The sequence below is a fragment of the Aethalodelphis obliquidens genome, unplaced genomic scaffold (genome assembly GCF_003676395.1).
Source record: "Aethalodelphis obliquidens isolate GAN/ISIS:26980383/991018 unplaced genomic scaffold, ASM367639v1 scaffold71, whole genome shotgun sequence".
NCBI lineage: Eukaryota > Metazoa > Chordata > Mammalia > Artiodactyla > Delphinidae > Aethalodelphis > Aethalodelphis obliquidens.
Window position 1 is genome coordinate 2,769,677 of NW_020838015.1, and position 144,179 is coordinate 2,913,855.

The 144,179-nt window shown below is 40.5% G+C and overlaps 3 protein-coding genes across 10 annotated transcripts; 1 reads left to right on the forward strand and 2 right to left on the reverse strand.

The window, feature by feature from the left end:
- Positions 1 to 3,058: 3,058 nt before the first annotated feature.
- Positions 3,059 to 22,044, reverse strand: CUNHXorf38 (chromosome unknown CXorf38 homolog). 6 transcript variants are annotated; one of them, XM_027091265.1, is made up of 7 exons: positions 21,788 to 22,044; positions 21,492 to 21,626; positions 15,223 to 15,342; positions 13,883 to 14,032; positions 13,401 to 13,580; positions 5,545 to 5,707; positions 3,059 to 4,944 (listed from the first exon to the last, which is right to left on the reverse strand). In XM_027091265.1, exons 1-6 carry the CDS (start codon positions 22,001 to 22,003, stop codon positions 5,546 to 5,548), a joined length of 963 nt encoding a protein of 320 aa, XP_026947066.1. In that variant the 5' UTR covers positions 22,004 to 22,044; the 3' UTR covers positions 3,059 to 4,944; position 5,545. The 6 variants fall into 6 exon arrangements, with proteins under 6 accessions (XP_026947066.1, XP_026947063.1, XP_026947064.1 ...); XM_027091262.1 differs by having other exon boundaries at positions 15,223 to 15,411; positions 21,788 to 22,018; XM_027091263.1 differs by having other exon boundaries at positions 5,525 to 5,707; positions 15,223 to 15,411; positions 21,788 to 22,018.
- Positions 22,045 to 24,368: 2,324 nt separating this feature from the next.
- On the reverse strand, positions 24,369 to 99,497 carry MED14 (mediator complex subunit 14). 3 transcript variants are annotated; one of them, XM_027091475.1, is made up of 31 exons: positions 98,930 to 99,497; positions 94,157 to 94,183; positions 90,495 to 90,600; positions 85,463 to 85,636; positions 84,678 to 84,807; positions 84,083 to 84,211; positions 83,660 to 83,767; positions 82,997 to 83,129; positions 81,875 to 82,025; positions 81,326 to 81,437; positions 77,531 to 77,656; positions 75,635 to 75,713; positions 66,702 to 66,861; positions 62,876 to 63,070; positions 62,352 to 62,486; positions 59,898 to 59,974; positions 54,195 to 54,355; positions 53,964 to 54,110; positions 52,824 to 52,915; positions 51,372 to 51,524; positions 50,562 to 50,831; positions 46,596 to 46,736; positions 44,919 to 45,030; positions 41,790 to 41,921; positions 39,640 to 39,822; positions 38,487 to 38,722; positions 36,231 to 36,410; positions 36,025 to 36,132; positions 29,818 to 29,943; positions 29,253 to 29,445; positions 24,369 to 26,671 (listed from the first exon to the last, which is right to left on the reverse strand). In XM_027091475.1, exons 1-31 carry the CDS (start codon positions 99,139 to 99,141, stop codon positions 26,598 to 26,600), a joined length of 4,362 nt encoding a protein of 1,453 aa, XP_026947276.1. In that variant the 5' UTR covers positions 99,142 to 99,497; the 3' UTR covers positions 24,369 to 26,597. The 3 variants fall into 3 exon arrangements, with proteins under 3 accessions (XP_026947276.1, XP_026947277.1, XP_026947278.1); XM_027091477.1 differs by lacking the exon at positions 98,930 to 99,497 and adding an exon at positions 98,543 to 98,816 and having other exon boundaries at positions 26,067 to 26,671; XM_027091476.1 differs by lacking the exon at positions 41,790 to 41,921.
- On the forward strand, positions 99,242 to 101,052 carry LOC113611888 (putative uncharacterized protein MED14OS; the record flags this gene model as incomplete). Its single annotated transcript, XM_027091302.1, is given in 2 exon segments — positions 99,242 to 99,385; positions 99,387 to 101,052. Coding segments are annotated over 2 exon segments (291 nt in total), but the record flags the coding sequence as incomplete, so codon positions are not given.
- Between the last annotated feature and the right edge of the window lie 43,127 nt (positions 101,053 to 144,179).

A 144,179-nucleotide genomic window follows, 5' to 3' on the forward strand; every position in this document is an offset into this window, starting at 1 on the left:
CCCAATCCCCCCTCCCTCTGGAGAATGCGGGAAGTTCCAGGGTGGTCTACTGGGGAACCCCCATGTATGTGATCAAAACCCCTACTTTTGTTAAAGATTTCAAATGCAAAGATATTGAAAACAACTCTGAAATTTTCTGAAGACATCAGGTTTTGGACAAGACAGGCACTTTACCTTCTGTGGCATCTAAGCAGTAGTCCTCTTTGTAGGCAGTTTCTGCATTTCACATTCTGCATACAGGGGGAAAAACAAACTCTGGAAAGTGACAGTGTATGAGTTATCTATTGCTGTGTAACAAATCACCCCCAAACTTAGCTTAAAAAAACTTAAATATCTCGCACAATTTTGTAGGGCCAGGAATCTGGGAGGGGCCTAGTTGGGTGCTTCTGCCTTAGGGTCTCAGCTGTCTGCTGGGGCTGCAGTCTCTGAAGACTTGCTGGAGGAACCACTTCCAAGCTCACTCACACTGTTGTTTGCAGGAGGCTTCAGTTCCTTGTCATGTGGGCCATAGGGCTGCTCACAACATGGCTTCCCCCAGAGGTGCTCCAAAAGAGAGAAAGCCCAAGATGGAAGCCATAGTCTTTTATAGCTTAATCTGGGAAGTGACATACCATCACTTCAGCTGTGTTCTCTTGGTCACATGGAGCAACCTTGGTACGCTGTGGGAGGACAACACAAGGGTGGGAATAGCAGGAGGCAGGGATCATTGGGGGCCATCTTGGAGACTGGCTACCACAGCTCTGAAATAAAAACTCTCCTGCCTTCCTGAAACTCAGTAGAAAGTAATAAATCATGTAAGGTCATTGCCCACCTTCCCCAAGAGATGTCACAAAATGCTCAGTTTACAGTTTTGTGGTCATTACAAACATGCATATATGACAGAGGATGGGTTTGAGAAGCAGGAAAGAAGTTTCTGGAAGATAGGTGGTAGCTCATAATATTTTAGATAGTTCAGACTATCATAAAATAAAAAGCAGTTCTGGAAGTTCTGAAATGAATCATAACCTTGTATCGAGATTTTTATTAAAATTTTAAAGATTTTCCCCCTTTGCTCTTACATGAGTGGAAATTAATGCATTTTTAGATTTGTTTTACAAAATGTATTTTGTAATTTGACTATTGTATTTCAGTAAAAGGCCACTGTCTGTTGAAGACATATCAGAGCAGGTATGTTTCTAATTAACCTGGTAAGGGGAAAATAGGTAATCCCTGCTGATAATTTCCTGTCACTCTACATTTTTAGAGGGCAAAACGATTAGAGCAAATATCCAAAAGATTGCGACACCTCCATTCTAATGCAATGCTCCACTTACAGGACCTAATTTGCAGCATGCCCACTCAGCTAAGAGCTCTAACCCTTTGTTGCCTAGGATATTAGTGTTTAAAGCCATGTAAGTGATTAATACTTTAATAAAAACACACCCTTCAAATCATTAGGGTAATAATCATTTCATAATCTCCCCAAACTCTCAAACATAATTCTTTCTGGTCTTGGCAATTTAAAACTGTCTACAGGTCTCTACCACTACTTTATGAAGCCAAAAACATTTTCCAAATAGGCAGAGTTATTTTTTCAGAAGCTTTTGTTATTGACACACTTTTGTTACTTCCCAGAATTTGGGTTTTATACTGAGTTTAATAAGTAACATCTTCCTCTTTAGGTCCTCTGACCTTCCTGGCAAAGCCCAGACTAAAATCCAACGAACTGCCTTATCTTTGCAACTCTAATGCTACAACCATTTTTCTCCTCTAATTCTTTCAAAACTATGAACCTCATACTGTGTCTCAGGGAGAGGCTGGGAACAAATCACATTGCTGGACAAAGACAAGGCACTTAGAGATGATGAAGCCCTGTGCGGGAAGGAAACCACTTCCTGGGCCTCTCCTGACCCTGATGACTCACGAGTGCCCCTGGAGGTGGAGCTGACCCCCGCAAAAATGGAGGCTATAATATATTCCAGGAAACGTGACATATAAGTCTTGCAGTTTGAATTTATGTCTATTATTTTGAAATGCAAAATTTGAATGGAAAGTTTTCAAACTACAGGAGTGCAGCTTTGTTGTAAAAATTTCATACGCGAGTGTGCAAAAAATAGAAAAGCCAAATTCGACCCCAATTCCTTTGGCAGTGGTAACATGGCAAAAAAGCTTGGGAAAAGTACACAACTTTTCAGACCTCTGTTATTTGAAAATACCATAGTTTTTTGAAAATACCATAGTTTTATAGCATGCTATGCATTGTTACACATTCTGCTTTTCTATCTATAATGTCTTACACGTCATCCCCTATCATGGCATTGCAGCCTTCTTTTTAACAGTTGCATAATACTCGGTAGCATGGATGTGCTGTGATTAACCAGTCCCCTCTCCCTTTTGTCCATGCCCTGTGCCCACGTGCACAGATCTGTAGAAGAGAGTCCCACAGGGCTGATGTCCCTGGATCAACCTTTAAAGCTATGTTTGCTATTTTTTTAATTATAGTTTTTTTAAAAAAATAAATTTATTACATTTTTGGCTGCATTGGGTCTTCGTTGCTGCGCGCAGGCTTTTCTCTAGTTGCGGCGGCCAGGGGCTACTCTTTGTTGTGGTGTGCAGGCTTCTCATTGCAGTGGCTTCTTTTGTGGAGCACGGGCTCTAGGTGCTCCGGCTTCAGTAGTTGTGGCATGCGGGCTCACTAGTTGTGGCTTGCGGGCTCTAGAGCACAGGCTCAGCAGTTGTGGCACATGTGCTTAGTTGCTCTGCGGCATGTGGGATCTTCCTGGACCAGGGCTCGAACCCATCTCCCCTGCATTGGCAGGCAGATTCTTAACCACTGCGCCACCATGGAAGTCTTAAAACTGTGTTTGCTTTAAAGCTATGTTTGCTTTAAAGCCCCCTCCAGGCATGTCTTCCTATCTTCGTTTCAATTTTAATGTAATTAAATGTTGCCAGAATAATGTTTTCTGAACAATATCTTTTTTTTTTTTTTTGGCCGCACCTCCCACCTTCTGGGATCTTAGTTCCCCGACCAGGGATCGAACCCGGGCCCCGGCAGTTGAGTGACAGTGCTGAGTCCTAATCACTGGACCGCCAGGGAATTCCCTGAACAGTATCTTTAATTCATCAGAGCAGACAATAAATCCAGTAAGATGACAGCTCACATATCATTGTCCATACCTTACATATCCTCCATTTGCATCAACTTCAGTGCCTGGCATGTGGTTGATACTTGATAAAACGTTTCTTGGGTAGATAAGGAAAAGCTAAATAGATACAAGAGGTATGAAATGAAAGTGTTCATAATCCTAAGTTCCTAAGGTGAGAAATCAGATCTTAAATTGGTTAGTGAATCAAGATTTAATGTGATCCCAAGTTTTGTTATCTTACATGTAGAAACTAGGAAATATTTCATGGAGTATCTTAGTTTGTGGGAAGCTGCAAGATGAAAGAAAATTGTTACTTTACTATTGAAGTCTTCTAAAGGAACTCCATGAAATGAAGGGAGAAAGAAAATGTAAGATTAAAGACCAAATAGTAGCAGGAAAGATGAAAGCAGGAAGTCACAGGCATATGTGCATTCATCCAGGTTTTACAGAACTACATTAAATGCATTTCACGGTAAAAATGCATCCCCCCACCCCCATTCTCTAAAAATCACATCCTTGTTGGGCAGCTGAGTAAGCAAAGGAGCAGGGCTTCACCTGGGCTCGAAACGGAAGCACTTCCTCCAGGCAGTGGGGAATGTGGCAATTCTGTCCCTCAAGGTCCAGGGGCGACAAGGCCCAGTTCAGTACTGCTGGCTTTGGAAATGAGCAGAGTTGGGGGAAGGTGAGGGTAGAGCTGATCCCACAGATCACTGCATACAATGGGACAGGGGTTTTGCAGTTTGGGAAACAAACAGGACAAAGTCAAAAGTGTATGACTTTTTGGGTAAAAGGAATAAGGAAGTATGAATGAATTTGTGAATTTGCTGAAAGAAAATGATGTCTTTGAACTTCCATAAGAATATTAAAGTTTCATTCCTCAATCTCATAACAAAGGACAAGGCTTAGTTAACAGTGTAACTAACATCTGCGTCTATGAATACCTCTAAGCTATCAGTTGACCCTTCAGTTAATGAATATTCATTGAGCACGCAAGGGCCAGGCCTTGTGCTCGGCACTCAGGTTATAACTGAACCGGAAGAGCTGTGACTGCCACCAAGGCTGACTTTTCTTAAGAGTGCCATAAACAAGCCAGCAACCTCAAAACTTTCCCGGACATCCCTGCTTGTGATACTGGCCTGGGCCCTCCCCCTGCTTTGGTCAGTCAAGTTACTGTGTTCTCCAGCCCACCTCTTTGTCCTACTGCCTCAAGCTACCAGAAACAGGTAGTAACAGTTCTGTACTAACTGGAAATGGCTAGAAAATGGCCTTTCGGGCACATTTTTTTCCTTGCCTGCTGGCGAAAAGGATTTATATCTCAACATGTACATCACAGCCCACCCTTGGGCATCCTCATGAATGAGACTTTCAGGCAAGGGTGTGGGCATAGGACTTGCATGCCAGTGGGCAGAGAACTCTGCGTGGCCCTTCACACAGGCCTGGCCGAACACAGCCTTTAGTGTTTAAGCAGTTAGAGTTTTAGGACCAGAAAAGAATCTCACCTTTTAAACAGCAAAACCAAACCAAAAACAAAACCCAAAAAACAAACAAAAAAGCCCAGATGACAGCAAGTTTGGCACAAGAGTATCTAATATTTTTTGGCTGGTACAGATCACATAACACCAAGATTAGGAATGTAAAAAAAAAAAAAAAAAAAAAACTCCCAAAGAGTTAAAGGAAAGTCCAGGAAAAGATGACACAAATTCCTTTTTGTTTGAGTGGAGTACTTGGGTAAGTTTTCCCTTTTGCACAGAAAAGGACGGCTGAGATGGAAACCCGGCTGACTTTCACAGAACATGCCTGATTTTTGTTGAAGGTCAACCTAAAATAAAAGAAAATATTTAATTTTCTTCATTTGAGGAAAAAAAGTAAAATACTGAAGATAGTTACTTATTTTAACAAGTATTTTTTAAATTAATTAATTAATTAATTTGGCTGCACTGGGTCTTAGTTGTGGCATGAGGGACCTAGTTCCCTGACCAGGGATCGAACCCGGGACCCTGCATTGGGAGCGCGGAGTCTTAACCGCTGGACCACCAGGGAAGTCCCAACAAGTTTTTCTTATGAATATAAACAAATTGCTATTATTCATGCCACGGCTAAGAGTGAGGCATCACTGGCATCACTTTAGGGCTGAAATGCTTCTTGATTATGTCATAAAGTTGATTCATTTAAGACTAGGCCAGTGACTTCAGGTATACTTGACTGAACAAAGCTGACAGGGAGTTTATCCTGAACTAGTTCACAGATGTGAGAACCATCAATCAGAAAGAGCACAAAGCTCAGTGTCCTTTCTTTCAAATAATAAGGACATAGGGAAACTTCAGATGAGACTATGTGTGTTATGGCCTTACCTAAAAGAACAGACATTAAAGAGATGAGGCTATTCTGTCCTTATTTACCATCATATGCTTAAACTCACTTCAGGCCTTCCCTTCAGGTGTCTGTGCCCTAGGTTCCTTCGAATCCAGTTTTTGAGGCTGTTGGTGGAGGCTGTCTAGCTTCTGCATATCTTCTGTAAGACCATTTCTAAGATCCTCGTTGTTTCTCAGAAATTCTTTCACCACTTCCAGTTGATTTAAGATCTGTAAGAAGAAACCATACAATGTACAGCTTAGATAATTTTATAGCAGACTTAAAATTCAGGTGAAAAACTTACTAGCTCCAAGACTGGCTCCTGTTCATGTGTCTACCAATAGCTGGTACTGGGGCCACACAAGGGCGTGTTTGCTTGTCTCCTTAACATTTTTTGCTTTTAGGGGTTAATATCCAAAATATATAAAGAGGGACTTCCCTGGTGGCGCAGTGGTTAAGAATCCGCCTGCCAGTGCAAGGGACACAGGTTTGATCCCTGGTCCGGGAAGATCCCACATGCCGCGGGGCAACTGGGCCCGTGGTCCACAACTAATGAGCCTGCGCTCTAGAGCCCTCGAGCCACAACTGCTAAAGCCCGTGCGCTCTAGGGCCCGTGCTCCGCAACAAGAGAAGCCACTGCAGTGAGAAGCCCGCGCACCGCGAGGAAGAGTAGCCCCCACTCGCCACGACTAGAGAAAGCCTGTGCGCAGCAACAAAGACCCAACACAGCCAAAAAAAATAAAAAATTATACACACACACACACACACACACACACACACATATATATAAAAAGAACTCACACAATTCAATAGCAAAAAAACCAGACAACCCAATTAAAAAATGGGCAAAGGACCTGAATAGACATTTTCCCAAAGAACTGAATAGACATTTTCCCAAAGAAGACATACAAATGGCCAACAGGTACAGGAAAAGGTGCTCAACATCATTAATCACCAGAGAAATGAAAATTAAAACCACAATGAGGTATCACCTCACACCTGTTAGAATGGTCATCATCGAGAATCCCCTGGCGGTCCAGTGGTTAGGACTCTGTGTTCTCACTGCCAAGGGCCCGGGTTCAATCCCTGGTCGGGGAACTAAGACCCCACAAGCCATGCGGCACGGCCAAAAAAAAAGGACGGTCATCATCAAAAAGAGGTAACAAATGTTGGTGAGGATGTGGAGAAAAGGGAACCCTCGTACACTGCTGGTGGGAATGTAAATTGGTGTAGCCACTCTGGAAAACAGTATGGAGGATCCTCAAAAACTTAAAAAAGGAACCACCAGGTGATAGAAATTTTACTTCCGGGAATATATCTGAAGAAAACAAAAACACCACGCTGAAGAGATATCTGCATCTCCATGTTAATTAGCAGCATTATTCACAATAGCTAAGACAAGGAAACAACGTGAGGGTCCATCAACAGATGAATAGGTAAAGAAGATGTGGTATATATATATATATATATATATATATATATATATATACACACACAATGGAATATTAGTTGGCCATAAAAAAGACAAAAATTCTACCATTCGAGACAACATGGATGGACCCAGAGGGCGTTATGCTAAGTTAAGTCAAACAGAGAGAGATAGATACTGTATGATCTCACTTATATGTGGACTCTGAAACAAAAAGAAAAAAAATAAACTGACATAAAAAGAGATCAAATTTGCAGTTACCAGAGGTGGGAATAGGGAATTGGATGAAGGTGGTCAAAAGGTACAAACTTCTAGTTTACAAGATAAATAAGTACTAGGGATGTAATGTACAACACAATGACAATAGTTAACACTGCTGTATGGTATATTTGCAAGTTGTTAAGTGAGTAAATCTTAAGCATTCTTATCACAAGGTAAAAAACATTTTTTTCCTTTTTTTGGTATCTATACGAGATGACAGACGTTAACTAAACTTATTGTGGTAATCATTTCACGATATATGTACGTCAAATCATTATGCTGTATACCTTAAACTTATACAGTGCTGTATGTCAATTATATCTCAATAAAACTGGAAAAAAATTTTAAAAGATGATTTTTTTTTTGCTGTAAAACTTCCTGCATTTGTACAAAAGGGCTATATGTCTATACCTATATGTGTGTGTGTGTGTGTATACACATATATACACACATACGTATACATACACATACATATATATGTATATATAAAAATAAAATAAAGCCCTTTCATTTTGAATTTTGTACCCATTTACTATGATTAAATACATTTACACATACACATATATATATACACACACATATAATGCTCTTTGATTTTGAATTTTGTACACACTTATTACTAGTAAATATGTATACATATATACATTTATTACTATTCAATATTTATAAAATATACATACACATTTACTAGTAATAAATATCCTGGTACAAAGTTCAAGATGAACACAGGGTACAACGTAAAAAGTTGGTCCTCTTCCACATCCTGTCCCCAGTCACCCAGCTCCTCTTAAAGGTGACCACAATGAAGTTTCTTGTGTCTCTTCCAGAGATAGTCCATGCATTTACACGTGAGCATATATGTATATATGTGCACACCTTTTTAAAATTTCCACTTTATTGAGACATAATTGGCACATACACATTTTTAAAAACACAAATGGCAGCATATTAGACATTGTTCTTCAACTGGTTTTTTTCTATATCAGATTGTTAAGAGTGGCCTCATTATTTTTTTTAATGGCTGAACAGTTTTTCAGTTATGGATGTCTCATGTATTAACATTATTTCAAACCTTCTGCTAAGAGAAATACTGCTGCAGTAACTAACCTGGGACACGTGTCATTTTGCATAAAGTGACAGGCTATTTGTAGGATCTGTTTTTAGAAGTGGAATGAAGTTTTAATTGATAGAGTTTTCTGTTTTAATGTTAATAGATTTTGCCAAAACTGTCATCTCTAGAGGTTATACCAATTTAAACTCCCACCAGTAACATCCTTCCTGACATTTAAACTAATAAAAGCATGTATTCTTAGAATAGTACCACGGAAGTGTTTTCACTCGGCTTATCCGAGGATACCCTCACTGGTCGCTGTGCTTATTACAAAGAAGAGAGTTATTAATATTTTGGGGTGTGGTGAATTGTTTAAAATGAGGGACCCCCAATTCCAAGCTAAGTCAAGATGATCGACATCTAACGAAGGAAGGTGATGGAGTACCCTACTCTTAGCAGAGTGGTGGTTCTTAAACTTTAGAGATGTACACAATGGACTCTGGTGCAGTAGGGCTAGGGCAGAACCTAAGCAGCACCAGGTTACTGTGACGGCAGTGAGTGAGACGGTCGGTTGCAGAACGATGGCTGCCAGGGATGGGAGGGAGGGGAAGACTGGCTAGGGCTTGTGACCAGGATGAACAGGGAACAGGGAGGGCCAGGGTGGAGCTGAGGATGACCAGAGGTCTTCAGACAGGTTACTAAGTAGATGGGGATGTGCCCTTCAGCTGGAGCTGTTTATTACACGGCTAGAAACAAGCCTACAGCTCCTGAAAGATACCTGGGCTTTAAATAATAAATCTGGAAACCATAAAAACGTGAAATGAAGATTACATCAATGACATAATTCACAGTGTACATTAGTAATTAGTAATTGCGGGTACTGCACTGTTAGCACTCATTGCCTGTGTCGGGTGCTCTAGATGCAGCCCAGGGTTCTTCCCATTCCTTGGTTCCCATCAGATGCCCGAGACCATGCCGGCCTGGTCTGTGCATCACACATACCCTCCAAGATGGAGTGGGGTCCTCCCTTCCCATAGATCTTCTCATTTCATGACTTGGGAGCTATGATCCTTTGTGCTGTCACCTCCTGACCCTCTCTGCTCTTGAAATGTGCTCAACAGGGGTGATTATTTTAGCTTGGGGGGAGGAGAAAGAGTCAAAAGGAGTTTTTAAATAAATTTATTAAGAATGGGGAAGGCTTATGCACGTTTATATGTTAAATGGGGAAGGAAGTAAAGATGGAAAAACAAAGTGCTAGAAAAGTAGTCAGACAGACTTGGATATTGAAGCCCAGCTTTGCCACTTAACTAGCTGTGTGACTTTGGGCAAGACACTTGACCTCTCTGAGCTTACTTCCATATATGCAAATATAGGATGATGATACCAACACCACCAAGCATTCCCGTGAGGATTAGAAATAATCTAGTAAAAGCACCTAGCACTGTGTCTGGTACATTCCTCCCTTCCGACAATCATTTAACAAAAGTGTACCGAGAGTCTACTATGTGCCAGGCAGGCGCTGTTCTAGGCAAAAGATGCTTAGCGCTTCCATACTCCCAGGCACTTAAGCCAAAACCCTTGGACTTGTCTTTGACGCCTTTCCTTCTCTCCCACACCACACGTGCCCCCCTTCTCACCACCTCTACTCTTCACCCTTCCACCCTGGTCTGAACCACCACCTCTCTGACCTGGTACCTGTGGCAGCCTCCTAATGTCTCCCTGCTTCCATCTTTGGCCCCCGGCCCTGCATCCTCCACACGGCGGCCAGCGTGCTCCCTTCACCGTTCTGCTGCTCAGAACTCAGTGTGGCTGCCGCCTCAGGAGGAAGAGCCTGGACCCTCCCAACGGCCCACAAGGCTTCCCTTCGCTCAGCTCCTCACCGCACTCCAGCCAGCCTGCTTAGCTTGCCCTGCCCTCTGCCTGAACGCTCCTCCTCCAGAAGCGCACACGGCTGCTCCGCACCTCCTCCAAGGTATCGCTAAGTCTCAGCTTCCCAATGGGGCCTCCCTGGCCACCCCGCGCAACCCAACCCCCAGCCCCGTTCGGCCACTCCTGATCCCCACACTGTGCTCCACACAACCCTCCTCCTTCGACCTCGCCCCATCATTGCTTATTATGATGACCGTTTACCATCTGTTTTGTTCACTGATGCACGCCAAGCTTCTAGAACTGTGCCTGGCAAATAGTAGGCACTCACTCATGAAATAAATCTGACCTATAACCAATGGAGTGTCACTTCCATCCTTTCCCTGCCTGCCTCGACTGCATTCTGTCACTTCCTCCCTGAGTTTCCCCCTGAAAGCGGTCCCCCCACCAGGGTTTAAGAAGTCAGTAATGATTTTCAAGAATGTGCAAGTTCTTTGCATGTTTTTTAGCCACTTACTGCGCTCAACGCTCTCTGGCTGAATTTTGAACCCCCCAGATCCTAACAGAGCGCCGAGGGCCGGCAGGTGTGTGTGAAGGGCTCTTGGGCGGCAGCTGCTGCTCCCATTTGGCTCTGAGGCGGACCGCGTCTTACAATCACAGTTATGCACGCACAGTGTATTTTAATGGGAGCCCCCTTTTATAATGTTATCATTAAGGCTCGCCAATTGGACAGAAAAGAATGGAGATGATGAACTCTCTGCTTCGTGGTCCCTGGCACTCACTCCCGTGCTCCTTTCGGGGGACTGTCGCACTAAATCACCACCATTAACCCTTTCTTCTCAACTTGGCTTTCCAACCCGAGCTCTGCTGTTTTAATGAACACCAGAAACAGGTCTTGCTAAACATTCACACAAAAAGTGCCGCGGTCATAATACAACCACTGCATTTCTTGATTCCTAATTGCACATTTTTAAATACTTTAACATCTCGAATGAGAATGCGCCTTACCATTGATAGTGTCTTACAGGAAATCGGCAGCATTTTCTTTTTCTTACAAGTGACTGAATTAATGGTGAGTCTTGCAATTCAGTGTTTTAGAGTCACTGAAATTTGGTTTACCAAATCCTCTGACTTTGGAGACTAACCCAAAAGAACATGAATAATCGTATTTGCTGCTGAACTTTCTAAAGAGGTCTGTTCCACACATCGTGGAAAGCCATCCTTCAGCTTCTCAGAGATAACGTGCCAATCAGTCCGAACTTACAACTTGATCAACTGAACTATCAAGAGAAATGCCACGGTCCACTGAACAGAAAGCATGAAAAACGAGAATTTATCACCTTTATCTAGAGACTTGGGGACCCAGAGGACAAGCCAATTAACCCCAATTTCCTCTCTGTAAAACAGAGATAATGAAGGGTCGAAATTTACAATTGCTAGCTGCTCGGTGACATGAGAGCCGCTGCACGGCACGTGGGAAGGCAGGCCCAGGGCCAGAGCGGGAAGACCCCCGCGCCAGCCCTCATACCCCAGCCGTGAGGCCTTGAGCCCATCAGCACCTGCCCCTTAGGGTTGCTATAAAGCAGGGTATTACCCAGGTCCCTTCCCGCTCCCAACTTGCAGAGACTCCTGGTTTCAGTGTGTTGCTACTGATGCATTTTGCTCTTTGTTACAGAAACAGGAAAAGAACTGCAGCTCCCTCAAGAAAGAGGAGAGAATTTCTGACGACTCAGGGACCGTGAGCCTGATCCCCCGGTTTTCTTCTGTTGTCTGACTCTGCTTTTAAAAGGAGCAGTGGAAAGAAAACTGGGGATGGTTCTAATGGCATTTTAAAGTAAAGCCAGATGAGGGACTTCCCTGGCGGTCCAGTGGCTAAGACTCCGCACTCCCAATGCAGGGGGCCTGGGTTCGCTCCCTGGTCAGGGAACTAGATCCCACATGCCGCAACTAAGACCCAATGCAGCCAAACAAATAAATACTTTTTGAAAATAAAAAAAAAAAAAAAATAAAGCCAGATGAAACAGATGGATTTAGAAAACAGCTTTAACAGCCTTATTCGTCACTTTAAATACCTATGGTGTGCCAGGGTGGGTGCACCCCAAAACCACTGGTACCCAGTCCCTGTGCTAAAGGAGTTCATCAAGCTGAGTGGAGCACCTGGGTCAAGGTCAGAAGAGTTAGCGTAGGCATATGGACCAGTACGGAGCATGGTCTAAAAAACGAAATACACACTTTGTATTAAAACACGCTGTGTTTCACGAGGTAGCCAGTAAAACTACTTTCCTCGGACGAGGTGGAATTGGAGAGGTAAAATGATTTGTCCAAGACATCCTGGGAATCTGGAATTCTAATCCAGCAAGTGCTGGGCTATTTCTGAACCTTACCAAAATATAATTCTACTACTGTTAGTTTTTTTAATATCTTGCATGTAACAAAGGGGACTCATATCTCCTGTACTTGAGACGATCATTAGCTTGCAGCGTCCTGAGCTAGAAGCCTTGACGATCCTTTAACCCCTCCTTCGCCACCTCCCGCCGGCCCCAGGCCACGCCCCAAGTAATCTAACCAGCCACTGCGGCTCGGCCCCAGCAGTGCCTCCCGCACCCGGCTCCTCCCCCACACCTCTAGCTTCTGTCCTCTTTCTCTCACCCTCACACAACTGCCAAGAGCCTCCTGGCTCGTCTCCAACCTCCAAGTGCCATTAAGACGTCACTTTCTAAAAGCCCTATCTGATCTATTCATTTACTCTCTCCTGATTTAAAACCTCTGTTGGCTCCCAACTGCTTTTTGGGAATTAGGTCCAAACCCCTTAGTGAGGCATAGAAGACCTTTCAAAATACGGCTTCGACCTACCTGACCACCCTCACAACCGACCATACCTCCCTCCTACGTCGCCTCGTCACTGTCTGGCCCAGGCTAGTCTTTCATGTCTTGGCAAATGCTCTTGCCAATTTGCTGAACTCTGATTTGATTCTTAGTCCCAGCTCAACAGCGCCTTCTCAGCAAAGCCTTTTTCTGCAATCGCCCCTCTGAACTGCAGAGTCGCGGGAGCCTGCGGTTCAGGATTCTGTGGCCGCCCTTCTTGTGGTCTTCCACTCTGTGGCATATATTAGGCACCCAAACGTTTGCTGATGGGGTGAAAACATTTGTTTAAGGGTAACAGTAATCTGTGCCAAAAGAATATCCATTTCTGGAAATTATTTGACTTTTAAAGCAGAAACATAACCGTTAATAAGTTAAAATGTGCTACTCTTCCTCCCTGGTGCCTTTGTTTTGTTTACTCACACAGAGGATATAATGTTTTTTTTTTTTTTACCTCTTCAGGCAACACCTCTTGTCCCTTTGCTTGAAGATATAGCTCTTGAAGTTTTTCCTTTAGTAACTCCATTTCTATCTCGTTTACTTGGTGCTCACTCAGGTAAACTCCTGTTTCATAGTCACACCCATCTGGCTGATCCTCCTCAGGGATGTAAACAGCCCAGTCAGATGTCAACAGCTGTTGGGTTACCGAACAAATATATGAACTGATTGAATGGAAAAGATATTCCAAAAAAAAAAAGATATTCAAAGAATTTGTAATTAAACATCGTTGACTGGATCCAGTCTAATAACATCCCGTGACCACAGAAAAGCTGCTCAGCCCAATCACGATTCTGACTTCATATCAATGTTGTTCCCCTACTTACATTCTAGAATTTTGTTTAAATCTAATAAGCTTCAAATTCTAAATGAGTGACTGTGATTCCTTTTTTTCCCCCTTAGGTCTTTATGCAAGAACTGTTAAACGTGATTTTTTACCTGTTCTATTCGGGAGTATACCGCCACAATCTCTGGGATATTCTTAAATTCATTCAGAAAATTTTGGATCTTTATCTGAAAATCTCGAAGCCACACAGAAGATACTTTCATCTCTGAAGAGTGCATGATCTCGTTACGACACTTAATCACCTATAGAAAGACAAAAAAAGAGAAAAGCCTTCAAAGGCCAATAGTGGGGTAAACTGAGATTTTTGTAGTTCCAGAGAAAGACTGTTGAAAGGCCTTGTTAATTCTAAAATCCACAAGTGTGTGGTCTGCAGGTGCCGTCAAGGCTCGAGGGGGATGTTCAACCCCCAGCCACTTGAATAAATTAATTGGGGTAAGAAATACAAACAAGCCTATAACTGTCGCTAGTCCTTGAAATCTCGTGGCCGGGTGGGTGTCTCTCGCACAATCCCCCAAATGCCCTAACTTAAAACAACCTGCCAAAGAGCAAAACTATTGGCTACTGGCTCTGAGAATACCCAAAGGCCAAGGCAGACAATGCAAGACTCTTTTAATATACATTTCATGCCAAGTCTTCCACACTCTTGGTTAAAAGCTACCAAAGGGGTCGATTTTACACTGTGATAGTTTTTGAGTCTGCTGATGATAAAGGATTCTCAGTCCTTTCAGCTGCTGGCATGCTGGCAAAACATACATGCATTTTCTCTTCACATTATAAATAATCCAGGTAAGCTACATACCCTTTTCAAGGATCCTTAGAGTAACAAATGTGCCAGAGCTGTTCTCTGGCGAAACAGAGATAGTCTAAATCTCCCAGAGGAAGTCTGACAAGCGTAGCGATCTGTTCTGACACTGTTTATCCATTAGTGTTTGTATTTTCCTCAGTTCTAGGTAAATTGGCCTTGCAGCTGTTTAGCCAATGAGATTGAGAAGGGCAGGATTCCAATGCTGGCATCCAATGGACAGAATGACGCATTACTCTGGTTTTTTTTTTTTAATATGGAAGATTACTTTGCTTCTGTTTATGGCAGAACAGGGAAGAGAAATTTGAGGCCTGTCGATTTAGTGGCAAAGAGTGCAACAGCAGGTTGTTGGAAAAGTTCAACAGGGTAGGGTTGAAGGGTCAGCCTCCCGCCTGCATTCGCACAGGGGTTCTGGGACATCACAGAAGGTGCATGTGATGTGAGCCCTGCTTGCCTGCTCAGCGATGACAACTGTGGACCAAAGTCTAACTCCTTCGCACACCACTGTCTGGGGAGAGCCGTGAGCTCTGCCCACACGGCTGCTTTGGCAGCACGGGGTGTGGCTCCTGGCTGGTCTTCACAGTACCCACCCGACCAACTCTGTCTGCTTTTCAATCTGACAGTTCTTACCTCTGTGACTTTCTTTCGATCAACCTCGAAGTGATCACAGGAGTTGATGAGACTTAGAAGAGCAACCGCGTCACATTCCTCGGGTCCTGTTTTGTCTGCCAGTCCTCGGGGCATGAAGGCCTGCAGCAGGGGAGGCCCAAGGGGCACCCGAGTCTCCTCCAACCCTAGGAGACATCTATCTATATGGGGCTAGTGGGACAAATGCTATGTGCCTGTTCCCCAAATGATGACTGAAACTCTCTTACTGAGGTTTCAAGTTAGAGCCTCATGAGTCCAAAACACAAGTTGGGAAACAGTGCGACAGCCAAGCCTCAGCCCAGGGCAATAACTGAAGAGTTGCTCCATCTGTCCACTTGCTATTACAGACACTTACACACTTGACCTAACTGTCCTTTCTTAATGGCATATAAGCAGGAGGTAGGGGAAGAAACCACCCTTTTCTTTTCCTTGCTGAAGTTTCAGTGGCTGAGTTGTTAAAGAAGATTTAAAAGTAATAGTTATTCCCAAGTGGACACTTTAAAATTACTCGAGAAAGTTCAGTATGGTAGTAGAAAGTTAAGAGTCTGGGCTGTGGAATGCGACAGACCTGGGGTGCAAATCCCAGCTCTGCCACTTGTCAACTGTGTGACCTTGGGCAAGTTACCTATCCTCGGATTCCTCATCAGTAAATAGGGGCTAACTGTCCTCATCTACCTTGAAGGATGTTTCGAGAATTAAATGAGTTAATGCGAGTAAACCACTTGCACGGTGCCTGGCACATGCTAATACACAGGCCACAAATGTTGGCAATTATTATGCTGATGGTGCAAGGTGAGCAGGACCTACACAGGCGTTACAGACGGGGTCCCAGGGTTTGAGATACTAGATACAACAGAATGGCCTCATTCGAGCATGATCTTTCCTTTTGTAGCATTTTATGGTGTGTACCCCCAAAATGGTGTCATAGCAAGGCTTGGGCATATTTCTTTCCTGAAGTATTTCCAAATTTACATCTGAAGGCAACAACTTTACCAAGCTACGAAGCTCGAGAGTACATTCCTGCCAAGGGACTAGAAGAGATGACATATGAAAAATGACTCGCCAAAAAAGAACTCTAAATAAAGAGACCTGCTCCCTTGAAAACAAACACATTTCCGTAGGCAAGCAACCATGCTGCTTCCTACAGTGCTCATGGTGCTATGCGGAAAAAGGAACGTGGTATGGGCCGACAGCCCCCAAGGAGAGTCAGGGCTCTGTTCCTGATGGTGGCAGAATCACACACCTCGGCCTCACGTAACTGAGAAGAATTCTACACACACTGGATGGCCCCTATCAAAAGGTACAGTAGCCAAGACCATCACTGTCTCTGGCCAACCCGCTGAAAGTAGATTATGGATGTTACAAGTGTTAACAAAGAACTAATGTATCATAGGCAAACTAATTTGATGAAATAGAGGAAAAAAAGAGGAAGGAAAGAAACACTGCTTATTCCAACTGTGGCTGAGAGGAACACCCAAAGTGGGAGGGGCCTTAGTTGCCTCAAAACCAAGCAGAGTTTTTCTTTCCCATTACAAGGTATGTCCAGTCTGGCATTTTCTCACCAATATAAACCTGTCTCTCCCACGTCAAGGTTTTATTCTAGTACTTCTTTCCTTTCCTCAGAACCAGAAGCCGACAGAGGCTCTGCCGCCTCCTTGCCTCTGAAAGCTGTTTCTTAAAATGGTATCGCCTACCGCCAGGTTCCGTATGTGACAAGCACAGGGTGAGAAACACACGCTATTGCCTCTCACTACCCCCTCCTGTCTCTTCACTGAGTAGTAGGAGACAAGGTTGGAGAAATAAACAGGGGCCAGACGTGCTGGGCCTTACTGGACTTGACAAGGAGTTTGGAGTTTACTCTAAGGACATCGGGAAGCCATCCAAGGGTTTTGGGCAAAGGAAGAAAGCGATCTGATTCCCACATGAAGACCACACATCCTGCTGTGTGAAGGACCAACCAGGGGTGAGCAGAGCAGCAGAGGCGGCCAGGTGGGAGGCTGGCAGGAGAGGGGGCGAGAGCTGTGATGCAGAGATGGCGAGGATGATTCCAAAGATAATCTGCACGTTACAAATAAGAGGGGTGGTGGGGGGAAAGAGATGAAGCAAGAATAACTGTAGGTAGTTGGTGGTGGGGCATGGGCGCAGGCTGGCGGGGAGAGATGAAGAGTCCTGCTTGAGAAGAAAAGACGAAGTACCCAGGAGGTGGTGAAGTGGAGGCATCAAGTAGCAGCTGGGTATGGGCCCCCGGAGCGCAGAACAGCGCATTGCTAGGGGTACCAATCTGGGAGCCGTCAGCAGAAACGTAGTATTTAATATTTCACTCCACGGGCCTGGGCAGTATCACCAGGGGAGAAGGCGGGATGGGGAGGGACAGAAAAGGCCCGAGGAAGGCCAACCGACACTCAGAAGGAGCCGGGGAGACAGGAGGAAACCCAGGAGGGGAGGATGTCACAAAGCCAGGGCTGTTTCAAGAAGAGTGGCCTGCAGTGCGGCAGCGCCGAATAGCTGAGAGGTAGGAAGGGCGAGGCCAGAGAACGGAAGGTCACGTGTGCCCCTGACAAGACATGCAGTGGAGTGGCGGGGCAGAAGGCAGAGGGGAGTGGGTTGAAGAGTCAACGGGACCTGCATGAACCCTGAAAAGAGAATTAGGCATAAAGCACTTTTTGAGAAGTTCTACTGGGTATGTATGTGGGAGGCAGTTAGAGAAATGGGGAGACAGCTGGACGGAATGGATGAAGGAAGTTTTTCTTTCTTTTCAAATTTTATTTTCCAAGTATTCACTCAATTCTTTTTTTAAAAAAGCTTTATTAAGATGTAATTCACATACCATATAATTCACCCATTTAAAGTACACAGTTCTTCATGGAAAAGACTCTGACAAGCACAGGTTTCTGGTAACTGACTATACTGCTGAACTGAATGAATAAGCATTTCCAGAACTCTAATGGAAAACTGATGAATTCACAAAAGTGCTAACAAAAGATCAAGATGAAAAAAAAAATTAATTACATGGGACTGAGTGAACTGATGAGGATGATTATAATTTTTGTGACTTTCTGTGTGAATTAAAAAAAAAAAATCCCACAAGGACTCAGAGGCAAAAAATATACAAATCAATTTTCACTGCAAAGTAAAGGAGCTGTTACCGTGGAGGATTACTGGACTGAACGCCAATATCATGACATAGTATGAGTGTGTTTCGTGTTCGGTAATTGCAGTCGTTGTTGCTTTTGTTGTGGTCATCCATTTACAATGCTCGATGTCAGTTTATTTATCTCTTGTAAAAATAAAACACAGTGTGTGTGTGTGTGTGTGTGTGAAAAAAAAAGAATGTGAATACAGGGAACTTTGGGAAACTAGAAAATCTAGAAAGGATTCATTGGTAATTATTCATTTTCAATGAATAAAATGTAATAATACGGCTAAAATAAATAAATAAATAAAGTACACAGTTCTTTGTGATGACATGGATGGATCTTGAGGGCATTATGCTAAGTGAAGTAAGTCAGACAGAGAAAGACAAATACCATATGATCTCACTTATTCGTGGAACCTAAAACAAAAACCCCAGCTCGCAGATGCAGAGAACAGACTGGTGGTTGCCAGAGGTGGGGGGTGGGGAGTGAGCAAAATAGGTGAAGGGGGTCAAAAGGTACCAACTTCCAGTTATAAAATAAATAAGTCCTGGGGATGTAATCCACAGCATGGTGACTATAGGTAATAATACTGTACTGCAGTATTTGAAAGTTGCTAAGAGAGCAGATCTTGAAAGTTCTCATCACAAGAAAACAAAATTTGCAACCACACGTGGTAGTGGACATTAACTAGACTTACTGTGGTGATCATTTCACAAAGTATTAAATATCGAATCCTTATGTTGTATACCTGAAATTAATATAACGTTACAATCAATTACACCTCAATAAAAAAAATTAAGCATTTACAGTTTAGTGGTTTTCAGTATATTCACAGAGTTGCACAACTATCACCACAATTTTAGGACATTTTCATCACCCCAAAAAGAAACCCTCTACCCATTAGCTATTGCCCCCTCTCTCCTTCAGGCCCTGGCAACTACTAATCTACTTTCTGCCTCTATAGATTTGGCTATTCTAGACATTTCATATAAATGGAATCATACAATATATGACTGGCTTCTTTCACTTAGCATAATGTTTTCAAGGTTCATGCAATACTGTAGCATGTATCAGTACTTCATTCCTTTTTATGGCTAAATAATATCCCATTGTATGGATAAACCACATTTTGGTTATCCACTCGTCAGCTGATGGACATGTGTGTTGTTTCCACCTCTTGGCTATTGTGAAGAGTACGGCTATGAACATTCGTGCACAGGTTTTTGTGGGGACACATGTTTCCACTTCATCAGGTATGTACCTAGGAGTGGCACTGCTAAGTCATATATTAACTCTATACTGAAATCTCTTTCTTTAAAAAAATTGAATAAACCAAGGCAGTACTAAGGCTATTTGTATGGTGATGGGAATAAACTGGGAGGTTGCAAGAGTGGAGACTCCAAGTCCTTGGGCAGGTGGGAGGGCATAAGGTCCAACACTCAAGTGGAGGGACAGGGCGGTAAGAGGAGAAACGCCCTTCCTCCTTTGTAGCAGAAGGAAGAAGATGGTGCACATTGAGGTAGGTTGGTAGGTCTGGTAAAAAGATAAGAAAGCGAGAGCAAGGTTAGCAGCTGGGATTGCAGGTGGGGGAAGAGGAGTGGGAGCTCAGCGAAGGAGAGGCAGCAACAGTTGTCTCCGGGAACAGGAACCCACGGAGAGACAGGGCCAGGCTGCTGGGCTCGTGATCAAGAACTGAAAGCGAAAGATCCCTCGAAAGATTCTTCCCCAGAGCAGCAGGTGTGGTGTCATCAGGGCTGGAGCTGGGCCTGGCAAGTGCAGAGAAAGGAGGAAGAAGACCGAGACAACTGCAAGGGACTGAACAGAAGGATGGACTGTGGAATCTGGGCTGGCTGAGGAAGCAAAGGAAGCTGGGAGGGCAGAGGCTGCTGGGGATTGGGAGAGCTGTGGACTTTGGAGAGGGACGAGGGGTGGGGCAGAGGTGGGGGCGGGTTGAATAAGTACACCGAGGGCAAGCAGGATGTTGGACACCGCAGCTCCCTGTGCTGACACAGTCCGGGTGTGAGCGTGCAAGTGGGAGGCTGAGGTCGAGAGGATCACAGGATGTTTGACAGGGGAGTCCAGCTTGGGGAGAGAATATATACATGTGGTTGGACTAGGTCTGCAGGTGACAGCAATGAAGAAGGGAAAGAGCGGCAGAAACAGGTGGCATGGGCTTCAAGAGGATTCTGAGGGTATGAAAGCAGTGACAGAAAGCAAACAGGTGAGGGACGGTCATAGCAAAGGGTAGAGTTTTAAGTTTTCTTCTTTTCTAAGTAAAAGCAGAAGTTGGCAATTCTATGGCAGCAACAAACCAACGGGGGAGAGGGTATGATGGGTTTACTGGACCACGATAGCCAAAAGTCTGGGGGCCACCGATATAGTCCAACTTCCTCATTTTTGAGGTTAGGGAACAGAGGCTGGCCCAGTGGTGCACCACAGCAGCTGGGCGGAGATTCTGATCCCTGCTTCCCAGGCACCAAGCCTGTGCCTGCTGGTAACTAGCATGTAGACTGACGCCAGAGGTGAATTTGTGTTAGGAGGCTACTTCGACTCCCCCTCCCCCCCTCCTACTGGGCTTCTGGCAAATATCAAAAAATCAAAAAAAATTCTTCAATCAGCCCAGCTAGTAAGTCACATCACCAAGATCTGAAAACGGGCCGAACAGTCCCCTTTTATCTGGCTGCCTACCCCACCCCTACCTCCCCAAAGTTTTACTCCTTAGCTAGGCACTTAAGGTCCTTTCTATCTTAACCCCAACTTCCCTTGGCTTATTCTGCCATCCTCATGGCACCTTACAGACAAAGTGAGCTACGCAGGGAGCCTACCCTCAAAAGGCCTTGCCTGCTTCTCCCTCTGTGCCTGTACCCATGATGCCCACTCTACATCTTGCCCCAGCGTCTCTTGTTGAAATCTTCTACTTCACTAAGCTGCGTTGGGTCCGATATAACAGCCCTGAGCCGCCTAGACACTACACCCTTGATCAAAAGCCCAATCTCTCTCTGCATCTGTTTACGGGGGCCCAGCTCCCACACAGACCCAACAGACGCCCCGGGCTCCAGGTAACTCCTACCTGGTGGGCCAACTCCTCCTACCCTCCCGACCGCAGGTGCTTACCTTGGCCACCTCCCAGGCGTCGACCGGCCAGCGGACCGGCCGGCAGTTTCCCCAGTGAACGTCTCCATTTCTGCTGGTGTGATGTTTCAAAATCTCCCGTTTCCACTCTGCGCACACCTGACACTGAGGCTGAAACTACAGGGGGCGGCGGTGAGGAGGGGCCCGGGAGGGAGGGGCGGCGTCTGGGCATCTGAACCCCAGGCACGGCGGTCGGCCCGGCTCCGGGGAGGGCACGAGGCACTGCGCCCGCGGACGGGGTGAGGGGCGACGGTCAAGACCCCGGGCCGGGTGCTCACCTGGCGGGCGCGCGGGCTGCACCGCGAGCCGCTGCGGCAGGTGGCGAGGGGGCCCAGGCCGGGGGCGGCGGCTAGCAGGCTGCGGTGGAAGGCGAGCACCTCGCGGCCGACGAAGCCCTGCAAGCAGCCGCGGAGCAGTAGCAGGCAGTGGCCCGCCTTCACCCAGTTCTTGTACTCGGCGCAGTTGAGGCGCGCAGCCAGCTCAGAGAGCACCATGCCGGGAACGAGCCCGCGGGGCCACGGAGCGAGGGGCGGGGCGGACGGTCGTGCGCAGGCGCGGAAGTCTGGGCGCGCCCGAGGCGACGGCGGCGCTCTGGGCGCGGCCCCGCCCGAAGGCGCCCCGGATTCCCCCAACCGCCAGGCGGCAGGGAGTTCTAGTTTCCGGGGCACGTCGGCCCCACCCCCGTCTTAGATGGCGACCGACGCGTTACGTACTTTGGTGCTCGCCCAGAAAGCCTCTACTCTGTGCCCCCAAACTGAGACCTCGCCAGGCAACGATTGGGCTCCCTCTCCTGAAGCCTGTGCTCCTGTTCTTTTTTTTTTTTTATTGTAGAGGTGTAAGACGGTGCTCAAGACAGTTATTGAATTACTTACGTTCCTTGTGTTATACAATTCTAGAAAGTTTATTTAACTGGATCCTAAGCCCGCAGGTTGGCTGTAGCCTATCTGGACATTAGTGAAATTTGACCGTTGGCTGTCTGCACCGCGCACCTGTTAAGCGCCTGCGGTGTGCCAAGGTGACACAAAGCTCAGAGACATCCGCCGTTGGGCTACCTAGCAGAGGCAAAACGGGACGACACATCACCCGGATTCTGGAGGGCTGCATCGCCCCGAGTGGGATGAGGACTTCTTCCACTATGGTCTTGAAGCATCGAGCTTAGGTGACTTAGTATTCTTGGTTATATGATAGAGCTCCTTGCATAAGGTAATCTAAGTTCCAAATAAGTGCCATGAGGGTCAGAAGGCAATGGCTTGTCAACTCCGAATGACGAGAGGTCATCTCAATTTTAGTTGCTTTTAGTGAGCTGCTTGAGCTTGGAAAACATTTTAAAATTGTGTGTAGTCAAAAGGCCCTGAGGGAAGAGCCTAAACATTGAAGCCTTCCCCTGACTTTGTTTCACAGCAAAGTGGCAGTGTTCAGGAGTGTCAGCTTTGGACTCAAAATGCTGCTTCTTAGCTGTTTGATCTTAAGCAATCTTAATTTGATCTCAGCAAATTACTTCATTTGTCCAGGCCTCAGTTTACTCACGGTAAAAGGAGGCCTACCCTGCTGGGTTGTTGTGACAATTAAATACAGTCTGAAATACTTAGTGCCGGGCAATAGTAAGCTCTCAGTAAATATTAGCTATTATTTTATATTGACCTAAACGTGCCCTTTCATCAATCAGTCATTCCTGGGCAAAGTATTTTAACAAATCACTGGCCACCTGGAAATGGAGGCAATTTATAGAAAACCGTGAGCAGATCATAGCCTCCTGGAATTCTGCAGCACAATGCTGGCTGGCCTCTGCTAATTTTTTCTTAAAAACCTCGATAGTAAATCCATCCCAAGTAAATTTCAAATCATTCCCTTAGACAAACTGTCCATTCCCATTAAACCACATGAAAAAGGAAATTCCACAGGGAACAATGAAATATACATTAACATCTTTCCTTTCTGTCCCTTAAGTTCCCTGAGTATAAATTCTCTTATCATTTTCTGTGTATTGATTTTATATCAGGAACACTTGGATGATAGTAAACTGGATTAAAGTAAAATGTAATAGGTATTTCTTCTGAGGAAGAAACCATGAAAGAAAGGAATATCTTTTTTTTTTTCTTCTTTTTTTTTTTTGCTGTACGCGGGCCTCTCACTGTCGCGGCCTCTCCCGCTGTGGAGCACAGGCTCCGGACGCGCAGGCCCAGCGGCCATGGCTCACGGGCCCAGCCGCTCCGCGGCATGTGGCATCTCCCAGGACCGGGGCACGAACCCGCGTCCCCTGCACCGGCAGGCGGACTCTCAACCACTGCGCCACCAGGGAAGCCCCAGGAATATCTTTTTTTATGTTGAAATTGGACCCAGATTTAGAGTAGCAAAATTATATTTCTTGAAGTTATCAAATTAACCATGATCCCCAAAATGACTAACAGACTATTTAGTATCTCGTCGCTAAACAGGTTACTGTGTTAACTACAACATAGTAAAGTTATTAGTGGTGTTTAAATTTAAAATCATGTATATTTTAGTTTATGCTTGCACTTAGCTCACTCAGTGTTAGTTTTCAAACAAAGTTCAGCGCTCCTGTTATTAATAACTTGATATGTTCTGTTAAAGTTTTCGCTTTCTTCCTCTCTAATTCTGAAAATACTTCTAATACATTCTGTTTTTTTTATCTTTTGGCCGTGCCGCGGCACGTGGGATCTTAGTTCCCCGACCAGGGATTGAACCCGCGGCTCCCTGCATTGGAAGCGCGGAGTCCTCATTTCAGCAGATGGAAAAAAGAATGTGGCAAATCAGGACCAATTTCTTCAAGGTTAAGCTAATAATAAACCAGACTACTACCCAAAACATCTTCATGAAAATTAACTAGAGAGTTGGTAGTTCTCTGAAACTTGTATGAATTTTATTTATTACTGAAATTTCTAAAGTCACATTGAAATACACTACAGACCCAAACCACCTATTAGGCAAAATCCCTATGGGCATACAGTCCCTTCGATTGAACTCGGTTAACAGAAGAGGCAAAAGACATAGTTTGTGATGAAATCTAAGATTCAAATGCTCAGTGTTTTCAAGCTGTAATAAAGTATGCATCAATTCCAAGTATCAAGCGTGATATCAAAATTCACATCCATGGGTTTTCTCTTCATAAGCATCAAAAGCAAATTCTGTTCACTGAATTCTATCTTTTGATTTGCACAATGCATTCAGAGATGACTTATAATAAGGAACAAAGTATCCACTGACTGTATCATGTTTAAAAATGCAATTAATATTTCAAAACCACAATTAAAAGGGAAAATGCCTGAAAATTTAACTCTATTAATAAAATTATTTGAGACAATATTATCCTGCCGATAAAAATACATTTCTTGTATATACATGTAGATTTCTACATGAAAGAAAGGATTCAGCTCCAAATAGGAAAGGGCTGACCCTTGATAAAAGACATCTCAGACTGCCAAACTGATGTGATTACCATTGTAAGGTGAACCCAAAACAGAAGGATAAAAGGTAAGTTAAGGGAAGGATAAAAGTTTAGTCACCTGCTTCTGCATAGTGGCAGAGTTGGGTGAGAAGCAGGAGATGAAGGCAGAAATAAGACATAGAAGAAAGGCAAAGAAGGCCTCAGTTCCGACCAGAAATGAATGGAGAATCAAGCAAAGTTGAGAACAGATATTAACTGCAATGAGATGCTTGAAACTAGAATTTGGCAGTTGATAGTCACAGAAGCTCAATTAAATCATCTTAAAGTAGAATTAGATAAAGCATCTAAAATTTCATGGAGAACAAGTATAACAGTGATCAGATAGCTCAGCATGGTATTACCATTTAAAAAACTTTCCCAAATAACATCAAGTCTCCAGAAGACCTTTGCTTTGGATCACGTTCTTTGAAGCTTAAAAAAGTTCCCGACGGACTGGGAGAGACAGCACAGTGCTCCGAACAGAAACTCTGCTGAGATGTGTAACAGAAACTCCATTTGACCCTGGACAGACCCTGGGTCTTGGATTCTTCCAAGTGAGTGCACTGCACCAGGCTTCTTCCAGGTAAAACATTTCATCATTTTGTTGACAATAAACTAAATTGGGATTGTTTAGAACCACCCCAATTCTGGTGGGGAAGGCAAGGGGGAGAAGTTAATCAAGATAAAGAAACGTCACAGAAATTTCATGCAAGGGTAGAGCATTCAAGTTCTTGGTTTCCTAATTAATGCTATATGCAGAAGTATCCTGTAAACTAAATTTGCCTAACAGAAAAGTTCCCACATCCTCAACAGAGAATGACTGCAGTATTTGGGATCCTTGATCAATATGAACTACTCACTGTTTGTTCTCAAAGATTGGGTTCTTTCTTTTTTACCCAAATCCTACACTGAAAGACAACCAAGGTCCTAAATGTTAACCACCAGTCAAATTAGGAATGTTTAAGGAAAATAAATTAACCTTGAAACAAAGATATTTTGGTCAAATTTCAGACATGTATTATTAGAAATTAATTACTGGCCCCACCAGGTTAAAGATGAAGGGAGGCCCTGAGAAGTCTACAGAGCTGATATACACACAAGTGAGGGGTCACTTTTTTAACCTAGTTTTATTAAATATTGCTTCTTTGGGATGTGTTTATAACAACTCCCAGAACATTTTCATGTAAGGATTCAAAGTGGTCATATTAAAATACAGCTTCAATATAAAGTTTATCACAGTTTTACAGTATTCAAAAATGACAGACCTGCCTTAAAAAACAAAACCCAAAAAAGGACTATTACACCCAAAACATAAGGAAACAATTAAATAAACAAATTTGGCATTTCCATAATTTTATAGTATAAAACAGAATATTAAATCTATTACTGACAAGCGGACACTGACGTATTACCTAATTTGAAATGTGTCCCATTTAAACACACTATACAAGTTCACTATACAAAAGATTGATGGTCTTTTTGATGAAAGAAGTGCACCCTGAAAATTTTTGCCACTTTAGAATATTCAGCTCTTAAAGTCAAAAAAGTCCTTTTGCTTTTTTAAACTGAAGGCTGAATTCAGATTTTTTTTTTTTGTTGTTTTGTCTCTTTTGTCAGCCTTCCTGGTTTAAAAACAATAGTATCTATGGACGCCCACCAGGGGGCAGTGTAAGATTAGCCATTAAATCACGAACAGCTGCAAATATTGTGCATTCACCTGCAACAGAGAAAAATGGTCATTAGCTATTCGCAATACAGGAAAGATGATGTTAACACACCGGTGGGGGTAGGGGTAATTACGTCTAAGATTAGCAAGAACTTTAAAGACCAAGACAAAAGACTAGACTTTAACTGCACGGATTATAGGGGATTAAGCGTTAAGTATCAGACGATACTTGGTTTGGGTTTTGTTTTTTTCATCATGAAGACATTTTGGGCAACTCCCAGTTAGATCTGAATTTAAGACAATATGCCTAGAGTTTCTCTACAGAAACACTGGAGCATTGGATAAGACTTTGAAGTCGGACTTCAAGGCTCCTGACGACCTTTTCTTGAATCTAATGCAAGATCTAATTTTATATTTATATATTAGTTAACAACATCAATCGTGTCCTTCTGATGTTGCATTAAAGGCCAGATAAAAATGTCTACGACAGCACTAATAGAACCTTCTGTGATGACAGAAATATTCTATATGTGTGCTGTGGCTACTGAATACTTGTAATATAGCCAGTGTGACTGAGGAACTGAATTTTACATTTTATTTGATTTTAAATAAATTTAAATAGCCACATGTGAAGAGTGGCAGTTATACTGGACAGTGCAGGTCTATGACACCTATTGGAGTCTCCCTCAAATTTCCAGGAATTGATCAACTTCTGGAGTTCAACGTTAAAATCAATTAGTACAAAAATAAAATGATTCGTCCTTCACCGGGGAGGAAGTGATGAGTTTGGGAGGAGGGGAGGGGTGGCTAAAGTACAGCACACCAACAATCCCAAAACAAGATTCGTTTGTGTGCGTGTGTATGGGGGGGTGGTTGGGGGAGGTTAATGATTCATCCTCTCAATTTCCCCTTTGCTCAAAGAACGAAACACCCTGCCTCTTACTTATTGTGTGTGTGTGTGTGTGTATGTGTACATACACACACACACGTATCTCAAATATTTCAATACAATAAACCAAAACCAGTTGTAAATATGAGAAACCCCAAACCGGGTCCTTTCCCTAGAGCATGGCCTAACGCTACAGTGGCTGAGAGCGAAGGAAGTGAAGACCTCAATTGAATAATGGCCTTCCGGCAAAGGGCAGGATGTGCAGTGATCCTGCGGAAGTCACTGCAACCTTCTCTCCAACTACTGGAAAATTAAGGTACAGAAAGAAAAATCCAAAGGTTTAACCAGTCTAAGGTCAAATAAAAGAAAAAAAGAAATATACTTCCAAAATATCGCAACAATTTCTTAAATAAAAGAAGTTACAACTTTTTATTTTTAAAAAACACATTTTCGTTATTGATAGGGAGAAAAACTTGCTCGATCCCAACAGGATCAAACATTCTTTCCTTTAAATTTTAAATTCCATGAGACATAATAATGATAGTCATCTGCTTGCGAAGGAATGGTGTTTATTATCAAAGTTACACTGAACTGCTACTTGGAAAATGTTGATAGCTTTAAACTTTGATTCTGAAGGACCTATTCTGAGCTGAAAGAAGAGAAGTCAAAGGATGAAAGCAGAAAATTATAAGAAGTGGAAGAAGCATTACAACAAAAGAAGCACACCCTTCTCTACTGCCCAGTGTGTTCCTTATAAACTATATGTAGGTGAGAACTTGTCTATGTATACAATATGGGGCAACAAACAGCTGAAAATATAATTTCTCCCATGATTCCTGTGTCTTGTAAAATTTTGACACTGTGGTACCTAAAAAATGTTTCAGAGAACAACTTTCCCTCATTTAAAAAATTAATTCTGTTATCATACTATTCTAAACAGAAAGATACAGAGGACTTCCTTAATATTAGAAATAAGCAAATTTTAATTTAATTTCCTTAACGTTAGACATAAGCAGAATGGAAGAGAAGTTCTCTTTGCTGAGCTTTATGTTTTATAGTAAAAAATTTAGCACTGCCAGAAGTTCCGTGTTAAGAATAGGCTACTCCGGTATTGAAGGGACCTTGTTTATCTACCAGAATCATTCTGGTCTCTTCGAAAATGTTCAGTTTGAGAGCTTCATTGTGCACTTGGTGAAAAGGTTCACTTGCACCCGCCTAACACTTATATAAGAAGCCCAAGGAGCAGTGATGCCATTTGTATCAGCTTTTATTCTTCACAAAACATTTAGAAGATACAGACGTTTGAGTGATATTATTCTATTCATGACTGAACCATGAAATAGGAGAAACCAACATGCATTTCAACTTGGTGATGTACAGAGTGGCAGGTATCGATGGTGGGGCAGGAATTCACAGCCATGGAAAATTCTATCATCCTAACCTAGGGCTTTGTGGCAACGTGTGCTATAAATACAAGCTTCTGGCATTAGCTACTGGGTCAGTCCCAATAGTAAATCACTAACAAAAATAAAGTCCAGGCAGCAGAGACATGGACAAAACTGAAGAACCAGTGAGAAAGGAAGAAAGCGACAGGCAGACATTAAGAGGGCCACAGCAACCAGAGCTCTACTACTAGGACTGGGGGGCAAGGTGGGTAAGGAGGGAGCAGAGGGGAGAAGGGGGATCTCTCAAAAGAACGTTTATAACATATATGCAATAAAATATCATCTACTTGTCATGTACCTTGTCGTGGTGGGTTCATCTCTGCAAACCTCTTCAGAATGTTGCTGACCATCATGGGAGCAGCAACAGAAGAGTTCTGCTGTCTGGGAATGTCTGCCTGCTGGGTGGTACCTGAAGCCATGTCATAAATGATTGGAACTATAATACTAACAGGTTCTTGGGGAGGGACCGATGTTTTCTGAGTTAGCTGAAGCTGTAGACACAACACAAACAAAAGAGAATAAAAACAGTAAGAAAACAAAATATTTATGTAAATGTATCAGAAGTACTATCATTTACTGTCAGATTAAGATACAGTAAAAAAAATTAAATAGAACAAGAAAAGTGACAAACAACTAAATATTATGATTAAGATGCAACTGTGTCACACAATTACCTGTCTAAACTGACAATTAAGGGATCTGGGCCTATATTTGGCAGCAACAGGTAATTTCTGTAGGTACCCAAAAGATGCTCTGTTATCCTCAAATGGAGTCTCCCTCAGAAGCTCTGCACACCTGCACCCATATACACACACACACACACACACACACACAAACACATGTGCACGCCAGGTGGTACTTACAAAAAATAGCATTTTGGATTTCAGCACCACAGCAGGTGTCCCAGGAGGTGCAATTGGCGGTGCACTGGGAGGGATCGTCAGGCAAAACTGAACGTTCCATTTTAGCTGTGTTGCCTGGTCAGGAAACTGTTTTGAAAAGAAAAAAAAGTAGGATAAAGTCATATGAACATTTAAAATTATATTCTAGTGTAGGAGCCTGAAAGGTTAGAGGGAATTTTATACTCAATTATCAGTAGATCATAAAGTCGATAACCTGCCTTTTCTCAAAGGAAATATACACATGAAGGTCCTAACTGAAGAGTCAGCTCTGGATTCATGATATGTTCACCTTCCTTCCCTCCCACTTCATTAATTCCCAAGGCCTGCGGGTTCTCCTTCCTCGGTGTCTCTGACATCTGTTCCCTCCTCTCTATTTTCACTGATGCCACTGAGCTCAGGGCTCCGTTACTTCTCCCGTGGCCCCCCAATGGTCCCTTCCATTGGCTGCCTCTCCCAATCCATCCTTACACCACTGCCAGACAAATGTCCTAGAGCATGGTTCTAATCTAGCTGACAAATGCTCAGTGACATGCAGTGATCCATGCTGCCCCCCTCACCCCCCAAGGACCAACACTGGCATTCAAGGCACTTAACTGGTGCCAATCTAGACTTCTCAGTCTCATTTCCAACTCCTTCCCTAAAACAAACTGCATTAATAATTTTAAACTATATCTACTGGAGCTTTTTTAGTGACATAAATATTTACTCCTTTAAAAACTCAAATGGATTTTTTTTAACATAAATAATGTTTCCTATAGCCTATCAGAGCAGAAGCCAAATGCTGACACTACTAGCAAAAGAACACTGCCGTCCCAATATTAATAATAAAACACCAACTGAAAAAAGGAATGAGGTATTTGGAATTACCCAAAGCAATGCTAGAAACATTAAAATGAAAGGCCTATTGCAAGACTGGAAAAATAAAATTAGCTGCCATCTGGATTCCAGCTATATAACTGTATACTTTCATAGGAAAGAAGAGGCATTTAAAAACCTCCCCAGAGGGAGAGAGGGGGAAGATGGCAGAAGAGTAAGACGCGGAGATCACCTTCCTCCCCACAGATACATCAGAAATACATCTACACGTGGAACAACTCCTACAGAACACCTACTGAACGCTGGCAGAAGACCTCAGACCTCCCAAAAGGCAAGAAACTCCCCACGTACCTGGGTAGGGCAAAAGAGAAAAGAATAAACAGAGACAAAAGAACAGGGATGGGACCCGCACCAGTGGGAGGGAGCTGTGAAGGAGGAAGGGTTTCCACACACTAGGAAGCCCCTTCGCGGGCGGAGACTGCGGGTGGCGGAAGGGGGGGAGCTTCAGTGCGGCGGAAGAGAGCGCAGCCACAGGGGTGCGGAGGGCAAAGCGGGAAGATTCCCACACAGAGGATTGGTGCCGACCGGCAATCAATCATCAGCCCGAGAGGCTTGTCTGCTCACCCGCCGGGGTGGGCGGGGCTGGGAGCTGAGGCTCGGGTTTCGGTAGGAGCGCAGGTAGAGGGCTGGGATTGGCTGCGTGAACACAGCCTGAAGGGGGCTAGTGCGCCACGGCTGGCTGCCCGGGAGGGAGTCCGGGGGGAAAAGCCTAGAGCTGCCCAAGAGGCAAGAGACTTTTTCTTCCCTCTTTGTTTCCTGGTGCGCGAGGAGAGGGGATTAAGAGCGCTGCTTAAAGGAGCTTCAGAGACGGGCGTGAGCCGCAGTGATCAGCGCGGACCCCGGAAACGGGCATGAGACGCTAAGGCCGCTGCTGCCTCCACCAAGAAGCCTGTGTGCGAGCACACGTCACTCTCCACAACCGCCTTCTGGGGAGCCAGTGCAGCCCGCCACTGGCAGGGTCCCGTGATCCAGGGACAACTTCCCCCGGGAGAACGCACGCCGCGCCTCAGGCTGGTGCAACGTCACGCGGGCCTCTGCTGCCGAAGGCTCGCCCGGCATCGGTACCCCTCCCCGCACCCCCCCTCCCCCCCGCCTGAGTGAGCCACAGCCCCTGAATCAGCTGCTCCTTTAACCTCGTCCTGTCTGAGGGAAGAACAGACGCCCTCCAGCGACCTACACGCAGAGGCGGGGCCAGATCCAAAGCTGAGCCCCTGGGAGCTGTGCGAACAAAGAAGAGAAAGGGAAATCTCTCCCTGCAGCCTCAGGAGCAGCGGATTAAATCTCCACAATCAACTTGATGTGCCCTGCATCGGTGGAATACCTGAATAGACAATGAATCATCCCAAATTCAGGAGATGGACGTGGAGAGCAAGATTTATTATTTTTTCCCCTTTTCCTCTTTTGGTGAGTGTGTATGTGTATGCTTCTGTGTGAGATTTTGTCTGTATAGCTTTTTTTTTTTGCGGTACGCGGGCCTCTCACTGTTGTGGCCTTTCCCTTTGTGGAGCACAGGCTCCGGACGCGCAGGCTCAGCGGCCATGGCTCACAGGCCCAACCGCTCCACGGCATGTGGGATCTTCCCAGACCGGGGCACGAACCTGTGTCCCCTACATCAGCAGGCGGACTCTCAACCACTGCGCCACCAGGGAAGCCCTGTCTGTATAGCTTTGCTTTCACCATTTGTCCTAAGGTTCTGTGCGTCCGTATTTATTTTTATTGTTTTACTTAAAAAAAAATTTCTTAATAATTATTTTTTATTTTAATAACTTTATTTTATTTTATCCTCTTTCTTTCTTCATTTCTTCCTTTCTACTTTTTCTCCATTTTATTCTGAGCCATGTGGATGAAAGGCTCTTGGTGCTGCAGGCAGGAGTCAGCGCTGTGCCTCTGACGTGGAAGTGACAACTTCAGGACACTGGTCCGCAAGAGACCTCCCAGCTCCACGTAATATCAAATGACGAAAATCTCCCAGAGATCTCCATCTCAACACCAACAGACAGCCTCACTCAACGACCAGCAAGCACAGTGCTGGACACCCCATGCCAAACAACTAGCAAGACAGGAACACAACCCCACCCATTAGCAGAGAGGCTGCCTACAATCATAATAAGCCCACAGACACCCCAAAACACACCACCAGACGTGGACCTGCCCACCAGAAAGACAAGATCCAGCCTCATCCACCAGAACACAGGCACTAGTACCCTCCACCAGGAAGCCTACACAACCCACTGAACCAACTTTAGCCACTGGGGACAGACACCAAAAACGACGGGAGCTACGAACCTGCAGCCTGCAAAAAGGAGACCCCAAACACAGTAAGATAAGCAAAATGAGAAGACAGAAAAACACAAACCAGATGAAGGAGCAAGATAAAACCCACCAGACCTAACAAATGAAGAGGAAATAGGCAGTCTACCTGAAAAAGAATTCAGAATAATGATAGTAAAGATGATCCAAAATCTTGGAAATAGAATGGACAAAATGCAAGAAACATTTAACAAGGACTTAGAAGAACTGAAGATGAAACAAGCAATGATGAACAACACAATAAATGAAATTAAAAATACTCTAGAAGGGATCAATAGCAGAATAACTGAGGCAGAAGAACGGATAAGTGACCTGGAAGATAAAACAGTGGAAATAACTACTGCAGAGCAGAATAAAGAAAAAAGAATGAAAAGAACTGAGGACAGTCTCAGAGACCTCTGGGACAACTTTAAACGCGCCAACATTCGAATTATAGGGGTTCCAGAAGAAGAGAAAAAGAAAGGAACTAAGAAAATATCTGAAGAGATTATAGTTGAAAACTTCCCTAATATGGGAAAGGAAATAGTCAATCAAGTTCAGGAAGCACAGAGAGTCCCATACAGGATAAATATAAGGAGAAATACGCCAAGACACCTATTAATCAAACTGTCAAAAATTAAATACAAAGAAAACATATTAAAAGCAGCAAGGGAAAAACAACAAATAACACACAAGGGAATCCCCATCAGGTTAACAGCTGATCTTTCAGCAGAAACTCTGCAAGCCAGAAGGGACTGGCAGGACATATTTAAAGTGATGAAGGAGAAAAACCTACAAGCAAGATTACTCTACCCAGCAAGGATCTCATTCAGATTTGATGGAGAAATTGAAACCTTTACAGACAAGCAAAAGCTGAGAGAGTTCAGCACCACCAAACCAGCTTTACAACAAATGCTAAAGGATCTTCTCTAGGCAAGAAACACAAGAGAAGGAAAAGACCTATAATAACGAACCGAAAGCAATTAAGAAAATGGGAATAGGAGCATACATACCGATAATTACCTTAAATGTAAATGGACTAAATGCTCCCACCAAAAGACACAGACTGGCTGAATGGATACAAAAACAAGACCCATATATATGCTGTCTACAAGAGACCCACTTCAGACCTAGAGACACATACAGACTGAAAGTGAGGGGATGGAAAAAGATATTCCATGCAAATGGAAACCAAAAGAAAGCTGGAGTAGCAATTCTCATATCAGACAAAATAGACTTTAAAATAAGGACTATTAGAAGAAACAAAGAAGGACACTACATAATGATCAAGGGATCGATCCAAGAAGAAGATATAACAATTGTAAATATTTATGCACCCAACATAGGAGCACCTCAATACATAAGGCCAATACTAACAGCCATAAAAGGGGAAATCGACAGTAACACATTCATAGTAGGGGACTTTTAACACCCCACTTTCACCAATGGACAGATCATCCAAAATGAAAATAAATAAGGAAACACAAGCTTTAAATGATACATTAAACAAGATGGACTTAATTGATGTTTATAGGACATTCCATCCAAAAACAACAGAATACACATTTTTCTCAAGTGCTCATGGAACATTCTCCAGGATAGATCATATCTTGGGTCACAAATCAAGCCTTGGTACATTTAAGAAAATTGAAATTGTACCAAGTATCTTTTCTGACCACAACGCTATGAGACTAGATATCAGTTACAGGAAAAGATGTGTAAAAAATACAAACACATGGAAGCTAAACAATACACTACTTAATAACGAAGTGATCACTGAAGAAATCAAAGAGGAAATCAAAAAATACCTAGAAACAAATCACAATGGAGACACGATGACCCAAAACCTATGGGATGCAGCAAAAGCAGTTCTAAGAGGGAAGTTTATAGCAATACAATCCTACCTTAAGAAACAGGAAACATCTCGAATAAACAACCTAACCTTGAACCGAAAGCAATTAGAGAAAGAAGAACAAAAACCCCCAAAGTTAGCAGAAGGAAAGAAATCATAAAGAGGAGATCAGAAATAAATGAAAAAGAAATGAAGGAAACGATAGCAAAGATCAATAAAACTAAAAGCTGGTTCTTTGAGAAGATAAACAAAATTGATAAACCGTTAGCCAGACTCATCAAGAAAAAAAGACCTGTATGCAGAAAATTATAAGACACTGATGAAAGAAATTAAAGATGATACAAATAGATGGAGAGATATACCATGTTCTTGGATTGGAAGGATCAACATTGTGAAAATGACTCTACTACCCAAAGCAATCTACAGATTCAATGCAATCCCTATCAAACTACCACTGGCATTTTTCACAGAACTAGAACAAAAAATTTCACAATTTGTATGGAAACACAAAAGACCCCGAACAGCCAAAGCAATCTTGGGAAAGAAAAACGGAGCCAGAGGAATCAGGCTCCCTGACTTCAGACTATACTACAAAGCTACAGTAATCAAGTAAAGATGTAAAAAAAAAAAAAAAAATCTCCACAGAAAGGACAGATTTTTCAATAAATGGTATTAGGGCAGTTGGGGGCATCTGAAAAAAATTGGACCCATACCTCACCGTTTGACCCCAAGATATATTTTAAATGGATCAAATATATAAGTAGTTTACAGAATGATTCCGTAACAGTATTAGGAGAAGCCACGGGAGGATTATTTCATGATCTGGGAGTAGGAAGAGTATATTAAATGTATCTTTTTATAAGAGAGAAGCCACTGATAACTTGGATTGCCTGTGGGGAGGAGGACTAGATGGCTGGATAGGGATGGATGTGAAATTTCCCACTGTATTACCTTGTTCTAAATTCAAAAGATATAAGAGGATTGTGTTACCTACCCAAAGACAAATAAAATTTAAGTTAAAAATTAAGGATGCAAGAGAAAAATGAAGTACATAACATAAATGGGTGAAAACCAACATATTACTGTTCCCACCAACTCCAACCTCCTCAGACCGACCTGGCTAGAAAAGTCTGTGTGTCTCTGTAACTTACCAACTCTAGCTTCATAATATGCACACAGTCCCTGAGGATGTGTGTAGGAGCTCCTAACAGCTTGGTGAAAGCTATTAATGTATTGGCTTTAAATGGCGGTCCTGCAACCTACAAGGATAAATAAAGCAAGTTAAGTTACTCTTCATTCTACCTTGACTCCTCTGTTTCACCGACTGTATTAAAATTATGCATTAAGAAACACATACTCTTGTTTCAAAGAATTTCTCTAAAACTTGAAGTTCATCAGGTTTCCACTGTCCTGCATTTTCGGGTGTCACTTTCAGCTGAAGTGTTTGGTTGGTTTTGGGACTAAGGGCTACTCTGCATTTCAGCGCATCAGTCTTAAACATGATCACTCCAGGTTCATTGGAATTTATCAGCTGTAGCTGAAAAACAAGAAGCATGCATCAGATTAACATGTGAAATAATATGTAAGTCAAAGGGAAAATGGAAATGTTAACTAGAGAAATGTTTCAAAAGGAAAACAACTAAGTTGCTACCTGTTCCACAAAAAGGTATCTAGGCACTGGGCACCAGCAATTGCTAACCATATAGCAAAGAGAGGCAATCAGACATTATGTGTCTCCTGATGGAAGAACATAACACCACCTATCAAAACCACAACCAGCTTGAGCCTGAATTCAGTAGTCAGATCCACAGGGTTGATCAATATTACAGAAATATGGAGGTCAAAAGAACATGTTAGATGATTCCAAAGGGATGCAACCAGCAAGATCCAGACTGAGAAACTCCACAGGACAAATGATATGGCTTCTTCAACAAATACATTATCTAATGAGAAATGGAGGGGGAACCTATTGTTTAGAAAGGACTTAAGAACATGTATGGATTTTGATTCAGATGGTAAAACCTGTGACAACTTGGGAAATCTGGACACCAATTAGAAATCTGATGATAAAGAAACTATGGATGAAATGATGTCAGGAATTTGCTGTCAAACAATCTGGGAGGAGGAGTTATAGGTGAAACAATGTTAGTGTGAGTTCACTGTGTTGAAGGTGGGTGATGAGAACAGACAGGTTTATTATATAATTCTCTCTACTTTTGTATATGCTTAAAATTGTCCACAATAAGTTTTAAAAAAAAGATCCAGTAGGAAGAAAGAATAAAGAGTTCAATTACAAAATGTTAGATCTGGACTGGGACGATATGCTAGGCCAGGGGTTGGTAAATATTTTAGGTTCTATGGTCTGTGCTGCAACCACCCATAGACAATATGCAATTGAATGCGTGTGGCTGTGTTCCAATGAAACTTTACAAAAACAGGTGGAGGGCAGGACTTGGCCTCCAGGCCCATAGTTTACTGACCTCTGCACTAGCCTAATATGCTGATTATGCAGCAAAATGCATATGAGGTTCAAAGGGCTGAAAGCTTACATGGCTGTTAAGTGGCAGAGGTGAGGCTAGATCACAGGTCTGATGATAACTTTTGAATGCTAATTTATTTCAACTTACGTTAAAACTTTTCTTTCTTTCAAATTTGAATATAAAGGTTGCAAAATAGCTTGGCGCCATCTGTGGTGAGGCTATTTTAAACGTTCACCATTCTGACTACCTCATTAACATAAATATCAATAATAATTATTATAAATAATATGTAACTGAATACCAAAACATTATGTAAAGGTTTTATATGAAGTTATCTCAAATTTCCACAACTGTTGTGAGTTAGGTAGATACTACTATCTACTATTATCAAAAAAGGTGAAGAAATGTGCCGAAGCTCGTACCAGCCAGTGGCATGGCCTGGCTACAAACTGGGGTAGCCTGACTATAGAACTGGTGCTCTCAACTCTGAACTGTCTCCTAAGGGCATCACCACAGGATAGAAGTCTTTTTCTGTAAGAGTTTTAAATCAATTCAGTTGCTCATGTGTTTTTTTAAAATACTTATTTATTTATTTATTCTGGCTGTGCCAGGTCTTAGTTGCAGCATGTAGAATCCAGTTCCCTGACTAGGGATCGAACCCAGGCCCTGTGCACTGGAAGCACGTCTTAGCCACTGGACCGCCACGGAAATCCCCAATCGCTCGTGTATTTAAAAAGTAGCTCTCATCCTTGTGATCATAAATAATTTCACGATCACAGATTCCGATTCAGCCTGCCTGCAGAAGCATTCCAGAGGGCAAATAGTTCCTCGTATGCTATTCTCTACCAAGTCAGATCCTGGGTGCACTTGTTCTACGGTATCGTGGGGACCTATCCCCAGGTCCATGATAGCCACAGTATGGCAAATTATAAGTGAAGGAATTTGTTAATGTAAGAATGGAAAAGAAAATAGTGGATCCATTTTTAATGCTAGGGTGGAGGGCAAAACACAATGCTAACAGGCTGGTTGAAGGAGGTGAGGGAATAGCACTTCAGTTCAGATCCTACTCTAGGAAACAACTTAGCACCTGCTTTGACAATCACCACTTAGGAATTCAGCAGGTACCCACATACCGTTTCTTGTTGAATAATTCTTTGAAGGTGTCGTCTCATGATGACGGATCCAAGGAATCTCTCAAGCGGAGAACAAAGGTAACTACCTGCTAGGCCGGGCACGAGGCCTGGCGTTGGAGAGGGCAGCAGTAAAATATTCAAGGCACTGTGAGTGAGGATGGTAGGGATGGAGGCCGCCCAGGAGCGCTGAGGTAGTTTACGAGGTGGAGGCATGTTTGTGGGCATCGTTTGGGAACCTTTTGGGAAGGAAAACGTCATTTTTTTTTTTTACAAATACACACAATCTCGTTGTTCCCTGTTTTGCTTTTATTAAACACCTTTACTTTTCTATAGCAATCCATACTGTTTCCGTTACTCCCTGTGGTGTTAACAATCACATATTAGTTTCCTTACAGTTATTCTCCTCCCTGCAGCCAGGTCCCTTGCAGTGTGACTTTGCAGCAGTTCCTTCAAGGAGTGGGGTCTACTTCTTTACTTGGGATCTGGGCTGGCCTTGTGACTTGCTGTGGCCTACAGAATGCAGTGGAAATGACACAGTGCCAGCTGCAGGCCTAGGCTTTTACTGACTCTCCTGGAATTCTGTCTAGCCCCAGGTGAGCAAGCCCATGGTCAAGTATGAGACCACAAGAAGCAGAGAGAAGCCAGGCCCCAGCCAACCCAGGAGCTGACCACAGATGCATGAGTGAGCCCAGCAGAGCCTGGAAGAATCACCCAGCTGGGCTCAGCCCAAATTGCCAATCTGCAGAACAGCGAGCGAACATATGATTGTTGTTTTAAGCCACTAAAAGTCACGTGGCAAAAGCTAATGAACATATGTGTACAATTCTTCTTTTCTGTGTTAATTTGCATAACCTTGTCAGTTACCTTTAGGTATCTTTTAAGGTCTAGTAGTGCAGCTAAGTTAGTAGTCATAACAGAGGTACAGGGTTCACCTCAGAAGACTTCTGGAGGAGACATTCTCCTTTCTTACATTTTGCCCGACTTTTACAAATTTAACTACTGTTACAACTAATTTACTAAATGGATAAAAGTTTAAGTTACTGAGTATCCTTATTAAGTCATGACTTTCAAATGTGAGGTTGAGGATAGAATGATTAAAACAGGTCATTTATGTTATTCTAAAAGCTAACATAAAAGTGTCGATGACACTCACTTGTTCCAGCTCGAGGGGAATGAGAAGCATCTGGAACTGGAGAATGTAGTGATGGGTTGGCTGGTGACATCCCAGGCATGCGTGTTGCTGGTGAGGGGCCAGACACTTGAGGAGACCCTGGCCAGTTCCCTGCTCGTCCACTTGGTGACACCATAGTGTATGGAGAACTAGGGTCCAGGGTTCCTGTAAACAAGTAAACAAATGGTTTTCAAAACCTATATTTTAATAGCTGAAAAGCTATTAAATAGCTGACAACATTCAAATGCTTAAACCCCACGTGGTGATATTTTGTCTTTCAGTAAGATATTTCACTGAAGCCTGATGCACATGGCACATTTGAATCTCTATTTGGTGTAGTTTTTGTACTTTTGAACATGATAAAAAAATTAGGAAGGTAAAAAAATACTGAGAAAGGATAAAATTTACCTTTACACAAGCTCCAAGATGTGTAATATGTAACAATCTACTTTACACTATATAACAAACACTGTGTTTGAAAATATTAAGCAAAAAAATCTCAAAGCTCCTTTAAGGGTAGAAATCTTATATTTTTAAACTAACCCTGACAAATTATGTTTTCATTCTACTCAGAGAAGGCTGAAGAGAGGGAATTTTCCATTTTCTTTATTTAGTAAAGGGTACAGTGACTAAGAAATGCACCAAGAATCAAATTTTGAAAGCAGTGACCTCCTGAACAATCTGATATTTAAATTTCACCCTGCAGATACTTTTAACTTATTTACACCTCTTTGTAACCAAATGACAAAATGAGAAAATACTTCTACCATATATCAGAGAATAAATGTTCCTTACTTAGAAATCTTACAAATCGGTAAGAAAAAACACAAGAATATAGGCAAAGGATATAAACTGGCAGGTGTACAATAAGAAACACGAAAGACTAATGAACATTAAAAAAAGTTCAACTTCACTAATAATCAAAAAACCACACATCGAACAGTAATATGCCATTTTTTACCTATCAAAATGACCAAGATTTTAAAAAATCACAATACCCCTTGTTGGCAATGATGCAGGAAAACAGACATTCTTGTACAATACTAGAGGAAATTGGTACGGCCTTTTAGGTGAGCAATTTGCAGTATGTTTCAAAAGCTTTAGAATTTCTCAAACCCTTTGAGACAGCAATTCCACTTCTAGGAACTTACCTAAGAAGATAATCCTGCGAGCAGAGAAGACACCATTTTCAGTTGTGAAAAAATAGAAACATTCTAAACGTATCGTAATAAGAGAACGGTTAAATCATGGTATGCCTAGACAAGGGGATACTATGAAGCCATTTAGTATGACGGTGTAGTTTTTACTGACAGAAATGTTCCTGCAAATATTAATAGTAAAGAGGAAAATCACAGATGCTACACAGCTGTAAAACCTGAGGAAGCTCTTTATGTTCAGATTTGGCACGGGATTCATGATACAGTTAAGTGACGAACATAAGGCACCGAAGACGGTGTGCAGTATGCTGCCATGTGTGTAAAAGAGAGGGGGAAGAACAACCCGCATAAGACATCCCTCCAAGAATGCACGAGAAATCAGTAGCACGAAATGCCTTTGGGAGGAAGAACTAGGTGGTTGGTGGACTCGAAAGGAAACACCTCACTGGCTACCTCTTCTATTCTTTCTCTTTTTGAACAAATTCAAAATAGAATTTTTGAGTTAAAAAATTCAAGTCTCAATACATATGGTAGGGTCCCAATTTTGTGTGTGGGGGGTGGTGTTTAAGGGGAGAGAAAAAGATGGGTAGAGAGCAAGATAGAGCAACAGAGATTTGGGCGGGCAGGCAGGCAAGCGGGGGTGCGTGACAGGCCGAGTGAGGGGGAGAGAGAGTGCGAAGCAGACAGACTAACTGGTAGATCTCTTCGTTGTGTGATTAGGAAAAACGTATTCTTATTTTTGGCCACGGCACGTGGGATCTTAGTTCCGAACCCGGGCCCCCTGCAGTGGAAGCGCGGAGTCCTAACCACTGGACCACCAGGGAATTCCCAGGCAAAACGTACTTTCTTTCGCTATTTCCCCAATACACAAGTGCTAATTTTGCAAAAAGAAAATTTATTTAACAAAAACTTATTTAACAAAAACTACTTTCACATCAAACTCTTATGTTCTAGCAATTTCCGGTATGGACTCACCATGTGGACTAGCAAAACTGGCCCCTGGTCCTATTGAGATTCCATGCGAGGAAGGGGGAGGAGTTGGAACAAATGATGCTGGTGATGGGGCTCTCAAAGCCCCACTGGGGGAGCTGGCGGCATGCAGATTTCCTAATAAAGGAAAATAATTATAGATGATCTTGCAGGACACATATTATGTCCTGTCCAAGGACCCCGAGTTAAGACTCTCTACAGACTAAAGAAACAAGTAGTAAAGCTCCCGTAAGTAGCACAAAGAAAAACTGGAACAATTTCAGTATGGAAAAAGAGAGACATCAATCCCATGGGGTCCAAATTCTAGCTCTTATATTGACTGATGTTTAAAAAAAAAAGCCAGTGTACTTTTTTATCCACTCACTCACTCATTCAACAAGTAGGCATGAACATCAATTTCATGCCAAGCATTGTCGTAGGTACTGGGGATGCAGCAGTTAACAAGAGACAAAAAATCCTGCCCTCATGGAGTTTATATTCTAGTATAACGAGAAAGACAAACAAATATATGTCAGGTTATGCTAAGTGCTATGGAGAAAAACAGGGCAAGGTAAGGGGGCTATATCGTGTAGTGGTGGAGGTGGGTGCTGTTCTTTATATAGAGCAACCAGGGACCTCTCTGAGAGGGGGCTATGTGGGCTGAGACATGAAGTGAAGGATCAGAAGAGCTAGTGCAAAGGCCCCAATGGTAGCAGCAGTTATAAATAACAGGGGGAGGCCAGTGTGGCTGGAGCAGCGTGAGCAAGGCGGGGAGCGGGGAACGGAAGACGATCAGGTCAGAGAGGTGGGAGGAGGGTCCCAGATCACACAGGGACTTGTAGGCCACTCTAAGGACTTAGGGTTTACCCTGAATGAGATGGGAGGCCACTGCAGAGTCTGGAGCAGAGGAGTCATGACCTAACTTCTGTTCCAGAAGGATCACTCTAGCTGCTGTTGAAAAACAGACTATAGGGCAGGAGGCAGCAAAACCAGTTAGAGGCAACTGCAATTACCCAGGTGAGGGATGGCTAATGACCCGGGAAAGGGTGAAGGCTGAGATGGTGAAGGTGGTTAGATTCTGGATAAATTCTGAAGATGGAGCTGACAGTATTCGGTAACTGACTGACTGTGGGTGTGAGAGAAAGAGGAGTCCAACATGACTCCTACAGCTTTGGCCCAAGTAACAGGAAGGAAGGAAGAAGCTGCCACCTGCTGAGATGCAGTGCCTATGGGAGAAGCAGCACAGGGCAGGGTTGGGGGGGTGTTAGGAATTCAGTTTCAGCCATGCTGAGTTTCAGATGTTGACTAAACATCTACATAGAAATGCTGAATAGTTAGCTGGAAAAGACAGGACTCGAGTTTGGGGGAGAGGCCTAGATGGAGCTATAAAAAACTCGGAGACATGAGCTTAAAGATGGTATTTAGCCACAGGACTAGCTTTAATTTAGGATGATGAAGGGTGGGGACTATGGCTATCAAAACTATCAGTGTAACATTAAAATACTTGCTACGTTACCATGACTATCCTCAATACCAGCAGCTTTCAAATTCTCTACTGTGTAAGAGAATTTCATATTTTTAATGTTCTATTAATATCTAATGCAGTACTAATTCAATACAGTATGAATTCAATAGTAACATATTGATATTCAATAAATGTTAATCAACTTGATTAACCTTTAAGTATTATATTTACATATTTAGCTGTGTGATCTGGACTAGTGACTTAACTTCTTCATGCCTCGGTATTCGTTTAACCATTTATTCCCTAGGGAATAAACGAATTCGTTTAATTTGTTTAATCCCTAGGCATTACCCGTTTAATGCCTAGGGCTTAAACGGGTAAAGTGCTTAGAACAGGGCTTGGCACACAGGAAGCACTATATACCTGTCTGCTACTAAAATTATTTCAAAATAATCATCTCTCCTTCCTTCTATACGAAACCAGTCTCAACCCACATCCTAGAAACTCCCTCCCCTCGGGTGCTGGGACCCCGCTTCCCGTTCTCCCCCTTGCTCCCCAGCTGCTCCTCCTCAGGCTCCCACACTGTCTACTGTCGGAGCTTCACAGGGTCTGAGTCTCCCACCAGCTCAGGGGGTTCAGGGGCCTTCAATGACACGACAATGACTTCCAAGTCTTCACCTGGGGTCCCACCATCTCTGATGAGCAGGGAAGGGCTCATCTACGCTAAAAATCCGATACCAGTGCTCCTTGCTAGAAGGTAAGCTCGAGAAGCAGGACTGCTATCGGGCTCACTGCTGAATCCCCAGCACCGTGCAGCATTAGACACAGAGCAACCACTTAAGACAAACCAACGAATTAACTGTTCTGTTAAAAGTCAAAATTTGGCATTCTCCCGCAATTTGTTTTTAAAGATTTTTTTTTGATGTGGACCATTTTTAAAGTCTTTATTGAACTTGTTACAATATTGCTTCTGTTTTATATGTTGGTTTTTTGACCGCGAGGCATGTGGGATCTTAGCTCCCCGACCAGGGATCGAACCTGCACTTTCGTGCATCGGAAGGCGAAGTCTTAGCCACTGGACCGCCAGGGAAGTCCCTCTCCAGCAGTTTTTACAGCGTACTTCATGGGGTCGCCAACAGAGCCATCTTGTTCAGACAAGCAGGTTGTGGCCTGCCTGACTCTGAGGTGGGGCACTGTTCACATACACCTGGGCTCTGCCAACTCCTTCTGTAAGGGGGCTTTTCTGAAACGGGTCGTCGTAGCGGGAAAGCAGCCACAGACACTACATAAATGGATGTGGCTGTGTTCCGATGAAACTATTTACAAAACCAGGTGGTGGATAGGATGTGGCCCACAGGCCTTAGTGTGTCGACCTCTGACATAGATCATGTTGTGATTCTTGGAGTTGCGCCATGAGTCTGGCTCTGGGTGACAACAACTCCACTTAACTCAAACCTTTTAAAAGTGCTCCTGAATCATGAACATAGATCTCACAACCCTGCCATAATGAATGAATGGCAAATATCCAGCCACGGACTAGCAAAGCGGTTCCCTCTGACAGCTACGGCTACATCTGTAGTATTTCTCACGGTGTGTGTGCGTGTGTGTATGCGTGTTGTCTATCTTGGATCTGAAAGTTGAACACAACAAGAGAATAAGTAATATCTTACCTGGAGACTGTGTGTGCATCATAGAGGGAGACTGGTTAACTGTGCTGTGATAAGATGTAGGGGGCGAAGTTAGAGGATAAGCGCCTGATGATCCTGGCTGCTTTGGAAATGGCTGAAAAGAAGAACATTCCATGTTGGTAAAATGGCCAACCATGCAGATTATGTGAGTGTGGCTTTCCCCAATAAAGAGCTACAGTGTTGACATTTACACACATCACTGGTTACCAAATAGGAAAGGTGAGGTATGAAAATGCCCAAAATTCACATCAATAATGCAAGTTTTAAAAAACTTCCTTTCAAAATGTTTTAAAAATAGCAACATTCTCATTCCTGACCTTGCACTACCACTGCTTATAGCCCCCAAGATGTTTTTTGCTCATTTTATCTACCATATAACTGACTTATCTATATTATTTATCTACCATTTGACTGAACCTAAGATAAATTTTCCCCATATTTTAACATCTCTGAAATCAGTGTGTGTCTTCCAATTCATGGCATGTCGTAGTTGAACTGGCAGTGTTGTTTCGGGCGGTACATAAAAACAATGCATTTGGTGGAGTTTTAGAGTCAGTGAAATATGGTAGTTCCGCCTGATCTCTACTCACCTTCACCTTCATCTCCAGTAATGACCATGTAATTCTTCCTAGTCTATGTTTTTAACTTGAGGTATGAATCACATACAGTAAAGCACACGACTCTTAAATGTATAGTCTGATGAGTTTCTATAAATGTAACTGCCACATAGATCAAGATACTGAAGGACATTACCAGAAGCCCAGAGGCCTCCCTCACCCACCTTCCAAGTCTCTATCGCCTCCCCAAACTCTGACTTCCATCACTCAAGCTTGGTTTTGCCTGTTTTTTGCATCTCATATAAATACTGAATGTACTCATTAGTGTCTGGCTTCTTTTGTTCAACATTACGTCAGTGAAATTCATCATTTCGTTGCATGCAGCAATAGCTTTTTTCATTTCTGTAAAGTATTCCACTGTATGAATATACCCCCGTTTACTCACTCATTCTACTGTTGCCGGATATTTGGGTTGTTTACAGTGTTTTGCGTGAATAATGCTGCTGTGAACATTCCTGTGTTTTTTGGCAGCATTTCTGTTGCATACATACCCAAGGTAGAACTGTTAAATCACAGGCATGCATAATGTTCAGCCTTAGCACTCTGGAATAATGCTGAACACCATTGCAAGGCAGCTGTACCATTTTATACACCTTCCAGTAGTAAATGAGAGTTTCAGATGGTCCTAATACCAAATGTTGGCAAGGACTATCAATTTTCTTTTCCTTAAAGACATTTCTGTGGGTATGGGGTATTACCTCACTGTGGCTTTAATGTATAATTCTGTGACGCCAGATGACACTGTTCACCTTTTCTGTGCTTACTGGCCATTTGGACATCATCTTTTGTGACCACATGGGTGATCACCTGACATTATTTTAAGTGCGGGAGTCTGAAGTTAATGCTGTTTCTGGTACTATTTACTTCCCATCACTAGAAGCCTCCTCCTGTCTCCCTCTGTCACTATTTCTTCATATGAATTTCTTGGGCATCTCGGGTCCACCAAGGACCTCCTTGCCTTTCAGCAAAGAAGCAGAGCCACCTATGGAACCTGTTAAGTAACACAAATATGACACCGTTTGGAATGGCAGCTAGACATCACCTGTTGCTGGGGTGGTGGCTGGAGTTGTGAGATTAAAGAATCCATCATATCTCCTCCAATGGGAGAAGGGGGATTATCATCCTCATTTACAGACCTTCTTCGAGCATCCTGATTACTGTCAACAAACATATTCAGGAATGTCTATGGATATAAACAGGTAAAATTTAGATTATTTTACCTAACTTTAGTAAGATATTCTTAATCACTGAGAATGTGTTAACAGAAACAAACATATTATGTCCATTATCTGAAATATAAGTTTGACACGTGGCCACTATTGTTAGGCCAACCTAGAAGAGAGAGTGATCAATTTGAAGAAAGGGGGAAAATTGAGGAAAAGTTAAACACAACAATAAAAATAACATCTAAGTTAAAATGTTATTATGTGAGCAAAAAGTTGAAGAAAGAAGTTCACCCTGGCCAAAATATTTTCTTATTAATTTCTGAATCAAAAACGTGGAAAAGAATAAAAAGTTGTATGGTAGGCATATAAGTAACTTCAATGACTTGGAAAACTTCCTATTTAGTGAGAGTTCTCACTTTTTAAGCCAGAAAATATGAAAGAGGAAAGCTGAATGAAGAAACTAAGCCACCTTTTCCCTTTTTATTTTATGTGACTTCATCTTAAACATCAAGAGTGGGACAGTCTTGTTTTATAGGTTATGTCATCTAAAATTAAGCACGGCTACCAGAATTTGTGTCTCAAGAACAGATTCTCTCTTTTTTTTTTTTTTTTGCGATACGCGGGCCTCTCACCACTGCGGCCTCTCCCGTTGCAGAGCACGGGCTCCGGACGTGCAGGCCCAGCGGCCATGGCCCACGGGCCCAGCCGCTTCGCGGCATGTGGGATCCTCCTGGACCGGGGCACGAACCCGTGTCCCCTGCACGGGCAGGCGGACTCTCAACCACTGTGCCACCAGGGAAGCCCCTCTTTTCTTTTTAATATAAATTTCATTTATTTATTTATTTATTTTTGGCTGCGTTGGGTCTTTGTTGCTGCGTGCAGGCTTTCTCTAGTTGCGGTGAGTGGGGACTACTCTTCGTTGTGGTGCGCGGGCTTCTCATCGCGGTGGCTTCTCTTGTTGTGGAGCACGGGCTCTAGGTACACAGGCTTCAGTAGTTGTGGCACGTGGGCTCAGTAGTTGTGGGTCGCGGGCTTTAGAGTGCAGGCTCATTAGCTGTGGCGCATGGGCTTAGCTGCTCCACGGCATGTGGGATCTTCCTGGACCAGGGCTTGGACCCGTGTCCCCTGCATTGGCAGGTGGATTCTTAACCACTGCACCACCAGGGAAGTCCCAGATTCTCTTTAATATGCTCCACCTTCCCAATCTTCAAAAACATAGATTACAAGCTTATCAGAATTACTGAAAAGCTTTTAAAGGTACAAAGTCTGATTTCTAATTAAAGATAATAGATCATTCACAACACACATTTCATCTTCTCTCAACACCCCACTGAAGCTCCTAAAAAAATTTTTTTAAGCAGTAAGTCACCAAGACAAAAAGAATGGGATAAGAGAGAAATAGCAATAAATTCTAGGAGGTTGCAGAGCAGATGGTTGAGTGGTAACTGAACTATCTGATGTGAGGAAGTTTCTTCTTAAGCAAGCAGTGGGGAAAGCCAAGAAGCAAAGCTATTTCCATCCAGATCTCCAAGATACACAGGAACTGGCAGCATCAGATACCCCTGGAAATGGAAATGAAACAGACTAAGAGCAGAGGACTGGGTGAAACGTCTTAAAGACAGTAGTGAAACCCTCCAGAGCCTCTGGCACTCCCACTGAGTTAGGCTGACCTTTACCACCCAGGTGGAAGGTCTCTGACTGGGGGCAGGGGGGGACCTCTAGGATCAATTGACAGCAGGGGTACCATACTAAAAATAGAGATTAAAGTTTACATACTGAATGCTGAGAATACTAGTTTCCTTCTCTTATTTGACTTGCCAAATATTGGGAGCCAGATGCACAACGGCTATGCAGAGTCTTGATACTCTTCTCTTGGTACTCACACTGGCCCAACAAAAAGACCTGAAGCTACTGACATTGGGAGTTACCCAATGAAATGGCCCAAGCAGATCATCCTGCAGTGAAGATTACAGTCAGCAAGTGTCACCTTTAAATAAAAGCACAGAGTTAAGAATCACTTAATATTTGAAAACTACTAATATGAAAGAGATGAAAACAAAAAAAGGTGGATGAAATGGAGATTATGTAGGAAGAGGTAAGAGAAGATAATGCAGCCATATAGAACAGGACGTCATAAAATGAACTTTCAGAATCAAAAAGAGCTCTCGGAATTTTTTTAAAAGATGGCAAAAAAAAAAATTCTTGATGGAAATGAAAAATAGAAGGATTGGAAAAAAACAAAAAAAGGAAATCTCCCAGAAATAAAGAGATAAAAAACAGGAAAGATAAGAAAATTAGAGGATAAGTCCAGGATGCCCAACTTCAGAATAGCAGGGGTAGCAGAAAGAGCTGACAGTGAACACAAAGGAAAAGACTCGAGGAAGAGCACAAGGAAATTCCCCACAACAAAAGGATGTAAGTTTCCAGACCGAAAGAGTCCACTTAGTCACATAAGGTTCAAGAACTGGAACAGGACGAAATGTCTCAATGGTCACAACAGAAGCTAGGGCACAATGGAGCAATGCCTTCAAATTCTCCCAGAAAATGACTGCAATCTGGAATTCTACACCTAGCCGCTCTCTCAACTAGATGACGCTAAACTAAAGATGCTTTCCGACATACAAGGTCTCAGATTAACCTCCCGTGTATCTTCTCCCAGGGAGCTACATAGAAAGTATTCCACCAAAACAATGAAGTAAACCAAGAACAAGACGTGGGGTCCAAGCCACAGGGCATGCAACACAGGAGAGAAGTGAAGGAATCTCCTGCTTCACCACCCTTCTGCAGATTCCTAAATCAAAACTGGGCAAAAGGTCTGGAGCGCTACCATTCCAGACTGGAGTTCAGAGGACTGTGGAAGAGATGTCTTCAAGATGAAACTGGTAAGGTATCTGATTTGTGAACGTACTGAGGGGAGAGTTACATACATGGGAGACTTTCAGGTTGAGTTAGTGATAAGTACAGAGAGAGCTAAGAAACAAAAAAGTTAATTAATAGTTGCCAGGAAAATAAATGCTGAGCAAGAAAGGAAAAGTAATCATAGTAAGCTTGGTAGAATAGTGTTAAATACTCAGAATAATGTGAACACTGAAAAATTACCTAAATTGCTACCATATCACAAGGTTGGAGGAAAGAAAGAAGATGAATCGGTACTGGGAGCAGTACCTGAAAAGGGGAAGGGGCATATAAGAAAGAACTAAAAAAGAATTAAATCCTCATCTTCCATTACAAGAGTCAGATAACGCCCTCAACGAAGAAGTCAGCAAAGAGCAATGAAAGCATGCTATTTAGAGGTAAGGATGTAAATACCAAGAGAATGAGCTATACTGTATAAGAGTTGAAAACAGAGTAGGAAACTGGCAAGACTGGGACTAATTTTCAAAACAGGCCATTTGGAACTATTTGACTCTAAACTATAAGAACATACAACTGAGCTGTCATACCAAAATCTCCAGGGGTTGTGGCCCAAGACCCTGCATTTTAAAAAAAGTATCACAGCTGAACTGATGAACAAAGCTTTTCAATATTCACTGATAAAGACTACTTTTAAAGTTCCTTGAAGCTCCAAAGAGCAAATAGGACTCTCTTTAGTATCTTCACTCATTACATGGTAAGGAAATAAAAGGAAGGACATCTTATCATTTCATATACCTAGGCACAGCACTTTACCAGAAGTTCTAGCTCCTTCAGAAGGAAGTTGCAGAGATGATGAATTAACATGGCTACTCATTAAATTTAAACAGGAATTTGTTGCTTTTCCTCCCCGTTATTTCCCCCTCGAAGGAATTGTTTTAGAGATCACATTTATGTTTACTAATGCTGTAAACACTGAAGTCCATTACCTTGAGTCCTGGTGCAGGATAAAAACCTTCAACTAACTTGCTATTATCAAAAAGACTATAGGCCCCATCGCGTATTGCCACAACGCCTCGACTCCGGCAGTATATATCAATGCAATACATGTTCCTGAAGGCCAGTCTGATGTGGGTGGACGACTGCGGCAGGATGGAGAAGCACTGGTAGGCAGTGTTGGTTCTCTGGGTCAAGCCCAACATCGGCACAGTGGGCAGTTTGTTGATGGCATTCAATGGAGCCTGAGTATCAAACAGTACCTACAAGGAACAAATGCAGTGAGAGCAGCCAGTTTCTGCTAAAACCTCAGAATTTTCAACGTAAAATCGTCACAAATGAGACAATGTCCTTCTGGCACATTCCATAAAAACTTTCGTCGTTAAAGACAAGTTAAGTCCACATGATTTTTTTTTTTTAGTTAAGGGCACTTTAATTAATTAATTTATTTATTTTTGGCTGTGTTGGGTCTTCGTTTCTGTGCAAGGGCTTTCTCTAGTTGTGGCAAGCGGGGGCCACTCTTCATCGCAGTACGTGGGCCTCTCACTGTCGTGGCCTCTCTTGTTGCAGAGCACAGGCTCCAGATGCGCAGGCTCAGTAGTTGTGGCTCACGGGCCCAGTTGCTCCATGGCATGTGGGATCCTCCCAGACCAGGGCTCGAACCCGTGTCCCCTGCATTAGCAGGCAGATTCTCAACCACTGCGCCACCAGGGAAGCCCCCAAGTCCACATGATTTTTTGAGGAGTTTTACACGAGACACTAACACCGAGTCTTATTTTTAAATAGAAAATGAACTTAATTACCTGTAATAACTGAACCACATTTGGTGTTTTGTTGAACATTTCTTGAAGCTGATGGAGAATGGTATTGTGACAGTTACTGCATCCTGAGTTTGGACCAACAGTTCCCAAAGAAATGTGAAATTTCTGATGTATGGAATTCCACTGGATACTAATCTAAATCAAAGAGATTACATGTTTCAGAAACCGAGAAAGGAACGGAGTCAATCAGAAGAAAAAATAATGTTTAAACAGTAAGGCAAAATGCCAAAGATCTAAATGAGGTCTTTTTTGGAAGCAACTCATGAGACCCTGTAAACTGCAGATGTGCTGTCCTTATGGACATTCACTGAGTATGTGTGTGTTAGACAGACCACTTCTACTAAATAAAACAGAAAGAGAAGGTGCTAAAGAAAAAATTTTGATTAAACTTTATTTGAAAATTGTCATTGTTTCTTATTTTTCCATTTTCTCTTGAACGGAATAAGAGTCACCCCCTAGGTGAGTACCGTATGAAAGGGAAAAGGAAGCCAGCCCCAACAGATGCCACCTTCAGTTAACAGATTTTAAAACACTCAAGTAATTTCTGATATTACTTTATGTGGAAGAGTCCAGAAAGAAGCTAGCTGGCTGAATTTATATACTAAATTTCTAGGACTTTACATATGGGGTGGGGAAAAAAATAAGAAACTACAGATTATGGGGAATACCTTCAAGATTAATACAGGATCAGATAATGTTAACAACCATGTGACTAAAAGCACAGACATACCACACTGTTCAAGACCATTCATATATAATCTTCATTATAGTAATCACGCTGCTAAGCAGAATTGAAATCAGTGAAGGAAAAAAACCCCATAAATACCAAAAGTATATTACCTTGCCCAAAACTCTTCAAGAATACATACTCCAAAGAGGGTATAGTTTTTGTTTTCAATTTTAAAGAGTTAAGCATTATAGTATATTTTTTATCAGCAAAGTATTTAAAATTTACCATTTTATCCCTAATTTTTACTTGAACCCTCAATTATTTCAAGAAAGTTTTCATAATTTTTGAATTCTTGAGTTTTTAAAGATATATGAGAGGAACTTTAGTTTTTTTGGGTTTTTTTTGTGCACCCCACCCCCCCACCCCGCCAAGCGGACACCCTGAGACCCCTGGAAACCCTTCTGACCTCCACTCACCGTTGCCAAAACGCCCCAATCCCCACAAACGGAGTGTTTAACCCGTCCAGGGAACCCCCTCGCCTACGCTTCGCACTCAGGCAATCCCCACCCCATCTGAAGAGGTGGAGCCCCTCCTGGGGATTCCACCCCAAGTCCCCCACAGGAGTCATCTCCACCAGCCAGGCGGCTTCTCCGCCTCCTCCTCGCAGCCGCCGCCGTTGCCGGGAACCCCCACAGCTCCTCCCGCTCCCGCCCCTGCCACCCCATCCCCGAGGAACTTTAGTTTTAATTAATTCATAGACTTACTGAACTTCCCTTGGTGGTTCCATAACACAAGATAAGTTTTCGGTAATTATAAACACGAACTTCTGAGAAAATGTTTAGATGAGTGGGTATGTCTAAACAGAAAGAAAACAAAAAAGTTTAAGATTATACATACGAAATTTTAAAATATATATTTGAAAAAGAGGGCATCTTAGCAATAGTATACGCCTAGATAGAAAGGTCTCTGTATATATAACTTAGTTTAAAAAAAAAAAAAAGGAAGAAAAAAGATAGTAACAGCATAAATAGGTAGTAGGGCTTCCCTGGTGGCACAACAGTTAAGAATCTGCCCGCCAATGTAGGGAACACAGGTTCGAGCCCTGGTCCGGGAAGATCCCACATGCCGCGGAGCCACTAAGCCCATGCGCCACAACTACTGAGCCTGCGCTCTAGAGCCTGCGAGCCACAACTACTGAGCCTGCACGCCTAGAGCCCGTGCTCCACAACAAGAGAAGCCACCGCAATGAGGAGCCCGCGCACCGCAACAAAGAGTAGCCCCCACTCGCCGCACCTAGAGAAAGCCCACGCGCAGCAATGAAGACCCAATGCAGCCAAAAATAAATGTAAAAAAGAAAAAGAAAAATTTCAAAAGAAAAAAAAAGCTGAAAGTATTTCTAATAGTCTACTTAGTTGGTTGACAATAGTAATAAGAAGAAATAAATAAATAGGTAGTAGGCTTCAATTTCCATTTCGACAAAAGGGGGCCAGGGCAGGGGCAGAGATGTACTGAAGCAGTACAGCATAGTGGTTTATGGGTTCCAATTCCAGCTCTGCCCTTTGCTAGCTACGTGAACTTCAGCAAGTTTCTTAAGTCTCTGTGACTTGTTTTCTTCATTTGTGAAATGAGGGATGATAAATTACCTCATAGGGTGACTGTGAGGAGTGAATGAGTTAATACAAGCGTTTATTAAACTCTCAATAAGCACTATTATTATAATCTGTGTGTTAAAAGTTCTCAATATATACGAATCATCACAGTGGCTGTCTCTCGGGGATAGACTGACGATTTTTTTTTTTTTTTTTTTTTTTTACAACGTGCATGTTTCACTTCCTCAGTTAAAAAAGGCGGTGGCGGATGCTTCCCCCCCTCCCTCCGCACCAAAGGAAGATTATCACTTGTACCTGGTAGAGAACGTGCAAATTCCAACACACACTCATATAATCGTGCAATGCTATTCCAGTCATTAAGGAACATTTCAACCACTTTTCTACCACCAACAGGTTCAGACAACAGGTTTTCATATGTCAGATAAACATGCCGGGATGGTCCTACAGATTAAAAGAAAAGATTAATAGTAATCAATACAAAAAACAACCCAGAAATATGCAAAGACAATGTGTGAAGCATCTCACCTTGCTCCCTGGTAGAGGTGCCATTAAGTGGACAATTTGCAAACACTAACTCTGCCACCCAGGTGCGGTTATTTCTACCTTGTAATCGGAAAGTGCAATCAAGAAGAGAGCGGTCCAGAGCCTTTTGCGTTTCCTCATTTACACCCTTACAGGGAGGAATTCTGGTGATGAAAGACAGCATATGAAGTGTACTTCGTATCACAGAAAGACAAAAGCACAATCTACACAATGACAGGCAGGGTAGCATATTAGAGCTTTGGTTCAAAGTCCACTACTAGGCAGCTTCTGCAAGAGAAGGAAACAATTCACAGCAGTTAATAGCATTTAACCCACTTCCATTCATATCAATATGGATTAGGACTCTCATTTTAACAGTGATGCTCGCCTTCATCCTTAATCTTTTTATTAGAAAAGACCACAATTTCTCAGAAAATCAAAGATACTAGCTTTCGGGGCTTCCCTGGTGGCGCAGTGGTTGAGAGTCCGCCTGACGATTCAGGGGATACAGGTTCGTGCCCCCGCCCGGGAAGATCCCACATGCCGCGGAGCGGCTAGGCCCGTGAGCCATGGCCGCTGAGCCTGCGCATCCGGAGCTTGTGCTCTGCAACGGGAGAGGCCACAACAGTGAGAGGCCTGCGTACCGCAAAAAAAAATAAATTAAATTAAATTAAAAAAAAAAAAAGTTTAAAAAAAAAAAAAAAGATACTAGCTTTCTATGAAATCTACCTAGAACATCCTCAAGGAAAAGCTAAGGAGAACAAAATATTTTTAAGACCACTCTCTGAAGTCAGGATGACACACTGAAAAGAACAAGGGCTTTGGAGTAAGGGACCTGCATTCTAATTCTGACTCAGCCACATTCAACCTCTCTGAATTGCAGTTTCGCAACTATAAGATGGAGATAAATAACTACCTTATGGGTCTCTGATTTTAAAACATGACAAAACATATATATAAAGTACTTATGGTGGCTGATACAGCAGGTATTCATATATGTTAGTTTCTCCTTGCAGTAAAACTAAGTCTTGCTCACTGACTGCCATGACAAAATTTCAGGTTCGTTATCTCCCCCCACCTTCTCCGCTCCTCCTCTGTAGAGGTAACTCACTGTGATGGAGCTATACATGTATCAACTCATTTAACATACATACTGTCACTTATATATACCACATATACAAGAGGAATGTATTAGCTTCGGTGTCTTAAAATACCCATCTCTTGCAACTTTATGAACTATCTTATTTGTCATAAAACATGATGAGGTAATATATTTTGGCTGTTTTTTCAGTAATGGATGAAATAATGAGATAATATTTAATTACACATTATCCTTTAACTCACAGGGAAGGTGAGTTAATTATCAGACTTGGTATAATAATTATCAAAATCAGCAAAAAACAACAAATATAACTAGAAATATGGAATTTGGTTCAGGCCTCTCATTCAGATGTAACACCTAGACCAGGCTTTCTCAGGGTCGGCAATATTGACATCCAGGGCTGCAGAATTCTTTGCTGTGGAGGGCTATCCTGTGCAGGTTATCCTACCCTGGCCTCTACCTACCAGCTGCCAGTAGCACCTCCCACCCCTTCTTCTCAGTTAATGAGAACCAAAAATATCTCCAAACATTGCTCAATGTTCCCTGGCAGGGAACATTGCCCTGATGTTGAGAACCACTGACCTAGAATAAACAATTTAAGAGAGAAAAAAGAGACAGAGATTGTATATGGTAAAAAATAAAATCTGTAGGGGGAAAGAAAGCTATCCAGGTTGCATAAAAATAGAATTAATGTACTGAAATTTTCTCAGTAAATTAAAAATTCCACCACAGCTTGTTTTAAATGTACACGTTTGGGCTTCCCTGGTGGCGCAGTGGTTGAGAGTCCGCCTGCTGATGCAGGGGACACGGGTTCGTGCCCCGGTCCGGGAAGATCCCACATGCCGCGGAGCAGCTGGGCCCGTGAGCCATGGCCGCTGAGCCTGCGCGTCTGGAGCCTGTGCTCCGCAACGGGAGAGGCCACAACAGTGAGAGGCCCGCGTACCGCAAAAAAAAAAAAAAGTACAGGTTTTAAAGTTTTTTCAAAAGTTAATATTTCATACTACATACTTGTTATCACTCACTACCAAGAAGATTCTGTCCAACATTATTTGGGGTAGTTATTATAGAAATCGCATACACTGCACATATGCTTCGAACTTCGGGTATACTGAGGACTTCTGCCTGCCCTTACCCCTCAAAATGTACCTCTAAGCCACAGTAGTTATAAAGCAGCCAATTCAGATAGATTTTTTAAATCCTGATTTTGAAAATATAAATGCAGTACATTATCCTTCTTTCACATAAAATAGGTATTTCATGAAATCCATCTGGTTAGAAAATGAACACATAGAAGTCAGCATGTTTGGAAGTAAGAATTAAGTAAGACTCCTTCCAATTTATGTTCTCAGGGACAACACGACCCTGAAAATGCATTCTATGCCACTTTCTTAATCTGCGATACCGATATAATTGGCTTTATTTCAAGGAACCTGCAAAATATCTACTTGCTTTTAAGGTTATACATGTAACAGAGAGAAATAACAATAACTTTAATCCTCCCTGCATGATCATGTGAGGTGGGAAAAAAAAAACAAACAGGTTCCCCCCAAAGGAAACCTGACAAAATCATTACAAACACAAAATATTATTATTCAATATATTTGCCAAAAATTAAGAACCGAGGAAGATGTTCCCCGGACAATGGATTTAACATATCTGAAAATTTCTATCATTTCAAAAAAGTTTTTTGATCTAAACAGCTACTCCTGACTGATTTTTCTCCTGTAATTCTGAATACTGAACAAATTTAGAAAAGTAAGCTCTGGTCTTCTAGGGCAGATGTGTATCAGCACTGCTCCTTCTCTGCCATCACGTGCTGCGTGTCAGTTTCGTTCTGAGGGATTTTACAAACATCAGTAACCACGTTACGTCCCCACAGTGCAAAAGTGGGGAGGAAGATCACTGAAAGTGCTAGTAAAAGCAGCACAACTGCACCTACAAGGAAAGTGGGGTGGATTTTATATAGATTGCACGTGCATATGCAGGACTCAGTCGCATAACTGACAAGCCGAGTCACACAACTTGCAAAAAAGAGCTGGGCCTGTGCATTACTTGCATAAGCTACCAGAGGCAAACGAATCACGAGATGAAAAAACCTTGTGGGCGTGGCTGGAGGACCAGCACCACTGCCCATTACTGTAATGTTAGTTCAGGAGAGGGTGGAAAGTTTGCTTAAGAGCTCAAAACAAGGCACTGCGAGCATGCTGCTCTCGAGACTGTGTCACCTGAGCGGTGGGATCAAGGCTCTTGAGTTTGCACAAGGCAACAGGCCCATGAACCAGAGCAGTCTAAGGTGTTTACCATATTTTCAGAGATACAGCAAGAAGGTCTGCTCAACAGATTTTCAAGGAGATAAGCTGAACAAGAACAGAACATATTTTTTAGCAAAGAGGAGAAAACTATGCTCAATTTTAAAGCTTTGAAGTCATACTCCCATTTAATATGAATATACCTAGGACTAAATGCTTAAAAGAAGAGTTTCTGAAGATTAAATGAATTGGAGCAATTACTTACTAATTATAATTAGATCTATCCCAGATTTTAATTTAATAAAATCATATTTAGACATTTATTATTTTTTCCTTCCCCCGATAACGGACAGCTTGTACCAAACAGATCTCTTTATCCATTTCTATATATTTTCCTTTTAAGTTTTAAATAAAGGAAACAATAGCCAGGATATAGTAAAGACTTTCTCAAAAATTATTGTAAAATGAAGATTAAAAAATATGAAGTGCTTCCTCTCCACATAAGGACTATAATGAATTCTCTTGAGTTCAAGAATAAAGGGGACTGAAATGTCTTTTGTAAAAATGCCGAGAGCAAGACATTTTAAGATTCTTGCAAAACATGAAAAATATAACTAAGAGACTAGAACACAAATGTTATCATCTATTAATCTACAGTTGTCAAAAAGAGTAAAAAGAAAAAAACCCTATACTTTAGGCAGAAGTAATATAAAACCAAAGGCAAATTAATTAAAAGTTTTACATTTTCCTTTTGATGTCTATTCTAAGACCAGCTCTCTCCCCAGAAAGCTTTTTGTGGAGGTGGCATTAAAGGTAACCAGGCAGGGCAGCTATTCTAGTTCTTCAACTCTTTATCTAACGTGAGCACCATGACACATGGGTGGAGTGCACGCTATCTGCGAGTCCTTCCCACCTTCCACAGGGCAAATTGATTCCCAAGTAACAAAAATTAAAGCCCCACTGGCTCAAATTGCAGAGCCGCCATGTCTTGGCAGACAGGAATTCAATAAATAAAAATTGCTTCTATGATTTATATTATTAAGCAACGTCTAATAAACAATACAAATGTCCAAAAAAGAAAACTGCTTTGTGCACCAAAAAGGGTGATCTCTTAAATGGCATTCTAGCTTTGCAAGTCCATCCTGGTCACCTTATAAATCACACACGCTGCCTTAGTTTTCCCTCTAAGCATCCTTTGGCCCCCTTGTCCTCTACCCGTTTAGAACCAAGCCCTCTGCCCATCTCCCTCTGCGTGCTCTTTCCTGGTGATGTAAGTTACTATCCCAGCTCAATTACTTTCACCTTGGTACCGACTCATTTACTTCTCCTGCCCAGACCAGTCACCTGGGCTTGAGACACAACCCTGCCTGCCCAAAGGGATGTCTAGGCACCTCAAACTTAGCAAAGCCCCTTCAAACTCACATCTTCGGTCCCGTCTTGGAAAACATCACTGTCATCCATCATTTGCCCAAGATAAAACTAAGAGTTATCTTTGCCACCTTCTCCTCTTTCTCACCTTCGACATCAATCTAATCACCAACCCCTTAAGATTTCGTCCCCTAAGTCCTTATGGAACTTTCTCTGGTCCAAGCTACTAAGAACTCTGGTGTGAACCATTTCAGCAACTAGTTTTGCTACTTCAGTCTTGTTCCCCTATCAGGGTGAGCTTTCAAAAACACCTATCTAATGATGTCAGTTTCTGCTTAAAATCATCTGATGGCTTCTTACTGCCATTGTGGTAAAGTCTAAATTCCTTAAGGACACTTACCAAGACCCTACAGGATCTGACCCCTTCCTGCTCACGTCTCTAGGTTCATCTCTCCTAACTCCTGCCACGCCCAACTTCCTTCAGTTCCAGGATGCCGAGCTTTCTCTTCCCTCTAAGCCTTCATTTTCGCAGTTATTCCTTCTGGTTAGGGGTGCCCACTCCCATTCTAGCTCCCTTTCCTCTGGCTAATTCTCACCTCTCCTTCAGTCTACGTACAACTGGTACTTCCTCAGGGATACCCTTCCTGACTTCTGAACTGGCCCAGATCCCCCTGCTATGTGAACCCACAGCATCCTGAAGGGCCCTTTCAGAATTCAAGGCTGACACATACTCACACTCAGTAAACACCTGTTGAATGAATGAAAGATAAGCCAGAGGAAAGACATCCTAAAATACCAAGTGCTGCTGGATCTCCACGTGGCAGGTGAAAGAGAACGCTCCCCCAGACTGTAGTAATTCCATGCAGAAATCTGTGACATCCGCAGGTTCTGAACTCGGCTTTATGCTGACTCACGGAAGGAGAGGGGCAGCACTGGCAGTGTGGCTGCAGTGTGTGGCACCAAGTCAGACACGTGACAGGGACTTACTTCAATAAGCGAATCGCATGACTGAAGCCATCACCTTCCATTTGCACTCCTTGATGTGGAATCTCCAGATTGGACAGCTGAAAACAGAAAAGCACAGTTATGTCAGACCACCAGTTTTACAAAGGAAGCTACCTTTTCTAAGTACTACTGTCTCTATTCTCGTGGTGTCTGTACTAGAGTCACTCTGTCCCAAACTGACAACGTATTAGGCATGAGCATTGTGCCCCATCATCCGATTTCCTGGGAAACCAAATAAGACTGATTTTCTTGTGTGACTCAATTATGTTTGTTTGAAAACAAAGTTCGAGTCATAGCCACATCTCATTTTTAACCACAAACAATACTTTTCCGTTTATCACTTTTCTGGAATACATTTTTATTTTTAACAACTATTTCCTCCGTGAAACCCAAGAAGAAAAGATTTCCACTTTACGCATTTACCCAGTGAGGTATCATTCCCAATTGGAGGATTCAGCAAATGAGTTAAAAAGATAAATGCAGGGATAGTGCCTGAGACCTTATCAGTGGAACTGCAGGTTATTTGGGTATGCCAGGAAGTCATCTGATCTAGCAAAGAAATGCCTGCCTTCAGCACATATTCCCAGGCCTTCTCTGACAGAGTATTTATTTATTTATACCCACCTTGTTCCAGAAAGGATTTAAAGCAGCCCTAAGCATTTCACTGAGCCCTGCTCTTTGGGCCTGGGAAGAGCAGAGGTTTAGGAAAATAGCTGCTGACCAAATAGGCAGGAGGGGTCCAGATTCAAAAGGAAGCAAAGTGTGGGAGGGCTTCTCTTCTATGGATCAGAAATATAAACATTCCTGGTAAGACTAGATTTAGTTATTCACATCTCAATATAAATTACTTTAAGCAGAAAATGTGCTTGCTTTTACCTTTAACATATCTTTTTCATTGAGAGAAGAAAAAGTTACGTTTTTAAGAGCTTGACTGAGTTCAGTAGACTACTACAGAATGTTACATGGCCTATGTGTGCAACAGGTATAGGAGCACAGGGAAGGGGGACAGAGGCCATATGCCTACAGGTGTCTATAGGGACACTACGAAGACACAAGCTTTTGCAACTTCTAGCCTGTGGGTAATGGGGAAGACAGCAGACAATGAATGAGGCATTACACTGCCCCTGGGCATCATGTAGCCTCCCTTCCCACTGCAAGGGAGTAACTGAATGACATTCATGTAACCAATCCACATGGCACGATGAAAAAGCCCAACAACACAGTTAAGTAGATACAAGCACGGACACCGCACAGTTTTGGAGCTTTGGCCAGTTCCCAGACAAGAGGACATCCGTCAAGCTTACAGTTCTAGGAGCGGGGACATTGTGGACATAAGTATCTACTTTAGCCTATTTCTGGGCTTGGATTTTCTGGGCTACTGCTGCTCCTCACAATTTCACACCTTATTCTCGGCCTTCAGATCCCAAAACCCTATAAAGCAGCGGTTGGCATACAACAGCTCATGGGCCAAATCCAGCCACTGCCTGTTTTGGTAAATAAAGTTTTGCTGGAACACAGCCACACTCATTTGTTTAAATATCAACTATGGCTGGCTCACACTACAACAGCAGATTTGAAAAGCTGTAATAAAAGACTATGACCCACAAAGGCTTAAAATATTTACCATCTGGCCCTTTATAGAAAAAGTCTGTTGATTCCTGCTCTAAAGAATCAAAATGTTTTCAACAAGTCTTCCCAAGACTATCATCGTCAGCCCAACTGAAATAATCCACTCCCATGTTTCTAGGTCTCTTCTTCATTCCCAATAATTTACAGAGGGGAGGAGTCTTACAGAAAGTAAAACTTTAAACTAGAGGGAAATAATTAAGGTTTTGCTGTATTACTTTTAAGGGCTGCCAATCCTTGGCCAAAGCCCTTTTTGGAAATACAAAAACGCAGGTTCTGTTACCTCCCTTTACTTTCATGTTTGGGGATCATGCTGGATATCACGATTGTGTACTCTTGAAAGACACTAACTCTGCATAAGTCTATTGCTTCTTCCATAGGAAAAGAGTAAAAATTTAGTTTAATATTCTTTCTGACCCGCTTCTCAGAAAGGAACCCAATTTTATTAGTAAGCAATATGGACAGCTTCACCCACTGAAAAATGAGCCACCCCTTTATCAACTACCCATCTCTAAAAGGGTAAATAATGTTCCTAAGAGGTATACAAGTAAGATGTTAATTCTCAAAAGTTGTCTTTTTTTTTTTAAACTAGAAGAATTTACTTTCCATTTCCACAAAGAACAGAAGGCCCACAATTTGGAACCAGAGAGATGAAATAATTTAAGTCATGTTTTACATGTATACCACGAGATGCTGTGAGTTCAACCCCACCCCTCCCAAAATATACAAGTGATCACAACCATCTGGTTCTAATGGAATTCATGTAGCTTTAGCAAGGCATTTAAAAATTACTTAGATACCCCAAATTACCTCCAACCGAAGTCCTACAAATGGCATATTTGTATCACACATAGCGACAAAGTGAGCTAGAACTTTATTGAAGGCACACATTTCTCCTGATCGTTTGGTTTTCTTGGGTTCTACTGGACACAGATCATCAGACAACTAGAATTTAAGTAAAGAACACAAGTGGGTAAAAAAAGTACATGTGATGCAATTAGTTAAGGCAGTTGTACCACTGTAACAAAAGTCAAGGTTAACCAAAACAAATGTTAATTCATTCAACAAATATTTACTGAGCAAATATTGACCTAAACGCTAGAAATTTAGTAGTAAATATTATGTATTTAACAAGCTGTCTTTTGGAAAATGGTATATAATTATTAATTAAGAGAGAAACATTTGCAAGAATACATAGACATTTGTTACCTAAACCTTATTGCTGCTCAGTATCTTAAAAACCATACCAAATTCTTTCCCATTTAAAAATGGTTAAAGAGCACAGCAAAGTTCATACACGCAAACCCTGTGCTCATTTCTGTATGTGATCGTACCTTGCGCTTGGTACTGCATCTAGGCTGTTTCCCGTTTTTTGTACGATAAACTAATTCCTGGATGTTTTCCTTGAACTGCTGCAGGAGGAGGGCCATGACAGGGCTGTCTTCACGATCTGCAGCATTCACAGACATGAAGTAGTACTTGTATGACAGCTGTGTGGGTTTATTGGGAACTTCCAACATCTCCACAACCTAAAAAGGCCCCAAATCAGAAATGAGTCTCAGAGACATAACTGATAAGTGTTGGATATTTTCCTCCTTATATCAAGTAGGGCTCAGAATTATATACCTAATGTGGATGCCTTTTTTCTTTAAACAAGGACAAGTCAGTCATGATCTCAAAAAAAAAGGCACTGCAATTAAATATGTAATTTGTTTTCTAAAAAAATAGATCAGGCTAAAGAACAATGATAAAAGTAAATGCAACCATAAACTAGAGCAAATGGAACATTTAGACTATCAGCATTAGGTGTTCTTGAATTCATACCTTAGCTTATAAATTGAAAACATTTTCTGCTTAAGTCCAGCTGGTCTTCTAGATTTTCTAGAATGGTATCTATTTTAAATTGCCCTGCTGTCTCTCTTAACCAATGAAACAGCCTAAGAATTCCACTCTTATGGCAGAAGAAAAATGACAACTACCTCTCATACTTGGAAGCATATAAAAATAAACTCTGATTTTTCAACTGAAATATACAGTCACTGTGAGGATAATAACATCAACAGTAGTTAACACTGATATAGAGCTTACTGTGTGCCACGTACTGTCCTAAGTACTTGACAGATGTTAACACATTTAATCCTCCTAAAAACTCTATGAAGTAGGGATTCTTATCTTCATTTTTCTGATAACGAAACTGAGGCACAAAAAAGTTAGGTTAATTGCCCAAGGTCTCAGAGCTGAGAAGTGATACGTTTTGATCCTAGAAGTCTGGATCCAGAGACCTTGCTCTTACTCACTATAACAGCTTACTATTTTCAAGGTCTACCTAAAATTTAAAAGTCCCCTAAATACTTTAAGAAGTGAGAGAAATGAATGCCATTGGACAAGGCTCTTGACCAACACATACTTTTATGTCTCTGTTCCTGCCTCCCTTCTCTCCACCTCCTCCTCCCCACACACTCTCTTCAGGAAATTGTTTGGTCAACACGTAAGCATAAACGCTGAGGCACCTAAGGAAATGGAAGGATTAAAAGTAAAATGGAACTTCACTAAAGCTATACGGATGGCAAATTAGCACATGAAATGATATTCAACATCATCAGCCATCAGGGCAGCATAAATTAAGACTACAATAAGATACCACTACACATCTATCAGAACGGATAACATTTCTTTTTAAGAAATTACTGTTGTGGTTTATGGGTTTTTTTAACTTATTAAGTTATTTATTTATTTTTGGCTGCGTTGGGTCCTCGTTGCTGCACGCGGGCTTTCTCTAGTTGTGGCGAACGGGGGCTTCTCTTCGTTGTGGTGTGCGGGCTTCTCATTGCGGTGGCTTCTCTTTGTGGAGCACGGGCTCCAGTAGTTATGGCACGCGGGCTCAGTAGCCGTGGCTCACGGGCTCTAGAGCACAGGCTCAGCAGTTGTGGCGCACGGGCTTAGTTGCTCCGCAGCATGTGGGATCCTCCCAGACCAGGGCTCGAACCTGTGTCTTAACCACTGAGCCACCAGGGAAGTCCCGAATAGCTAACTTTTTTAAAAAAAATCACAATACCAAGTGCTGGCAAGAATTGCAGAGCACCTAGAACTCTCACGTATTGCTGGCAGGAATGCAAAATGGTCTGGCCACTTTGTTTTTTTTGTTTGTTTGTTTGTTTTGCGGTACACGGGCCTCTCACTGTTGTGGCCTCTCCCGTCGCGGCTAGCACAGGCTCTGGACGCGCAGGCTCAGCGGCCATGGCTCACGGGCCCAGCCGCTCCGCGGCATGTGGGATCTTCCCGGACCGGGGCACGAACCCGTGTCCCCTGCATCGGCAGGCAGACCCCCAACCACTGCACCACCAGGGAAGCCCTGGTCTGGCCACTTTGGAAAACAGTTTGGCAGTTTCTTATAAAGCTAAACATACATTTAGTGTATGACCCAACAATCCCACTTTTAGTTACTTATCCAAAAGAAAACTTATGCTCACAAAAAAATCTATATGCAAAGGCTCATAGCGGCTTTATTCACAATTGCCCCAAACTGGAAACAACCCAGATGGCCTTCAATGAGAGGCTGGTCAAACAAACTGATACATCCATACCATGGAACACTACTCAGCAATAAAAAGCATGAACTATCATATATACAACGATATGGATGAAAATCAAAGGCATTATGCTGAGTGAAAGAAACGAAACTGAAAGGCAAATCTACAGAGACAGAAAACAGGTCCATGGTCACTAGATGAGAGTCGGGGGAGGGTCTGATTATAGAGGAGAGCATGCGGGAGTTCTGGGGGATGATGGCAGTTACAAAACTGTATGCATTTTTTAAACTTCAGACACTAAAACATCTGAATTTGTACTGTATATAAATTATATCTCAATACAGCTGGCAAAAGTAAAATAGCAGAAAGACATTTAAAGGCAGGAAGACTTTCCTCTGTTCTTAATGTCCATGGTAGTTCTTCCCACTACTATGAACGTATCATCCTTAAGTGAGAAAGATGAAGGATGAAGAGTAGTATACATTCAGTTTTGGTCTAAACCATGAGAAACAAATTATTGCTTTATAGTAAATCACTAGTCACTGAAGCTTAAAGCCTGGCTTTTTGTTGATACTAAATAAGGTCAGAAAGTAATAAATTATAACCATTTACTTCTGTGTGTGGCTGGGTACAAAAGATCTTTGTGTGTTCATAGGTTTGATTATTATGTATATCATTTCATATGTAGACCGGGCAGCTCACAGAGAACTGAAACAACAATCCTCTGTCTCGTGCCAGATCTAGTTCCACAGCTGGTATTTTAGAATTCAGAAAAAAGTGAACTTCACATCAATGACAGACTTATTCATCGACATAAGTAACCCTAACTTAAGATATATCAGGCTACCTTTTCATGACAGTATCTTTTAAAAGTACAGCTTAAAACCTTAAAAAAAATGCACTCCCATTACCTTCAACCAACAATCCTGAATTAAGTTGTTTCAAACACCTTAGAATCTTATCTAGAAATATCTACTTGGTATACACAAAAATTTCTACAAGCAGGAAATATATTTATAAAATATATGAGTCCATATTTCAAACTCTTTCAAATTTTAACCAATTCAATGATCTCAAAGAAACTACTAGAAAACATCTGGAGTGTAAAAGGAATGAGGATTTTACAGTGTACTGAAAGGTACGTGCAATCAATAAAATGGATATATATGCCTTCAATCAATTAAGGATGAGAAAATAAAGCTACTTTAGTCAGCCATATTTAAAAGGCAGCGTTATGCAAGTTAACATTTGATTAAAGCCAAACAAGTTTATCTGACACCAAAACATCTCCAAGCCTTCACAGTAGTTGCTTTCAAATTTTTTCTTACACAGAGATGCCTCATTCCAAGCAGAAACTAGGCCTCACTACAGGAGAGATCCTAGGGTGAGGGATAGGGGCATACCTTATATTCACCAACCCTGCCTAATCATTATATAATTTCTTACAGACATGATTTTCCTCTCTCCCTCATCCCTACCATCTCTCTCCCCTCTCCTGGGTTGAGAATCACCATACAAAATTCAAATATCCAATAAAATACGTTTGCAAGTTAAAGCAAACAATAAATTATTCAAGATACTAATAGAATTACTGAACTCGATCACCCAAATCACCCCTTTGCATACTTACGATGTAGTATTGTGGAAGACGGGTAAGTTTAATGAACAGCTTATTCTTAGAAAGGTTTCCAATAGGATGGGTTGAATAATTGGACAGCTGCAATGTTTCACTGCTTATTGTAGGCAAGTGTTTTATAGATTGTTTGCAACGCTGTTGTCCAAGCCAAAACCTTAAAAGAGATAATCCAAATCACAAAATCATAGACTTTTCTGATTAATTGTGTGCTACTGATTTATAAATAGATTAAAGACCACTAAGAAACCAATTAATATGAAATTTAACTGAACTAGTAAAAGGACACATGACCATAATGATGAATCATTCCTCTAGTTTTGTACTGGACTGTTAGTTCTAGTTCTAGTTTAAGGAGTTTAAACTGCAGTGTGAATGGATTTTAATTAATAAGGTAGAATTAACTAGAGTTAAGGCTGAGACACTGTATCAGTTTATTATAGGAGATGAAAGATTTCCTATGCTTTATAGGACAGCACAAACTAATCTCAGCATCTTTTATAAAATGCCTGAAGTGTTTATAAAACAAAATAGAACAACAAACAATAAGTATAAAAGTATCTCATTTTTCTGGTATCACTGGAGATATTCAGTCCCAGTTTTTACACTGTGCATATAAAGTGACAGGTATGCCTAGCAGGTGCCAGTAAGTGTTGCTTACCTTCTTCCCCGCTCTCTCAGTTAAGCCACCAGATTTCACTTTGATGCTTCTACTACAGTACTCCTCTTATTCCTTTTATCTGACTGTCTATCCTTGAGGCTAGGATACCATATAATATGTGAAAAAGGGATAAAATGATTGGTACACAAACTCTCACTGATCCACAATGAGACAACTCAAAATATAAGAATACAAATATAGAAGCTTTTCATAGCAACATAACAGTACCACAACATCCAAGATCACGATCACTAGGCTTGCCTTGCATAACAGGGCACAGACCAGTTTGGATGTTGTTGCATTTCTGTGGTGAGCCACATGTGATACAAAATATGTACTAGTCATGTACAGTAAAACCATGTTTAATAATATAATATTTTAAGGGCACTTTGTCAACTATTACCCCCCAAAATGTATAGAATCTGGAAACTGCTTTTTCACCCTGAAAAACAAATTTAACTACAGCTTCACAGGATCAATTGCTAGAACTATTAATAAAACAATGAAAATAAATTTTTAAAATACACCAATACTTGCCTCATTCTGGATGACAGTTAAAAACGAATATTCTGAACTTGCAAAAACTGCTTTCAGATCTCTACGTCCACTCTCATCAACATACCTTTGTGAGACTGGTATCTCTACTATGGATGTTATTTTAAAAAAACCATGGAAACACTTAAGATACACATTATCTCCTGTGATTTTCGTCATCAACAATCCAACTGAGATTAATTACAACAAACCAGAAACAAGCTCATTTGCCACATTAAAAATCTAAATCTATTACAAATGTAATATATATAAATTATAAATGTGTGAATAATACATACAAGATATTCTTTCAAAGCATATATGGGATTGCTATTTCACTCAACTTTTTTTTTTTTTTTTTTTTTGTGGTACGCAGGCCTCTCACTGTTGTGGCCTCTCCCGTTCCGGAGGCGCAGGCTCAGCGGCCATGGCGCATGGGCCCAGCCGCTCCGCGGCATGTGGGATCTTCCCAGACCGGGACATGAACCCGCGTCCCCTGCATCGGCAGGCGGACTCTCAACCACTGCGCCACCAGGGAAGCCCTCACTCAACTTTTTTGTTACGACTTTGCAGAAGAAAAAAAAAATTTGAGTGAGTTACGGGCGGAAGATGGAGGAAGAGTAAGGCTCGGAGATCACCTTCCTCCCCACAGATACATCAGATATACATCTACACGTGTAACAACTCCTACAGAACACCTACTGAATGCTGGCAGAAGACCTCAGACCTCCCAAAAGGCAAGGAACTCCCCACGTACCTGGGTAAGGCAAAAGAAAAAAGAATAAACAGAGACAACAGAATAGGGATGGGACCTGCACCAGTGGGAGGGAGCTGTGAAGGAGGAAAGGTTTCCACACACTAGGAAGCCCCTTCGCGGGCGGAGACTGCGGGAGGAGACTGCGGGAGGGGGGGAGCTTCGGGGCCGCGGAGGAGAGCGCAGCCACAGGGGTGCGGAGGGCAAAGTGGAGAGATTCCCGCACAGAGGATCGGTGCCGACCGGCACTCACCAGCCCGAGAGGCTCGTCTGCTGACCCGCCGGGGCGGGCAGGGCTGGGAGCTGAGGCTCGGGCTTCGGTCAGAGCGCAGGGAGAGGGCTGGCGGCGTGAACACAGCCTGAAAGGGGCTAGTACAGCTAACCGGGAGGGAGTCCAGGAAAAAGTCTGGAGCTGCCGAAGAGGCAAGAGACTTTTTCTTCCCTCTTTGTTTCCTGGTGCGCGAGGAGAGGGGATTAAGAGCACTGCTTAAAGGAGCTCCAGACACGGGTGCGAGCCGGGGCTAACAGCGTGGGCCCCAGAGACGGACATGAGAGGCTAAGGCCCCTGCTGCCACCACCAAGAAGCCTATGCGCGAGCACACGTCACTATCCACACCTCCCCTCTCGGGAGCTTCTGCAGCCCGCCACTGCCAGGGTCCTGTGATCCAAGGACAACTTCCCTGGGAAAACACACAGCGCCCTCAGGCTGGTCACACTGGCCTCTGCCTCCGCAGGCTCGCCCTGCATCCGTCCCCCTCCGTCCCCCTGGCCTGAGTGAGCCAGAGCCCCCGAATCAGCTGCTCCTTTAACCCTGCCCTGTCTGGGCGAAGAACAGACGCCCTCAGGTGACCTACATGCAGAGGCGGGGCCAAATCCAAAGTTGAACCCCGGGAGCTGTGCGAACAAAGAAGAGAAAGGGAAATCTCTCCCAGCAGCCTCAGGAGCAGCGGATTAAATCTCCACAATCAACTTGATGTACCCTGCATCTGTGGAATACATGAATAGACAACGAATCATCCCAAATTGAGGACGTGGACTTTGAGAGCAAGATTTATTATTTTTTCCCCTTTTCCTCTTTTGGTGAGTGTGTATGTATATGCTTCTGTGTGAGATTTTGTCTGTATAGCTTTTTTTTTTTTTTGCGGTACGCAGGCCTCTCACTATTGTGGCCTCTCCTGTTGCGGAGCACATGCTCCGGACGCGCAGTCTCAGCGGCCATGGCTCACGGGCCCAGCCGCTCTGCAGCATGTGGGATCTTTGCGGACCGGGACACGAATCTGTGTCCCCTACATCGGCAGGCGGACTCTCAACCACTGCGCCACCAGGGAAGCCCTGTCTGTATAGCTTTGCTTTCACCATTTGTCCTAAGGTTCTGTGCGTCCGGTTTTTTTTACATTTTTAAAAAATCTTTTTCTTAATAATTTTTATTTTAATAACTTTATTTTATCTTACTTTATTTTCTTTTATCCTCTTTCTTTCTACTTTTTCTCTCTTGTATTCTGAGCTGTGTGGATGAAAGGCTCTTGGTGCTGCAGGCAGGAGTCAGTGCTGTGCCTCTGATGTGGGAGAGCCAACTTTAGGACACTGGTCCACAAGAGACCTCCCAGCTCCACGTAATATCAAATGGTGAAAATCTCCCAGAGATCTGCATCTCAACACCAACACCAAGCTTCACTCAACGACCAGCAAACTACAGTGCTGGACACCCTACGCCAAACAACTAGCAGGACAGGAACATAACCCCACCCATTAGCAGAGAGGCTGCCTAAAATCATAGTAACTCCACAGACACCCCAAAACACACCACCAGACGTGGACCTGCCCACCAGAAAGACAAGATCCAGCCTCATCCACCAGAACACAGGCACTAGTCCCCTCCACCAGGAAACCTACACAACCCACTGAACCAACCTTAGCCACTGGGGACAGACACCAAAAACAATGGGAACTATGAACCTGCAGCCTGCAAAAAGGAGACCCCAAACACAGTAAGATAAGCAAAATGAGAAGACAGAAAAACACACAGCAGATGAAGGAGCAAGATAAAAACCCACCAGACCTAACAAATGAAGAGGAAATAGGCAGTCTACCTGAAAAAGAATTCAGAATAATGATAGTAAAGACGATCCAAAATCTTGGAAATAGAATAGACAAAATGCAAGAAACATTTAACAAGGACCTAGAAGAACTAAAGATGAAACAAGCAATGATGAACAACACAATAAATGAAATTAAAAATACTCTAGAAGGGATCAATAGCAGAAAAACTGAGGCAGAAGAACGGATAAATGATCTGGAAGATAAAATAGTGGAAATAACTACTGCAGAGCAGAATAAAGAAAAAAGAATGAAAAGAACTGAGGACAGTCTCAGAGACCTCTGGGACAACTTTAAACGCACCAACATTCGAATTATAGGGGTTCCAGAAGAAGAGAAAAAGAAAGGGACTGAGAAAATATCTGAAGAGATTATAGTTGAAAACTTCCCTAAAATGGGAAAGGAAATAGTTAATCAAGTCCAGGAAGCACATAGAGTCCCATACAGGATAAATCCAAGGAGAAACACGCCAAGACACATATTAATCAAACTGTCAAAAATTAAATACAAAGAAAACATATTAAAAGCAGCAAGGGAAAAACAACAAATAACACAAGGGAATCCCCATAAGGTTAACAGCTGATCTTTCAGCAGAAACTCTGCAAGCCAGAAGGGACTGGCAGGACATATTTAAAGTGATGAAGGAGAAAAACCTACAAGCAAGATTACTCTACCCAGCAAGGATCTCATTCAGATTTGATGGAGAAATTGAAACCTTTACAGACAAGCAAAAGCTGAGAGAGTTCAGCACCACCAAACCAGCTTTACAACAAATGCTAAAGGATCTTCTCTAGGCAAGAAACACAAGAGAAGGAAAAGACCTACAATAACGAACCGAAAGCAATGAAGAAAATGGGAATAGGAGCATACATACTGATAATTACCTTAAATGTAAATGGATTAAATGCCCCCACCAAAAGACACAGACTGGCTGAATGGATACAAAAACAAGACCCATATATATGCTGTCTACAAGAGACCCACTTCAGACCTAGAGACACATACAGACTGAAAGTGAGGGGATGGAAAAAGATATTCCATGCAAATGGAAACCAAAAGAAAGCTGGAGTAGCAATTCTCATATCAGACAAAATACTTGAAAATAAAGACTATTAGAAGAGACAAAGAAGGACACTACATAATGATCAAGGGATCGATCCAAGAAGAAGATATAACAATTGTAAATATTTATGCACCCAACATAGGAGCACCTCAATACATAAGGCCAATACTAACAGCCATAAAAGGGGAAATTGACAGTAACACATTCATAGTAGGGGACTTTAACACCCCACTTTCACCAATGGACAGATCATCCAAAATGAAAATAAATAAGGAAACACAAGCTTTAAATGATACATTAAACAAGATGGACTTAATTGATGTTTATAGGACATTCCATCCAAAAAACAACAGAATACACATTTTTCTCAAGTGCTCATGGAACATTCTCCAGGATAGATCATATCTTGGGTCACAAATCAAGCCTTGGTACATTTAAGAAAATTGAAATCGTATCAAGTATCTTTTCCGACCACAACGCTATGAGACTAGATATCAATTACAGGAAAAGATCTGTAAAAAATACAAACACATGGAGGCTAAACAATACACTACTTAATAACGAAGTGATCACTGAAGAAATCAAAGAGGAAATCAAAAAATACCTAGAAACAAATGACAATGGAGACACGACGACCCAAAACCTATGGGATGCAGCAAAAGCAGTTCTAAGAGGGAAGTTTATAGCAATACAATCCTACCTTAAGAAACAGGAAACATCTCGAATAAACAACCTAACCTTGAACCGAAAGCAATTAGAGAAAGAAGAACAAAAAACCCCCAAAGTTAGCAGAAGGAAAGAAATCATAAAGAGGAGACCAGAAATAAATGAAAAAGAAATGAAGGAAACGATAGCAAAGATCAATAAAACTAAAAGCTGGTTCTTTGAGAAGATAAACAAAACTGATAAACCATTAGCCAGACTCATCAAGAAAAAAAGGGAGAAGACTCAAATCAATAGAATTAGAAATGAAAAAGGAAAAGTAACAACTGACACTGCAGAAATACAAAAGATCACGAGAGATTACTACAAGCAACTCTATGCCAATAAAATGGACAACCTGGAAGAAATGGACAAATTCTTAGAAATGCACAACCTGCCAAGACTGAATCAGGAAAAAATAGAAAATATGAACAGATCAATCACAAGCACTGAAATTGAAACTGGGATTAAAATTTTCCAACAAACAAAAGCCCAGGAACAGATGGCTTCACAGGCGAATTCTATCAAACATTTAGAGAAGAGTTAATACCTATCCTTCTCAAACTCATACCACAATGTTCATTGCAGCTCTATTTACAATAGCCAGGAGATGGAAGCAACCTAAGTGTCCATCATCGGATGAATGGATAAAGAAGATGTGGCACATATACACAATGGAATATTACTCAGCCATAAAAAGAAACGAAATTGAGTTGTTTGTTGTGGGGTGGATGGACCTAGAGTCTGTCATACAGAGTGAAGTAAGTCAGAAAGAGAAAGACAAATACTGTATGCTTACACATATATATGGAATCTAAGGGGAAAAAATGTCATGAGGAACCTAGGGGTAAGACAGGAATAAAGACACAGACCTACTAGAGAATGGACTTGAGGACATGGGGGGGGAAGGGTAAGCTGTGACAAAGTGTGAGAGTGGCATGGACATCTATACACTACCAAACGTAAAATATAGCTAGTGGTAAGCAGCCGCATAGCACAGCGAGATCAGCTCGGTGCTTTGTGACCACCTAGAGGGGTGGGATAGGGAGGGTGGGAGGGAGGGAGACGCAAGAGGGAAGAGATATGGGAACATATGTATATGTATAACTGATTCACTTTGTTATAAAGCAAAAACTAACACCATTGTAAAGGAATTATACTCCAAAAAAGATGATAAAAAAAGAAAAAAAAGAAAAACAAATTTGAGTGAAGAGTATCTTGTCTGTATATGTTCACTTTCAATGAAAAATATATAGATTTTGAATTTTTTTCTTGTATTTTTTGTTCTGATTTTATGTATTGAAATGCAATTTTATGTCTGTTCACTCTAATAAAAAAAATGGAGGCTTATATTTTGAACATGTTTTTTCAATTCTTTTTTCTAGAATTTGTTTTCATTGCATGTTATAAAAAAAAGTAATCACATGAACAGATGCCCAACACCATTAGTCCCTAGAAAATGTAAGTAAAAACCGCAGTCAGACACCTGTCCCACTCACTAGGATGGCCACTGTCAAAGACAGTAATGAGCGCTGACAAGGATGTAGAGAAATGGAAACCCTCATACACTGCTGATGTCACTGTAAAATGGCACAACTACTTTGCATACCAGTATGGCAACTTCTTTAAAAGCTTAAATTTACTGTATGATCCAGTAATTCCATTCCTAGTGGAATGAGAAGTCTAGCCATATATTTGCACATGAATACGCACAGCTGTGTTATTCATAAGAGCCAAAAAAGTGGAAACAATCCAAATGTCCATCAACTGATGAATGGATAAATAAAATGTGGCCTAGCCATACAAGGGAATGTTAGTTAGCCATAAAAAGGAATGGAGTACTGGTACATGCTTCAACATGGATGAATCCCAAAACATTATGCTAAATGAAAGAAGCCAGTCACAGAAGACCACATACTTTATGATTCCATTTATATGAAATGTCCAGAAAAGAAAAATCTACAAAAACAGAAAGTAGATTCACAGTTGCCTGGGGCTGAGGCTGGGAATGGGGATTAACTGTAAATGAGCATCTTTTTGAGGCAACGGAAATGTTCTAATTGTTCTAAAACTGGATTGTGGTTATGGTTGCAAAACTCAGTAAATTTAATACAAGTCACTGAACTGTACACTTAAAACAGTTGAATTTTACGATATGTACATTATATTTCAATAGTTATTTCAAAAAATTTAACGTCCCATGATAGATTAGTGATAAACTGGTCATTCACCAAAGATCATCTGAGAAGCACCACTGTAAGTGACAACCAGGGGACCTTTCCTATAAATAATGTGAGTTTAAGTATAGGTACACATTTGATAAGTTTAAAGCTTTTGGGACTTGACTTTCTGGTTTTAGGTTATATTTCTACTAGCTGGAACTGCCCAAAAGCGTTAAGTTATGCAAGATGTGAATTATCAAGATTTAAGTATTTAAATCCCACTGAACAGTCTGGCCCCACACCCCCACACCCCCACTCCGCCATTTGCCAGTTTGGTTTTAATCTCTGATATTTATTTTTATCCCTTGGAATTCTGTTTTATCGATTTAAAAAGAGTCTGTTAGAGTTGCCATAATGGTACCTTTGTGTACCAGGGTGGTAATGAAACCTCACACAATTATCTCTAGCTCCATTTTCAGTTTTATTTAGTTTAACAGTCTGAAGCATTCAAAGGATTCTGAGACAAACTGAATGACAGTATTAGAGAAGCAGAAATGACTACTCTGAAAGTGTCAGCTGGTAGATTCATACCATGAAGATTATCCCAGATAAGAGCAAATAAGACTCTACTGCAAAGAACACTAGATACAATAAAATTCATTGTGTAAGTATTTGGGAGAGTGCTTGCACAGGAGAAAATGTGAGTGTCAAAGCTGAGTGAATCAAAGCTGAGTGTCATGCCCTTCATACCTATATTTGCTCTAGAGGGGAATTTGATACAAAGCACTGCCATCTTGGACCTATTCCAAGAAAATTTAGATTCTAAGTACCAAAAGGTACTCAAGTTTCATGTCATAAACATTAAGGATAGTGGGTGATCAAGAGTAATGATGGAGAAGAAAATATTATCTTGTCAAAAGAAGTTTCCATTTTTAGTTTTGAACTACATAAACTCACTTAAGTTGCTGAATCCAAGGAATGATCCGTTTCATATCATCATTCACAGACTTCTCCATGTCATCCAGTGTGGCCTGGTCTATAACATAAAGTACTTCATTAATTAATTGCTTACATGAGACACAAGATATCCAGGTAGCCCAAAATTTAAATGAAAATTATTGTTTTAGGCAGAAAGTAGTGTTATTTTTGAGTCAGAGAAAAACTAAACGGAACGCATCATGAGGCATAAATTAACCTAATTTGTTTTCCCTCTTTAACATTTAGGGATAATTAATAGCAAATGTACATTAGCAGGAAGAACAAGTAACAAACAACACGAATTAATTCTTCGCCTATAGTTTAATTACCAAAATTCTTAGTCTAATTAGTTAATATTATTAATTTGTATGTATTTCAAACTCATAGTATTACTAGACTTAGAACCTTAAAAATTATAAAACTCCATTAAAATGTTTATTTATTAAACACAAATGATCTCTGGCATAAGCACGATCTGTTGGCTGAAGATTAGCTTGCTAAATGTCACTTAGAATTTTTAATGACCTAGAAAATGCCAATAATAGAATGTTGAGCAAAAAGCAAAATATAAAATGAGTTCAACTAAAGAAAGAAGTATAGAAAAAATTAGAAGAGCATTGCTATGGATTGAACTGCATCCCCCCAAATTCATATGTTGAAGCCCTAACTCCTCAAGTGATAGTGTTTAGAGGTGGAGCCTTTGGGAGATAATTAGGTTTAGATAAGGTCATGAGGGTAGGCCCTCATATAAGATTAGTGCCCTTATAAAGAGACACCAGAGAGCTTGCTCTCTCTCTCTTCCTGCCATGTGAGGATACAGCATGAAGGCTGATGACTATAAGCCAGGAAGAAAGCTCTCACCATAACCTGACCATGGTGGCAACCTTATCTCATACTTGAAACCTCCAAAACTGTGAGAAAATAAGTTTCTGTTATTTAAGCCACCCACTCTGTGGTTCCCTGTTATGGCAGCCTGAGCTAAGACAAGCATATATCCACTAAAAACAATAATTACCAACAGGCAACTACTTTTTTGCTTCTCTCATTTTTACATGTTTAGTTTTTCTACTTATGAGTATGTACTGTGTTAATCATCAAGAAAACAGTTAAATAAAGTTTTGAAGAGCAAACAACAATTTCCTAATGTGTCACTTATCATTTAGCCATCATAAATGTGATGTGATTCAAAGTAATGAGGCCAGTTTTCCATAAGCAGTTCATAGAAAAATCTATCTTTATAGCCATACGACATAGCCATACGATATAACCAGAAAGCCTTTTATTTTCATCAATCTATCTAGCTTAATATTAATTTCAAATGGTAAATGTGCTAATATATTCAAGAACACTATTCCATCAGCAATACAAAAACACTAAGTTCCTAGTATTTCATCATTTCAGAACACCAACTTGGTAACAGAACATGCTAGAAATCAAACTTCAATTTCTACTGTGTTTAAGCCAGAAAAAAAATCCTTTCCTACAGGATTCTGTACCCTGAGTCATCTGAGATGTTTATACTGTCATAAATTTGTTCTTCAGCTGTGAATGACATTAGATTGTAGTCTTCTCCATGACACCCTACTATTAGTGGTAAAATAGTTAATCTAAGAAAAGATCAGCCATCAATATTATTACTTTTACATAAGAGAAACAACATGAATGTACTTCATACTGGGAAGTTTCACTTCTGGTACAAGAGAGTTAAAATGGGCCCCAAGGAATAGACATCAGCCAGAGTTATTCCTTCCATATCTACTTTCCATACACTGTTTATACCACCCCTCCCAATACCTTATGGCAAAAAATTTTTATTCTGCTTTTGTTAAAAGTATTTTTCTTTACCTTGAGTGAGTCTATCATTTAGTAACTTACCAAGTCCATAAAGCATCAACTGGAACATTCCAGAATGCAAATCTACAAAAATGTGTAGACACTCCGAATTACCACAGGGCTCCAAGATGGGAACAACAAGAGCTGGAAGTGCAGTCTCTATGGAAGCTGAACAGTTAAGAATTAAGTTATATTTCCATCTGAATATCCACCCCCCAAAAAAAATACATATATTTCTCAGTGAGTAGAAACGAACCAACTGCTGAATGATCCTGAATGTTACAGGAAAAACATAATTTTGCTAAACTGGGTTAGTAATATTACGTCACTTAGTAGCTCAAAAGCAGAATGTAATCTACAAGGTGACCTGAAACAAACACACCCATCTCAAATACTACAGCAAAGAAAAAAACCCTCCAAGATTCCTTTAAAAAGGTTAAAATAGCTCGTGAAAATTTAACCTTATCAGTGAGCTGAGTTCTAGTTTTACTTTCACTCAGTAATTACTAATAAGCTCATTTGAAGGATTTTCTTTCTGATATAATGGGAAAAAAATATTGTTTGGTAAATAGAATAAACTTCATTTATGGCCTAAATATTTTTAATGCCATTTTTCATAAAGAGAGGTTTTTTCTGGCAATTAGGACCCATGTATTTAAAAAAACCTCTGAACGCTATTAAACATTGATTATAAAGGAAAAGATTTTTTCAAGTTATTTATGTACCTCATTTTCAAGTCACAGATGAAATAAGAACAGAGGCAACTGCTAAACACAAATTCCCAAAGCTGCCAATATACTCTTTCTAGAGTTTCACAGTATTTCCACCAGGCCCGATTAACTTTCCTCTTAATCTCACAAGTTGGTATAACACAATCCAGTAAAGGAGCAAAGTCCTGAAAGCACACCATGTGCTCATCACATTGATGACCTGCTAAAGGAATATGCTCTTCTGGTTACCACAGTCCTTTAAAGCTACACTGCAGGAGAAAGGCGGGGAGTGAGTAGAGTGGTAGCGTAGGCCCAGCCCTTCACCAGGTGTGACTTCTCTGTGCTACTTTGTTAAACAAGGACAATGACATCTTCCTGTCCACGCCATGGGTTCAGGAAGAAGCAATGACAAGCTTGTAAAGGTGCTTTAGAAAGCAAAGTGCTCAATAATGTACATTTTCTGTATTTATGTACCAAAGAAACAAACTAAAACCTCTTGTTATAAATTTGCAACAATTAAAATAGGTGATGTTGCCACTGGTACTGTCTATACAAACAAAATAATAAATCAAAAAAAGATTGCAGGAAGCATATTTAATCAGAGGAAAACAAACTGCTTTCAAGTGTATCTAACATATTTGCATACAAATCTTTAACATGCAGGTCCAGCATAACTCATCTAAAACAAACAAAAAAACAGGACAAAAAAGGCACAAACGGGAATTTCTTTTACAATATTCTATCATTCAGACCAGTGTGACAAATTTAAAAAGTGCTTAGAGATTTGAAGCAGAGTTGCTGATTTTTAAAATATATCTGTACTGTCTTAATTCCTAATGGGATAGGAATGTACTCTTTAAAACAAAACTATTTTTAAAGTGTAGCAACGGAGTAAAACTAATTCTGACAATTGGGATGACAACTATAATTTCAATCTAATTAACAAAATTAAATATTTTTGAAAAGATAGGGCATCAGAGAAGAATACAGAGAACACAGTCCAAAAGATAGAAAATACTTTGATGTACATCTCTGAACATATTTTATGGCTGCCGATGTCTGTATTTTTCTTTACAGAAAATAAAATATATAAGGCCTTAAGCATTTAAAGGCAACAGGTTTTAATGGAGTGTATCCAGAATGGAGAAGCTTATGGAGAATTAAAGGCCGTGCAAAATGACTGAGCTGCACACTTCTTCCTACAGCAGGAATATATACAAATCTCCTCTTTCATTTCTCCCTATTTATTGAGGACAAAATGAGGAATGTACCAACAGACAATAATATAAAGTGGGAAGACTGAAGAGAAGCAACTAAGCCCAATTAGGAATGGCTGTGTGTGGTTCACAGCTTCTGAACTGACCTTGAGACCCCAAATCTGGTGCTGACAGAGCACAACCCAAGGGAGAACACCCTGGCTTCCTAGAGTCAGGTGATGATGAGAAGGGGCTGCAGGGCAAGTTACCTTTAGTGCCTTGAACTGCCTTTTTAAAATTGCTCTCCCAGAGTCCTGCCTACCCTTCCCTGAGACATTCCCACCCCACATCTCCCACCCTCAAGAAACCACACAATGCCCCCTGGGCTGTCTAAAACCTGCTATCTGTACACTCCCCTAGCCCTTCCTTGAAATGCTCCATTCTCCCGAGCTACTCATTTCCTCGGCTTATTCTAGTGAGGAGTTGGAAGAAAAGCCAGCTAATTAAGGGTAATTGCACTAAGGGGTTCGCAGAACAGACTATGGTCCCTGGTCCCAGCAAAGGATCTGACTAAAGCATGCTTTCCCATCACAAAAGAGATCAAGTAAGACTACATGAGAGTATAAATGCATGAACGTGAATTTAAAAAAACAGTTAAAGCATATGTCCTAAAATGGTGGGTCAGCAGACCTTTTCCTACAGCAGTCCTTGTTTCCAGAATTGTTCCGATTAAAGCAGGGCTGAGGGGCCAAACCCCACGTGCAGAAACCTCCCTCTCCTTCAAAACAGTCTCCAAAGCACCTTTCTCTAACACTGAGGACTCAACAGACTCGTAGGGCTTGAAAACCACTACTGTAGCACACTCCCACTACAGTAAGAGATCCAGGAAGAGCCTGGACGAACATCCTCAAATTACAGATGAGGAGAATGGGGCCCAAAGAATTTAAGTGACTTGTTCAAGAGCAGAAGAGCAGCTGAACCCACATCTCTTGGCTACTCAAGCAGTGACATCTCTACAGAATGCTGCTAAAGAAAAATCTTCGCAACTTACGTGAACAACACGCAAAACTATTCCTAGGTAAACACACGTTCAGTCCATTTTTCAAAGTAGTTTAAATATCCCCCAGGCAATCATACTGAGGTTTTTTTTTTTACTTACTAAGACTTGTTTACAGATGATACTAAAGTAAACCAGAGCCTATCAAAAGATCATAAACCCCAATTTTCTACAATCCCAATGATATTTTAGAATTTCACTATTTTGAAAAATTAGAAATAATTAAAATTAGAAAAATTAAGATTGCAAAAATACTGTGGGCACCAGGTAATCACAGCCAAAACCTGGGGTAGGAATAGTAAATATGCTCATTGTAATACTGTGAAACGATATTCCTAGAATGAAAGCACTTACTTTGTAAATGACTGACCGTCCCCATACGCTCTGAATATACCAGGTAATTAGAAGATTTTTCACTATGTGTGCATATCTTTATTTCTTATTTTGAATCCTGTTAATGTATTAACAACTCAAAAACATTTTTAAAAAGACAAGGGATATATTTTGCTTCATTCAAACAGGCATTATTTCATAAATACATTATAAATATTTGCAAAGCTGCCTTAACCTTTTAGAAGAGAAAACAAAAGAAGACTCATATTAAAATGTTAAAATAGCTTCTATTTCAATAGGAAAGAAAAGTTTTAAGGAGAGTTGATATACATACATTTCAAAAATAAGGTCAAGCTAAATGAAAAAGAAGAAAGTAAGGGGAAAATTAAGACAAGCTTGGTAGATCACAAATTAAAATGCAGCCTCTACAACAAAATCCGTATATCAGGGAAAAAATCATTAAGAAAGACTCTTCAGAAAATAAAAGTGGATACTAATTTAAACAAAAGAAAGACAGAAATGCCATTTTAAAAGAACCTACAATTTTCATTGGCATTGAAACCTCTAAGAATGGCCTTCAGTTCCTGGAGCTTCTGATGAGCTCGTGCATGGACACTGTCAATCAGGAGTTTTTCTATTGATAAATGATCAATCTGCATAAACAAGAACAGAATTGTATGTGCAATTTAAACATTTTTACTTTAAAAGCCCGAGAGTAGATTATTGTGCTCCAAGATACTTCCTTTTAGAATCACAATGATTAAGCGTTAACCAGTAAAAGAAAGCAAACTTAAAATTAAAAAAATAAATTTAAATGGTATTGATAACTTAATACAGTTAACATTCTGGCAACTATAGATCTGATCTAAATTACAGAATTTGAAAGAACATCTTAAAAATTATATTAGATGTTCAAACAACCACAACAAATGTACAAGCATAACATTCATTTAAAATAAGTTTCATAAAGGGTTTTAGGAACAATTAGGTATTTTAAAGGATTTGTGCTAACAGTTTAAGTATAAATGGTAAGTTATATTACTATATTCATTTAATCAAACCAATATTGAAATATATTGAGTTCTTTTACCTTCATGGCTCTTTCTACTAATTTGGAATCAGAAGCTGGCAAAGGAGGATCATGAAAAATCTGTAAAGGCTTGGAGACATCATTCTCATCAATTTTAATTGTAACTTTGTGAACAGATGCTGTTCCTGTTTTTCTCCCAAGAACCTGTTGACTAAAGAGAAAAAAGAAATATTAAGAATTTTTTCCAACACAGTCTGTTAACTTCTGGAATAAAAAAGAGACAGTCTATTGTGCACCTTATCCAGAGTCTAGAACATGGCAGGTCCTCACTGTTCGTTGAGGGAATATTAATATTGGGAAAACAGCTATTCTGTAATCCAACACAATATGATTTACTACATTAAAAAAAAACACAGACACAGAATTTAAAAATAAAACACATGCACACACACACAAAAAGGCCAAAACAATCTTTAAGTGGTGTCTATTCACCTTTGATTCCTTTACAGAAAATGGGAATCAAGCAAAGTTCAAATAGGGAATAGAGGATTGGAAAACAGCCTGATACTGATTTTCCCCCAAAAAACTTCCCCAAAAGTTTTTAAAAGGTGCAATCCAAAATATAACACTGTGATAAGCAAGAATTTTTTTAAAAATGATACCTGATAATCTAACCTAATGGTCTTTTAGCAATCTGGTATGAAGCCAGAGTAATCTAATCTTTAAGAACAGTAAGTTTTGAGCTTCCCTGGTGGCACAGTGGTTGAGAGTCCGCCTGCCGATGCAGGGGACACGGGTTCGTGCCCCGGTCTGGGAGGATCCCACATGCCACGTGAGCGGCTGGGCCCATGAGCCATGGCCGCTGAGCCTGCGCTCCGCAACGGGAGAGGCCACAGCAGTGAGAGGCCCGCGTACCACAAAAAAAAAAAAAAAAAAAAAAAAGAACAGTAAGTTTTAGTACAAATAGATAAACGTCTACGTATTTAAAATATGCCATGTTCTAAGAAAGGTGTCAATTATGGATGTCCTATGTGGTTTATATACCATAGGACTTTACCATACAAAATCATGTTGCTAGAGGTACACAGAGGTATATGGTAAATCAGATGTATGAGAGAAAGAGAGAAACAAAAAGAGTATTTACAGTCATTGCATGACCCCACCAGAATCAACTTTACTTACTTCCAAACTGAGAGGGAGAGGCACTTTCCTGCATGATACCTTTCCACCTGTACGAGGTCTCCCCACCGCTCTCGGATTAACATTAGAGTTTGGGAATGTAGCACTTCTAACTGAAGCGATAAGCAGAAAGAATCTGATGGATCTTGTTAAGCAAATCTAAGATATTACTACAACAGCCAGTGAAGTATAAGCAAACTTCATTTAACAAACGCTCTATTCCCCAAAAGTTGGCTATTATACTTCTCCAATGACTTATACAAAAAGTGTTGGAATTTGTGACATAATTTTAGAAAAAGGTTTTGTATTTAATTTTGAACCAATATAAACAAAATGTAAGGTCCAGGTTGCCCCTTAATTCATCATAGTTTAGAGAATATGGGTAGACTAAATGGTACTATTTTTTCTCTCCAAATAGTACTATTTCTACCTTATCATTTAAAGTTTTTACCTGCAAAGTCAATAGTAAAATTTAAAACTTCATTTTTTATAGACATATCACTATTCTTTACACTGGCCAGTTCCCCAACCCCCGTTTCCACCCAAAAAGGGTGACGGGGAGAGTTTAAGCTGCTCTAGTTCAGGACTAGGGGCAGATGGAAATTGTGTGTGTGTTGGGGGACACAAATTCTTTACAAATACAGGGCTCAAATTTCAGAAGGATACGCAGGCAGTTGTACATGTCCTGAAGAGGTTTCTCATCGGCAAAGAGCCTAGACTGTACCAGCTGATGGATAAAGTTGATCTGCATACTATGAACCAAGGCTCGCCCATCTTCCATTGGCAGGAGAAGAGATGGTGGTTAATCAGAAAAGTGTACAGATTGTGTCATAGACCAACTAAGGAAGAGTATATTCACTAACGATGAGTTTAAAAAAAAGAACTTAAATTATCTATGAAAACTAGAGAGTACACTAGAGAAACACTGAAACTTCTGTGGTCAGTAGGCAGTTACAATTATCATAAAACCTACATCAGATTACAGGATAAATTGCTAAACACATGTATTATTCTGCAAGAATGTTTCAATAATATAACACCCAACATTTAAATCAATACATATGATTTAAATCATTATTTATGATTTACCTCCTGTTTCCTTATCCTCAACTAGAATTTCTAGCTTGAGAAGACGCCAGGGAACATCAGGGTCATCTCCCATCACAGTCAAGGTGGCTTCAAATTCTCCTTCCACTCGAAACTTCACTCGGCCATTTGCTTTCAGAAGAAGAAGAAGAAGGTCTACTTTGCTAGAAAATAAGCAGCTTCCCACTAACCTAGAACTTTCAGTCTCGCTCACGAGAAATTTTAAACAGACTTAAGAATCTTTCATAAGTGTTCAGACAATTCACTGGTTCCTGCATAAACAGTAGCCAGCTTCCAGGTCATCAAGAAACCAAAGGCAACTCTTCTAACATCAAGGAACAGTATTTTCTTGAGGCTCAACTCTAGGACCTAGTCTCTCCTCCAGCCCCAGGTAATCCTGCCCACTCCCCAGCTTCAAATACCAGCACTGTATTTCCAGGTACTAAAGGGAAATGATATGGCACAAGTTTCGGATTCAAACACCACCAAAATTGTAGGTCAAGACTTCATAAGGATATTTTAAAAGATAAAACCCCAAAAGCTGTTTGAAAAATATTCTAACGAGTCAATTCTTTAAAAATGTATTTCAGGTACATACCAACTGTAAGATTTGCTAACTGAGGAGGAAGATCTGTGGTTACAAGTCGATGTCTAAGAATCTGGTTCAGCTGGTGAAGTGTAGCTTGTTTCTCAATTTTGGTAATTGGGTCTGGAGGAATAATCTTATCCTACAAAAAAGTTTAAGTAATCTAAAAATAATGTACAAAGAGACATAATTTTTACCTGCGCCTGTTCTAACACAGTATTTTCTTACTTTACCCAAGAGAACCTCAACACTCATTTCTGCAGTCTACATCCAATAATAGTGACCATTACTATCATGCATTAGAGTGTCAATGATTCCACCAGTCCCCCAGCTAAGATGGTAATGCAACACGATCTTCTTCATGTTCTATTTATGAAACCAACTTAATGTCACTAGATGACTTTCACCACTTCTTAGAAGTATAAAATACAACAGCACCAAGTGAGTCAACAACTACCACAACAACAAATTTTTAAAAACACTTCCAAAAAGCAACTAGCGAGCCGTATTTTCACATCTGAAATAGATGTTAAGTTACCTTCATAATTCTGTTCACCCCCACCTAAATAAATAAATAAACAAACTCATTTTGATAGCTACTCACATTCTGGCTCCAATTTATTTCAAACCCGCCCCCTCCAAATTTTAATTATAGAGAAAAAAGCAAACTACATGAAATATTTATTTTAAAAATACAGAACAGTTTTTTGTTTTGGCTGGGCTACTTATTACTATTGTAGAATCCAATGCCAAAGCCTTCAACTTTTGAGGGTGGGCTGGGGTAGGAATGCACTTACCCTAATGCAGGTTGGTAGCCGTGGGTAAGATCCAGTAGTCAGTACATCAATAGCATATGGGATGGCGAAACTAGGCAGGCGTGCATGGACCAGAGCATCTCTAGCTAATGAGGCCAGGCGATCAGCAGTATCCACAAAGAGGATGGCTTGATGATCTAAGAAGCTCGAGATCATCTTCAAAGCAAAGGGTATATGTATTACGCTTCCTTGAAAACCAGCCACTTTTCACGTCAAATATCATTTATTGATTCCAAAGTAAACTCTGAGAGGAATTACTATAGCTTTTCCATATTTCAAAATATTTCATCAAAAAATTTTCCAGTAATTTGAGGAAAGAAGAAATATTTTTAAAAACCAGTAATTTTCTATCAATTTAAATAAAAGGTTTCCCGATTCGTTTCTCCATCTTTAACATTGCACATACATATGACAAGTTAGGAAAAATAAATAGAATACAATGCTTTTTCTCTTATAGACTTCTAGAGTTGATTGGTAATAAAGGAGACATAAAAGCATGGTCTCCTGGACCCAGACTGCCTTGGTCTCAACTTTAATTCTGCAACTCACTAGCCCTATAACCTTGGGCAAGTTGCTTAAATCCCTCTTTGCCTCAGTTTTTTCAATATAAAATGGAGATGATTTCCTCCCCCTCATAAGGTTGTTCGAGGATTAAGAGTTTATGCATATGAAACCTTTAGAACAGTGCCTAGAACATATAAAACACACAGTAAACATTGTCCATTATGAGATCTAGGCCAACTTCACGTCCAATATAGAAATCCTTTCCATCAGTTGTCTACTCAATGCATTTCACAAGTGTGCCTAAACTAGTAGAGGTCATCATGAAGCTGAAAACTACTTCCTTTCTGGAACAATACTTAAAAGTCTTTCACGTCCTTCAAACGGGGGAAGCCCACTCTATCTTCAAGCTGAACATTCCAAATTCCTGACTCACCATCCCTATTCCACTGCCTGGAAATGCTCCAGTTTATCAGTGATCAACTTAAAATATGGTATCCAGAATTAATAACACATCATGCACACATAATGCCCTACATTTTCTCAGTATTCCCACACTTATTTTACTATCTGATTTTCACGACTCTAGGAAATAGACAAAACAAGATAATTACTATTATCTTAGAGATGAGAAAATTGAGGCTGAGGTTTAGACACTTGCTCAAAGATAGTGAATAATCAGAGAAGCTGGAACCAAAAAATGTTTTTTCTAACTCTTAGTTAGACCAGCACAGCCCCTCAGAAGTGCTACCTTCCATGACTAGTAAAATGGAGTTCTATTAACACCACCAACACTAACTTCTTATCAGCAGCCACGACACTGCTAACACACAGCAAGCTTGAAGTTAACTAAAAGGCCTTGATCTTCTGTGCATGAATCTCTATCAAGCAAGGTCCCCTTTCCCACCCTGAACCTAAAGCATGACTGTACTCTGATTTTTAACATATTTGAATCCTGCTTCTCTCAACTTCCGTATAGGTTTTTACTCAGATTTAGGTCATGCCAAGTCTCCATTCACTCAAGACACTGTAAAAATGCTTAGGCCAAAGAATACTAAAGATTTCCGTTCAGGAAGATGTGCGTCAACCCTAGTGGGGTGCCACAGTTCTTCGAGCCTACATCACTCCACCTTAAATGTGGGTTATTAATGAAACTCTCTAAACTACCTTGCTCAACTCAAGATAAACTAGCTCCAGCTATATTTCTTTGACTTCGAAATCAAATTAATAAAGATAGAAGTTTAGTTTTGAGTTACTTATTAGTGAATCCATATAGGTCCCTAATAATCATGCTCTTTTTTTATTCTTAAGTACTCACATACCAACTGTTGATATGATTAATACCAATCTCCTTTAAAATTTAACTGAGCACCAAAGAGACACTTCTCTAAGGAAAATAGACAAATGGCCAAAAGCACATGAAAAGACGTTCAACATCACTAGTCATCAGAGAAATGCAAACAAAAAACACAGCGAAGTGCCGCTTCACACCTACCTACCAGGAACGGCCAGAATCAAAATGTCAGCCGATAACAAGTGCTGGCATGGAGCAATTAGAACCCTCTTACATTGCTGGTGGGAATGTAAAATAGTAGAGCCATTCTGGAAAACAGTCTGGCAGTTCCTCAAATGATTATTAAATATACAGTTACCGTATGACCCAACCATTCCACTCCTAGGTATATACCCAAGAGAAATGAAAACACATGTCCACAGAGAAACTTGTATATGAATGTTTATAGCAACATTATTCATAATAGCCAAAAACTGGAAACAACCTACAAGTCCATTAACTGATGAATGGATAAACAAAATGTAGCAGATCCATACAATTCAGCTATAAAAATGAAGTACTGATACATGTACAAGTACAACGTGGATGACCCTTGAAAACATCATGCTAAATGACAGAAGCCAATCACAAAAGACCATATATTATGATTCCATTTACATGAAATGTTCAGAATAGGCATATTTATAGAGACAGCAGAGGTTGCTTAGGGCTGGGGGGTGCTTGGGGTGATAAAGGGTAATGATTTTCTTTTTGAGGTGACGAAAGTGTTCTAAAATTGACTGCTAATGGTTGCACATATCTGTGAATATACTAAAAACCACTGAATTGTACACTTTATTATTACTATTTTTTTTTTGGCCGCACCGCACAGCGTGCGGGATCTTCGTTCCCTGACCAGGGATTGAACCTGTGCCCCCTGCGGTGGAAGCGCGGAGTCCTAACCACTGGACCGCCAAGGAATTCCCAGAATTGTACACTTTAAATGGATAGATTGTATGGTATGTGAATTATATCTCAAAATTGCTTTTAAAAAAAGCTCAAGGAGGAGAGAGATATTTTTTCTTTTTCTTAGCTAAAACATTATCCAGACCGCTTTACCATTAGTTAGAGTTCTATAAACCGTGTATTTATACACTCATCTAAACACTTTATATGTCTGGCGTGGCTAAAGATCATTATCGATTAAGAACCTCTAATGAGTCTAGTTAAATAATCATTAGGTTGAGAACACAAGTGTCAAAACGTGAATAATCCTCTAATTCTCCAGCTGATGGACTTTATCCCTGACAAAAACACATCTCTGTATCTACATTCACAAAACAAAAATACCAAAATTTTATGTATAAAGTTCAACATGAGACTTTATTCAGAATGCGACTTACTGGAACAGCCAATTCAAAAAACTAATAGGAAAATACTATACCATGAATTAATGAAAGATAAATACAATACGGCTCAATATCAAAACCAAGAGTTTTGAATTTTGCTTGATATTATTTTAACGACATACAGCTCAGTAGTATCAAACAGGTAATTTAAATACCCATGGTATAATTAGGGATTTAAAGCTAGATTTGAAAAATTGAATACTTGGATTTTATATACCTCAGTAATACTTAACTCTTCACTGAAAGTCTGAATACCTTTAGGAAAAGATTACCTCAAATTAACGAATTACTGAAAAGAAACCTTAGGCTTCTCAGAAATACTACCATGCTTCTTCATTTTGGCCAAAATAGATTCATTAGACTTGGTGCCCAAATTTGCAAAACAATGAAATGAATTGTAAACTTTCTGGTAAATAAGCTTGGAATAAGCCTGTTTATTAATATTTATAATAAAAACTATCCTTTGATGACAACATGAATAAAATAACTTTTTCCCCCATAAAGAAAATTCAATATATGGTACAAAATATCCTCCCCCTTTGATCAATGCTATATAAAAGGATGATACCAGCTTACGCCTAGAGACAAAAGATCTGTGGCTAGAAATGTGTCTTCTTTTAACTTTCAAAAAATATATTATTCTAGAATTTTAAATTCTCAACTTCTCCAAACCTCTTTTTTCCTTTCACTTTAGCAATTTTCACATAAGCTTTCTTTCTAATGATAAGGGAACCTAGTGAAACTGAGGATAGCAAATGCACTGGGCTAAAATTGAGGGGAGATGTCAGAAAATCATATGCAGAAACACACTGTGTTGTAGATTTCTTTCTAAAGGGAAATTTTATGGAATATGCAAACCCCAATAGACCTGCAAATGTAAAGTTACTATAAAAATATTTCAACTTAGCTTGTCAGGGTGCAAAAAATAAATTATGGTGGATAAATAAATGCTCTCATTATTTTAAGATTTTATTCATTTTATTAGAATTACTCTACCCTTTCCAATACGAAATCTAGTCTCCTCATTTTGTGTCTCATCTGTTAACACCATATCATCCTCCCCAAGTTATGAGCTCAATAGGCTAACACAAGATCCCTACTGATGTTTCTCCTCCTTAACGTTTCTTGAACATAGCTTAAAACTTTTGTGGGGGGTAGGGGGTGCATGTTTTAGAATCTTTGGTACACTTCGCTACAGGTCACTCCTTTGAATTCAAAAGAATGACTCAACCAACAGTCAAAAGACCATGAGCTTCCTGAGGGCAAGGACTATGCCTTATTCAAGTCTCCATCCACTATGCCTTATGCCCTGTGTGCAATAAAGGGTTGGAGAATGAACAGATGAATAAACGAAGGGACAGATAAGTGCTATCATCAGCTCTGGGGCCTTGAAAAAGCCATTTAACTTCGAGGAACCTTATTTCCTCATCTGTAAAATAAGAAAAGACTGACTCTGCCATTCTCAAAGGGTTGTCAAGAAATCAATAGGCAAATTTAGGGAATACTTTGCAAACTCTAAGGAAGCATACGAATGTAAGCTAACCATTTTCCCCCTTTAGGTCCAGTCTCATATTTAATGTCTTCTAGCGTAACGACATCTCCAGATATGGCCTACTCTTTTTTCTGATTAGGTGTCCATAAACAAATACTAAGTTTCTACAGATATATACTATACATTATCATACAGAAATAATGATTACTCACATAAGTAATGTATCCCAAAACATATCAGCAGATATGAGTTAGAGCTAAAATTAGAAATTATGCCTATTACAAGTTAACATTCCAAAAAAGTTATTTTATATAAAATAAAGTCAAAAGTTTAACTCACCGCACATTTTTCCACTTTGCCAGCATTATTAGCCCATTTTACTAAAGCTAATAATCGAACAAAGAGTTGGCGTGTCCGGCTAGCAAACTGCACTATTTCTATTTTCCTTTAAAATAAAACAAAACAACTTTTAATGAACCAACACATTTGAAGGAGTATTTCACAATTTATTTTATCTGAGCTAAAATATGAATCAGTCTTTGTTTACAACCATTACAATGAAATGAACCACCTAAAATATTTATTTAAATATGAATTATTGTCACATTTTGTATACCACCTGCATATACTTCATTTTCTACCTCAGAGTAACATCTCCAATAGAATGCTTAAGCAATGAATCACATTTTCAAATTAATTTTATACTGCAATAAAAGTTGTTTACTAAAATATAGTAAATTCACAAATATAAAATTATTATATAGAAGTTAACTGGGTCACAAAGGGGACCAAATTATGGTTTGAAGTTGAAATTATAAATTAGTAACCTTTCTGGTAAGAGAAAGGAAGTGAAATAGCTCTTTACCAAAACTTGAAACTGTATTATTTCTACAAAGGCAAGGGCCCATCTCCCATCTTGCAAGAGCATGATTTATAAAATTGAATAAAGAGCTTAACTACGCAACTCTTGACCAAACTAATTTCAATAACAAAGTACTAAAAATAAAAGCTAAAAGGTCTGTCCATATCTATTTTTATACTATACCCACTACAATGCTTTTTCTCCCCATACTCATCAGTATTTTTATCATCTCCTCATAAAGGCTTAAAAGCTTTACTAAAAGCTTTACATTGCCAATCAGCGTGTTAGCTAGACCTCTCAACTTCATGTCGGCTACAAAACTGATAATCATACCTTTCATGGTTTACCTTATGACACACAAAAAAATATTCGACAGGCCAGGACTGATGACAGGCCCCAGCAAGACACCAACCTCCCTCCAAGTGGACTCTGACATATTAATCTTGTTACAGCTGTTCACTGACCTGTAGATCCAACCCACACCTCTGTATCTCACCAACAGCAATACCATGATGCAATGCGCCAAAATGAAAGTTTCTGCTGAAGCATAATCCTAACTGAAGACCACAGAGTCTAGATCCTATTGAGAGCATACATACCCCACAAACAACCTGAAAGACTTCCTTAAGGTTCAGCCTGCAATATGATTATTGGTGGTAGAAAGAGAAGAATCAAGGACACTGATACAATTATGACTCTTTGCCAGGGTCTGTGAAGGATCCTTAGAGATAAAACAAGCAGAGAGCATCACAGGCAAGACTGGAACACAGCAGAAATGTTAAATGTACACTAAGATCTGGAAGTACCTCAGTGCTAGGAGCCTCAGTGCTGTCATTCTAACTCAGCAACGGCTTACAGAGGATGTGAGGTCTCTTCTCTCACAGAGTAAACATATTTGTATATTACTAATTCCGGTGCCAGAGGAGCTCCTCTACTGGAAAGGAGACATCCCCCTTTGTAAACTATTTTAATATGTTTTTTTCTTGACACCACGCTGTCCCAAGTGATAGGCAGCATGAGTTGGTTTTCCAAGGCCCAGTTTCCCTTCCTACCCCAGAGTGGACAGAACAAATCCTGATTTTCTTTTTTTTTTTTCTTCCCCAAATGAAAGCATTGTGGGTATTTTATTTACTTTTGGCTGGTGTCAAATATATTTTTTTAACATCTTTATTGGAGTATAATTGCTTTACAATGGTGTGTTAGTTTCTGCTTTATAACAAAGTGAACCAGCTATATATATACATATATCCCCATATCTCTTCCCTCTTGTGTCTCCCACCCTCCCTATCCCATCCCTCTAGGTGGTCACAAAGTACCGAGCTGATCTCCCTGGCTGCTTCCCACTAGCTATCTATTTTACATTTGGTAGTGTATATATGTCCATGCCACTCTCTCACTTCGTCCCAGCTTAACCTTCCCCCTCCCCTTGGCCTCAAGTCCATTCTCTAAGTCTGCGTCTTTACTCCTGTCCTGCCCCTAGGTCCTTCAGAACCTTTTTTTTTTTTTTTAGATTCCATATATATGTGTTAGCATACGGTATTTGTTTTTCTCTTTCTTACTTCACTCTGTATGACAGACTCTAGGTCCATCCACCTCACTACAAATAACTCAATTTCGTTTCTTTTCATGGCTGAGTAATATTCCATTGTATATATGTACCACATCTTGTTTATCTATTCATCTGTTGATGGACACTTAGGTTGCTTCCATGTCCTGGCTATTGTAAATAGAGCTGCAATGAACATTGTGGTACATGACTCTTTTTGAATTATGGTTTTCTCAGGGTATATGCCCAGTAGTGGGATTGCTGGGTCGTATGGTAGTTCTATTTTTAGTTTTTTAAGGAACCTCCATACTGTTCTCCATAGTGGTTGTATCAATTTACATTCCCAACAACAGTGCAAGAGGGTTCCCTTTTCTCCACACCCTCTCAGTATTTATTGTTTTTAGATTTTTTGATGATGGCCATTCTGACTGGTGTGAGGTGATACTTCATTGTAGTTCTGATTTGCATTTCTCTAATGATTTAATGATGTTGAGCATTCTTTCATGTGTTTGTTGGCAATCTGTATATTTTCTTTGGAGAAATGTCTATTTAGGTCTTCTGCCCATTTTTTGATTGGGTTGTTTGTTTTTTGATATTGAGCTGCATGAGCTGCTTGTAAATTTTGGAGATTAATCCTTTGCCAGCCGCTTCATTTGCAAATATTTTCTCCCATTCTGAGGGTTGTCTTTTCGTCTTGTTTATGGTTTCCTTTGCTGTGCAAAAGCTTTTAAGTTTCATTAGGTCCCATCTGTTTATTTTTGTTCAAATCCTGATTTTCATTTCCTTCCTTAAAAACGGACCAGCCAAACCATAATACAGGTATGCTTCAACTGTCTCTTCCACTTCTATCTTTTCGATCTATGTCTAATTCTCTCTGAAACGTCACTGGGGGTAGGGAGTGGAGCGTAGTCACTAATAAATGCTAAAATCCGCCCTAGTGACTTGGTATTTAATAAAAAGATGAACCAAGGAGCATAAGTAGTTCCAAATATAGAGTCACGTAGCCTATACTGTAGCCGCAGTTTAAATCTCCATCACCTAATTTCTTTGAAAGCTTAATTTATCTTGTTCCTTTGGACTATGGAAACATACTAGCATTTAGAAATGTCTTAAGCCCCAAACTCCAACTGAATCAAAATTCTCTTAACTATAAAACAGCAATAGCAGTAGACAAATGTCCACTCTCTATAGATCTCTAATAGCATCATTGCAGCAAATGATAAATTAGCAGCAAACTTTCTAAGGTCAGTCTCTTCCTCAGCTTTCTCCATTTAGTTCTGATTTTCTACATCTTCCTACCCCTTCAGGCACTTGACCTGGTCAGTGATTCAATAAAGATTTCTAGAAGAGAAGGTCCAGAGCTGGCCTCATACCAAGAATTGTCAAGGATGAGGAAATTGTATTTCCCAGGGCTCCTTAAACAAATGGTGTGAAGTCACCCTAGGCTCTCTGCGCCTATGTTCCTGGTCCACAACTCTACCACCCATACCTACACATACCTCCCCGCCCCGCCACTTTCTCTCTCACTCACACACACACATACTCATAGATATATCAACACAGACACAGATTTAAGGTTTTTTTCATACTCACCTTTCCACATCAGATTTCCTTGGCAGTCTAAGAAGAAAAAAAAAAGAAACTGACTAAATACATGCACACCTTCATTAAAATATGATAATGGTCTTTACTTTGACTTATTAAATACCTTAGTATTTCAGAAAAACTGGATAAATAGACACTACAGGCTTGTGTGGCTCCCTACTCTTTTTTATTTTATGAGTTTCCGGCAATATAGCTACAAAGGAAAAACTAACAAAGGAACATTTCTCTCCATTCAAAGTGCTTCAAAAGATACTGCATTAACCTCAAACATTTAAAAAGACCGTCTTACCTTAGCACACTACATCATAGCGAGTCAGAGAAAATATTCTTTTAAGACCAAAATGATCATGGTTGCAAGGTACTACTTAGTTGCCAGCCTCCCCATATTCAATGGAACCTTGCTTCCAAGCACTAATCCCCCCATGTTTTGTTATGGTGGGCAAAACTAGAAGCTAGGCACACAAAAGGGCCAGCGTCAGCCAAGGGATGTACAGTAATTATGATGTTGCTTGGTTAGATGCAAATGATTACTTTTAAACAGCTCCAGTGAGGTTTTGATCTCTTTTTTGCTAGTTGTCCAGTACGAAAGCCAGCAACCAATGTCACCCTTTTCCCTGAAGTTATACCATTTAACACTCTCACGTCCACCGATGCTTAGAAACATCCTGATTTGCTTCCTGAATCACCACATTCTGTAAACCTCTATCCTATGGTCCAAGATTCAACAGCCTGAACTCTAAAGCCTCCCCTACATCTGATAGGCTCTTGAAGAAAACACACTGAACCGCTTAGACCCTCTTCCCCACGACACGCCACAAGTGCAGAAAAACGAAAACCACCGCCAGAGATTCAAGGTACAAGGAAGGGAAACTATTAAAATGAGCTCTGACTTAGAGTTACCTACAATTCTCCGGGTAGACAATGGGATGGAAGCTCAAGTTATGATCCAAGTGATACAAGAAACTAGATAGGAGCTAGAAGGGCCAGCAGATCAGAGGATGAAGCAAAAATTAAGGCCTTATTATAAGACTGCAAGTAAAAGCAGCTACTGGGAAGTTCCTATACCTGTGAAAGATCCGGAAAACACTCCTTGAGAAGACTCCCCTGTCCTCAAGAGAGGGAGAGAATGAGAACCATGGATACTTGTATGTGAGAGAGGGAGAAAAACAGAAGAGTAGAGCCTTTGGGGGTAGAAAGAATAGGAATCATTGTTCTAGCCGCCGCCCGCCCCCCCCCCAGAGACCCTAAAAGGATCATCTCTTGCCAGAGGTGGTGTCATTTCAGGGACAAAGGACAGGCTTTGCTGCCTACATCCCCCCCCCCCCCAATTCCTCCTAATCTATTTAAAATTCCTTTATGGATGACAAATCCACCACTTGGGGCAAAAACCAACCCTAAAGGGCGAATCTTTGGAGGAAGTCACAGAAACCTTGTTTACACCAAAGCGTTTTAAGACAAGTTTACATGACTGAGATCCTAGCATTTTCTGATTTTAATTAAAAGAGGTTTTTAAAAGGAAGAACCTACGTCTCTAAAAAATCACAGCAGAATGTAAATTCTAAAATGAAAGCATGTATTACATGAGTCGGGGGAGGAAATGAACAAGCAAAAGGAAAAAAAATAGAAATCTGGGGCCAAAAACAAACCACCTTTTTTACTTTCAATAGTCCACAGACAAGCATCAAATGTGGCAGAAATAAGACTCAAAGTATACCTTGAACACTGGTTTTATATTAATACATTAATCCTGGCAGTTTTTACCTGGAACAAGGAAAAATACATGATTTAGGAACTTCCAAGGTATATTCCTAAACCAATTTTGGTTACCACAAATCAAAAGAGAAAAAAGTTATTTTATATACCTATGTATCAAGAGCAACAGTGAATTTTCCCCTTAAATTCCCCAGGTCTACAATGACAGGTGCCCTGACTTAGAACAGTTATTGTTCTAAGCCCTGGGGGAGGTAGCAAACAACTCAAAATCCCTGTCCTCATAGAACTTCCAGTGAGGAGGAGACAGACGACAAACAGTAAATGCTGCAGAAAAACAAAGCAGTGAGTAAGAAGGATAGGTTGTAGGGGCAGAGTACTTCTCATGGGTGATCACCAAAAAGTCTTTCTGATAAGTTACATCTGAACAAAGACCTAAAGGAAATGTGAAAGCAAGCCACACAGATTTCTGCGAGAAGAGCAAAGGCTCGCAGGTGGAGTGTGCCTGACCCTATCAAGAAAGATCAATAAGAATAGCGTGACTGAAACAGAAGAAGCAAGGAGAGTATTAGAAATGAAGTTAAAGAGGTAAGGGAGAGAAGACACATCATGTAGGATATTAAAGGTAGACCACAGTCTTGGTTTGCTCAAGATAGTCCCGGTTTATGCCTGTCGTTCTGCCATTGCTATTAATAGCACCACCTTTCATGCTCAAAAGTGTCCTGACTTGGACCATAAATTTTATGGTCACTCTCTATATAGGTGACTATAAAAAGTTTTTACTCTAAGTGCGATGGGGAAGCACGGGAAAGTTGTGAGCAAATAAGTTTTAAAAGGATCATCCTGGGGCTTCCCTGATGGCGCAGGGGTTGAGAGTCCGGCTGCCGATGCAGGGGACGCGGGTTCGTGCCCCGGTCCGGGAAGATCCCACATGCCGCGGAGCGGCTGGGCCCGTGAGCCATGGCCGCTGAGCCTGCGCGTCCGGAGCCTGTGCTCCGCAACGGGAGAGGCCACAACAGTGAGAGGCCCGCGTACCGCAAAAAAAAAAAAAGGATCATCCTGGCTATTTTATGGAGGAAAAACCGTAGAGGGGCAAGGGTAGCAGCAGAGGCCCCAGTTAGCAGACTACTGCAGTAACACGAGCAAAGGATTAACACTTGATGGAAACGTTGAAAAGTGGTCAGATTCTGAAGTCAGAGATGACAAGACTTGCTAATGTACTGAGTGTGGGATTGGAAGAAAGAGGAGCCAAGAATTACTCCAAACTTTCTGGCCTAAAAGCATCAAAAGGAAGAATGGAGGTACTATTTAGTGAGATAGGAAAGTTTTGGGGGCATCGAATGGAATCAGCAGTTTGGTTCTGGACTTGGTCCAGAACTTGCCCATTAGGTACTTAAACGTAGGCACCTGGATACAGAGTCTGCAGCTCAGTGGAGGCGCCTGTGCTGGAGAAATAAGTATGGGAATCATCAACCTATAAAGGGTGCAGGATGAAGTATAAAACTATATACTTATTCTACAGCAATAAAATGTTTCTTTTCGGGCTTCCCTGGTGGCGCAGTGGTTGAGAGTCCGCCTGCCGATGCAGGGGACACGGGTTCGTGCCCGGTCCGGGAAGATCCCACATGCCGCGGAGCGGCTGGGCCCGTGAGCCATGGCCGCTGAGCCTGCGCTCCGCAACGGGACAGGCCACAACAGTAAGAGGCCCGCGTATCACAAAAAAAAAGTTTCTTTTCATAACTAAGTCCTGAAACAGTAACAACAACACAATTCAAAGAAGTGCTACAAATGCCCTATGGAGAAACAAATTATACAAATTACCCAAACACTGACGGCGGCAGTTTTCAACAGTTTCCCATAGCTCTACATAGGACGGGTACATGATATCTTCTCATGGATACTCAAATTCTTATGAAATCCAACAACTAATGGTGCAGAGAAGTATATTACCACAATAATCCCTCATCATGACAGCTATTTAAGTTTCTCATTACACGGGCGCGGGTGGGGAGGCTTCTTTCTGTAAAGTACAGTGTATCAAAATTCTCAGAATGATGTTTTACAGGAATAAGTGGAGCCTATTCTAATTCTTTAAGTCATCTGCAAAAAAAAATATTTTAACAGTCTCTAGCAACAAAGTACTGTGACACTGCACAGCCTAATACCTACATACTCGTGTATTTCAACTGAATACACTGATCTGGAGCCTACCAATAGATAAAAGATAAAAACGAATCTAGATGAAAACTAGTAACTCTTACTTTTTCTGAACATGAATTTAAAAGTGTAAAACAGCAATTCAAGTATATATACCCCTAAATTTTAGTTTCTTCACACACGTGAAAATCTTTACAGTGTATTCCGATCCTATTCTGAAGAGATTAACACCCTAATCATGTCGCAAGGCATTTCACCCGGTAACTTGGTGATTTACAAACTCCGTTCATACCCCAAGAGACAATAACAGCAGGCTAGTTACAAAACAATCTTACACTAAATGCGTGAAGACTTCAGTCCCAAACGTTCCAGAAAAACAAACAAACTTGGAATCCAAAATTTCACATTATTTTATACACAATACATCTCCTGAGTTCAAACTTTGTCAGGAGTAATTACAACCCACATTTAAAATGTACCGTAAGAAGCTGTAAAACAATTTCTCACCTTTGGGTTTTTTGGGGGGATTTTTTTGTAACTCGAATAGTATGTATTCCTAAACCGTAATCTTGGGGTCTGGGCTAGAAAGCTTCCAACCAAGAAATCAATAGGGTTCAGCTGGCAAATCGAGCAAAAATTCCAAGGACTGGCTTTTCAGGGAGTCTAACAACGTGCATAATTCACAAGTCTCGGCTGCTTCATCTCCAGAAAGACCCCAAACGCAAAGCTTCTCCTCCACCTCCGCTGGGCCCCAAGAGTTCAAAAATTCTAGACTAAGCAGTCCAGCAAAGAGGAGAAAGCAGCAGCCTTTTGGGGAGAAGGAGGTGCGAACCTCTCAGCCGGCTGGGCGGGAAGGGGGGGCTGGGGAGCAGGCGTGGATTTCGCGGCACTTACAGATCAGTCAGCACCATGAGCTCCGAGTAGGCCCGGTGCAGCAGAAATTCGATGAGGGTGCTTAGCCGGTAGCCAGGGCTAGCCGCCGCCGCAGCGGCCGCCGCCACGGCGGCTCCCGGAGGAGGAGGCGCCGGGGCTGACGCGGGGCCGCTGCTGCCCCCTCCGCCGCCTCCGGGCGGGACCAGCTGGTTCTCCAGCTGCACTGGGGCCATCGCGGCGCAGAACCGGGCTTGGCGCAGCGGCAAAAGATGCGGACCTCGAGTCTCCCTCCCGGGCGCTCGGTCACCGCGCCGATGTGGGCGCGGGCGGAGTCGCCGCCGCCGCCGCCGCCGCCGCCGCCGCCGCCGCCGCTTACTACCGCCAGGCCGCCTCTGAACAGGAAGCCGTGCGCCGGCCGCGGAGGCCCGCCCCCATGTAGCGACAAGCCCGCCGGCTCCAGGGACTGGAGCAAGGGGCGGGGGGGGAGGGGGCAGGGGGGAGGAGGGAGGGCGGGGAAGCGGGGCGGGCGCCGCAGAAAAGCTGCGCTCCCGCAACCGATCAGATGCAGCTCCGCCAGGCAGCCGCAGCATCCATGTTGTTGACTGCCCAAAGCGGAAGTTGTTAGGCAGTACTGAAGGGGAGCCAAAGGGGAACTTCCGACAGCAACCTGTGCCTTTTCTCCCTGCTGTTGGGCGCGCGGACGCTGGGGGGCGCGTGGGAGTGGGGCGGGGCCGGCGCGCTGGCGGGAAAAGCGGAAGCGGGGGCCGGGCGCCCCCGGAAGTGGATGTGAGGGCGGGGCCGGTGCGAACGTCAGCAGTTGCTGCGCCCTTGCCCTCTCCGCCCTCTGGGATTTAAAAGCCTCCAATTTGCGCTGAGGTGTCGATCAACGCTCCCCAGGTGGGTGCAACACGATCGGGAGGCCACCCCATCCCAGATGTTTGTGACTTGTGGTTCTGGACTCGCAAATTGTTGCGGCTGCGTGCTTCTGACTTCTCAGATCTTTGCCCCGCCCACAGTCTGCCCATGCGCCTTTCGTGGGATAGAAGACGTTTCCGTCATTTTTTTTTTTAAACTGTGGGAAAAGATTCGAGAAAATCTGATTAGGGGTAGGAGCAGGGCCACTGGCAGAATAACCTCACTTTAACGGAGTTGAATATATGCTGAGTTCTTTACCGACCCCCAAATCCTGGCAGTTCTACCACGGAAACAGCCCTTAAATCCTCTACCGCTGATTCTCCCACTTGGTTCTTGTCCCTGCCCTTGAAGTAGCCGCCCTGCCTTCCAAGGACTTTCAGTTCATCTTCTGTGCCCTACTGCCACTTTTTCTCCCCTCATAATTCACGTTTAATAATTTTGCTTCCTGCGTTAAAGCGGCGATTCTCAACCTTGCCTGCACGTTGGAATCTTGGGCGGTGGAGGGGTGGGTGGCTTTAAAAAATATTTATGCCACCCCCACCCCCAATACATTCGACTTTAATTGGTCTGGGCTTCAGGATTTTTAAAAGCTTCCTAAGTGATTTTAATGTGCAACCGTTTAAAAGCGTCAATTGCTGCGACCCTTTTCAAACATCTATTTGCAGATTCTTATCTGTAACTCTTAGGTGTAAGAGATGCACATGCTGTTCCCTAAGGTTAAAATACTCTCATTCTTGTCCACTTGTGTAATTCTTAGTCGTTCTTGAAGACCATTCACCTGTCTTTTGAGGGTGTAACTTTTGGAGTGTAATTAATCACTTGCTCCCTCTTTTGTGATCCTAAAGCACATTTACACAAACAATACCATCATAGTACTCAGCAAAAGACATTAGATTACTTACACCCCCACCCCCACACACACAGGTACAGTTGCTGGAGGGCAGATAACCTCCCTAAGATTCATCCCTATGCTGCTACCTCAGGAAACAAACACATTGTTTCTAAGTTAGTTAGAATGTTACCTTTTTTTTTGCAGTTGTTTTGATTTGTTTTACTGAAGGTTCTTTTTCCTCTTCTGAAAACTATTGACTTCACTTAAAACGCCGTGGTGGTCACATACACACAAGATGTACAAGATGGTCCTTAAGGTCTTTTCTAATACTCACATTCTGATTCTGTGTGATGTTGATGGGATTTTAACTCTGCCTTATTGCATTTATTAAACACAGTTATACACCATGCCTCTTGGTATTCATTCTATTTGGCAGTAAGATTCTACCTAGAGAAATTACAACCAATTTGCAAATAAAAAAAAGTAATGGGTGGATGGGGGTTGTTTTAGAAAAGAGGAATTTTCACCGGCATCCATCGGGTTAGATATTAATGAAATTTCTGTGAGTCTGAATACGTATCTTTAAAAATTGAAAAGTACTGGTTATTAAAAACGATATTCTAATGGAAAATAGGGTGAAAATACAAGAATAGAACTGTGAGACTTGATGTGCTTGAATTGTTGGAGATCGGGAGGTAATTTAAATGAAAACTGAAAGTTATAGCGCACCTCCCAACCTGATAGTACAGACAATTAAGCAAATATAGGAACTGCTAATCGAAAAAATGACTAAGGAAGGAGAGAAAATGTTAGCATGTTTGGCTGAGTTTCTAAAGGAATGGCTCATACCCAAACTTTTGGAAACGGTGTAATTTATCATTTTAAAGCCTACAGTACAATGTTTGGCACTGTAGCATAAATACCTAATTTTTCATTCCCACTCTTCAATTGTTGCTCTATTTGGTCATCACCAGATTCTATCACACCTGAGATAATTTCAGAACTAGCAGCATATTTCCTCAGCTCCTAAATCAACCTAACACTTTAGATCTTTCATGAAGTCAATCTGATTTTAATGAGGAACAATTTGACTGCAAAATATGGGGAAAAAAGAACATTTCCTTATAAGCCCTTTTGATGGAACATTGAAAATTTGATACATATACAGTTGACCCTTGAACAACTTGGGGGTTAGGGACACAGACCCTCCTTGCTGTCAAAAATCCATGTATAATTTATAGTTGGCCCTCCCTAACTGGAATTTCTCCTTATCTGCTGTTCTGCGATTTTCAACCAACCTCGGATCATGTAGTAACATTTACTGAAAAAAAAAAATCTGCATATAAGTGGACCCATGCACTTCAAACCCATGTTGTTCAAGGGTCAAATGTAGTTTCCTTTTGAAACATACAGCTGCCCCTCAGACACAAAAGTCTGGGAAAGGAAATGAAAAGTATTTTTTCTTTCTTTTTTTTATGATATTACAATCAATTCCTCCAAAATGGAGAGCAAAAGCAGTAACTGCTTTCATTTAAGAGATGCTCCTTTCATAGTGAAGTTGAGGGAAGGAACTCACTGTGAGTATGGTCTGACCAACCTAGAAAAAATGAGAACACTTGGATGGCTTTGCATATAGAAGAAAACCCAAACTTCTTAGTGTAGTCTCTAAAGCCATTAACACAGTGGTCCTTGCCTGCTTCTCCACCTCCATCTCCTGCCACTCTTTCCTTCATTCACTTCACTGTAACTTCACTGGATCAAGTACATGCCATTCCCTAAGGTGTTAGGGCTTGTCTACTGTTCCAGATACCTGAAACACTGGTATCCCAGCTCTTCACGTGGCTGGCTTCTCATCCTTCCAGTATCAGCTTAAATGAGAAAATCCTCAGAGAGGCCTCTCCTGACTCTATGATACTAGGCAGGTACAAGGAAGTTCATCGCAACGTTGTTTGTAGAAGCAAAAAAATAAGAAGAATCTCAACTGTCTCTCAGTAGGAGAATGGATACATAAATTACTGTATTTCTACATACCTCTGTAATTGAATAAATTAGACCTACATGTACCAACATGGAGACACCTCAAAAACAATATGGAATGGAAAAAACCCCATCTTTTTGATACCATTCCTATTTTTAAAGCACACAAAATACTCTATAATTTAATATATCGTAGACAAAGTAAAAAATGTAAATGAGGCTAATAGACACCACCTTCAGGATAGTAGTTACTTCTAAGGAACGGTTAGGGATGAGGTGATGCTTTTTATTGGTTATTAGCTATTAGTTATATCTAATGGGTTTCTTGAAGAACAACCTGAAGGAAATGTGACAATATTAATATATGTTAAATCTGGGGATAGAGATATGATTGTTAATATATTCTGCACTTTTCAATACTTTTGAAATATTTCATAATTTTTAAATTTTTAAATTTTCTATTAGTATTATTTACACAAGCTGCCATAACGAACACCCCACCAAATCTCAGTAACTTAGCACAGAAAGGGTTCATTTCTTGTGCTCACAAAGTTCAGTAAAGATGTACCTGATGGAGAGGCTCTCCTGTAAGTAATAACCTACAGATACAGTCTCTTTTCATCTTGGGAAGCCATCGCTCTAACCTGGAGATTTTTTTTTTTTTATATATCCACCCACATTCCATCAGCCAGAATTAGCCACATGGCTTGTTTAAAAGGCCAGGGAGCTGGGAAGTATAGTCTTCCTGTGTGCCTAGGAAGAAAATGAAATGGTTTGGTGAACAAATAACATTGTTTTTACCACAATATTAAGGTAGTCTTTTTTTCTTAGAGCACAACATCTGAAATCAGACCACTTAGAAAAAGATCCTAGCTCAACCACTTATGATCTTAATGCTTTCCAGGAAGTTACTTCATTTCTCTGGGTTTCTCAGTTTGCTCATCTGTAATAATAGTATTTACCTCAAAGGATGATTATGAAAACTAAATGATGTTTATTCTTTCTTTAATTTTACTGAAATATAGTTGATTTACAATGTTGTGTTCAATTTCTGCCATACAACAAAGTGACTCAGTTATACACACATATGTTCTTTTTTTTTTTTTTTTTTCGGTACGCGGGCCTCTCACTGTTGTGGTCTCTCCCGTTGCGGAGCACAGGCTCCGGACGCGCAGGCTAAGCGGCCATGGCTCACAGGCCCAGCCGCTCCACGGCATGTGGGATCTTCCCGGACCGGGACACGAACCCGTGTGCCCTGCATCGGCAGGCAGACTCTCAACCACTGCGCCACCAGGGAAGCCCACACATATATTCTTTTTCATATTCTTTTCCATTATGGTTTATCACAGGATATTGAATATAGTTCCCTGTACTATACAGTAGGGCCTTGGTGTTTATTCATCCTATATATAATAGTTGGCATCTGCTAATCCCAAACTCCCAAACCCTCCCTCCCCCATGTCCCCCACACCACAACCACAAGTCTGTTCTCTATATATGTGAGTCTGTTTTTGTTTCATAGATATATTCATTTGTGTTTTCTTAAAACTTATTGAAAACTGACATTTTTTTGAATTTTATTTAATTTTTTTATACAGCAGGTCCTTATTAGTTATCTATTTTATACATATTAGAGTATATATGTCAATCACAGTCTCCCAATTCATCCCACCACCACCACCCGTCCCCCCCCCGGCACGTTACCCCCTTGGTGTCCATACGTTTGTTCTCTACATCTGTGTCTCTGTTTCTGCCCTGCAAACTGGTTCATCTGTACCATTTTTCTAGGTTCCACATATATGCATTAATATAGGATATTTGTTTTTCTCTTTCTGACTTACTTTACTCTGTATGACAGTCTCTAGGTCCATCCACGTCTCTACAAATGACCCAATTTCATCCTTTTTATAGCTGAGTAATATTCCATTGTATATATGAACCACATCTTCTTTATCCATTCATCTGTCGACGGCACTTAGGTTGCTTCCGTGACCTGGCTATTGTAAATAGTGCTGCAATGAACATTGGGGTGCATGTGTCTTTTTGAATTATGGTTTTCTCTGGGTGTATGCCCAGTAGTGATATTGCTGGGTCATATGGTAGTTCTATTTCTAGTTTTTTAAGGAACCTCCATACAGTTCACTATAGTGGCTGTGTCAATTTACATTCCCAACAACAGTGCAAGTGGGTTCCCTTTTCTCCACACCCTCTCCAGCATTTGTTGTTTGTAGATTTTCTGATGATGCCCATTCTAACTGGTGTGAGGTGGTACCTCATTGTAGTTTTGATTTTCATTTCTCTAATAATTAGTGATGTTGAGCAGCTTTTCATGTGCCTCTTGGCCATCTGTATGTCTTCTTTGGAGAAATGTCTATTTAGGTCTTCTGCCCATTCTTTGATTGGGTTGTTTGTTTTTTTAATATTGAGCTGCATGAGTTGTTTATATATTTTGGAGATTAATCCTTTGTCCACTGATTCATTTGCAAATATTTTCTCCCATTCTGAGGGTTGTCTTTTCTTCTTGTTTATAGCTTCCTTTGCTGTGCAAAAGCTTTTAAGTTTCATTAGGTCCCATTTGCATATTTTTGTTTTTATTTCCGTTACTGTAGGAGGTGGGTCAAAAAAGAGCTTGCTGTGATTTATGTCAAAGAGTGTTCTTCCTATGTTTTCCTCTAAGGGTTTTATAGTGTCTGGTCTTACATTTATGTCTTTAATCCATTTTGAGCTTATTTTTGTGTATGGTGTTAGGGAGTGTTCTAATTTCATTCTTTTATATGTAGCTGTCCAGATTTCCCAGCACCACTTATTGAAGTGACTGTCTTTTCTCCATTGTATATCCTTGTCTCCTTTGTCATAGTTTAGTTGACCATAGGTGTGTGTGTGTTTATCTCTGGGCTTTCTATCCTGTTCCATTGATCTATATTTCTGTTTTTCTGCCAGTACCATATTGCCTTGATTACTGTAGCTTTGTAGTATAGTCTGAAGTCAGGGAGTCTGATTTCTCTAGCTCTGTTTTTTTTCTCAAGATTGCTTTGGCAATTTGGGGTCTTTTGTGTCTCCATACAAATTTTAAGATTTTTTTTCTAGTTCTGTAAACAATGCCATTGGTAATTTGATAGGGATTGCATTGAATCTGTAGATTGCTTTGGGTAGTACAGTCATTTTCACAATATTGATTCTTCCAATCCAAGAGCATGGTATATCTCTCCATCTGTTTGTGTCATCTTTGATTTCTTTCATCAGTGTCTTATAGTTTTCTGAGTACAGGTCTTTAAACTCCTTAGGTAGGCTTATTCCTAGGTATTTTATTCTTTTTGTTGCAGTGGTGAATGGGATTGTTTCCTTAATTTCTCCTTCTGATCTTTTGTTGTTAGTGTATAGGAATGCAAGAGATTTCTGTGCATTTATTTTGTATCCTGAATCTTTACCAAACTCATTGATTAGCTCTAGTAACTTTCTGGTGGCATCTTTAGGATTATCTATGTATAGTATCATGTCATCAGCAAACAGTGACAGTTTTACTTCTTCTTTTCAAATCTGTATTCCTTTTATTTCTTTTTCTTCTCTGATTGCTGTGGCTAGGACTTCCAAAGCTATGTTGAATAATAGTGGTGAGAGTGGACGTCCTTGTCTTGTTCTTGATCTCAGAGGAAATGGTTTCAGTTTTTCACCATTGAGAATGATGATTGCTGTGGATTTGTCATATATGGCCTTTATTATGTTGAGGTAAGTTCCCTTTATGCCCACTTTCTGGAGAGTTTTTATCATAAATCAGTGTTCAATTTTGTCAAAAGCTTTTTCTGCATCTATTGAGATGACCATATAGCTTTTATTCTTCAATTTGTTAATATGGTGTATCACATTGATTGATCTGCATATATTGAAGAATCCTTGCATTCCTGGGATAAATCCACTTGATCATGGTGTATGATCCTTTTAATGTGTTATGGGATTCTGTTTGCTAGTATTTTGTTGAGGATTTTTGCATCTATATTCATGAGTGATATTGGTCTATAATTTTCTTTTTTTGTAATATCTTTGTCTGGTTTTGGTATCAGGGTGATGGTTGCCTCATAGAATGAATTTGGCTGTGTTCTGTCTGCTGCAAATTTTTGGAAGAGTTTGAGAAGGATGGGTGTTAGCTCTTCTCTAAATGTTTGATAGAATTCACCTGTGAAGCCATCTGATCCTGGACTTCTTTTTGCTGGAAGACTTTTAACCACAGTTTCAATTTCATTACTTGTGATCGGTCTGTTCATATTTTCTATTTCTTCCTGGTTCAATCTTGGAAAACTATACCTTTCTATGAATTTGTCCATATCTTCCAGGTTGTCCATTTTACTGGCATACAGTTGCTTGTAGTAGTCTCTTATGATGCTTTGTATTTCTGCAGTGTCTCTTGTAACTTCTTTTTCATTTCTAATTTTATTTATTTGAGTCCTCTCTTTTTCTTGATGAGTCTGGCTAAAGGCTTATCAATTTTCTTTATCTTCTCAAAGAACCAGCTTTTAGTTTTATTGATCTTTGTTATTGTTTTCTTTGTTTCTATTTCATTTATTTCTGCTCTGATCTTTATGATTTCTTTCCTTCTGCTAACTTTGGGTTTTGTTTGTTCTTCTTTCTCTAGTTCCTTTATGTGTAAGCTTAAATTGTTTATTTGAGATTTCTATTGTTTCTTGAGGTAGGCTTGTATTGCTATAAACTCCCCTCTTAGAACTGCTTTTGCTGTATCTCATAGGCTTTGGATCATCGTGTTTTTGTTGTCATTTCTCTCTAGGTAATTTCTGATTTCCTCTTTGATTTCTTCAGTGATCTCTTGGTTATTTAGTAGACTGTTGTTCAGCCTCCATGTGTTTGTGCTTTTTACGTTTTTTTCCCCTGCAATTTATTTCTAATCTCATAGCATTGTGGCCAGAAAAGATACTTGATATGATTTCAATTTTCTTAAATTTACCAAGGCTTGATTTGTGACCCAAGATGTGATCTATCCTGCAGAATGTTCCATATGCACTCAAGAAGAAAGTGTAATCTGCTGCTTTCAGATGGAATGTCCTATAAATATCAATTAAATCTATCTGGTCTATTGTGTCATTTAAAGCTTGGTTTCCTTATTAATTTTCTGTCTGGATGATCTGTCCATTGGTGTAAGTGAGGTGTTAAAGTCCCCCACTATTTTTGTGTTACTGTCGATTTCCTCTTTTACAGCTGTTAGCATTTGCCTTATGTATTGAGGTGCTCCTATGTTGGGTGCATATATATTTATAATTGTTATGTTTTCTTCTTGGATTGATCCCTTGGTCATTATGTAGTGTCCTTCCTTGTCTCTTGTAACATTCTTTATTTTAAAGTCTATTTTAAAGAGTCATGTACCAAAATGTTTATTGCAGCTCTATTTACAATAGCCAGGAGACGGAAACAACCTAAGTGTCCGTCATCAGATGAATGGATAAAGAAGATGTGGCACATATATACAATGGAATATTACTCAGCCATAGAAAGAAACGAAATTGATCTATTTGTAATGAGCTGGATGGACCTAGAGTCTGTCATACAGAGTGAAGTAAGTCAGAAAGAGAAAGACAAATACCGTGTGCTAACACATATATATGGAATTTAAGAAAAAAAATGTCATGAAGAACCTAGGAGTAAGACAGGAATAAAGACACAGACCTACTAGAGAATGGGCTTGAGGATATGGGGAAGGGGAAGGGGAAGCTGTGACAAAGTGAGAGAGTGGCATGGACATATATACACTACCAAACGTAAAATAGATAGCTAGTGGGAAGCAGCCGCATAGCACAGGGAGATCAGCTCGGTGCTTTGTGACCACCTAGAGGGGTGGGATAGGGAGGGTGGGAGGGAGGGAGATGCAAGAGGGAAGAGATATGGGAACATATGTATATGTATAACTGATTCACTTTGTTATAAAGCAGAAACTAACACACCATTGTAAAGCAATTATACTCCAATAAAGATGTAAAAAAAAAGTCTATTTTATCTGATATGAGTATTGCTACTCCAGCTTCCTTTCGATTTTCACTTGCATGGAATATCTTTTTCCATCCTCTCACTTTCAGTCTGTATGTGTCTCTAGGTCTGAAGTGGGTCTCTTGTAGACAGCATATATATGGGTCTTGTTTTTGTATCCATTCAGCGAAGCTGTGTCTTTTGGTTGGAGCATTTAGTTCATTCACATTTAAGGTAATTATTGATATGTACGTTCCTATTACCGTTTTCTAAATTGTTTTCGATTTGTTTTTGTAGGTCATTTTCTTCTCTTTGTTTCTCACTTAGAGAAGTTCCTTTAGCATTTGTTGTAGAGCTCGTTTGGTGGTGCTGAATTCTCTTAGCTTTTGCTTGTCTGTAAAGCTTTTGATTTCTCCATCAAATCTGAATGAGATGCTTGATGGGTAGAGTACTCTTGGTTGTAGGTTCTTCCCTTTCATCACTTTAAATATATCATGCCACTCTCTTCTGGCTTGTAGAGTTTCTGCTGAGAAATCAGCTATTAACCTTATGGGAGTTCCCTTGTATATTATTTGTCGTTTTTCCCATTGTTGCTTTTTAATAATTTTTCTTTCTCTTTAATGTTTGTCAATTTGATTACTATGTGTCTCAGCATATTTCTCTTTGGGTTTATCCTTCCTGGGACTCTTTGGGCTTCCTGGACTTTGGTGGCTATTTCCTTTCCCACGTTAGGGAAGTCTTCGTCTATAATCTCTTCAAATATTTCCTCAGGTCCTTCCTCTCTCTCTTCTCCTTCTGGGACCCCTATAATGTGAATGTTGGTGCATTTGATGTTGTCCCAGAGGTCTCTTAGGCTGTCTTCATTTCTTTTCATTCTTTTTTCTTTATTCTGTTCTGCGGCAGTGAATTCCACCATTCTGTCTTCCAGATCACTTATCCGTTCTTCTGCCTCAGTTATTTTGCTATTGATTCCTTCTAGTGTAGTTTTCATTACAGTTATTGTATTGTTCATCTCTGTTTTTTTGTTCTTTAATTCTTCTAGATGTGTGTTCCTTAATTCTTCTAGGTCTCTGTTAAACATTTCTTGCATCTTCTCGATCTTTGCCTCCATTCTTTTTCTGAGGTCCTGGATCATCTTCACTATCATTATTTTGAATTCTTTTTCTGGAAGGGTTGCCTATCTCCAGTTCATTTAATTGTTTTTCTGGGGTTTTACCTTGTTCCTTCATCTGGTACATAGTTCTCTGGCTTTTCATTTTGTCTATATTTCTGTGAATGTGGTTTTTGTTCCACAGGTTGCGCGATTGTAGTTCTTCTTGCTTCTGCTGTCTGCCCTCTGGTAGATGAGTCTATCTAAGAGGCTTGTGCAAGCTTCCTGATGGGAGGGACTGGTGGGTAGAGCTGGGTGTTGCTCTGTTGGGCAGAGCTCAGCAAAACTTTAATCTAATTGTCTGCTATAGGGTGGGGCTGAGTTCCCTCCCTGTTGGTTGTTTGGCCTGAGTATACCCAGCACTGGAGGCTACAGGATCTTTGGTGGGGCTAATGGCGGACTCTGGGAGGGCTCATGCCAAAGAGTACTTCCCAGAACTTCTGCTGCCAGTGTCCTTGTCTCCGTGGTGAGACAGAGCCACCCCCCACCTCTGCAGGAGACCCTCCACCACTAGCAAGTAGGTTGGGTTCAGTCTCCTATGGGGTCACTGCTCCTTCCCCTGGGTCCCAATGTGCACACTACTTTGTGTGTGCTCTCCAAGAGTGGAGTTTCTGTTTCCCTCAGTCCTGTTGAAATCCTGCAATCAAATCCCACTAGCCTTCAAAGTCTGATTCTCTGGGAATTCCTCTTCCTGTTGCCAGACCCCCAGGTTGGGAAGCCTGACGTGGGGCTCAGAACCTTCACTCCAGTTGGTGGACTTCTGTGATATAATTGTTCTCCAGTTTGTGACTTACTCACCCAGTGGTTATGAGATTTGATTTTATTATGATTGCGCCCCTCTTACCATCTCATTGCAGCTTCTCCTTTGTCTTTGAATGTGGGGTATCTTTTTTGGTGAGTTCCAGTGTCTTCTGGTCGATGGTTGTTCAGCAGTTAGTTGTGATTCCAGTGCTCTCACAAGAGGGAATTAGTGCACGTCCTTCTACTCCATCATCTTGAACCAATCCCTAACATTTATTCTTAATAACGTTTGCAAAGGGCTTAAAACAGTAATTGATCTATAAATATTAACTATTATCATTATCATCCCCTAGGAGCAATAATGTTTATATTTGATTCTTCACCTAATAACCTATGAACGTTCTGTCTTCTCCTACCCTCAAGTGGCTCTCTCTGATATTCCCAGCAGCTAACATAGTGCCTAGCTATCTGGCTTTAATGAGTGAATAGAACAGGCATATTCCTTCATCTATACACTGTAATTTTATTTATATTGCATTAACTTATTTGGGATTAAGACTGACTTTCATATATTTACATGTGAAATCAAGTGTCTAGGAGTTCTTTTTAAATGGCTCAGAAAAAAAAGTTGGGGGAGGTAGCTGAAATAAGATTGGCAGAATGTTGACAGTTGTTAAAGTTGATGATGGATACATGGGAGTTCATTATACTCCATTCTTTCTCTTCTTTTCTGTATGTGTAAAATATACACAATAAAAAAAACTGGGGGAGGGGGGACTTTCCTGGTGGTCCGGTGGTTAAGACTCCATGCTTCCACTGCAGGGGGCATGGGTTTGATCCCTGGTCAGGGAACTAAGATCCCACATGCTGCGCAGTGCAGCCAAAAAAAAAAAAAAAAATTAAGAATGGGTAGTAAACTAAAGGCCCAGATCTTTTTTCTTTCCTAATGAACAGCCTCTAATATATATCTACTCAATTTTTCAGATTTTAAAAACTTTTTTTGTAATTTATAGAGTGTTTAAAACTAACATTAAAAAAGAAAACTACAAGAAACTTTAATTATAACTGCTTGTAAAACAGATGAAAATGTCAAATATTTTAACAATTTCTGTTTCAGGCCTTGATAGAAGAATGTTTCCAAGGGACTCTCAAAAAACACACACACACACACAAATTTATAATCTTAAAAATTTCTAGCTTTGCTAAAATTCAGTATCTTTTTTTTTTCACCTCACATAGTTACCTTTTCAAAAATTTTGTGGTGAGAACATTTAAGATCTACTTTCTTAGCAACTTTCAAGTGTACAATACATGTTAACTATTTTAGTCACCATGCTGCATATTAGATCCCCAGAACTTGTTCATCTTATAACTGGAAGTTTGTACCATTTGACCAACATCTCCCCATTTCCCCCAACTTCCGGCAACCACCAAGTTACTCTTTGTTTCTATGAGTTTGGCTTTTCTAGATTCTAAATATATCTGAGATCATAGAGTACAGTTGACCCTTTAAAAAGGTGAGGGGTGGGACTTCCCTGGTGGTCAGGGGGTAAGACTCTGCACTCCCAATGCAGGGGGTCCAGGTTCGATCCCTGGTCAGGGAACTAGATCCCACATACATACCACAACTTAGAAGCCCGCAGGCCACAACTAAAAGTCCGCATGCCTCAACAAAAGATCCCGCATACTGCAACGAAGATCCCACGTGCTGCAACTAAGACCTGGAGCAGCCTAAATAAATAATAAATAAATAAATATTAAAAAGGTGAGGGGTGAGGGCACTGACCGTCTGCCCAGTTGAAAAATCCATGTCTAACTTCACAATCAGCCCTCTGTACATACCGTTCTCCATCTGAGGATTCAACCAACCATGGATCATGTAGTACAAATTTAGTCAAAAAAAAAAATTCACTGTAGTTCAAACCCATGTTGTTCAAGTGTTCACTGTATTTGTCTTTCTACATCTGACTTATTTGACTTAGCATACTGCCCTCAAAGTTTTATCCATGTTGTCACAAATGACAGGGTTTCCTTTTTTTTTATAGCTAAATAATATGCGTGCATGCATGCATTTGTGTGTGTGTGTGTGTGTGTGTGTGTGTGTGTGTGTATTCCACATTTTCTTTATCTGTTGACAGACACTTAGGTTGTTTCCATGTCTTGGCAGTCGTGAATAATGCTGCAATGAACACGGAGGGTGCAGATACCTCTTGGTAAAATTCAATATCTTTTAAATAAATGATTTCTAGTGGGTGAACAAAGGAAAGAGGAAAAGAGGGGTATTATTAGAAACAGAAAGAAGGGGGAAGGAACCCATTTAGAATACAATTATTATATTCTTCATTAAGAGATAAAAAATCTGGGCTTCCCTGGTGGTGCAGTGGTTGAGAGTCCACCTGCCGATGCAGGGGACACGGGTTCGTGCCCCAGTCCAGAAGATCCCACATGCCGCCGAGCGGCTGGGCCCGTGAGCCATGGCCGCTGAGCCTGCGCGTCCGGAGCCTGTGCTCCACAACGGGAGAGGCCACAACAGTGAGAGGCCCGCGTACCGCAATAAAAAAAGAGATAAAAAATCTCACCTTGCCTTGTTCTACCTTTGTCAGGGAAGAACCCTCAACCTCTGGATTGCAAGGAGTAAACCTGGCATCCATAGGTACTGGAACTAGATCACGTGATCAGAGTAAGACTCAGCACAGCAACAGCAGAGGCATCAGCATGGTAGCTCTGGTTCTCATGCCCCCAAGTCCCAGGGAGTTATTCAATGAGCCCAGACAGAGTCTGTGAGCAGTGAGATGCATCACAGCTAAGGAACCCAGGGCCAAGGGCTCAATGCCTTAATTCCTATCAGTCAGATTGAAAAAAGGTTACACTGGTGCACATATGAGGGGGGAGCTGAGGTGTCAGACACACCCAAGCAGTCCAGCTTTCCTGAGGGTATCAGGCAGAACTGAATAGTCCTGCTATGGTGCGGGTGTCCCACACAGCAGAATAGTTTTGTTCTGGCCACACCCACATGAGTTCTTCTCTTTTCCTAGCACTCAGATGGGATGACAAACCCAGCAGCAGGGTTATATTGCCAATTGCACCCACTGCTTGACTCAAGGGGACCATGTGATTATTTTGTGATGCTGCAGTGCTGGGTCTAGGGGACAAAGAAAGCATTAAATATTCCCACCACCTCAAACTTCCTAGGGAATGAAGGTGTTCATTCTTCAGGTACCAGGGTTATTGTTCTCTTTCCGTGGCCACATAGTTCATTTGTTCTAGGTCAGTAGCCACTCTTTCTCCCTAGGGAGCCAAAGGCTGCTCTCAGAGTCATCTAGGAGAGGGAGCTACAATGGCCCCTAAAAGTGTGGCCACAATCTATTCACTTGTGGGACTAGGCTTGCTTCTCCCTTGACTCTATTATTTTCATGAAATAAGAAAAGACTGTTGTGCCTTTCCCTTCCTTAGTTTTGTCTTAGATCACAGTCTGTGCCTGGTTTGGGGTGCCTATCTTTATCCTGGGCATTTTGGGGCTCAGCATCATCACAGCCTACCACAGAGGGCCCCCAAGTACTAAAACAAAGATAATGGAGTCTTTCTTCCACTTGGGGCGGCGGGCAGATCGAAGTATCTTTCCAGCCATTCTCTGCAGTGAGAGGCTCATCGTGGGGGGCTGTCATTCTGTCCAATGCTCATTGTCAGTCTGGAGCACCTACAGCACTCGGGCTTCGAATAGCTTCTTCCATGGTATTCCGTGGGATTTTTATCAGCCTCGGGAGAGTCTTCCTGGGTTGGCCATAATGTAGTCATCGGAACAGAAATCCAAAGTAGCAAGCCTTGTTGAGGGCCTAATTCTGTCCCAACTGAATAGTGTGCATGGTAGCTTGAGGCATGTGAGACAGCCTCACTGCTGCCATTCATTCTTGTTCCCTCATCACACAGACACGCCAGCCAGGTCTTTAACGGCTCCCCAGGCCATCAGCCAAAGCCATCCCAGGTGTCCCTCACCATGATGGGTCAATTAAAACTGATTTTGTCAGGCTATAGGTTTGTCCCTGGTGGTCTTGGGCATATTAGGCTAGAATAATTTGGAGTTTCTACCAAGGTACGGCTGAGATCCTCACTGACATGGACCAGGACCTTTTTTTTGTTTGTTTCTTTGTTTTTCTGCGGTACTCGGGCCTCTCAGTGTTGCGGCCTCTCCCGTTGCGGAGCACAGGCTCCGGACGCGCAGGCTCAGCGGCCATGGCTCGCAGCCCAGCCGCTCTGCCGCATGTGGGATCTTCCCGGACCGGGGCACGAACCCGTGTCCCCTGCATCGGCAGGTGGACTCTCAGCCACTGCGCCACCAGGGAAGCCCGACCAGGGCCTTTGACTCAGTAATCACGTGCACATCTGCAGCCCCTTGCATCTCGTCCACTTGAGGCATCTCTGTCCCTGATTACATGGATTTTTGCTCTGAATCTGGACTCTGTTGATTTCTTTGGCCCTCTGGTATCAGATGTGTCATTTGTCTCCTGGGATTTTAGAGGTCTGATCAGACTTTGGTGTCCTCTGGTGAAATTTAGCTTTTAACACCATCTTCTATCATCTGCGTGTCCACCGTCTTGTCTGTTGTTTGTCTGAGAACTTATGAGAAATTGATTTTGGAAGAGATCTTTGTAAATATTCTGCCTTCCGGGAGGCTGCTGATTCTTCCAGTCAGCAGTCGAGGTGACTTAACATTAGCGTTAAGGGCCCAACTCATTTGTAAGTGATATTTTTACACCTGACCAAGTGTCAGCCGATTTCTCCTGGCTTTGTTTGCTAATAAACTTGTACTAACTTCCGGCATAACTTCACTGAGGACAGTTTGGAATTGTAGTGGCCACTTTGGGCAACTTTGACATGAATAAGATTGTTCATCTGAGAGGAGCTTTAGAACAAAAAGAGACCAAAAATACTCATGAGGAGACTGGCTTGTCTGAAAGAGAGAGACCATGTTATTTTTTCCATACAAGTGTTAATATCAATAAGTACTGGCTTTTTAATAGTATGACTTGATAAAATTATCAAGGTGCCAATAACAAATGCTGGAGGGGCTGTGGAGAAAAGGAAACCCTCCTACACTGTTGGTAGGAATGTAAATTGGTGCAGCCACTATGGAAAACAGTATGGATTTTCCTTAAAAAACTAAAGATAGACTTGGCATATGATCCAGCAATCCCACTCCTGGGCATATATCCAGACAAGCCTATAATTCAAAAAGATACATGCACCCCTATGTTCATAGCAGCACTATTCACAACGGCCAAGATATGGAAACAACCTAAATGCCCATCGACAGATGAGTGGATAAAGAAGATGTGGTATATATCTACAATGGAATATTACTCTGCCATAAAGAAGAATGAAATAATGCCCATTTGCAGCAACATGGATGGAGCTAGAGATTATCATACTAACTGAAGTAAGTCAGAAAGAGAAAGACAAATACCACATGATGTCATTATATGTGGAATCTAAAATACGACAAATGAACATATCTACGAAAACAGAAACAGACTCAGATATAAGAACAGACTTGTGGTAACCAAGGGGGAGGGGGTTCGGGGAGGGAAGGATTGAGAGTTTGGGGTTAGCAGATGCAAACTATTATATATAGAATGGATAAACAACAAGGTCCTACTGTATAGCACAGGGAACTGTATTCAATATCCTGTAAGAAACCATAATGGAAAAGAATAGGAAAAAGAATATATATATATGTATAACTGAATCACTTTGCTGTACAGCAGAAATTAATACAACATTGTAAATCAACTATACTTCAATAAAATTTTAAAAAATTATCAAGGCCCCAAGTTATTGTTTAAAACACCTCTAATGACTCTAGTGTGGATGTGTGTATATGACTATATGTCAGAATGGAAGTTTAGCTTTTACAGCGATAATTTTATTCTACAACTTGCTCCTTCTCTTCTTTTACATTTTTTTCTCTTTTCATTACTTGGGAAATTTTAAAGGTAATTGATCAGAAAAACCATTCTGTCATATTCATATTCTAAGAACATCTAGTACAGATAAATATTCAAAAATGTCTATGAGAAAGAAAAAGTGTAATAAACTGTGCTTCTTTCACTTTAAAAAATATATGACAAGTACATTTAAATAATAGCCTTTGTTACTAGAAGAATGTCTTCTCCTGGTTTTAATCTATTAAAATTAATGCAAGCCAGTGTTCTAGTCTATATAAAACTAAGGCCAAACTTCTCATGATTTACATTTCCCAAATTTCCCACATTGGTCTTATGGATCAAATAACTTTTCATTGTTTCCACAAGATGTTAAAGTTTACCAAATTGTGTTTCACTAAATGAAAATGGTGTTTCACTAAATGAGAATTTAATGACAGATATCTTTTAAAAGAGTTTGAGTTTATAAATTTTTTATGATTCTACAGATCATAAGGGCTTAGTGTGTTAGCTAAAATTATAATTTCCAGATCTTTAGTTAACATTTGTTAAGGTTTTAAATATTAGGTTGAATTCACTGGTAAATAATCTTTGGCTATTTGAATAACTTCTAAGTATAAAAATATACAAAACTTTGGTCACTAAACATAGTTTCAATTTACCCTTATTCTTATGTATTATAAAACTTTTATAAGTTAACAGAATGTTCCAGGCCTTTGGATGATGTATGTGCTTATTTTACCACCTTAAAATTTATAAATATAATCTAAAAAGTATATTCAGGGAAAATTAGCTAGATGGTTCTTGGCTTCCTGTCTAGTGGTTTTCTCTGGGTCTAGAGAAGACAAAAGTTGGCTATGTAAACTAAAGGAGATAATAAAAATGATTAAGGCTGTACACAGTATAGGGAATTCCTTGCTGGTCCAGTGGTTAGGACTCTGCACTTCCAATGCTGAGGGCACGGGTTCAATCCCTGGTCGAGGAACTAAGATCCCGCAAGCCGCACAGCGAGGCAAAAAAAAAAAAGGTATACACAGTATAAGAATCACGTAAAATACAAATATGTGAACAAGAAAATGTTTTTCCTGATGACAGATTTGTCCGTCACCTAAGGAAATTATTAGTTTGTTAAAATAGTAATTTTAATGTCATACATATTTTATTTAATATGCTAACACTAATTATATCTTGAAATTAAAGTCTTTAATTTTACTGTTTATTAACATTGCTATATATTTACATCCAAACATATTCATATAAAAGTATATTATGGAATGATGTCACTGAATATTGTGGAGTAGGGAACTCCAGGGCTGTGTCCCTCCACAGAAGCAACTAATGAGCTGGCAAAAATGATCATTATCAACTTTTGCACAACTCTAGAATTTGGTCAGATACTTACAACAACGAGAGGAAGGCTTGGTGAAGACAAAAGCATTTTAAATTGCCCACTTACAATCCCCCATACCCCAGATTGGTGGCAGCCATGAGGATAGCAGCCCACACCCCTGGTGCAGGTTGCTAACGCCTAAGGGAGCAATATGGACCTTATTCTCAAATAATTGTTGTTGTGGGTTTAGACTTGCCTGGCAGCTCCCTAAAGGACCTGCACAAGACTTACCTTTGTTTTGCTCAACTGGGAGCATTCCCAGGCCTGGAGCAGCTTCCCAAACAGCTTTTGCCAAAAGCATTTAAGGGCCCAAGTATTGGCAGTAGCAGCCTGGGACAAAGAATGACAGTCAGGACAATAAATACAGAGACCATAAAGCCTGGAAAGGAAGAGATTGGGAAAGGAGATACATGGGAGAATAAGGAATTTAAAAGCTCCCACATGCACTTGGGAATCAAGAAGGCCACATGCATGCCCAGAGTTGGATGCGTGCTCAAAAAAAACCCTGAAAAGATCCTAAACTCTCACCTCTGGCTTGCCTTCAGGTTCTGTGCAAGCAGGATGTGAAGGCTAAGTAGATTTGCAAAGGGCTTGGGTAAGCAGAGTTGCAAAGGGCTTGGCTAAGCATTGAAGGAGTGCCCTGACACTAAGCCAATCTGCAAAGACTAAGAGAGGGTTTTTTTTCCTTCTCTCTTCCTCCTCCTTCTCCTCTCCATGTCTTTAAGGAAGCTGTCAAAACACTAGCCAACCACTAAGCTAACAGAACAAACTTATGTGGCCACGTATGACAAAGAATACAGACTTAACAAAAATAGTTTAGAAAAGTCACTAAGCAAGTAAACAACAATATAGATCAATGGGATAGAGTTGAGAGTTCAGAAATAAACTTGCATATCTATGGCCAATGGATTTTTTACGAGTGCCGAGATCATTCAAAGGAGGAAAGAACTGTGTCTCCAGTAAATGGTTCTGGAACAACTAGGTATCCACATGCAAAAGACTGAAATTGTTAAGAGGTACAAACTACTATGTATAAAATAAATAAGCTACAAGGATATATAGTACAACACAGGGAATACAGCCAATATTTTATAATAACTATAAATGGAATATAACCTTTAAAAATTTGTACACCTGAAACTTATATAGCATTATACATCAACTATACCTCAATAAAAAAAGAATGAAATTGGACCCTTTCCTTATACCATATACCAAAATTATTAACTCAAAAGTGGATCAAAGATGTACATATAAAAGCTAAAACTATAAAACTCTTAGAACAAAACATAGGGATAAAACTTCATGATCTTTGATTTGGCAATGGATTCTTAGACATGACATGAAAAGCGTAAACAATAAGAGAAAAGGTAGATAAATTGAACTTCGTAAAAATCAAAAACTGTGCCTCAAAGGAAACTATCAAGAAATTGAAAATACAACTTACAGATGGGAGAAAATATTTGTGAATCATAAATCTTACAAGCGTCTAGTATCCAGAATATATATAGAACTCTTACAACTCAACAAAGGACAACACAATTTTAAAATGTGCAAAGGACTTGAATAGACATTTCTCTAAAGAGGATATACAGATGGCCAATAAGCAAAAGAAAAGATGCTCAACATCACTCATCATTAGGGAAATGCAAGTCAAACTATTTTAGAGTGTACAGTTCACAATGAGATACCATTTCACACCTAGCAAGATGGCCGTTATTAAAAAACAGAGAATAACAAGTGTCGGCGAGGCCATGGAGAGATTAGAGTCCTTATGCATGGATTGTGGGAATGTAAAATGGTGCAGCTGCTGTGGAAAACAGTTCGGTTGGTCTTGCAAAGTTAAACATATAATTAGCATATTAATTAGCATATTAACAATTCCACTGCTATGTATATACTCCAAAGCACTGAAAACAGGTATCCAAATACTTGTACACAAATGTTCATAGCAGCACTGTTCCCAAAAACTGAAAGATGGAAACAACCCAAATGTCCATCAATTGATGAACAGATAAAATGTGGTAAATCCATACAATGGAATGTAATTCAGCCATAAAAAGAAATAAAATACTGATATATGTTACAGCATTGACCAAACCTCAAAAATATGCTGAGTGAAAGAAGCCAAACACAAAAGGTCACATATTGTATGATTCAGTTTATATTAAATACCCCAAACAGGCAAATCCACAGAGACAGAAAGTAGATTAGTGGTTGCCGAGGCCTGGGAGGGGAGAATGGAGAGTGACTGTTTAATAGGTACCGGGTTTCCTTTGGGGATGTGAAAATGTTTTGGAACTAGATAGAGGGGATAGTTGCACAACACTGTGAATGTACTAAATGTCTCTGAATTGTACTCTTCAAAATAGTTAATTTTATGTTATGTGAATTTTAATTTACCCTGATATGAAAGTGACAAGAGTAATTTTTAAAAGGTCTATAAATGGTAACAAAAAATTAAGGGTATATTCAATGTTGATAGATTTATTTATTTATTTTAAAAGGCATTTAAGTACCCTTCTGGAAATTATTACATGGATTACATGGGCTTTCCTTCTGTAGAACAACCAACTAAGTCTCTGCCTGGAAAACAGAGGTTTCTGTTATGACCTATTTAAAATTTATAGGACATATTTTGTTAAGACCGAAAATATTCTTTTTACTCTCTGTACTTCTTGCAAACTCTTGAGTAATTTCAACAAAAGTTTCTTATTTTTTCAGTTAAGCCCTAAAAATCACTGTCAATTATTACTGTGGTTTTAAAATATATAACTGTACCTTGGGTTTAAAAATTATGACTTATGTTAATGTCTTCCGTCTCCTGACAGTTCCTGATTTTGTCTTTCCCTTACCAGACCCTACATATGAAATAATAAAACTGTAAAGATGTCTTTTGTGCCTAAACTATCTTTGGATTTCCTGGAATGGCCTCATAAAGATTTGCTTCTTCACCTCATAAAAAAGAAGGATAATAGAAATAGGTTTGTTTCAGTATTCTCCACGTTTAAGTAACTCAAAACTATTGTGAGAACTCTTTTGCTTCCCAAAGTTAAGATTGAGAGGGAGGGGTGGGGGGAGAGAGAGGTGGAGGAAGCTAACACATCGAAAAGGTTCAGCATTCTTAGATTACTTATGCATAAGTTAAATAGAGCAGATACACTTCAGTGTGTACTTTTTAGGTTAGAGCAAATATCCTCATGCTCTAGCACACAGACTTGTACAATAATTGTCTACAAAGTGATTTTCTTTCTAGATTTCAATACCCTTGTCAATCAGGGACAATCCTGGTCCACTCTCATCGATATAAATCAGAAACTACTAGAAATTTGTTATTGTCCCCACTGTTCATAATATTTTCTTACTCCCAGGGTAATTTTGACTCTATCCTTATAAATTAATTGTGTTAGACCCCAAGAGAGGATGCCATTCTCTTCCAGTCTGCTACTGCTGATTAATATAATACATTAGCCAGAGGTGTTCAGTCATATTACTAAGGCAGAGATAATCTGACTAATTTTAAAACCAGTATTGGTTTAAAAGATACCGCCAAGGATGTTTTCACCTACCTGTGCCGTAATCCTGTGAAAACTGTTAAGGTGGGATAGATACTGTAGCCAAGCCTCAAGCCTCCTTTGAAAACCTCCAAATAGATTTATATGGGATACAAATATGTTCGGCCATTATATATCTACTTTTGAGGATCATCAAATGTTATCAAAAAGCCACTACTTTGCGCTTCCCTGGTGGTGCAGTGGTTGAGAGTCCGCCTGCCGATGCAGGGGACACGGGTTCGTGCCCCGGTCCGGGAAGATCCCACATGCCGCGGAGCGGCTGGGCCCGTGAGCCATGGCCGCTGAGCCTGCGCGTCCGGAGCCTGTGCTCCGCAACGGGAGAGGCCACAACAGTGAGAGGCCCGCGTACCGCAAAAAAAAAAAAAAGCCACTACTTTAACAATAACAAAAAAGTTGCTTGACTTGTTTTTTACTTGGGAAACCTTGATTTTCTCTCTAGTGATGGTGACAGTCACTTCTCTAGAACTGTTGCCAAACATCTTTGGGAGATATTACATCTTACTCAAAATCTCCATTGTCCATATCGCCTTCAGTCTTGTATTCGACATGTCCAAGAAGAGTTTTCTCTACATCCTTTAAAAGAGTGGTTCTCAACCAGGGGCTATCCCCACCCCCGGGGACATTTGGCAATGTCTGGAGACATTTTTGGTTGTCACAACTGGGGGCGGGGTGCTACTGGCATCGAGTGGGTAGAAGCCAGGGATCCTGCTGAACAGCCTCCAGTGCACAGAACCGTCCCTCATCCCAACAACAAAGAATTAGGAGCCCAAAATGTCAATAGTGCTAAGGTTGAGAAACCGTGCTCTGAAACAAAGTCTACAATTTAATAAAACTCAGAGACTTCGTCTTCTGAGAAAAGATATCGAGGAGAGACTTCCTCCAACTTTGATGAGGACATTACCAGGTACTCTTAACTAACACAACAGTAATACTCCAGGATATTGATCCTTGGACCCATGTCTCTCAATTAAAGAGACAAAAACCACCCTTAAATCACTGGAATACTGTATCAGTTGCAGACCTCAAACTAAAGATTCTTATAAATCCTTCAGAAGCAGATGACAGCATGAAGTAGACGGCTTTCACCCAAAATCCATAGCACACGATAGGCTTTTTTCCTTCTTTACCAGATTAAGGTTTAGATTGCTGACTTCTTTAACTACAGTATATATAGGGTCTATTCTTTCTTTTCTTTTTTTTTTTTTTTTTTTTTGCGGTACGCGGGCCTCTCACTGTTGCGGTCTCTCCCGTTGCGGAGCACAGGCTCCGGACGCGCAGGCTCAGCGGCCATGGCTCACGGGCCCAGCCGCTCCGCGGCATGTGGGATCTTCCCGGACCGGGGCACGAACCCGTGTCCCCTGCATCGGCAGGCAGACTCTCAACCACTGCGCCACCAGGGAAGCCCAGGGTCTATTCTTAATATTGCTCTTTGAAGCCTTAATCACTCCTTGGTATAGATCCTACACCTGGCTACAATTTGCTCACGATTTGGCTAAAAACATACAATTAAACCAGCTGTTGAGTTTGTACTCACTTTCTATCCAACTTCCTATGGTACGGATCAATTGGTTTCCTAGGTAATTGAACTCAGTACTAAGTGACTTTATAGGTGACAAAGAAGTTTCCTTTAAAAATGAGATAACTTAGCTAATACCCCCATATCTGGCTCTGTGGGCTCTTCAGATTGGGGATAAGACCTGTTGTCTTAATTTAATTCAGACACCTTTTAACTTACAAGTATTCTTCAAACTCTGATGATAAAACCTTCTCTTAGTATTTGTCTGTGTTACAGTGTTCAAATGTGTGATCTTCAGAGTCTTAAATGTTACCATTCAGATATTGTCACAGAAATTGACTCACCAGTTCATCTTACAATGAAAGAAATGAGCAGAACTTACTAATCCAACTGTCCAAATAGCCTTCCAATCAATGGAACTCAGACAGTGGTGCAGATCTGGATTTCACAAAATAATGTCCTATGGATTGAATTTCATAGCCCTTGGACAAAAGAAGACACTGTGAAAGTTAAATTTAGCTCAGAATCTTCCCAGCCATTCATTAGGCTTGAATAATACGCAAAGTCAACTGCACTGTCAACTGAAAATAATATTTCTCTCAAGGACATGCTGCAGGTAGAAAATGTCCTAATAACCACTTTCGTTGTGTGACTACTGCTGCCATACTCATTGAGAAACTTTGTTCTCTAAAATCATGGACTGTCAGAAGCTTTGCTGTTTGAAATTATATCTTCAAGAATAAAACATCCCACTCTTGCCTGGAGGATCTAAGTCACTTTGACCTAGAGAAGCAGCCACAATTTCCATCCTAGGTGCATAGCTTCAGAAAGGGGTCCTGGATTCAATATCCCACATACAGCTTTGCAGCTGTATCCCACTTTGCAGCTCAGAGCTGACATTGAGCTCTTTACACACAGCCTTACTTTGAGCCTACCAAAACACTGCTTCATTTAAACGTCACCTAAACTCCACCCTTCCCCTAAATTCCATAATGACCCTAGCCTTTCCTTTATTTGCTGAGATGCCCCATGGTTCCTCTTGTGTGATCTCCCTCACTGCAGTGGATCAATGAACCTGATTTTGTTACACTACAAATGTGTCCTTGGTAGTCTGATTGGGCTAACACAGAGTAAACCTCTTACTTCCACAGATGCCAAAAAAGTAGAAAACGGGAGTTGATAAATCAGAATAAAGCATTTTATTACAGCATAGAAAACAAGAGGAGCATCAGCACGGTGGTACCAATTCCTATGTCCCCAAGTCTCATGAGGCAATGAGCTAGGCTACACACATAGCAGACCGCACTGCAATCCAGGGCCAAGGGCTCAGTACATTTTGTGGTAAGTGTCAAACAAGCCAGTCCTGGACTTCCCTGGTGGCGCAGTAGTTAAGAATCCACCTGCCAACGCAGGGGACACGGGTTCAAGCCCTGGTCCGGGAAGATCCCACATGCCGTGGAGCAACTAAGCCCGTGTGGCACAACCACTGAGCCTGCACTCTAGAGCCCACCAGCCATAACTACTGAGCCCGTGTGCCGCAAATACTGAAGCCCACGCACTCTAAGGCCTGTGCTCCACAACAAGAGAAGCGACCGCAATGAGAAGCCCACGCACACCACAACGAAGAGTAGCCCCTGCTCGCCACAACTAGAGAAAGCCCGCGTGTAGCAGCAAAGTCCCAACGCAGCCAAAAATAAATAAATTTATAACAAACAAAAAACAAGCCAGTCCCCTTTCCCCAGAGTAGTCATGTCTTGGTCACCTTGACCGACTTAATTGTATACATTACTCTCTATAGAAACTATTCAGTATCAGGGGATGGTTAGGCCTTAGTGTGGCACACTTAGCAAGGCCAGGCAAGGACGTTTGGGACCCATGGTAGACTACCTCTTCCTAAATCACTGGAAAGATTTGTAGAGAATTCATTTTTACTTCCAAAAAATTTAGCCCATTATTTCTAGACACTTTTGAACAAGATAGAATGAGCCAAGAGGGAAGGAAACTCCCACTTCTAAGCTAAAAGCAAAGTTTAGAGAGAAAACAATGCTCCTCAGGAACACGTGAATTATAACTTTGGTTTTTCTTTGATATTTACGAAGGCTGCCAAAATTACTCCCTCTAAATGTTACCAAAAGCTTGTTGAATTAGGTATTATTGAGACATAGGTAGCGGTATAGCAGCATATTCACTAAACCAAGGGTCCAAAATAAGATAAGATAAATAAGATTGCCAAATATCATGAGGTTGTCCATTCTTCAGTAATTTCATTTATATATGTTTTCTTAATTTTTCCGAGTTTTATATTTTTGCCAGCCGAAACAACTGGAAATGTATTTGTTGTATTGGAACCTAGACTATATTGAATCCAAACTATTTGACTTTGAGGGCCACCACAATACAAAAATACACATGGATGAATCTATACCTTGAGAGCTGATACTAGGGTGAGCATTTATCATCGCCTGGAATCACTGTATAACAATTTTTCAGGGCAGGAAAAAGTTAGACTCTGGTACCTTATATCTGGAAGCACAATAACAGTTCTGTCAGGCTGAATTTCCATGTCAGTTATTTCCTCTTTATGGATGTTGCATTCAATTATTCTGATGTTATAGGTCATTAATTAATGTCAAAGCATTTCTCTTTGACAACAGAACACTTTTCCACATAGAACAAAAAATAAAGAGATTTAAGAGACCATGCAGAAACCTGTATTGAGGAACACTAAACCCATCTGTCTCTGCTGTAATTGTCACAGCCCATTTGCAGACTTTCCCAGTTCTAGTGTGACCTCAGCCAAACACTAGATTAGGTTTCCATATCATTAGGACTGTGGGCACTGATCTGAGAAAAAGAGAATAAGTGAAACTCTGCCTGAGTAGAAACTAGTTGTACTTGATTTTTTAAAAAAATTCTCAAAGTCCAAATATCTCCTGTTGTATCAGCTAGAAATGATTTTGGTTGCAAGAACAATGTGGCTAGCAGTAGACAGGAGTTCATTTTTCTCACATAACAAGGTGACTGGAGATGTGTGGTTGCTGGGGAATTGGTTCAATGTCTCAACTGTATCAGGATCCTCTGCTCCATAACTTCATGGTCCCAACATGGTTGCTGCAACTCCAGGCATGTCATGAAGTAGAGAAAAAGGAATGTTTCCAGGATTTTTGTCCTTTTCATTATATAAAGCAAAACTCTCCCAGAAGCCCTCTGACGGATTTCTGCTTCTAGTGCATCAGTCAGAAACTGTGAAGCATGGCCACTACTGGCTATGAGGGAGACCGGGAAACCAAGGCTTTTTGTAGCCTCTAGAATGGGGACCAGGTGAGAGCAAAAGCAAATGGGAACAGACGTCGCGTTAGCCTGTCAACACATGTGAAACACATATAACTTCTATGCTATTCAGTTCTACTCAGTCGGACACAGTGTAGCAAAATGAAGGAAGAAATCACAGCAGTTCCATCTGACGGGAGTTCATAATCTCGTTTCATTTATTTTGCCAAAATACAAACCAAAGCCACTGTTCAAGCTTTCCTTACTAATATTTCCTTTAATGTACTGTCTGATCTGACCCAATTTAACGTCCTGCCTGCACGCATTTGCTCATGCTGTTAGCTCAGCCTCAAGGGATCTCTTCCCGTTTCTACATATTAAACATTTCATTTCTTCTTTACAACCTAGCTCAAATATTCTCTCTCCCATGAAGTGTTCCCTAATCTACCCAACTTTAAATTCCCTGTGAGTTCCCAAGATACATTAGTATTGTCTAAAATAACAAGAGCTTGAATGCTTTACATAGGATGATATCTCAACCTTCACAACCAGCCAATGAAGTAGGTACTATTGTTATTCCCATCCTATCGTTGTGAAACCAAAGTTCAGATTAAGTAATTGGGTGAAGAGCACACAGTTTGTAAGGGCTAGAGTGAAGATTCAACCCCAGCTCTATCTGATGCTGAAATCCATTCTCTTCCCATTATGCCATCACTTTCTCTATATACGCGCTGGCTGCAAAAGGGTAAACTAGGATAGGGAGAGCATCTTATTCACCTCTAATTACTCCCCTCCTATACTCACCCACTGCCTTGGAATTCAGAGGTGCTCACAAAGTTATTAAGTAAGTAAAGCTGAAGCCTCTGTCAGTATGGCAGCAAAGTAGTACATCAGAAGATTAGAAATCAGACTGTCTGGGTTCAAATCCTGACTTACTTAAGTTATTTATCTACCCTATACCACAATTTTCTCACCAGTAACATAAGAACAATGATAGCTTCTCTGTCTCTACTGGGTTTAAATGAAACAATTTTGTAAAAAAAAAATCCATCTGTGCACTTGGTGAGACCTAGCATCCTCAAGACTAGTATCTTTCTTGAGCTCTTACAATATTTTATTTATTATTTCTTCATTCCCTCCCTTCTACTATCTGTTTTGTCCATGTAGAAACACTATCATGTGCACATTTAAACTTGTGGATCTATCATCCCTGTCTCTTGGTGTGTCTCTTATACTTTTCATTTCTTTGTCTCTATGCACTGTATTCTGGAAAAATCTCTTGGTTCAACTTCGTCTGTGTTTAAGGTGGAAATTAAGCCAGTATACACCATTAGGGCATTCTGTTTTGAGTCTTCCTGATTAAGTGTATATTCTGATTGTTTGATACCTATGTCATACTAGGGAGCAAATAGTTTTAATATCATTCCTAGGTGTGCTTGTTATTCTTTTCAGCCCATCTCTTGAGTTTTTTTTTATTTCAATGATCATATATTTCATTTCTAAAAGCTCTAGTTATCTCTTCCCTCATGCACTTTCCTCTAGAATCTCTCTGGGGATATTATACTTAATTTTAAAGTCTTTGATTTGCCATGTTAACTGTTTCTTCCACTTGGGGAGTTTGCTAACTTTCTTTTATGGTTGTTCTTGGTTTTGTGCTTATATTTCTTTGAAGTATTTTATTATTCTGTCAATGGATTTTTGTTCCATGTAATGAATTTGACATCGCTAGCAATGAGGGGGTCTACATAGGTTTCATTTATCTGAATTAATCTGTAACGTCATTCTTTCAGTACAAAGACATATAAGTATTTTTGCATGGACCTTGTTCTGGCTGTATAATTACCAGCCACATGGGACTGGAGCCTCCTTTATGAGCAGGTGATGCTATATGGGAAGCTCTGAGGGGAGGAAGTCTCCCTGAAAAATCAAAATCCCAGGGATATGCCTCTTCTGGGTTTGAAGTCCAAATTTATACTACCTACATGGTTTGATAATCCCAAACTATAAAACCAATGTGAAGAATTGGTCCTGGTCCAGTGATACCTCCTCAAGAACTCAATGTGCCAATTATCAGTTTGCTGCCTCTCAGCTCTAAATCTACATTTCTTGGCCATGCTTTGTGATACTGGACCTTGTAAACATTTCTCCTTTGCCAGATAGTGTAATGTTGGGCTTTGTCAAGTGAGGGTGCTGGAGGAACAGTGTAAAGCACAGAAGAGGCAAGAGCTCCTCTTTCTGGTCTGGTGTGTTTTTCTTTCCTGAATCTATGGTGCAACTGTCAGTGATGTGCAGGAGATGGAGTGGTGCTCACCATTCAGCAATCTTCACCAGAGTCCCAGCAGGTGGCATCTTTGCCAACAGTGTATAGGAGACCCAGTGGCACACACCCCCAGTGAGCTTCCCTGGCACCCTAACAGGCAGCTCCCTGCTCTCCAGCCCTAGCTCACTAGGCCCAGCTCACTAGCACCCTGGTGAGCAGCTCCTTGATCACCAGCCTTGGCCTTCCAGTTGTGGACCAGCTCTGACCTGTTGTACCTCAGAGGATTTCCCCACCATCCAGTGGGCTGCAACCCACCCTCTCTGATGAGGTCGAGGTCTGAGTCTTAGCCTAGGGGTGGGGAAGGGGCAGTGCTCTTTTAAGTTTTTTTCATCCTTGGATCCTTTCCCTCAACTCTAGAGATAGTAGGGGCTCCCTGCAATGCTATTCCTGTGTTCTTCAGAGTTCTCTTTTATCCATTTAGTAATCACCTTTAATTCATTAGTAATTCTTTGTATTAATGATGTTCAAATTACTGGTGTGTTTTATGTCTCCTTGCTGGACCCTAATTGATACACCTGGCAAAAGTAAATGCAAAGAGACCCAGTTGCATTGGATACACATAGAAAGAAAGAAAAAAACCCACCGCTGTTGAACTTACAATAAAAAATTATAAGGCCTCATAAGGAAACAACTCACCACAAGTAGAAATCAGCAGACATAATAAGTGGAAGGATCAGAGCCCCCCAAACCAGAGATAATAGAATAAAATTAGAAAGAGAATATAAAATCAGAATATTTTAGATAATCAAAAACCTAAAAGAAGGATCAAAACACTAAGAACAAGACTCTATGAAAAAAGAACAGATAGCTTAGGAAAAATAACCATAGAAATACAAAGATAAAAAACAGGCACTGAAAAAAGATTTCATGGATGAATTAAAAAGCAAATTAGACACAGCTAAAAAGAGAATAAATGAATTATGTAACAGATTTAAGGAAATGTTTCAGAATTTTGTGACACAGTGACACAAAGATTGAAAATATTTAAAGAAATTTAAGAGAGCTGGAAGATAAAATGTGTAAGACCTAGAGCAGTGTTTATAGTTTGCTACCTTTTGAGTAAGAAAGAGGAAAATGAGACTACGTATTCATATTTTATTTCAGTAAAAAACTCAAAGGGTGCACCAAAAATGATAAAGAATAGTACACCTGTGTGAATGTGCTTGTGGTAGGGGAAATGGTAGATGTCGGTGAGGGTGGGACTGAGATTTTTGTTACTGCATACATTTTATTATTTCTTTTTTTAACCTCGAGCTAATATCTCACTTTATTCTCTTCCAGTTTTGTTGAGATATAATTGACATACAGCACCATATAAGTTTACAGTGTACAGCATAATGGTTTGACTTACATATATTGTGAAATGATGGCCACAGTAAGTTTAGTGAACATCCATCATCTCATATAAATACAAAAAAAAAAAGAAAAAGAAAAAAGAGTGTTTTTTTCCTTGTGATGAGAACTCTTAGGACCTACTCTCTTAACTTTTAAATATACTATACAGCAGTGTTAAATATAGTCATCATGCTGTACATTGCATCCCTAGTACTCATGTATACATGTTATATTGGTTTAATTTACAAACCATGTGTGTTACTGTAGGTCCTCTGAGAAGCAGAAGCCAAGATGGAATCGGACATGCAAGAGACTGATTGGGGGAAATGCCTCTATGAGTAAAAGGGGAGGGAGAACCAGAAAGTAGGAAAGAGTCTTCAGACCACAATGCAAGTCTGACCCCTGGCAAAAAGGGAGCGTTGCCTAGGCAGATTTTGAAACTGCAGTGCAGTTCTAAGAAAGGCTCAGCCAGGCTCATGAGGAGTCCTTAAGCCAAAGTAGCCCATCAGAGGAGTCACATGTCTTGCCAGAATGGGTCTGCCTTAGTATCCTTGCCCTGCTTAGTCACTGACTGAGAGCAGCCTGTGTGAAATGTGGCCTCGGTGGTTTCCATGCTAATGTGGTGGTGGATTCAGAGTGCAGCAGCTGAGGCCATCTGTCAGTTACACTCCCATAGCAAGAGATCTGAGTAGCATATTTTCAAAGCTGCCACCCCATGTGATTAAATTTTGTATTCAAAGAAGGACAAAATAAAGACATTTTCAGACAAAGACGGAAGGAGCTTATCACTCACAGACTGTCACTCTAAGAACCTCTGAAGGATTCACTTTGGGAAGAAATATTTTGAATCCTGAAGGACGGTGTAGGATGCAGGAAGTGATGGTGAACAAATAAATTGGTAAATATGTGGGAAAGAAATTGGTAAATATGCAGATAAATCTAAATAGGCATTGACTATTAAAAAAAAAAGATGACAACAATAATTAATTCGGGTGTATTAAAAACAAGGTGGAATTAAAACATTGGCAATGACATGTAAAAATGGAAGGGGAAATTGGGGGTAGAGTATTTTAAGGTCCAAGCATCAGTCAGGCTGTAAACAAGTTAAGATGAAGTCATAGTGGATTAGAGTGGGCCCTAAATCCAATGATTGGATTTGATGAATAGGAGAAAGTAAGGGGAGATTTACATAGAGAGATGCACAGAGGGAAGAAAGCCATGTGATGATGGTGGCAGAGATTGGAGTGATGCAGTTACAAGGCAAGGAACATCAAGAATTACCAGGAGCTACCATAAACTAGGAAGAGGAAGTATTCTTCACTACAGTCTTCAGAGAGAGCATGGCCCTGCCACACCTTGATTTTGGGGTTTTGCCTTCAAAACTGTGGGAGAATAAATTCCTGTTGTTTAAGCTAACAAGTGTGCGGTAATTTGTTACGGCGGCACTAGGAAACTGATATACTGCCAAACTCTTCCAGAGTGGCTGGACCAGTTTACATTCCCACTGCCAGCGTATGAGAGATCCAGTTTTTCTGCATCCTCACCAGCATGTGGTATCATTGTTATATTTTATTTTAGCTGTTCTAATAATTCTGTAGTGATATCTCATTGTGGTTTAAATTTGTATCTCCCTAATGACTAATGATGTTGACAACTTTCCATGTATTTATTTGCCATCCATATCTCTTCCTTGGTAAAATATCTGTTCAGGTCTTCTGCCTATTTTATAATTGGATTTTTTCCTACATTTTGAATTTTTTTACATATTCTACAAAGAAAGCTTTTAGCAGATATATGGTTGCAAATATTTTCAACCACACTGTAGCTTGTCGTTTCATCCTCTTGATAGAGTATTTCATAGTACGAGTTTTTAATTCTGATGAAGTCCAGTTTGTTAATTTGTTTCTTTTTTGAATTGTGATTTTAGTGTCATTTCTAAGAACTCTTCACCTAGTCCTGGGTCCTGAAGATGTTCTCCTATGCTTTCTTCTAAAAGTTTCATAGCTTTACATTTTACATTTAAACCCATGATCCATTTTGAATTAATTTTAGTACATACAATTTTAGTACATAGTGTGATGTTTAGGTCAAGGCTCACTTTTTTCTTTTTTCTATGAATGTCCAGTTGTTCTGGCGCAACTTGTTAAAAAGACTGTCTTTCCTTTATTGAATTGCTTTTGCATGTTTGTCAAAAATCAATTGGCCATTTCAACAAATAATGTTGGGAAACCTGGATATTCACATGCCAGAGAATGAATGTGGACCGATACCTCACACCATATACAAAAATTAACTCAAATTTATCAAAGACCTAAATGTAAGAGCTCTCTGTTGTTCAGATTGTGTAATTTATATTGATTTGTCTTTGAGTCCACTGATTCTTTCCTCCATCCTCTCCAATCTACTATTGAACCCTTCCAGTGAGTTATTTCAGTAATTGTACTTTCCAGTAATTTCTTTTTTTCTTTTTTAATATCTTCTATTTCTTTGTTGAGAATTTTTTTTCATTTGTTTCAAGAGTGTTTATAATTGCTCACTGAAGCATTTTTATGATTAATGCTTTAAAATCCTTGTCAGGTAATTCCAACACCTGAGTAATCTCAGTGTTGGCATCTGTTGCAATTGTCCGGGTTTTTGGTATGAAAAGTTGTCTTTGATTGTATCCTCGGTATTTTGGGTATTATGTTGTGAGACTCTGGATCCTAATTAATCATTCTTAGCAGGCAGTCCTGTTTAGGTGTAGGGAATAAGTCCACCTTTTGTCCATTTGTAAAATTGGTTTGCTTGTTTTCTTATTAATGAGTTGTAAGAGTACTTTGTATATTCTGGATATACAAATCCTTTATCTGGATATGTGATTTGCAAATATTTTCTCCCAGTCTGTGCCTTTTCTTTTCATCTTCTTAGTGGTTTTTATTGGTGTTTCTTGTGGTGTTTTGCAGTTAGAAGTTTAAAAGTTTTGAATTTTGATGATGTTGGATTTATTAATTCATTCTCTTATGAATCATACTTTTGGGGTCATATCTAAGACACCTTTTCCTAACCAAGGTCCTTAAGATTTTCTCCTGTTTTCTATTACAGATTTTATAGTGTTGGCTTTTACATTTAGGTCTCTGATCCAGTTTAATTTTTTAGTATGGTGTGCATGTGGATGTCCAATTTCCCCAGCACCATTTGTTGAAAAGATTATCATTTTCCCCATTGAAATGCCTAGCACCTTTGTCAAAAATCAACTGACCATAAATATAAAAGTTTATTTCTAGATTCTCAATTCTTTTCCATTGATCTATATGTCTGTCTTTATGCCAACACCATACTATATTGATAACTACAGCTTATAATAAGTTCTGAAATTGAGGAGTGAAAGTCTTAAACCTTGCTTTTTTTTTTTTTTTTTTTTTGCGATACACGGGCCTCTCACTGCTGTGGCCTCTCCCGTTGCAGAGCACAGGCTCCGGATGCGCAGGCTCAGCAGCCATGGCTCACGGGACTAGCCGCTCCGCGGCATGTAGGATCTTCCCGGACCGGGGCACGAACCCGTGTCCCCTGCATCGGCAGGCGGACTCTCAACCACTGCGCCACCAGGGAAGCCCCTTAAACCTTGTTTTTAATTTTCAAAATTGTTTAGGGTATTCTAGGTCTATTCCATTTAATTTTAGGATCCATACTAAGTCAGAAACTGTGAAGGATCTGAGACTTTATCCTACTTTCCAACAAAGTGAGTTTGCCACAGTTTCACACACATATACTGACAGCAGACATCAGACCCCTGTGTCAGTGACACAGATGGTTTATCACTCACAGTAAAAGCAGAATCCAGAGTAGCATCTTGCATTAGCTCCCCATGTGGCTGTTCTCTACAGAGCAACACAAATGAGGGTCAGATGTTTACCTGCACATGCAGTGGGTTTCAGCACAGGAAAGGATCCCCCAAATTATGAGTCTCTAAGCTTATATAAGATTGCTGGCACATCTGCCCATTCTCCTCTTTAGGCAGGGAGGAGGAGACAGCCAGCCAGCCAGACAAACAGACAGAAACAGAGACAGAGAGAATGACTTCATCTTTATTCAGGATTGTAAACAAATCTTCTTTCGGAGGAGAGGGAAAGGCCTCTTAGATATATCACCTTGGAATGTAAGCAAATACCTCTCTTAAAGAGACATATCTCTAAATCTCTAGCTTCTAAAGCCTTTGCTGTTCAAACATGTTCTTTGCTCAGAAGACCTAACTACAGAACTGTGAAATATCCCATAGAAAATTGTTTCCCAACAATCAGTTTGTCAGTTTCTGCCCCCCAAAAAAATCTGCTGGAATTTTGGTAGGAATTGTGTTAATCTACAGATCAGTTTGGGGAGAATTTCCATATTAATAATACTGAGTCTTCCAATCCATGAACATGAGATGTTTCTCCATTTATTTAGATCTTTTTTTTTTTTTTTTTTGCGGTACGCGGGCCTCTCACTCTTGTGGCCTCTTCCGCTGCGGAGCACAGGCTCCAGACGTGCAGGCCCAGCAGCCATGGCTCATGGGCCCAGCCGCTCCGCGGCACGTGGGATCCTACCGGACCGGGGCACGAACCCGTGTCCCCTGCATCGGCAGGCAGACTCCCCACCACTGCGCCACCAGGGAAGCCCCTAGATCTTTTTAAATTTCCCTCATCAGTGTTTTTAAATTTTCAGTGTACTTGTCTTGTACTTATTTTGTTAAACTTATCCCTAAGTATTTTTATTATTTTTATTTATTTTTTAAAGATTTTTTTTATTTTGGATGTGGACCATTTTTAAAGTCTTTATTGAATTTATTACAATATTGCTTCTGTTTTTATGTTTCAGTATTTTGGCCATGAGGCATGTGGGATCTTAGCTCCCCGACCAGGGATCAAACCTGTACCCCTTGCATTGAAAGGCAAAGTCTTAGCCACTGGACCACCAGGGAATTCCCTATTTTTAATGCTATTGTGAATGAAATTGTTTTTTTATTTTTGGAAATATAGTTGACATGCAATATTATGTTAGTTTTAGGTGAATGGAACTCTTAATTTCACTTTGGATTGTTTATTGCTTGTACATAGTAATACAATTGATTTTCATATACTGATTTTGTATCCTGTGATTTTGCTGAACTTATTTATTGGTTCTAATAGTTTTTTGTATGTGAATTCCTTAGGATTTTCTACATATAGGATCATGTCATCTTCAAATAAAGTCAGTTTTACTTATTCCTTTACAATCTGGATGCCTTTTATATTTCTTGACTGATTGCACTGGCCAGAACTCCTGTACAATGTTGAAGTGGCAACAGTGAAGTGGAAAGAGTAGGCATCCTTGCCTTATTGCAGATCTTAAGAGGAAACGTCCACTCTTTTATCATTAAGTATGATGTTAACTGCAGGGTTTTTGTACGTCTTTATCAGGTTGAGGAATTTCCCTTCTATTCTAGGTTTGTTGAGAGTTTGTATTATGAATATCAAATGCTTTTTTTTCCTGTATCTATTGAGATGATCACATGGTTTCTGTCTTTTATGTCACATTGTTCATTTTCAAGTGAATCTAATTTTTCTGAACTTTTAGAAGGGAGATATGGATTTATAACTTTATGGCTAGAGCTCTCTCCTACTGTCTTTGTTAAGTGTTGAAAACTATGGTGGCTTAATTTCTGAGCTCTTCAGCCTCCATTCCCTCCTCTACTTTTTCTGGACTGGTTCTCTCCTTTGTCCGTATTGTCACTATCCTGTTCAATTTAGATTCATCAGCAGATTTCCTCAGTGCGGATCTTTATCATCAAAGGATGCTTTCACCGGTTAGTCCCAAAAGCTCATATGTTTCAGTCAGGCTGTTTTAGCCCTCTTAGACCTTACTGTAGATCCATGGTACTCAGTAGCTATTGGAATGTTATAAACTTTACAGTTTTAGCTCCTGTCCTCGTACTGGCTGTATGAGCTCTCAGTGAGAACCTGTTGGTTATATTGTTGTCCTCAGGTCAGTGAGAGTCCCTATTGCTTCCCTATGCTTCCTTCTGTACATAAGCTGATACTGTAAGTATTGTAGCTGTCACTAGTTTGTCCCTACTTGCTCATAGTTTGTGGGGTTTTTTTGGGGGGGATTTATCATCCAGTTTTGTTGCACAAATAGCTCCTATTTAAAAAGAAAGCTAGAAGCTAAATAACTTAAACATAAAAATGGGAAACCAAAGAACAAAAGTGAAGTATGTCAACTCCTGGGACCAGTACTGTGACAGATGTGTGTGTGTGTTATATAATCCCTTTTGTTGGACCACATCTTTTGTGCACCAGGTGGCAGAAATAATTGGGAATGGACAGGGAAAAAACAACAAAAAAAGTGACACTCTTCACCTCTACTACCTCAACTTGCTAATTTCTTTTTTAACAATTTAATGAAAATCAAGTTACATTAGGGAGTATGGTATTATATTTTACACAAGGTAGTTCTGAGTGGAGAAGAAAGGCAATTAATGAGCTGGTGTTTTGGTGTTGCAACAGATGTAATTCGAATCCTTTAAATAAAGATGTTTGAGGTTTCTATCATGGTGGGATAATGAGACCTGTTATTATAGTATATTCTCTGTTCAAGGTGGGAGACCTTCAGACTGAATTTTACTCCCAACTGCCATCAGAAGACAAGTAAAATAAGCAAATATTCATGACCTAAGTACAAATGATTACTCAATAAAGTTAAAGTCCAACAAATGTGAAACCAGTGAAAGTAGTCTAGAGGCTCTAGGTAGATATTTTTAAACCAAATAACTGTGACCTTGATTATACCATAAGATGATTTATGCATATATAGATATAAATATCTAGATTCATATTTAAAAGTAAATATCTTAAAATCTGGCATGCTATGTGCTTAGAATTCTCAGTGACTAAAATAGGGAATTTCCATTTTTAAAAAGGAAGATGTTTCAATGGGATATTTCAAACCCACCTCCACACACACTATTCTTATCCCAAGAATTTTATTTCCATCGTTGTGCAACACTTTGAATTTCTCCACAAATAACTTTATACTTTTGCCTTAAATTCCCTAAATGCTTAAAATCATGTATCTTAAACCTTAAAAACATCCCTAGTTCACGTAATAATTTATGATGCCCAAGTTTGGAAATGTAACTCCAATTCCTTAGCTGAGAATAAATTTTGAAAACTATTTTTAAGAATTACCAAAATCAAAAAAGTAAAGATTAACAAGAAGCATTTATCTTGAATATTGAGCCTTTATAATAAAAAGTAGGGGATCTGCTTCTCTAGTCATTATATTTTATTGAGGAGCCATAGAAGGAAGCATATACTTGCAAGATGTTTTTAAGGTACACACATTTGAAAGCAAGTCTTAATTTTAAAATCAATCTAGTTCCAAATATTTTTCCAACTGCCTGGTATACTCCAATTAGATGCCATAATAACTGGTTATGCTTCAAAATTATAGGAAGAATAATTAAAGGATTTACTAAGGAAAATTAAAAATACATCGCAGAGTGATGATGTCCAAGTAATTTGAAAATTCAACTTACAATTAGTGCTAGTTCCAGAAGAGAGCTTTATAGTAAGCAGAGCTTGGTGAATACAACTGTATGTCTAATATTATCTGTATCTAAGAAATAATTTATTTCACTTAAGCCTGTTCAAAATTGAGCTAACACTGAAAAAGAGATTAAGGTAAAAGATGAGAGGTTTTCCTGGATATCAACCAGTGTCCCCAATTTTTTAGGGCAGGGAGTGGGAGAAGATGAATGACACAAGAAAGGAAAGCGATCATGAAGGAATTGCTGAGAAGAAAAAAGAACACATACCCAAGAACAAAACAAACAAAATCCTGGCTCTTGAAGATCTACAGTCTGGAGAAGAAGGAGGAGCCCATATTCACAACTCTTATGAATACACTGAATGGGGACCTGACAGACAACATTATCTTTTATTAGTTAGAGTTATAACTATTGATAGAATCAAAACGTTGTGATTGAAGGATATTGAAGGAATAGCTTGTGGAAAATATTTGCCCAGTGACCAGCATTATAGTTCTTAAAGCATAATCGTCCGCCAATAGTTCCCTGTTGAAACACATTTAATTAGAGTAGGCAACATGATTCATTGAAAATACTTACTGAGCCCCTACAATGTGCCAGGGATCGTTCTAAACACTGAGATTAAAGAGAAAACAAAACAGATAGAAGTTCATACCTTCATAAAATTATATTGTGGTTGGAAAAACACAGATAAAAACAAGATAAATAAAATTATAGATAAAAATATAAAGATATAGATACAGATATAGATACAAAAAGAGCTATAGCAATAGAGCTAAGTGCTAAAGAGATAAAACAAATGAAGCCAGGGAGGGGGATAAGATGTCTTGGGCAGCGGTGATGGTGGTGGTATGAAGATGAATAAGAAGGTGACATTAAATAACATCTGAAGAGAGTGAGGGTATTCAGGGAAAGAGAATTCCAGGCAGAGGAAAGAGCAAATGCCAAGATGTTGCGACAGGAGCTTGTCTGATGTGTTAGATGAATTACAAGAAGGCCAGTGCGGCTTGAGCAAAATGAGGGAAGGGAAGAGAAATAAGAGATGAGGTCACCTCTCAGAGTTACAATTTTTTCCTTGTGATGAGAACTTTTTAAGTTCTACTCTCTTAGAAACTTTCAAATATACGATACAGTATCGTGAACTATGGTCATCAGGTGGTACATTACACCCCCAGAGCTTATTTATCTTATCACTGGAAGTCTGTACCTTTTTTTACCACTTTCACCCAATTCTTCCATCCCCCCAGCCGCTGCCTCTAGCAACCACATATCTGATCTCTGTTTCTGTGAGTTTGGTTTCTTAGATTCCGTATAGAAGTGAGATCATGCAGTATATGGTATACAGTATGTACAGAACGGACTTCGGTGGTCTGACCAAATGAATAAATGATGGATATTAGCTAAACTCATTGTGATGATCATTCTGTGGTATACACCTTAAATGTATACAATGTTATAAGTCAATTATATCTCAATAAAACTGGAAAAAAATAATGGCAACACCAAGTGTGGGTGAGGTTATGGCGAAACTGGATCTCTCATACATTGCTGGTGGAAAGTAAAATGGTACAGCTACTCTGGAAAACAGTTTTGCAGTTTTTTTAAAGACTAAACACACTTCCAATATGGCCCAGCAATCACACTTCTCGGTATTTATTACAGAGAAACAAAAAAACTTATGTCTACACCAAAACCTGTATATGATTGTTCATAGCAGTTTTATGGGTAATAGCCTAAAATTGGAAACAGCCCAGATGTGTTTCACACATGATGTTAAGCAATTTTTGTACATCTGTGCCACGGAGTACTACTCAGCAATAAAAAGAAGTGACTACTTACTATATATAAAATAGAGAGCTAATAAGGACCTACTGTATAGCACAGGGAACTCTACTCAATACTCTGTAATGACCTATATGGGAAAAGAATCTAAAAAGGAGTGGACATATGTATATGTATAACTGATTCACTTTGCTGTACAGCAGAAACTAACACAACATTGGAAATCAACTAGACTCCAATAAATCTTTTTTAAAAAAGAGGAAATGTGATTTTAAAAAAAAAGAAGCGACTACTGATACATGCAGCAGCTTGGGTGAATCCTAAGGGATTATATTGAGTGAACAAAAGCCAATTTCAAAAGCTCACATACCTTGTGATTCTATCCGTACGACATTCTCTACCGACGAAATTATAAAGATGGAGACTAAATTAATGGTTGCCAGGATTCGAGTTGGTGGGGTGACTATAAAGGGTTAGCAAAAGGGTGTTCTTTCCAGTGACAGTTCTTTCTAGTGACAGAAATGTTCTGTATCGTGATTGCAGCGGTGGTTACACAAAGCTACACGTGTGATAAAGTGACACAGAACTACACACACACATTGTACCAATGTCAGTTAACTGGTTTTGATATGGCTTCACAGTTAGGGAAGATGTAACTATTGGGGAAAATGAGTGAAGAATACCTGGGGTCTCTCTGTGCTATCACCGCAATTTCCTGTGAATCTATAATTATTTCAAAGGGAAAAGTTGAAAAATGTAATTAAAAAACCAACAGAAAAAACCTTTATTGAAAGACATTGAAGACCTAGAGAGAGAGAGAGAGAGGTCAGAGAGGTAATTGAGGGCAGCTCATGCCCCACCCATTGTGAGGTCTTATAACGATTCTGAGTGAGCTGAAGAGGAACTGGAAGTTTCAAAGGTGTTGTATCATCAGACTTATGCTTTACCAGGACCACCCTGACTTCTGTGATGAGAACAGAATGAATCAAGAGAGGGCTTCTTTTTAAGATTAGAGAAATAACAGTTTCTTTGCAAGGTACACTAATGGAACAGTCCAGTAGAGAGGGGGGAAATTGATGATGCAAAAAAGAGAGGGGAGAATTATAACTTATCAGCGACTTAGCAAAGATAGCTAACTAGTCACCTTAAGCAATTGAAATATATCTAACATACTATATAATTTACTGATTTATTATACTTATTGTCTGTGGTCTATCTTCCCCCACTGGAAAGTAAACTGTACAGGGGCAGGGACTTTTTTTTTGTTTGCTTGTGAAGGCCAAGCATGTAATAGGTGCTCAGTACATTTTTGCTGCACGAACATATTCTTACAGGCATAAAGAAAAAAAAATTCTTGTCACATAAGCACAAGAACTTGCTTTGGAGTGTGGGGCAGCGCTTGGGATGATGGGAAGAAACGGTGCCTAAAGAAATACAGAGAGAAACGCCAAGCCAGCCATTGGTACGACTCCATCCTGTAGGGACACAGAAAGACATTGTCCTTTTATGCTTCATGTTTTATGCTTAGTTTTGAAATCCTTTTGTATCCAGAGTGAAATGTAGGGAAAGATTTTCATTCTCTATCACATGATTACCAGAAGTACACACTTGATAAATATAGTTTGAAGGACTACACTCCTTTTCAAAGGGCTCACCAGGCCAATGATTCTGGCATTAGGCCATATAATTTCCTAAAACATCCCCAACCCTGAGGTACACACACCAACCACTGCAAGAGTCATTACTAAAGATTAAATATTTTTATTTTCTTAAAGACTAATTTTAGGGAAGCATTAAAAATGGATTCATTTGGCCAGACCACAGAATTCAGTTCTGCCAATTTTCTTTATACAATATGCTGGGTATTCTCTCTGACAGTAATCAAGGCCTGTGGAAAAAGAGCTTGTGCTGTGGTACACTGACCCTCTTGTCCAGAGTATTCAAGCAAATGTCAGATTCTCTTCTCTGGTTTGGAAAAGTTAAGAAAGGGCATATTCTCTAGAACACAAGTTATAATTTCTAACACTTATAAGGGTACCTTATTCGAAAACAATTCAGCTTGAATTGCTGTTTAAGGGCTGAAACTCACATACTGCTCTGAGCTTCAGTGTTCATCGCTCAGCTAAGAAACTGGACATTATTGTAAGTGATAAATCCATTTATCTCTCTGTAACAGAAAATAATCAAGTACCTTTCCTCTCCTCAAAGAAACAGTTGTCGTCCCCATAACCTAGCAAGTTACAACTGAATTCATTATCTCATTCACACAAGACTGCCATTTTAATTTGTGGGAATTACTACGGTAAACAATTTTGTAAGTAGAATAGACAGAAGTCATATCTTTTAAAAGATTTCTTGATCTCTATATTTTAGGGAAAAGTGAATCTTTGATCTTTTGTGCCAGAGATGAACTGACCTGATTTGATAGGTTACTGGGTTTTTTTCATAATTAACATACAGTATTATTGACATTTTTGTGTATATACGCTTCTATGAATTCTAACACATCTATAGATCTGTGTAACCACTACCACAGTTACGACAGAGAACAACTACATCACACACCCCACCCCACTTCCTCTTGCTATCTTGTTGTAGCAGGGGTTGGCAAACCACATCCGAGTCAAATCTGGCCTGTGGCCTATTTCTTAGGGCCAGAAGCTAAGAATGGTTTTTACATTTTTAAGCGTTGCAAAAAGAACAAAAGTACCAAACAAAAATATAGAAGAACATGCAACAGAGACCATATGTGACCCACGAAGCCTTCAAGTATTTACTATCTGTCCCTCTGCAGAAAACATTTTATAGTCATGCCCTTGCCCTGCCCCTAACCCTTGGAAACCACTAATCTGTTTTTTGTCACTAAAGTTTTATCTTTAGTGACACAAATGGAATCACACAATATGCAGCCTTTTGAGACTTCGGAGCACAACGCTTTTGAGAGTCATCCATGACGTTGCATTTGTCAATAGTTCTTTCCTTTTCATTGCTGAGTAGAATTCTATTGTATGGATGTACCACCACTGGTTTATTCATTTACCTGTTGAGGGACATGTGGGTTGTTTCCAGTTTTTGGCATCTATGAATAGAGCTGTTATGAACATTCACGTATAGATTTTTGGGTGAATATAAGTTTTCATTTCTCTAGGGAAATACCTAGGAGTAGGATTGTTGGGTCATATGGTAAGCGTATGTTTAACTTTATAAAAAACTGCCAAAGTGTTTTTCAGAGTGGCTGTACCAGTTTGCATTCCAATGAGTAAAGTATGAGAGTTCCACTTGCTCTGCTTCCTTGTCAGTATTTTTTATTGTAGCCATTCTAATAGGTATATAGTGGTATTTCCTTGTGGTTTTCATTTGCATTTCCCTAATGGCTAATGATGTTTAATATCTTTTTATGTGATTATTTGCCATCCATATATCCTCTTTGGTGAAGTATTTGTTCAAGTCTTTTGCTATTTTTTAAAAAAATTTTAACTTAATTTTATTTATTTTTTTATAGAGCAGGTTCTTATTAGTTATCCATTTTATACATATTAATGTATATGTCAATCCCAATCTCCCAATTCATCTTAAAAAAAAACTTTTTATTATGAAATAACTAAATTCATAGGATATTACAAAGATAGTACAGAGAGGTCCCATGTACCCTTCACCCAGGTTCCCCCAATGGTTACATCTTACATAACTATAGTAACAATATCAAAACCAGGAACTGACATTGGTATGATGTGTGTATATAGTTCTATGCCATATTGTCATTTGTGTAGATTTGTATAACCACCACTGCAAGTAAGATGCAGGGCTGCTCCATCACCACAAATATCTCCCTTGAGCTACCCCTTCATAGTCAGCCATAACCTCCCCTCAGTCATCCCAATCCCTGGCACCCAGTAATTTGTTTTCCATCTCTATACTTTTGTCACGTTGAGAATGCTATATAAATGGAATCATATAGTCTGTAACAGTTTGAGATTGCCTTTATTTTACTCAGCATGATACTCTCAAGATCCATCCAAGTTGTTGCATGTATCAAGCGTTTGTTGCTTTTTATTGCACAGTAATTATTCCATGGTATAGATGTACCATGGTATGTTTAACCATTCCATTACTGAAGAACGTTTTGGTTGTTTTGAGGTTTTGGCTATTGCAAATAATGTTGCTCTGATCATTTGTGTACAGGTTTGTGTGGACATACATTTTCATATCTCTGGGTTAAATGCTTAGGAGTGTGATTTCTGGGTTGTATTTTAAGATTTTGTCCATTTAAGAAATTGGGCTGTCTGTTTTCTTACTGTGTAGTTTTGAGAGTTCTTTATACATACTGGATACAAGTCTTTCTTTCAAATGGATCATATTTTCGGTGTCATGTCTAAGGAATCTTTGCCTAACCATTGACAATGACGATTTTCTCCTGCTTTTCATTCAAAAAGGTTTACATTTAGATATGGAATCCATTTTGAATTAATTTGGGGACAAGGTATGAGACTTTGATCCAGGTTCACTTTTTTTTGGCATGTGGGTGTTCAATGGTTTTAATACCATTTGTTGAATAGTCTTTTCCTTCTCCGTTGAATTGCCCAGTATGGTATATCATACGATGCAATGTTATTTGGCAATTAGAAAAGGAATGAAGTACTGATACTTGCTACAATAGGAATGAACCTTGAAAACATTAAACTAAGTGAGAGAAGCCAGTCACAGAAGGTTATGTATTGTATTCATTCCATTTATATGAAATGTCCAGAATAGGCAAATGCACAGAGACAGAAAGTAGATTGTTGGTCGCCTAGGGCTGGTGGGTTTGGGAGGAAATGAGGAGTTGACTGATAATAGATACAGGGTTTCTTTTTGAGGGGATAAAGTTCTAAAAGTGATTGTGGCGATAGTTGCAGAACTTTGTTAACATTACTAAAAAACATTGAGTTGTACACTTTAAATGAACTGTATGGTATGTGAATAGCATTTCAACAAAGCTGTTATAAAAACTGTTTTTTGAAGAAGTAAAAATGTTTGTGA

Excerpts from the sequence above, each read along its gene's own strand:
- CUNHXorf38 (XM_027091262.1), bottom strand. The coding sequence starts at position 22,003 with ATGGTGCTCTCTGAGCTGGCTGCGCGCCTCAACTGCGCCGAGTACAAG. Across the intron at positions 13,581-13,882 it reads TATACTCCCGAATAGAACAG|CTGTTGACATCTGACTGGGC; the intron begins GTAAAAAATCAC and ends GTAACCCAACAG. Across the intron at positions 5,708-13,400 it reads AAGAGGTGTTGCCTGAAGAG|ATCTTAAATCAACTGGAAGT; the intron begins GTAAAAAAAAAA and ends TTCTTCTTACAG.
- MED14 (XM_027091475.1), bottom strand. The coding sequence starts at position 99,141 with ATGGCCCCAGTGCAGCTGGAGAACCAGCTGGTCCCGCCCGGAGGCGGC. Across the intron at positions 84,808-85,462 it reads GGCTACCAACCTGCATTAGG|GATAAGATTATTCCTCCAGA; the intron begins GTAAGTGCATTC and ends ACTTTTTTGTAG. Across the intron at positions 52,916-53,963 it reads ATTTGCACGTTCTCTACCAG|ACATACCCACTCATCTAAAC; the intron begins GTACAAGTGATA and ends CTTTCTGTTTAG.